General features: G+C 48.8%; 5 protein-coding genes across 18 annotated transcripts; 2 read left to right on the forward strand and 3 right to left on the reverse strand.

The window, feature by feature from the left end:
• Positions 1 to 268: 268 nt before the first annotated feature.
• NELFB (negative elongation factor complex member B) lies at positions 269 to 25815 on the reverse strand. 3 transcript variants are annotated; one of them, XM_065036045.1, is made up of 15 exons: positions 25788 to 25815; positions 21612 to 21753; positions 16309 to 16483; positions 11530 to 11693; positions 11251 to 11350; positions 10636 to 10866; positions 8417 to 8602; positions 6969 to 7081; positions 6284 to 6386; positions 5210 to 5305; positions 3711 to 3853; positions 2805 to 2911; positions 1778 to 1919; positions 943 to 1051; positions 269 to 688 (listed from the first exon to the last, which is right to left on the reverse strand). In XM_065036045.1, exons 3-15 carry the CDS (start codon positions 16450 to 16452, stop codon positions 551 to 553), a joined length of 1776 nt encoding a protein of 591 aa, XP_064892117.1. In that variant the 5' UTR covers positions 16453 to 16483; positions 21612 to 21753; positions 25788 to 25815; the 3' UTR covers positions 269 to 550. The 3 variants fall into 3 exon arrangements, with proteins under 3 accessions (XP_064892117.1, XP_005511628.2, XP_064892118.1); XM_005511571.2 differs by lacking the exons at positions 16309 to 16483; positions 21612 to 21753; positions 25788 to 25815 and adding an exon at positions 12361 to 12535; XM_065036046.1 differs by lacking the exons at positions 16309 to 16483; positions 21612 to 21753; positions 25788 to 25815 and adding an exon at positions 12361 to 12512 and having other exon boundaries at positions 11530 to 11756.
• LOC102084681 (ectonucleoside triphosphate diphosphohydrolase 2) lies at positions 15191 to 28037 on the forward strand. The gene is made up of 9 exons (XM_005511565.3): positions 15191 to 15562; positions 17754 to 17871; positions 19635 to 19785; positions 20511 to 20670; positions 21894 to 22121; positions 22869 to 23138; positions 24157 to 24252; positions 25190 to 25324; positions 26301 to 28037. Exons 1-9 carry the CDS (start codon positions 15449 to 15451, stop codon positions 26529 to 26531), a joined length of 1503 nt encoding a protein of 500 aa, XP_005511622.2. The 5' UTR covers positions 15191 to 15448; the 3' UTR covers positions 26532 to 28037.
• A 7669-nt stretch (positions 28038 to 35706) lies between these two features.
• Positions 35707 to 38463, forward strand: TUBB4B (tubulin beta 4B class IVb). The gene is made up of 4 exons (XM_065036063.1): positions 35707 to 36419; positions 36513 to 36621; positions 36695 to 36805; positions 37256 to 38463. The coding sequence occupies exons 1-4, from the start codon at positions 36363 to 36365 to the stop codon at positions 38314 to 38316; spliced, it is 1338 nt and encodes a 445-aa protein (XP_064892135.1). The 5' UTR covers positions 35707 to 36362; the 3' UTR covers positions 38317 to 38463.
• CIMIP2A (ciliary microtubule inner protein 2A) lies at positions 37993 to 51740 on the reverse strand. Its single transcript, XM_005511570.3, has 7 exons — positions 51418 to 51740; positions 47520 to 47713; positions 44584 to 44888; positions 43233 to 43335; positions 42566 to 42660; positions 40343 to 40460; positions 37993 to 38542 (listed from the first exon to the last, which is right to left on the reverse strand). Exons 1-7 carry the CDS (start codon positions 51471 to 51473, stop codon positions 38454 to 38456), a joined length of 960 nt encoding a protein of 319 aa, XP_005511627.2. The 5' UTR covers positions 51474 to 51740; the 3' UTR covers positions 37993 to 38453.
• A 1256-nt stretch (positions 51741 to 52996) lies between these two features.
• Positions 52997 to 110491, reverse strand: LOC102084310 (discoidin domain-containing receptor 2). Of its 12 annotated transcripts, none has more exons than XM_065036043.1 (19): positions 110337 to 110373; positions 98316 to 98495; positions 82257 to 82394; positions 78025 to 78127; positions 75707 to 75935; positions 73671 to 73818; positions 73372 to 73477; positions 70572 to 70758; positions 66819 to 67065; positions 65774 to 65866; positions 64591 to 64748; positions 64160 to 64355; positions 62757 to 63001; positions 60510 to 60631; positions 59950 to 60147; positions 58189 to 58423; positions 56725 to 56874; positions 55748 to 55785; positions 52997 to 55412 (listed from the first exon to the last, which is right to left on the reverse strand). In XM_065036043.1, exons 3-19 carry the CDS (start codon positions 82318 to 82320, stop codon positions 55364 to 55366), a joined length of 2568 nt encoding a protein of 855 aa, XP_064892115.1. In that variant the 5' UTR covers positions 82321 to 82394; positions 98316 to 98495; positions 110337 to 110373; the 3' UTR covers positions 52997 to 55363. The 12 variants fall into 12 exon arrangements, with proteins under 12 accessions (XP_064892115.1, XP_021155589.1, XP_064892114.1 ...); XM_021299914.2 differs by lacking the exons at positions 98316 to 98495; positions 110337 to 110373 and adding exons at positions 93982 to 94049; positions 94821 to 95074; XM_065036042.1 differs by lacking the exon at positions 98316 to 98495 and having other exon boundaries at positions 110337 to 110491.
• Positions 110492 to 125858: the final 15367 nt, after the last annotated feature.

Raw genomic sequence — 125858 nt, forward strand, 5'->3', positions numbered from 1 at the left:
TTCTTTAAAAACCCAGGTGAAAGGATGGCATTTGACTGCTTCTTGCTCTAGTGACATCTCTGACTAACGCAGCACATCTTACCATGTACCAAAAGAGCCTCTGAGATTTCCTTCTGCTGAGCATCTTCTCCAAAGACCCAGAGGAGCAAGCTAACAGCCAAAGCAAGCTACGGTTAGTCTTCAGTTCATACTACTTGCTCAACCGTAATAGAGTTAAACACTCATTGCCCAGTTCTTAAAGTAGAGTTTAAAAGACAAGATGCCAAACTTAAAAATATGCATTTTCTTTTTGAAAACAAAATGTACAGTCAGATTTTAAATGGATCTACAAGAAAACGCTCAACTATCTTTAAGAAAAGTAAACCTTTGCAACACACTGCATACAGAGTTTTCTAACCAGCAACAGCCAGTGAGCTGGGTGAACTGCAGTGTTTCCTGAAAGAGCTTCAGTGGCTTTTTTTTTGATGCTTGAAAGGCAATAAAGTGCCCTCACGCTGCAGAGCACGAGGTGGGTTGTTCTCCTGTCTCACTCTTGCGCTACCGACACAGCTCAGCGGGAGGCTGGCGTGGGCACAGTGGGCAAGGTCAGTTCCATGGAGGGAGTCTCAGTGGCTTCAGCTGGACTCGGCTTGCGAAGCTCCAGTTTCTCAGTGAGCTGGTTATAAAGCTCCTTCACAGCTTCCCCGCTCTGCAGAGTGAGAATTGGGGAGGGGAAAAACAGAGAAGTCACACTTCATTCTAGCTGCTACCCGCTGGAACACTAAGCATGCAATTACCCTGTGTGTTTTAACAGAAACCAGCACACAGAGAGGAAGTTACACGGTCATTATGACACAAGTTGGTACACTGCAAAGCAGAGCTCATGTTCTATTAAGCAACATTGGGAAAGGCAGCTGCTTTCGTTTGCAATTAATTTTCCCTTTCTCATGCTCCCCCTCTTACCTGCTTGGTGGGTTCCAAAGCCTTCTGGAGAGACTCTAATTTGGCAGGCGCCACTTTGTGATGCAGATGAAGCAGCAGTCTCAGCACATGTCTGTGTACATTCTCCTTTCTGCAAAAAGCAATTTTACAGCAGAGTAATCAATACAAATAGCATCTTGAGAACAAGAAAGCTACAGCAACAGTACCAGAAAAATTCACATACCCATAGGTTGGCAGCTTTGCTACAATTTTCCATACCGCCTGACAACTGTAGTCTGCATGCCACAAAGTGCTAACCCTGCCTGAGACTTTCAAGTAATTCATGTAATTATTCAAGAGGACTGGACTAACTGTAGCAACCGTGAGGAAGGCGAGGGAGATTTCAAGCACTTGGCAGCAGCTGGTGTCTCTGTCGGACCCAGCACACGCACATGCAGGACATTGGTCCCTCTGCACGCGGAGGAAGTGGTGGCAGGAGCAGCACACGCTGCTGCACCTCAACACAATTAACAGCCACAACCAGATTTTCTGTGTGCAGCTGATACTGCAAAGAACTGAAGTTAATTCTTCATATTCAGAGCTACTGCAAAGCACAAAGGATATTGTGTTTTGCAGCTCTAACTTATTAATAATGAATTACAGTTTAGGTAATAATTCATAATCAACACTTAATAATCCTGCTGATAAAAACTTGATCACAAAATATAGGCCTTTCCTTAAAGAAAAATGGCATCAGGCTCATATTTCCAGTATATGTGAAGAGTTTGCTGAACTATTAAAACATAATTCAAAGCAGTATAACCTATTCTCTCAGGTATCCTGTAAACTTACTTTCCCTGAGGAAAATCAGATTTACCTTGAGCAGGCAGTGAGAAAGAAGCCATCAAAGAGACTGGTGCAGAACTCCTCAAGTGCAAATTCATCACCCAGCAGCGTGAGATTACCAGTAAGCAGATGCAGAAAAATATCACTGAAGGCCAAGTCACTGAACGTCTCAACTGTATAACATGAAAAGGAAAGAGACTGAGACTGACAAGGATGTGCCAAAACCTGAATCTGCAGCAGATGTTCCTGACGAAAACTTTGAAGTGAGATTTCTTTTTAAAATAGGCAGCCCTGGCAGGGAGCTTTGATCTTTCAGACACAAATAATTAGGAGCAGAGAGAAGAAAATGTAGAAAGCCCATGTCGCAGAGTAGCTTGCTGCTGCCCAAATCATAAAGTCCCCAACTATCCTTCTCCACATCCACCTCCTTGCACTCCTCAGACCCTGCAGAGAGCAGATACAAGTCACTCACCAGTGGAAAACTCACCCGTGTAAATGAGCTGATAGTTCAGCAAAGGGTTCACAGAACAGCAGAGCTGGGGTGGGGGAGTGGGAAGTGAACTCCCCTGCCACTGCAGGAGCTGCAGTTCCTGAGATTGCTTCAGAGCTCCCACGCAACACGCCCCAGAGAAGTCAGCAAAGAAGGTCATCCCAGGGAAGGATTTAAGGTTGTGTTTGGTCCTGTTTTGTTTTTTCCCCGCACAAAGCCAAGCCCCAAGAATTTCTGTCCATCTGCAATTGCCATGAGCAGTGGCAGAATTAAGCCACCTGCTCTTTTATCCTTCAGATTCATTCCCAACAGTTCTCAACTAATCTCACTGTTAACACAGCCCTTGATCTAAGAACTACTGACCTTCAGCCACTATCCCTAAGTTCTCGGATCAGGAGAAAAGTATCCTAACTGCAGACAAAACCGCACACTTCTGCAGGGCCTTAGAAGAGCCCAAGGCAGAACATTATGTCTTTGACTCTGAAATGACTTTCACTCCAGCTTTACTTGCCTCCTGGGTGTCCAGTACAAGGCAAACAGGCCTAGAAGACGAGACAAAAAAACTTACCCAGTGCTGGCAGGAGCCTAAGGAAAGCATTCTTGTTCCTCTGCTTAGTGATGTGAAGGACGTAATACAGCCCAATCTCACACGCTATTCTGTTCTCCTGCAAGAATCTGTTAAGGCAGAAGCAACTACTAAGCGACTGAGCAGATACTCACCACCATGATTCGGAAAAAATTACCACTCAGCAAACATCATGCTGTCTCACAATCAAACACTTGGATTTGATTGTGAACATGTGTAACAGTATTAATGATAAAAGTGCTACTCGAAATGGGGTTTAGAAGAAGCCCAAATACTCAAAAACGATACAAAGTCCAACAGTGTTTTGGTTTAGTTTCCCAAAGGTCAAATATCTACACTGTCATAGAGGAGAGTACAACTACTGGGATATGGTACTCCAGATTCTGGCATACAGATAAAAATTGTCCTGGAAATTAGTGCAAGATCTGATTACAACAGAGCACACAGAGCTTTTCTTTCTCTTTTTGACATCCCTGGAGTGAGAGGTTATCAACAGAAAATGAGTGTCTGTGTGCTAAAAATGCCAATTTGACAATTTACAATAGCACAAGAGCACTCTTCAGAACCAGCATGGGCAGTCAAAACATCACTCACTGTGTGGGAAGCTACACAAGCAGCTTTTTGAAAGCAGTAATACCAAATACTTTCATGTTCAATCTGCCAAAAGAATGGTCATTACAAGAAATATTTTATGCAGATAAATTTTATCAGAGGAATGATGGTGCAAACCTCTTCTGCTAAAGGAAAAGTTAAGGCTTGATTAACTGAGACTAAATCTTGCCTCAAGAAAGCTTTCACCTTACCACATACAGTATTTTTTGCTGGCTCCCTGATGTTTAGTTTGGTAACAAGACCACATGTACAAAGTCGGGAAGGCAGGGTACGTACTTGGTGAAAGCTTCAGGAATGGTGCTGGGGTAGGGAACTGGGCCCTTCTCCTCCGAGGGCAGTTTCTGATCCACATTGAATGTGTGGTCATCCACCACAAAGGACATCAGCATGGGCAAGAACTTCGTGATCAGCTCAGCTTCCTTGGAGGGACAGAAGAACAGAGGGAACAGAACGACATTTTCATCAATCAGTTCATGCCACCTAATGGTCTTTGAGTGCCGCAACAAATAGAGAGGCAACATTACGAGCCCCATCCTAGACTCAGAAAAATAAGCTCTTAGATATCCAGTTCCAGTCAAAATTCCTTGAATAATTCACTTCCACATATCCCACTGGTAATTAGGAAAACTGTACTTTACCTCATCTACAGAAATACTCCTGCTTGAATTGCTGCTTTTGACAATTATGTAGCATTTCTGAGACCTTTCCTAATACTGCTGCAAGCACTGCATGTTAAAGATGGTACCAAACTGCTTTTATCAATAATTACAAATCATATCAAGTAATTACAAATTGTTTTGTTCATTCTCTAAAGTGACAGGGATTAATGAATAGCTAGAATAGCAACAAAGAGCATCTCCTCACACCAAGCTGATCAGCCTGTGTTGTACCAGATTAACAGAGGGGGAGGTCACAGCTTGTGGCAAACACAAATAAATCAGATGTAAAATACAGATTTGGAGATTCCCTTTAGGAAAAATGTTCACAGATTCCTTCTAAGAGATGCATGAGAGCACCTCTGCAAGTCCAATCACAGTGCTATGCTTGGAGTTTCAATCACCATCACTGTTACAATCTGAGTATTAACGCACACCTTTCCTGTAGTAAATTTACAAGCGCAATCAGCCAGTAATATGTATTTTGGAGACTTCAAATACCCCCCTAGGTAGACGTTTGCTGCTTTATAGTTCAGCACAGAAATGGCAAATTTATCGAGAAACAGTCCCGCTGTGCAGCACTATGGTTAATCCTCCTGCCATCCCCGAGCAGATCTGCTCCCACACTGCGCCAGGGCCGCCTGTAATGCTGGGCAAAATATTTCCAAAGTGTCGACAGGTTGTAGCTGAATGTGGCACTACACAAAATTGCTACAACAGAGCCAGAAGGGAAAAACATTCTTCATGTCAATGAAAAGCTGCTACACTGCTGCCAGGGTTTCGGTGCAGCCTCTGAAATCCTTTTTCCACATACAAGATGTTTTACAAACTCGCCAGTTGTGTAGAAGGAACAATGAGTAACCAGTGCAGAATTTAATAGAGGTACAGTCTGATTTTAAAACAGTAGGTGCCAGGCATTCATGTAAATCAAAACACAGGTAAACAAAGCTCACAGCAGGTCCACATGAGCTGCTGCTCTGTGCCCACTTACATGTATTTTCTAAGCTACGATGAGAGGTACGCAGAATGAATGTCAAATCAGGGACACAATAAAATAATAAACAAGTCTCAATTTGTTTAAATTAAATGTGTTAAATTCCAAACATCACCATGGCTCACCATTTTTGGTTCCTTGAAGACTTGACTGTCGATCATGTCCCAGGCCCCCTGTCCCAACGACAGCATCCTAAGGAGCAGCAGCAGATCCGGGCTTTCCTCGAATTTTAATGGAAGGAGAAAAACAGCTATTTTGATCTTCCCCAAGTGGCACATACAGATATTTATTTGAAAGTAGTGGTTTATATTCAAAAGTCTCCTGGATTAGCAGCTTTATCAAGGACTGCTAAAGGCACTCCCTTCTCTGATATAATTGACAACTGATTGCTCAAATGGAAATCAAATAACAGACACACCTGGCAGTTTGTGGTTTTTTTGTAATGTTTTATAATGCACCAAAAAGTATGCAGCCAATGTAATAACTACATAATTTTTAAACATGTCCAGCCAAATTAGTACACTGAAATATAATGTGTGACAGGACAAATCATCTCGGCAGAAGAAAGAGAAAGCATGCATAAGAACGACAATGGTTTTTTGTTTATATTCTGCCCTGAAACCAAAATAACTTTCAGTCTTACAGTGTCATGAGAAAGTCATTCAATCCAACAACAAAATTTAACAGCTCGGGGATAAAACCAGCAAATGCCTCACGCTGTTCAGACACCTGTAAGGCCATCCCCTCCTTTAACATTTAAGCACTTCCTGCAGTCACTACTTGCAGGAACTGTGTTATATTGCAGCCAACATACCAGAACAGTGTCAACTAACCCACTGCTTGTACCCTGACAGGGACAAAAGGCTGCTGCTGTTAGGTAAACCGATGGAAGGCCAAAGCAGGGAGGCACATATTGTACATTTGATTCTATATATGCATAGCTGTTGGATAGAATGAGCCACGCAAAGGATTCATTGTCAATTTGGAGAGCTCCCAAATGCCCCTCTCTAAACAGCGCTCCTGCAGAGCCCTGACGCATATGCTACACATGGACAAGGAGTATCGCATTTCCCTTATTTCAATTCACACATGCATTTGAGAACTGGACCGTACTTCTCCTGCAGCGCCAGCCCTTTGTTGATAAATGCTATTGAGTTAAGACGACAGCTCAGATCAGGTGCACAGGCTGCAACACTCACCCTGGGTAAGGTGTCCTGCCCAACCAGGTCTTGCAGGTGCCGGATGGTACTCAAGGCCAAGGTGTTAATGGCGAAGGGATCGCACAAGATCATTGATAAGTCCCTGAGAAGCAAAAATCAAATACGTGTCACAGATAACAAACAACCCTACTGTACAGTTCCACACCCAGCTGCAGGACACCAGTGTGTTTCACTATTCTTTGGTGTAATCCTATCAACTATCGGATGTCACACCGAAGTAGTGTGTGCGTGCGTACACTATATTTTTATAAGCACACACCGCGCTGTGTTTAAAGAGAGAGGGAGACTGTAGCAATACCCTTACTATGATCATCTAAAACCTGAATTTCTGTCATTTGTTACCTACAGGTGTTCACCTGATGAACATTCTCTTGCCTTGTAGAAACACCATGAATGTTATTTCTTCGACTTGAAAGAGCATGTTATCCGAAAACAATTACTAAAGGTCTGCGCTGAAATCCAGCAGGAGATCTCCTGCAGTGTGCCACCAGCACACACCTGGCTACGCCCTCGTGCGCTAATGCTCATGGATGTATAGGATTTGACTGCACAAAAGAGCTGTGAGCTCACTCTTGAGGAGAATTAACACCTACAATACCTGTCAGATGTTGTGATTGCTGGGAACTCATTTTCAGTTTCTCAATAAACAGCCCAAGCTCCTTACCCCAACACTTGTTCTTGTCCTTTCTTCACTCCATCCAGAAACCCTTGCAATTCCCGAGCTCTCTTGTTGTCCACAAACTTCTCCCGAATGCAGGCATCAAGGCACCAAGTGAACTGGTATAAAACAGGAGAAAGCTTTATGAACCACAGCAATGCAGTAAACCAGCAATAAAATGCACAATGCTAGAGAAAAAGGCTCAAATTACCTTCAAATACCTGAAATTAATGTATTTTATTAATATAATTAGACGTGGTAGCCACTGGTCAGAGAAAAACATTCCAAAATGAGGTCAGAGATACCAATGTAAGTGAACCTTTGTGCCACCTTCCCCCCTCCCAACAAAGACAATCCCAAGTGATCACCGAAGAGTCGTGTACAAAATATATCAATGCCCAGCACACCTGATCTGTGTGGATTTATACAAGTGGGAGGCTGCCAAAGCAGCAGCGTGGCTTGGCAATAACAATAACATGGGCTATTTTAGCCACTGCAATAGCACTCCCATCCTCAAAGCAGGGGATATTAATGGTGGAGGCGCTTCTGCTTAAGAGCTGTATTATCAAAATGGAAAAAGACAGTTAAGTGAAATGTTTTATCTGACCTAAAATTAAAGGCTGTTTTCCCCTTTCAGAAAACAACGGATATTTTCCCCCAACACTTCATCTGCCAAAAAAGAACAAGTTGCTAGATTCTATGAAATGCTTTCATTGCAGCTTCTTTGCAGCAGTGACTGCATTTTGCAGTGGCAAAATGAGGTTGCTGAAAACAATCTGCAACTTGTTCAAGAATTGCCTTTTTTTATTGTCACTGCCTGTATACTGATCAGATTACATTAAAAATGTGCAGTAACATCATCACTCTAGGACATATTCTCTCTTACCTGAATACACTTAAAACTCAGCAGCATTACTCAGAAGAAAAAGCTTTGTTCTAGATCAGAGTGGTGCTGACCACTGACAAAGGGCCAGCAACAAGGTCCTGGTGTGACATTACCACCACATCCATCATCCCCCACTATTTTAATAGTTTAGGATTAGTTTTCTTATAATTCAAGATTTAAAGTATTTAATGTTACACATGCAGTTTACTGACAGTTGGAGTAAATCACAACAGGAAAAAAAGCCAATTTTGATTAAGAACCTGGGGCTACCTAATATTTTTTATTATATTTTGCAGATCTACATAGGTCAGATTAGACATTGTTTCAAATACTGCACAATTACCACAAATTTGAATGATTTATGGCTTATGAAATGAAAGTAAGCTGCTGGTTAACCAAGATGAAATGTTCACCGGAGGTTCCAAGGAATGTAAGATGACTTTTGGATTCAAGGTCTGAACTCTCTCCATTGAGAGAGTTCTCTGGGCTGAAGTCCTGCGGGGCAGCAGGAGTGGGCACAACAGAAAATTCTCCAGTAACACTCCTGCACGTCCCACATGATTAATACCTTATGACAGGGGTCAACGGTGCAGATTTCATTGATTTCCAGGTCATGCAGCGACATCAGGAGCTCTGCCCGTAGCGTGCAGTAATGAACATTCCTTGTCCGAAGGAATAAGGTTCTTAAAAACTGCAGCACCATATCGTAGAGCTTCACGTTCTTGCCAATCATCTGGGTCAGCTTTTGAACCACCTACACTCCAAGTGGAAAAAACATGCGCTCAGTACGAAGAGATACTGCTATTCCACACATACACACAAAATGTAAACTAATTCTTCTATGTGATTTATCAAGATTGAAACATCCATATTGATGTAAGTTCCTGAAAAGGATTTCCAAGAGCATTTGTTCAAGAGACGTTCATCAAATCTTTCATAGTCATAATAAAAGAATAAAGAATGCCAAGAAAACGCTCTCTTGCAAAAGGAAATCAAAGCATTATTATATAAGGTGTTCAGCTATGTGGAACAGGTAAGAAGCAGTACCTGTTATTGATGAATATAATTTACAATTGTAACATGAACGAAACTCACTCTTTGAAAGTCTTTTTGTATTTCTATTTACCTTCAGGCTATGGGCACAAGAACGAAGGTGAAGGTTTGTACTGGTTTGGGCTGGGACAGAGTTACATTTCTTCATAGTAGTTTGTATGGGGCTGTGTTTGGATCTGTGCTGGAAACAGCGCTGATGGCACAGGGATGTTTTAGTCACTGGTGAGCAGCACTTGCAGAGTCAAGGGCTTTTCCGCTCCTCACACCGACCCACCAGCGAGCAGGTTGGGGGTGCACAAGAATTTGGGAGGGGACACAGTGTGGACAGCTGAGCCCAACTGACCAAAGGGACATTCCGCACCACACAGCATCGTACTCAGCAATAAAACCGGGGGAGAGGCTGGTGTGGGGAGGCCACTGATCAGGGACAGGCTGGGCATCAGTCGGCTGGTGGTGAGCAATTGTTTTCATTTGTATAGCTTGTCTCTCTTAGGTTTTACTTTCCTTTATCTTTGTTGCTTTTTCCCCTTGCAATTTCTTTTTTAATTATTCAACTGTTTTTATCTCAATCCACAAGTTTCTTTTACTCTTCCAATTCTCCCGCCCATCCCACACAGGGGGAGTGAGCGAGCAGATGTGTGCTGCTTAGTTGCTGGCTGGGGTTAAGCCACAAGTCCACAGCATAAACTTGAAGTAAACTGCACCTCAGCACCTACACTACATGGGCTTTTGAAAGCAAAGCAGACCCAAACCAAACCCCCCATGTAACAGAAATGCTACCCTCTCTGAAATCAAAGCTTTTTACTGCTTTATCCCCACAAGTCCTTAGCATTCTCAATAGCAAGGTCCTTACAGAAGCTCTGATATTTCCCTTTTGGATCAAAAGCACCTGAGTAAAGCAACATGTTACAGCTGAACCACTGTAAGGGTTTGCAGTTGCCAAGAGGAACGACCCGCTCCTCCTAACACCCACACCACTGTTTCTTTCAGCAGCAGTCCTGCTGTGTGACCCAGCCTGTCTCTTTGCAACAGCTTCAGTGTCAGCTGTTCTCTTCTTTGAGCAGATCCAGCTGTCTTGGAAAACTATTTACTGCTTTTATTTGCTACTTTCCGTAGCAATTACTGAGCTGAATCAGCTCATGGAAGGGTCTGACAATCACCTACAGGGAGGGAGGGGAGGAGCAGCACCTGCCCTGCCTGCGGCTGAGGGTTGGATCAGCTCAGCCACCTCACCTAATTCCATTCAAAGAGCTACTTTTCTGAACAGCAGCTTAGCTACAACTTTCAACATACCTTTCCATTTTTTACCAAAAAAGGGCAGCTTTTCTTGGGCTATGTCCTGTTAAAAAATTAAAGTTCCAAGAAAAGAAATGTAAGATATTCAAAATGATTTGACAGAGATGCTCATCCTTCAGAACAGCTGAGGGGTATTAAAGCCAGACTGAGCAATAAAGGAAAAAATTTGGCCTTGCTATCTTTTTTTTAAAAGCTCATGAACAATTAAGAACATCAGTTATTACCCAGCACTGAGTAACTATTAAAAGAATTCCTGCTGCTTTCATCCAGACATATAGGAGAAAACAGCCTGGTACTTCTTGCAAAGACTTCTGTCTAGCCAAACAACCTTAGTAGTGAAGTTGGGTGGGTGACATGGACACTGTTATTTGATGAGGTTGACTGAAAGCTGACAAATTCCATTCACAAGCACCTTGTAAGAGTTTTCCTCGTCCTTACCTCTCCTTGACGCCTTGTTTTGGGAGACGGACTGAAGAAATTGTGCAAGACAGAAATATCATTGCTGAAGAGAATATTTTCTTTCTCCAGGATATATTGCTTCAGCAGTGGAGACACCTCATCTCCAAACAGAGCCTGGTTATCCTGCCAAATCTGGCGCTTCACCTCCACCGCACAGGCTTTATACAAATCCTTATCGGCCATTACTAACTTCAGCTTCTTTTCAGGGACCTGCAAACAACAGAGCAGTTACCAAAGTGCAGAGCAGCTTTACCTGCCTGACTGTCCAAGAAATAAGTAACTGACTACGGAAGACTCTAAATCATAATCACAGGCAGTCTGGTCATTTACACAACAACACAAGTAAACAAGAGGCAGTATCACAGACTCCTCTTTGGCCTTACCCCCTCCTGTAACAATAACCCAGTTGTAAGACCCTTAAGACTTCCTTTAAACCTATGATACTAAGACTTGGGGTGATGTTTCAAAACTCAGTAACTTACAAAAGTTCTAAAAACAGTTTTGAATCAATTACCTTAAGTACAATATGGTGCTTTTAATAAGCCTAGTCTACAATGGAGATGTAATGGAAGAGAACCGGTGGAGCGGTTTTACCTTGGGCAGGTGCTTCATGACACACATGACCACAGGCTGTATGGAAGGCATCTTGACCAGGGAAAAACTCTTCTCCAGGAGATCCTCCAGCTTCTTATATCTGAAAGCAAGAGACTAAGTACGATGTCACAGCAAAAGACCAAAGTGGGTCACCTCAAAGCCACTGGAACTTGGTCCCTCAGGAACCAAACTCCCCTTTGCACAAGTCACCCGTCTGCTGTAACTCATTTCCACCCCAAATTCCCAGCTCACTCCGAATAACCAAGACAGCTGACAAACCTCTCCTCAACCTTCCCTTCCAAGGCGATGGCAGAGACCCTCTCCAGCAGCTTCTCCCTCAGCTCGTCGAACACCGACTGGTGGAACTCGAGCCTGGGGGTGCCGTGCAGGTCCAGGAAGGGCAGGGCTGACTGCAGCGAGGGCAGCAGCACCCCATTTTCTGTCTGCAATGAAACACCGGCCAGGGCCGGGGGTCAGCCAGCTCTGCCAGCAAACAGCAGCAGGGACTGCAAGAGACATAGAATCATGCAATTGTAGAATCATTTTGGTTGGAAGAGACCCTCAGGATCATTGAGTCCAACCATAACCTAACTGTAGAACTAACCTATGTCCCTAGGAACCTCATCTAAATGCCTTTTAAACCCCTCCAGGGATGGTGACTCCAGCACTGCCCTGGGCAGCCTGTTCCAATGCCCCACAGCCCTCTGGGGAAGAAATTGTTCCCAATATCCAACCTCAACCTCCCCTGGCGCAACTTGAGGCCGTTTCCTCTGCTCCTGGCGCTTGTTCCTGGGGAGCAGAGCCCGACCCCCCTGGCTCCAAGCTCCTTTCAGGCAGTTCAGAGATCAGAAGGTCTCCCCTCAGCTCCTGTTCTCCAGCTGAACCCCCCAGGTCCCTCAGCCGCTCACCAGCTCCGTTCCCTTCTCTCCACTCGCTCTAGTGCCTCAATGTTCTTCTTATGATGAGGGCCCAAAACTGCACACAGTATTCAAGGGGGGGCCTCACCAGCGCAGAGTACATACTGGTGAAGAAAGAAAAAGGGGAAAACCCCCACAAACAGGCCGCACTTCGGGCCTCCAGCCCCGGCGTCTCCACGGCGACCCGCCCCACCTGGAACTGCTCGATGGCCTTCAGCGGCTCCGTGCAGTTGGTCAGCGTCTCCTTCAGGTCCTCGCCGTTGGCCACCCCCAGCTCCTGCAGCCCCGCGTACATGGCGGCCTGGCCGGGCCCGCCGGGCCCGCTCCCGCCTGCCTCCCCGGGCCGCCCCGCTCCGCGCCCGCCGCTCTCCGCCCCCGCGGAACCGGCGCCGCAGCACGAAGGTTCCGCCGCACCAACGTTCCGCCGCGGGCCCTGTCAGCTGTCATTTCCACTTAAAACAAAAAGCCCTGTCTGCAACTGCTAACCTAAAGATCCGTAAATTCTTTCAGTTTTAGGGCAGTCTGCTCATAGAACAAAGAGTGATTTGCAAAACACCTGATCACGAAGTACCGACACTACCGACCTTGTGGCTTTAGACATTTAGTGCCCAAACAACTGAGTCAAGCTTCAGCATATATCTCAAGACTGTTGGATAAAGCATCCTTTAGCTGAACATTGCTTGTTATACGATAAAATAATTATGTAATGCAATATGCAAATGTGTAACCAATTGGCTCTTTAGAACTGCCCTGAGTACGGATAAGATTTTGTATATAATGGCTGTTACTTTTCTCGCTGGCTTGCTGGCTTCATTCCAGCATCCAGACTTGCACAGCTCTGTAATAAACAATATTTCTGTGTGCTAAATTTGGCTCCTTTGTATGCACACCAGGCAAAACCCCCTGGTTTGGGGACAACACCCACACGCTGCACTGGGGCGCACTGCTCCAGCTAACAACAGTACAGGAGCACGGCAGCGGATGCCGGGGTTCTCCTCTCCGCGAGGCAGCTGCCACTTCCCGGTTGATCCCTGGCAGAGAGCAATGGAAACGGGAAACGGAACCAAAATCAGCCTCACAAAGGAGAAGTGGCTTTTCTCCATTCATAGTTTAACCTTTGCAGGCCCGTACTTTCAGGATAGCTGCTACAGAGTCAGGGGAAACAATCCTAATTTGTCCTTTGTGAGATCTGTGGCCAAGCGGCAGGATTGTATAGAGCGGCATCAGTCTAACACGTTGCAGAAACTTCTTTTGTATTTGCCCATCAGTTTGTATAACTACTGAGGCAAAACCTGTGTGATTTAGAGCCCCCCCAAACCACTTAGATCTGTCAACAGACCCCCATGCACCCCAGCGTTCAGACGAGAGAATGCTATTCCCAGCCACGAGCTGCTGCGGCATCCTTTGGTCTCTCACCTCCCCTCTCTGTTCCCCTGCACCGTTTGAGGTCCCGGCTGCAGCAGGACTGGCCTGAGCACAGCAGGATCTGGCAGCTCCTCCCTCGAGCTGGATATCCTGGATATCCTTAGATGCTGATGATATATCGTGATATTGGTATAAACTACAGTGACCTCGCCATGGGCACGAGCAATCAGCCAGCCGCCCCACACATCCCACGTGCAGCATTTCTCCGAGACAGGAGAACGCCTGGGGTGCCTGTTTTGTTTGTGGCACTGCAGCAAGCTGAACTGCTGCTCAAAATCTCACAACTGAAGGGTATGAATGCTCGCTTGTTCTCCTGGGCAGGTGTGAGAGCAGGGGCAGGAGGACTGACAGCGCTCTGGCAATTTAATCCATGTCTGTGTTGCAAGGCAGAGCATTGTCAGGCCAAGTGTAAGCAAAACAAAGCAGCACAGAATGGTTTGGGCTGGAAGTGACCTTCAAAGCTCATCCAGTCCAGCCCCCTGCCATGGGCAGGGACACCTTCCACTAGACCAGGTTGCTCAGAGCCCCATCCAACCTGACCTTGAACACTTCCAATGATGGGGCATCCACAGCTTCCCTGGGCAGCCTGTTCAGGGTTTCACCACCCTCATTGTGAAACATTTCTTACGTGCACCCTCTTTCAATTTAGAACCATTGGCACTTTTCCTGTCACTACAAGGACATCTGCAGATGCATTCTAGTTACCAACGAGCAAAATCTGGAGTCTAAACTCTGAAGGAAGATGAGGCATTTCTGGCACTTTGCTTAAACCAACGCTAAGATTGAGAGATGCATCTCCAAACACTCCTACAAGACCAAAAAGGTGTCATTCCTGTAGTTCTGCAGACAGAGGCCTGACTGGTGAAGTCCTCCGGTGGGCACAAGATGGCATTGCCAATAAAGGGTCCAGGCTCACACAAACCAAACTATTTCTTTAAAGATGTTGCACTTTTATTCCTAGACCCAGTCTCCACATAGCAGATGGGGACAGCCTGAAAGAAGCACCGCTCTTGGGACTAACATGTTTTCTTCCGAAATTCTGGTTTCGGGGACATACATTTGTAGCCACCAGAAAGGAGAAAGTGGGCTTATATTCTGTGAAGGTGTTGGCTATTTTTCATGCGGAAGCTGCTGAGAAGGCAAATACAGGCACCTACACAGACTCTGGCCTTCTGGGGGCAAACGACCTGAGCAGCCTCCCCAGTCTCCCTCCCACAGCAAAAACCAAATCAGTCAGAGTCTCCTGTGGGTGGAAACCCAAGCATGCAGATGTTTTCCTGTCCCAGGTGATGCTTGAGAGTGAAGGAGGAAGCAGGAGCAGTCTGAAGGATCCAGGTGTGTATGCTCTGCCCCAACCCAACAGACGCATGCTTGCGGGGAAGCGCCCCATGTCCACCCTGGAGCCCCCAGATATGGAGTAAACCCAGCAACAAGGAGTTTCCCCACTTCTAAATTTGGCAGCTAGCACTGCCAGGTGCAGAATACCAAACGGATGAGTTTTGCCTGCTTTCTGCTTATTGCATACCTGAGTTAACCCCACATTTCTGTTTACCTCAACCCCATCGCCTGGGGCAGTTTCGAGGTTGCACCGATGCCTTTGCAAAGCTCGCGCTGAAACGGGCACGAAGCCGTCGTTTTATTTATTGCACGGAGCGACGGAAAGGAGAACTGCCTGACGCATCGCAGCTTGGCCCACACGCTCCTTGTGGTCCCTGTGGCTTGGGGCCGGGCTGCAGTCGCAGCCTGGCCCCAGCCCCGCCTTTCTCCTCTTTTTAAAGGTTATAAAAAGCAGTTGCTGTCAGTTTGCTGCTCTGCTGCTTCCTCTTTTGATCCGTTGCGAAAGGAGAAAGCACTTCATGTCTTGGCGTGAACTCCTTCCCCCCTGGCTGGTGATCACAGCAGGACTGACGGGCATCGTGCTGCTTTGTGTCTCCACTAAAGATGTGCCCGTCACACCTCTCAGGACCAAGGTAAGTGTGTCCGCCTGCCCAAAGGGTGGCCAAGCCAGGGGTCAAGTGGGGCAACGAGCAATGGACCTTCTCCTCATCTGTGGCGCTGCTGCTTAAGCAGAACTTGCCCATTTCTTTGTGCAAGCCAGGCTTTTAAATTTGTGTGTTTTGTTGCTTTTTACATTCTTTGCACTACTGAGTTATTTATTAGCCTGAAATAAACTGAGGAGGGGACTAGAACAAGACTGTGAGGATGGGTTGGCATCCTCCAAGATGCTGTAGCTTTTTGAACCAAAACCAAGCCAACCTCTTTGGCTTGTCAGAGAAACACAGGCTGGATATGGCCCATGGATCAGCAGAGATGCTCACTCAGGCTGAGGAGAGACAGCCCATGTCAGGAGCTACCTGGAGCAGCAAGGGACCAGGGTGTCAGAGGAGGCAAAGAGCTAGGTGCCTCTTGAAACTCAGCAGGAATTTGGCCCTGAACTGCTGCTTCTGTCTTTAAATCAAAAAATTATCTTCCATGCCTTCTCCTCTTCTGCCCTCTCTCGATTTTAACTGAAGAGCCAACCTGCTGTAGGCAGCGGAGTCGGCTCTGCCTGGTGCCCGGGGGGTTAATGCCCATGCACTCTGCCTCCTGCTGCACCGCAGCCAAGGTGAGATTGGTGGCACGCTGTGGTTTACTCAAACAGAAGTAGGTTAACCTGCATGTTTAGAGACACTACCCCTCCTCCACACTCAGAAACAAAATTTGATTTAAAAAATACCCTTATTGCTCCATATTGCTCCTCCCTGGTGTTGAGTTGGGGCAGAAATGCGGTGATGCCTGCTCCTCTCTTGGGCTCCCAGCAGCAGTCTCTCATTTTGTGAAGGAGGGAAAAAATCCAGGTTTCTCCACCAATACCATTCATTCCTTCCTCTTCTGCGGCAGCCGACGTGTCCCTGCAAGAAACATGAGCTGTCACTCATGTGGGATGATGCCAGCAGGCTCGGGCAGGGAGCTCCATCCTCCTTCCGCATTTCTGCTCCAGCCCCGCCAGTTCCTGGCCCAGGCGCTGGGTCTGGTGCAGCTGGGAGCTCCCAGGAAGGCAGCAGGCAGCCAGCTCCGCTCGGAGGCTGCAGCCAAGCTCCGTTTTGTGCTAAAGCCCTTCTGATGGTATTAACATCAACCTTTCAGGAGGCTTCACCTCCCACTCAGTCACAGCTACAACTATTTCTGTGCGAGACACAGCTTAGACTATGCACTACCACATACCTCACAGATCTCATTATTTTCTTTCCTGTCTGTATAGGAGATGTCCTAGTTTGGGGTCATGTCTCAGTTTGGAGGAGAGGAGGAGACCCTAGACCAGCACTGGGGGTATTTTGAGTGTGGGGACATTCAGAACAGCCACAGAGCTGTACCCCAGTGGTCTCTCATTTCCTAACCCTCACATATGAGGTGCAGCTCAGCAAGGCTCAGACAGCAGCAAATGGATCAGATGCTGGGTGGCAAAAAGACTAGGGAAGCCCTTGGCATCAGTGCTGGGCATCAGGATAACTGTCAGGGGACGAGGTGTTGAGAAATCTCATGTTTTCTGCTGCTGGTTCTGCCAAGACATTATCTCGGTCTCCTGGGGCCGCTGCCCTGGACAGTGTATGTGCTGGTTGGTCCCAGCGTGCTGCAGGGCTGGCATGCAAACCCAGTCCATGTCACACCATCTCTGCAGTGGGACATCAAACCGCTGTGGGAGCCTTGGGTTCCTCAGAACCAGAAGCAGACCGCAGCCTTCCAATTCCTGCACAAAAGCCTCACCTCATTAGCAAATGAATCCAGCAGCAGTTTGAGTCCCAAAATCAGATGAGAGCTGTATGGTTCCATCTTCTGCTGCTTTAGGACCTGTTTTTCCTGAGCTCCAGATGGCTCAGCTCTCAGTGGAAAGCCTTTGCCTAGTTTCAGGAACAGCTACAGAACATGCCACTGAAGGTCTGATACATTCCCAGGTTTCTCTACGCTCCTGTCACTCCTCATGTGTATTCAGAAATGCAGACATTTCTCTGCAAATCCACATCATCTTCTGGCTTCACCCTTTCTTTGCACGTAGAAAGCAAACTCAAATACTGCAGTGCAGGCCCATGGGTTACCCAGAACACCTACATAACACTGAGTAACCCTACAATAATAAAGCAGCATTCAGTGGTGTTTATATAGAATGTTTTTGGGGTTTTCCAGTATGGCATTGTTCTGGATGCTGGCTCATCCCACACCATCCTGTTCATCTACCAGTGGACCACCACCAAGGGAAACAAGACCGGGGTGATCAGGGACTGCAGCTCCTGTCTGGTGCAAGGTAAGGTCCCCAAGTCACACTCGGTGGTCTGTAGGACTGGCATGGGATGGATGGAGATCTATGCATGGACTATTGCCACAATTTCCTCGGCTTCTGTATCATCCAGCTGTACACCGAAATCGTGGTGACAGTGAAGCTTATTTTCAGCCTGGGTCTTCTCAAAGCGAGATTTAACCATACGCAGCTGTATGTCCGAGCACTTGGCAGTAGCAGGTGACAGTTTATTGCCCTGCTGCTAGCAGGGAAGCACACAGAGGGGCCGGGGGCACCCTGATGTCCCCATAGATCAGTGGCAGAGCCAAGGTTGCTGAGCTTCTCACCCAGGTGAGACAGTGAACAGCAACAGAGGCAAATCCAGCTGCAGGGTGACTCCTGGTATCTTCTGCCTCCTTGTGACCGGGCAGTAAGTGATGCAGCTCCAGGACAGCCGAGGTGTGAAGGCTCTGACCTCCTGCATGGGGTTTGACTGCACAAACATGAGTTGAGTTTGGCTTTAAGTGTGACATTTCAGAGAATATTGGGGTCTTCCTCACTAGTTTGAATCAGTTTGGCCCTGCCAAAGCCCGCTGAAAGGGTTTCATGCATTAATGCTTGGGGTTTTCCTTCCCTATCTCTCAGTCTTGCTTTGATGTTGAAGCCCAATTATAGTGCGATACTGGGAAACCCTTGAACTTTCAGTAGCAGTGTGCTGTGGGAGGGCAGCTGCACAGCAAGCAGACAAGAGGGTTTGTGCCCTTGCAGACTGTAAGCAACACAAACCACACACAGGAGATGCAATAAGGGCTCCCTGAAACCTTGTAGTGTCCCTTGCCTGCTGCCATGTTCACTGGTTGGGTTAAAAACAGCAACTGTAGCTCAGTGCAGCAGTTTGTTAGCAGCAGGAACAAGAAGTCCAGGCAGGTCTCTTCCCCAAATGTAAGAAGTCCTCTGTCTGCATGGCAGGGTGGTCACAGCTTTCGAGTGGCCGTAGACAAGCCACAGCCCACCCCTGTACAGAGCCCAGGAGAGCAAAGCACGTGGTGATGTAGTCACACACCGAGTGGGCCAGAGGCTGGGGAAGTGAGGCTATTTCTGGGCAGTGGCTCAAAACCAGCATTTAAGAGCTCCTTGAACCTTGCTGGGAGGTTGGTCAAGGCTTGCACACAGCTTCCCTCCACCCAGCACCAGCTTTGTCTAGAGCAGGGGTGTCTTCCTTGCAGGCACAGGGCTCAGAAGCCACCTCTGCCAACACAAGAGGAAGTGGCTGGAGGAGAGAGCTGACGCAGCCTCAGCTCTGTCTGCGCGGCAGCGGGTCCTTTTGCTTATCTTCTATAGTGGCTAAAGTCACATTTCTTCCTCCATGGGCTGGGACAGCCTCAGCTGTTGCAGCTGTCCTGTGGCTGATATGTGGTCATTTATGGGACATAGCAGCAGAGCTAGGGTTCTCTGTGAGATTTGGGATTTACATAAAATCATAGAATCATTTTTTTTTGGTTAGAGACCCTCCAGATCATTGAGTCCAACTGTTAACCCACCCCTGGCACTGCCCCACATCCCTGAGAACTTAATCTCCATGTCTGTTCAACCCCTCCAGGGATGGTGCCTCCACCACTGCCCTGGGCAGCCTGTTCCAAAGCCTGACAGCCCTGCATGTGCTGTTTTGCTCCTCGTACCATATTTTAGCAGGAGGAACTCCTTCATTCCTCATAGGACTGCAACCTCCTGGGTAACAGCTCTCACACTTTTCCATTATCTTTCCTCCAAAAATTTCATTCTGTCCTCAGGTCTGGGATTCTCCAACTACTCAGATTTTCCTCAGAAGGTAGAGAAGAGCTTGGAGTCATGTTTGAACTGGGCCCAGAAAGAGATCCCAGCAGATCAGCACAGCCAAACCCCCCTCTACTTCGGAGCATCCGCCAGCATGAGGCAGCTGAAGTGAGTGAATGTTGCAAACCCACACCCAGCGATCAGCACGCGTCACACGGATCATTCCATAAATGCATCTCACCCTGTCTGCTCTGCAGTGTGTTCCATCCCCACCCTGACGGTCAGGTAAACCTTCTTCAGGTCCCCACGCTCGAGGGGAGCACAGCATGGCTGTGTCTCCACACTGTCACCCACCAAGGAGGTGTGATGAAGGCAGTCTTGCTACTGCTGTCAGTCTGCATAAAGTCTCCTTCACGATTAGTGCTTGGGAAAACATCTGCCAGTTTGGAAGCTGAAGTGTTTTCAGTTTATGTGACAACCCACATGGATTTGCAGGGTTTGGGAGCGGCGGTGGGAAGATCCACCTTATCTTACACACACAAGTGGATCCTGTTCTCTATTATCTCATTATTGGGACCTTTATCTCCTTTTATACACTGGGGAAAAGTTCTGGAGGGGGCCAGGCCACTGGGTCAAGACCACAGGATCCTTCAGTGGCATAAAGTACTAAACTCCCAAATTCTTGAACAACGACACAACTACTCAAATCACCGCCCTGCTGTTCTTGCCCCAGTGTCCTGCGAGGGGAGAGGGACAGAGCACCAGGAGTGGGACTGTCACTGTGTCTGTGCTACCACCCAGAGTGATGAGCACAGCAGAAGCCCTGCAGCTGTGCCCCCAGTGCGGGCTGCTCCCGTAACCACAACTGTGCCTTCTTTTTCTTTCCTGTTTAGCCTCACCCATCCCACCCTCCCTGATGGTGTCCTTGCAGCCCTGACTGTGGCCCTGAAGTCATCCCCCTTTGACTTCCAGAGGGCACAAATCCTCTCCAGTCCAGAAAAGGAAGCATTCAATTGGGTTGCTGTTAATTATGTCCTGGGGAACTTCTTCAAGGTAAAGGATGATCCTGGCTGGGGAGTACAGAACTAAACTGAGCAATTCCCATTTGCAAACAGGCACAGAAACATATGGAGAGATCATTAAAGCCCTGTACTTTAAACGATGCTTAAAAGCATGGCTTGCACTGCCTTTTAGAGGAGGCAGGTTATATCCAACACCAGCTGGTTGGGGAACATGTGAGGCGGTTAAAACCGGATTGAAGGACCAAACCTCTAATCTAGCCTTTCCTGGGCATGTTCATGTAGTCGCCCTAACACATGTGAAGCTCTTTGGACAGCACATCCAGGATGCTCACATAGACATCCCTATGTGGCCTGGCCCTGGGGTATCACCAAGAACCCCACTGCCCCGAGTCCCTGCAGCTCCAGCTCAGCACCACCAAACAGCATCGCTGCTGTAGAGCCCACTGGAGCCCAGCTGTCCCACGGGGCATCCCATAGAGGGTAGACAGAGATACACAGTCTTTTGCTGCAAAAACAAAAGCCCATCAAATTTCCTCTCATTGAAACGCGAGTGAGAACACAGCTGGCTGTCCCAGCACAGGGGCCTGCTCTGTACTCAGAAGGCACTTGCTAAACAACAATAATACATTTAAATTTCCTTGTTCTGCCCATGGCTTCTCAAGCCAAGGGGTGTCAAGAAAAACTCCAAGGCCGTTCTGACAGCCAGCAGCAAGCGTGCACTGCTGAGGGAATTGCCTCCCCTGGCCATGCGCAGAACACTCACACGTGCAGTCAGCACAAACTGTCCTGCCTGTTACTGCCATCCCCAGCACTGCCAAAAATCAGTTCTGCGAGCCAGCGGGAGATGAAACCACAGGGTTCATCTGACAGGAGGACCACTTTAGCATCAAGGCAGCACTTGAAACCCCTATTTGTCCACCTGGAAACTTCCTTCCCACCACCACCACCCTCTCTTCCCTCCCCTGCTCTTACCTGCTGAGACCCTTGAACAGCTGTGCAGGATGACGAGCCCTGTTTGCTCTTGCTGGCTGTGTGGAGCTCTCATGCAGCTGGCAGTGCTCATACAACAGCTCGTCTGTTCCCTCAAAAGCCACTGGTTCAGCATCCTCCTGTCCTGTGAGGAAAGAAAAAATAGCATTGGGTTGTACTGTAGCAGAAAGCTGCTTTCTCTCTCTCTGCACTAATGCTTGAATCTGACCATGACCCAGACACAAAAGTCTTAAGAACTGATCTCTCTGGTTCTTTTTGGGTCAGTACGACTGGCGGGGACAGTTAGTCCCCTCCGGGAAGAGGACGGCAGGAGTCCTGTCCATGGGAGGAACCTCAGCACAGCTCACTGCCGGGGTAAAAGAAGAGAACCAGGCACCAATGGAGGGAGCAAGGCTGCAGCTGTATGGGCAGACACACAGCGTGTACACTCGCCGCTGCCCCTGCCATGGCACGGACCAGCTCCGCAGCAGCCTGCTCTCCACACTCATTCAAGTGAGTATCTGCCAGAAGGACATCTGAAAAATTCCTGGACAGAATATTAACCCTCTGCACTGAATGACAGTTACATAAAGCATAGCTGCTGGTGGGTAAATTGTCAATCACCGTGTTTCATAGAAGGCATTTGCATATATCTAAAAAAGTCCACTGCTTTTGTCAGACATACTTTCTATGCCCAAATCAATGCCCTCCAAGCAGACACACAGGCACCAGTTCCAGAGTTTCCTACTTGCAGGCTCTATTTGGCTTCTGACTTAATACACACGAGCACAGAATTGCTCTCCAGAGCTCTCCTCATTTGAGACCTGAACATCCCGCATGGAGACTCACTTCACCACAGTTATACTGGGCAATTCCTAGAAATAAGAAGCACTTTGGGGTTGAACCATTTGGAAGTCAGACCTCTTTCTTTCCACTACAAAGAGTACAGGATTCATTGAAATTGTATTTTCGGCCTATGGAAGAGCAGGTAGAGCTGGGACTCCTCAGCACTCCACAGCAGGTCTGGGCACTGCAGCTTGTCCTGAACTCTGCCGGAGCTGGGAGCCTCCTGCACCAGCCTGGGTTCACCAGTTGAGATAAGGCTTGGCAAACCTTTTGCAGCCTTTCTGCTCATTTACATCACTGTGGTGCCAGAGGAAAACTGTTCTTCACTGTGTTGCATTTTGTACTCCTTTGTGAAGGCCTGGAACACCAACCTCCTCTCTTGCTGCCTCTGTCCTTGTTTTATTGTGCCTCTAGGAACAGAGAAGTGCTAAAACCATGTCTAATCCCTGCTGGCCCCTCTCCTACTCCCGGGAAGTGCAGTGGCATTCAGTGCACGAGGGGCCTTGTGCTGTCAGTAATGACACATCGGACATCCCTGGCCCTGAGGTCTTCAAAATCACCGGCTCCAGCAATCCCACTGCCTGCATGGGACTCGTCCAGAGGCTGCTCAACACCTCCTCTTCCTGCAGCTTCTTCAAGCATCCCCTCAGCAGTGTTTTCAAGCCCTTCCAGACCAGGTTTCTGGTGAGTTCTCATTTACACTGGGGTAGACAACTGGTATGGAGAACCCATGAAATAGGACGAGGTTGGTCATTAATAAATACAGTGGGAACAGCAACACTGTTCCAGTATTTGGGTGGTAAAACGCTGGCACAGGTTGGCCAGAGAGGTGGTAGATACTCCAACCCTGGAGACATCCCAGGCCAGGCTGGACGGGGCTCTGAGCAACCTGAGCTGGTGAAGGTGTCCCTGCTCATGGCAGGGGTGAGGTTTGAAGGTCCCTTCAACCCAAACCATTCTATGATTCTATGACACTGTGCCCTCTACTAGCCAAGACGGCCAGTTCTCATGCCGCACACATGGACTCCTGTGCTCTCCCCTACATTGGCACAAAGCTGTCCAAACATGGACCACAGCTTCCCACTGCTGACTGTGGCAGAGCTTTCTTCATCCATGTCTCAGAAACAACTGCTTGTGAGACAAACTTCAGAGCTCTGCAGAGCTCTACAGGAGCTCAGGTGAGCCAGCAAGGATAGAGCAGTCAGGACTTGTGTGCTGAGAAGCTCTTCCCACACCAAGTGTGTGGTGAAGCCAAAGCTCCTCTGCCACTCTGAGCAGACACCTGGGCATGCTCATATCTGAGACCCTGGATCTAGCATCCAGAGTCACTGAGACATTAAGCCAGGACTATCTCAAGATCCTACGAGAAGCTGAATGCATTTCCATGAATGCAGAGGGAGGAATTTCAGAAGTTCCCCATGGACACTATGCCCAGGAGCGTAAGGACCAGCCCGCTGATCAGGCAGGGCCAGGAAGGCTGCTGCATGCAGGCTAGCAGCAGTCCTGTCTCCATCTCCAAACAGAAACACATCTGCTTGTTTTCTTTGCACCCAGAGGCACTTGTAGCCACCGCAGACCCACAGAAAGGGCACCCTGGCAGCACACTACACGGATACTGCCACTGCTTTCCCAGAGGCACTGCATGCAATGTGAGGATGCAGAGTACAGTCCAGCCTGATCATTGTTGCTGCTGCTGTTATAGGTGATGTCTGAGGCCATGGATTTCATGAGAGAAACTGTACGCTCTCCGGACTTGGGCCAGGCAGTCAACAGGCTTTGTGGAATGTCCGTCAAAGAGGTAACTGGGGAATAACTTAGTGTGCAGGGAGAGTGGGTCGCAAGGAACAGTCTGTTGTGAAAGCCCACAGGGCTCAGACTGAGAGAATCTGGATTTGCCAGTTTTTGTTTGTTTGGATTTTTTGGTTTGTTTTTTTCATATCCTTTTTACTTTGAGGAAACAGGCTCCCCTTACTTCCCTTCCTCTCAAATTCCAGCTGGTGCTGGTAACACCTGCACTCAGTTAAATGAAAAGCCACAAACACCTTTTACTGGATATTAAGGATCAAACAGGAAGGCTGTCTACTCACTCCCATGCATCGCTTTGTCCTTCCTGTTATCCTCCAGTCCTTAAGTGCAAGGAGCACAACCCCTCAGACTCCAGGGGCTTTTCCATTTCACCTGGGCCCCCAGAGATCAAGCCAGGGGGAATTTGTAAATTATTTTCCTCAATTGGTGACTTATGAGGTCACCCTCACTGGCACCTACACTGACCAAACATCGCCAGTAACATTCAAACTGGACAATTTCTACAGGGTTTGCTAATGGGGTAGTAAAGCCCATAAGCAGTTCCTTAAAGCACTCTCTTCTGGATAGAAAAGAAAGATCTTGTTAATATTCCTGTTGAGAGAAAGGCTGTGGCATTAACTCAATCTAATTAGAGAGCAGAGTCACACCAAGCAGTTCACCTGCAAGGCAACTGTCGGAGACCTGGCTGCCAGCCCTGCTGCTCTTGGAACCGCCTGCTCTTTAATAAGACGGGAACAAAGGCACTAAGAGATGACACTGGCTCCCAGACCACAGCCCAGTGGGTGCAGGGAACAGGGTTTCAGTCTGCACAGGAGACAAAACACTTCTCCGCTCCCAGAGCATTAGAGAGGCTAGAGAAGGCCTGAAACTCAGCTACTGAATATTCACTTATTTTTTTTCCCCCCATCTTCTTTTGGAAATGACACCAGCTGGTCAAAGAGTCCCAAACAAGCCTGGATACACTTGCTGATTATTGCCTCGTGTCTGTCTTCATCTTTCATCTCAGCACAAAGGGATACATGTTTGACTTGGACAGGTCTGTCTGGACTGCATTCCAGGAGAAGGTCAGTTACCTACAGCGTGGTATTTCTAATTGTGAGGGAGGGCTGGTTTCAGTAAAGCCAGCCTGTCCCCAACTCCTACAAGCCCTAACTAGCTAGGTTTCTCCAGCAAGCTGGTTTTGCAAAATAAATTCACAATTGTCATGAGATAAACAAGACATCTCAGAGAGCTAGAGATTAGACGCATCACAAGTGAAAAACAGATGGGTCAAAATCTAACCTGAAGCAATATAATCTTTAACAGTCTATGCCCAAAAGGGAAGTATGGCTTTATCACCACTTAATGCTAAGGACAAACTGCTGATAATATTTCCTGAGCCAAAAGATGCTGCTTTACTCTTTGCAATCACCTTTATACTGGTGAGGGTTTATAACTGGCTCCTAAGGTCCGAAATTGCTTCAGGATCTGATTCAAGTTCTCCCCTCTGCAAAAGAAAAGAAAACTTATTCCCAGACTTCTTCTCACCTCATCCGCAAAGGCCTGGTCCCACTGAGCAGGGCGGGTCAGTCTGCCACGTCATGATCATCAGACTAAGGCAAGGGAGTGAGGTAGGTCCAGCCTATGAGCCCAGCCTAGAAAACCAGAAAGCAAGCCACTTAAAATATAAGTCTGAGGTTCAACCAGGGACAGAGCTACTCATTATATAGACCTGAGGCCTATCTGGAAAATCCAGTCAGGAAGCAGAAGGAACAGCACATACCTACAGCCCAGCTTAGGAAAAAGTAGCTGCCTAGGCCAGAGCTTAAATGGAGCTCCCAGCCCCACGGGCAAGGGGGTGGGTGGAAGTGCCAGGTGTGACTGGTCAGGGCAATTAAGGGCTATTAGTGTACTGACAGTGGGAAAGCTCCTCATTTTATGGTTAATCCTTGGATCAGTCTCAAATAAAGTACAGGAGGCCTTGGGCCTGCGGACAGAAATGCAGCTAGGGTCTAGACTGTCTCCTTCTCTTGTGTCCTCTCCTCCTTTTCATGCCAACAGATGGGTGACCCATCATCGGGCTGGACTCTTGGATACCTGCTGAATTTGACCAACACCGTCCCCCAGGACAGCCCAACCTTCCTCAAGGGGATTGAACCAGGGGTCTGGTCCTTGCTCCTCGTCCTCTTTGTAGTGCTGCTCACCGGCTCGTTCATGCGCATCTCGTACCGAGTGATGGTCAAGGAAAACAGCTTCAGTAACAGGAACAGCAGCGTTTTTGATGACGACTGACAGTTATTCTGGGACTCGATACTCTTGCCAGGGGTACATACAGAAATCACACAGATGTGGAAGATGCAAGTGACTTTTCTGGAGGACTCCCAGAGCCTTATTTCAACTTGCCAACACTTGCATTACTGTCCAGTGAGACAAAAGACCCTGTTCTGCAGGAAGCCTGTGATTTCTGGTGGATCACAAGCGATTTGTTCTCCAAACGAGAGCACAGCCTGCACAGATCTTGCTTGGGCTGCAGCTGAGATTACTCATGTCCACCTAACAAGGCGATGCCTCTGAGCAGTCAGGCCCTGAGCTACTGTACAGCTAATATTGAATAACCCTGTCTAATCAGAAGAGGTGGCATCTGAAAAAAAGTGCTCTGTCCTCCGCTGTGCCCACAAGAGAGACAATACCTCCAGTATTGCCACCAGTGAAGACTGGAACAGCATTAAAATGTAATGAGAATATAACAGCCAACTGGTTTCCATGTTCTAAGGAAGAAAGCAGGTATTTTCTGCCTGATCTGTCTGTTCTTCCACCTCAGGGATGGTATCCATGCATCTGATCCATTCTGCTGACCAAGAATCCTTCAAATGCAATGTTTTTCAGTCTTGTCATCCACAAAATGCGCATAGCATCAAAGGAGAAACAAAATGCACAGACACACAGCTGAATTCCTGTCTCTCAGCTGAGTCATGGCAACTCGGGGTTAAAATTGACAATTTAAGCTCTTTAATCAAGACTTAAATTAACACATTTCATTTCACATCTACTCAAATCAGGTGCATGGTGGGCTGAGGTTCACCAGTTGGTTCATTTGCACTGAGCTGCTTGTCTCGCTGACTCTGGAAGTGTCTCATCCAATACTGTCCTTTCGAGAAGAGCAGACCCAGGGACAGAAGCTTTCCTAATTGTCAGGCCAATGACTTTCACCTTAGACAGTGACCAGATTTACTTTATAACCCAATACTCAGGATTCCTCTGGGACTTGGCAGTCATTCCAGTTCCTCTGGTCTGCTCTGCTCATCTAAAAGGTGAGGTGGTGCACAAATTCCTCATGTTACTGAGAAGACAAGGGATGGGTTCAGACAAATAGCGTTCTTTGACTAAAACATTTAGAGTTCACATCTTGGATTTCTTCAGAGACTTAAACACACAGGCTGTTAAAATCCTAAGAGAGAAGCGTCTCCTACTCATTTCAGAGTACTTTAACTAGAAATGTAAATGTTCACAGATGCAATGACGTGCCTTGCAGGATTTTTTAAAGCTACTGTGGCACCCATATCCTTTCAAATCTGACTATTAATTACTTGTGCTCCCAACTCTTATATAGGACATGCTCCCTCCCCCACAATATTGGGACATTCATACATTTTCAGGCCAATTAATGAAGGTTTGGAACCTGTCAGTCAAGTTTGGAGGGGTGTGGAAACAGATTTAAACAAGCTTCATATTCATTTCTTTGAGTTGCACGCTGGATATTTTTAATTATATCATGTTATTAAAGATGTTTTAATAGACTGTCTGTGTTATTCTTGGCAAGACATCAAAGCGGGGGTTTCACTGTGAACACAGAGCGTTTCAGTGAGGAGGATGGGGGATGCTGATTTTGCCTCTGTTTACTCAAGAGCTGTTAGGCTGTGTACTTTCAGGGTACACAATGAGAACCCCTGAAGGCACATTCTTCCCAGTGGCAGGCCAGCAGAAAATGACTTCAGATAACCTGGCTGCTGGTATTTAGTTGATGAGAGATGTGTCTACATCTTTGATGTGTTCTTTGCTCAAACCATCTGAAGAAAATAGGATGGATACAGGCAAGTCTACATAGAAAAAAAAAAAAAAAGGTTATCAAGGAGTCAGCGATATCAGGGAAATTCCTGAGAATTCATTCCTCCCACGGCTGGAAATGCGATCACTGAACAGAGCTCTGTGACTGTCAGCACTGGGGGATTCCTGGCTGAGCTTTGCCACCTGCCCAGGAAGAATCCTACCACTGTCAGAAATGGAAATAAGGCAGTGAGATGCCAGGAACCCCAGGACTCCAGGTGTTCTGGCCTGCTCAGTCATTACACCTGCTTGATTTTGAATACTAGATCGCAGGGTCCAAGAGAAAAAGACATTGGCTGGAACTTCCCCAAGCTCTTGTTGAGCTTTGGGAGCTCTTGTGAGCTTTGGGACTTTCATGCAGATAACAAGTGAGCAATTAGGTAAGAAGCTCAGCACATCCTCCTGATAGTTTACTTTTGCCTCACACACGCCACTGAGCTGTACTGAGTGACGGCACATACAGACAGCATAACTTACCCCATTAAATCCATGATGCTTGAGTCACCACTTGACATCGAGCCACTGCTCTGCAATGCAAAGACAACCCACGACCACTTGATTTCGAGCAGATCTTAAACTCCTGAGCTAAAAGCTGCTGTTCTCATCAGTGAGACATTCTGATGGCTGAAGTTCTTCCCTCGCTGGTCCACATGCTGCAGGCAGCAGCTCCACTCCCTCCTTCCCCATCACTCCTCCCAAATACCGCCACCTCTGTCTTCTCCTGCACATAGGTTGTGGGAGCAGGCAAGGGTGGGCAGATTTCTTCTCATATAACAACTGTGCCCCAGCAGCTGGGCTTGGAATGGGCAGCATCGATGGTGCTTAACATTCTCCTTCTATCTGGCGGAAAAAACAAAACAAAACACTTATTAGAGGCATTTACTAGATGACAAACTAGACTGGTATTTTAAAAGCCCTGAAGTGTGTTTTTAGTCATAAAAAAGGCAAAAAAATTAATAACATTGGGAACGTATGAGAAGAATGGAAACTAATAAAAGTAACATATTCCTTTCTCCCAGTTCTCTGTAGAAACAGCTCCTTCATGTCAGCACTACATGAATTTGGAGAATTAATCCCCAGATTACCTGGACAGCAGAAATCTACTTAAAAGGAGATTCTAGAATAACTCGCTTACTTTGAAACAAAGACATTTGCAGCCCTTTGATTACAATGTTATTGAGGAAATTATTAATAATGAGGACCTTCTAACTGTCCATAAATTCTTCATGTTTACACATAGCTCCCTCACTTCTCACTCAGCCTGAACCATGGGAGAGGTGCTCTGGCAGATAACATCTTCTCACATGTAACTGCAGTTCTGCTACTGTCAGCAAGTATCAACGAGAAGGAAATCAAAAGTATTAGATACAAAAATTGGCACCAGAAAGCAATTTCTGTAGTTTAGTTTCAGAAACACAAGAGGTTAGCTGACCTGCTGCTGGCTAGAGCAGCCTAAATTTCATTTCAGCATGTTCGTAGGAGTGTATCAGCTTTTGTCTTTCTTCCAGCTTATACCATTTCCAAAGCATCGTGGATTCCCAATCAGTACATCCCATCTGGGTTGTACAAATGAATTCCCATGAAAACTGAGAGAAATAACAGTTTATTGCCTGCAGTCCCATTCTGCAGCACAAAGTTCAGCACCACAGGACCAGAGTTGTTCCTTTCTTCCTGTTGTGACGCACCCAGGCTACCCAGGGTTGTAGGAGCCAAGTCCTAACCTCCCTCTCAGAACCTGGCTGTAGAGAAGTGATGCTTTTTGAGATACAAGGATTTCACAGGACACTTACAGATCAATTAATTCACCAGGATTTCACAGACTGGACTCTACCAGGTGCTGTCACAGTCCTCCTCGCTCTTGTTGGCAAGTCGTCAAGTCGCACCTGCTTCAAGAACTTTGCAAAACTTGTCATAAGGCTGAGCTCCAGCTTCCCATTAGTAATGCAAGGATTGTAACTCCTCCTCTCCTTAAGATACTGTCCTGCCTGTGGAGATGTCCTGTTCGGTGGTAAGGAAAGGCCTCTGGAATAGCAAGTGTAGGAACTGCAGTACTTGCATTTATTCAAGATGTTTGGGGGCCGTTATAGGAAACAATAATGAAATAACTTGAAATCCACAACCACTGGTGGAGAAAATCCAGCAGAACATGAGATAAATGCCTTTTAGGATGGCTGGATTTAAAGATCAATCACTGTATTTTTATTTTCCTCTTAAACCATATCTATAATCACGTATCTGAATATCTCACAAAGTAGGAAGCTACATGATGTTTATATCCTGCCTCATGGGCTGTCACTCCTGCTTCAAGAGCTAAATCAGAACACACTGAAATAGATGGAAATTCTATCAGAATAACAAGCCCAAATGAATACTGGGGTCAGTAAAACCGCTCTTAATACAAAAATCCTTTTAAAATGCCATCAAACCCAGGCAAGTCTGAGTGTTTTGATGTTTTGCAAGTGCAAACACCTCTGTGTTCTTGCAGAGACCAGGCCAAAGAGGTGAAACATTCAGAGCTCTCTTGCAGTGAGGTGCTTTTACATCCCCGTTCAAGTCAGATAAACGCAGAGCGAATGCCGTCACTGCCCTGAGTGTGTAATGACATGGATTAGTCACAAGAGGGAGGTTGGCAGGACAGCGCCTTGAGCCTCAGGAAACAGCTCTAATGCAGCTGGTAGTTGGTCCCACCACAAATCTAATAAATAAGCAAGCAGGCTCGTCTGGAAGCTTGTCAAGGAGCCTCCTGATGTGGAGACAGATGAAAGAGACACTGCGGTAGGGAAGATCTCTGTGTGGATGTGAAAGCACCTCTAATCAGGGATTTAAGAAGCTGTGCACTCACAGAAGAAGGTCTCTGTGCAGGGAGACGGGCACTAGCATGGAGGAAACAAGAGGGAGAAAGAATAATCCCTAGCAGGAAGAGGACTGCGCTGGAAGTGAAGAAGAGGGGGTTTGAGAGAGACAGGGGAATGATAAAATCAGTTTTTGTGTGAAGGAAAGCTTATTTTTGCTCAAAGCAGGGGGTGTCACCATATGCACACCTCGTGATAGAATTAGTCACCGCTTCTTGGTGGAAATTCTCCAGAGGAACGCTCTTCTGAGTGAAAGAAGGTGATACCTACAGCGCTTATTGCTGGACAATGTACAGCAGTGGAGCTGTGGAACCAAATGAAGGAAAAGTTAAGGGAACGGTGTTCAAAGTTCCCCAGTTTTAGATATGAGAGAGATGTAAACTACCAGTTAATGCTGAACCTTACATCAAGGAAAAGCTGTTTGAGCATTACCTTCTGTTTCGTGGTAATCACTAACAATGTTTAAAACTCCCACGAGTGCAATGTTCGAAGGGACAGGCTCACAGCAAAAGGTGATTAGATAATTTCATAATAATCCATTGGGGCTATCAAACAACAACAAAGAAAAAACCAACTTGCTTTTGGCTAAAGAATTGCCTGAATCAGCTGCCACATCTGTTAATGTTTGCCCTGTTCTTCTTTGGCAACTGCTGCTGATCATTAGGACACAAGTCTGGATGAACCTGTGGCTTGATCCCATTCCGCTGTTCCTATTTCTCTCGAGCAGGAATCCCACAACCACACATCTCACTCACCAGTCTCTGGAAGCAGCCCTTCACCTTCAATCACTTCAATCCCTCAGGAACAGTAATTTCTATCACAGAAGATAAAGTACTGTTTATCCTCAGAAGTAACAATCAGAAAGAGCAGAATGACAAAAGGTCTGCACCTACCCACATCATGCTCCAGTGTTACCACAAACCTGGAACGACCCCAACACCAGAAGCTTTTCCATCCTGGAGGCAGCTCCCACCCCCGGTCGCTCTGCAGCATCCCTCTGTTGAACTCAGGGCTTCAGATTTGTACCTGCAGAAAGAGAATCAGTTCTGCGGTTTCTGTTTGGGCTCCCACCAGCCCCAATGTCACCCCAGCCCCAGGTACCAGGCTCGGTTTAGATTAGGATGCTGTTTCAGAGCCACAGACTACTATCTCACTGCTTAAGCATCAAGAGAAGAATTACAGCCACTTTTTGCCCACCTGGCAAGGGGAGGGATGGTCTCTATATACCCCACAGCACACACAGAACACTGGTTCAGTAAAAGGGGAATGCAATACTCAGTTAAAGAAATTATCTCCGCACTTCACTCAAACTAATTGTATTCACAGTATAATCTGTTTCCAAACCCAAAGCAGTACAGGTAGTTCAAAAATACAATAAAAAGTTAAAAAATAACTAATACATAGTTCAACAAAACAGAAATGCAATTTCCACCTTCATTTTAACTTCACTACCATATCTTTTCTTGGATCATACCCAGGGAGTTTGGCCTGGTAAGAGCAGTCCCTCATGTTTTCTACTGTTCTTGTTACAGCCATTAATTGATACAGCAAGCTTACAGCTGGGAAATTAAGAAGCACCTGAATGAGGTGAAACCTCCTCACTTGTCACTTGCAGCAGTGTTTTAGCTTTCCAAGAAATCAAATACCAGCTAAAACAGATGTTTTCAATGAACACATGATGGGGGACCCACCTCCCTCCCCACCTCAGTCAAGCTGTTCCCTTCTCTGCCATCCCAAGTGCTTTTCAGGAATCTGCAGCAGCTTCTCTGCTGTCCACTAAACCAACAACAATTAAAAACCCACTTAAGCATTTTGCTCAGGCAGGACCATGGAATGTGCAATTTTTTTCTCCCAGAATTTGCCCAATTGTCGGGGTTTCATACAGACGCTTGCCTTTGAAGGAATGCTTCGTGTGAGACAAGGTTCTGGCAGAAACCTGCCTCATTACTTGCCAGCTCACCTTCTGGTACGCGCTAATGAGGCTGCTGGGTTGCCACAGCATTAGAAGTCGCAGGGCTGAGATGGCCGGCAGCTCCAGCAGCTCTCCATGGAGATTCCTTGGCAGCCTGGCTGTGTTCCTCCTAACACGGAGCTTAGAAACACCGGCATTTTACTTCAATTTTTAAAATGCAAAAATATTTAAAATAGAATTGTCATTTCCTGTGGATCTGCGTGTAACTAAGAACAGAAGTACAGGCTGACTAGGATAGAATTAGCAAAAATAAACATTGCATGAATAATTTGAAATGCCTCCTAATCCATAGATCTTCAGGTGGTTGAATCTCCCAGGGAAACCTCTGGAGGCTCAATCACAGGAGCAAAGTTTTAGCCACCCCATAGGGTAGATCTGCTGAGTGTAACCCTGATTAAATTTTGGTGACATACATCACAAGTGTTAACTGAGCAGAATATTTCCACTTTTTGGTACCACTGGGAATGCTGGGGGTGGCAACCAGTTCTCACTCTACACATTACACAACAGCTTCCCAAGCATTAAAGGCAGTGAGGGTTGAAGCACAAGCATAAGCTGTGAGAAGCAGCAGCTGCCAAGGCTCATGATTTCTAATGAAGGAAACAGATGTTTGTCACTGATGTGCAGTGCTTCATTTTCTGGCCCTGGCTGAAAAACAAACAAACAAACAAACCAAAACAATAACCAAAAAACCAAACCCGTTTCTGCATTAAATACAGCAGCACTTGTACCAGCAAACCTCCTGCTATCCCTGCAGCAGCTTCCCCTGCTCCATTTTAAGGATGGTTTTCTAGGGCTTCACAGGCACAGAAGCTGCTAACGCTGTTCTGAGCACGCCTCAGTGAGAATTCATGCTGAATGTACTTTCCTAGACAGCAGAACACAGGCAAGACATTCCACATTCTTTCTTTTCCATCAGAAAGAAGACAATATTTATTTTTTATGTTATCCTGAAGAGCTGGCATCACATCCTGAAGGAAAAGCTGTTGTTACTGATTATTACAGCCTTGTAGGAAATCTTGAGCCAGTCTGATCCAGATTCATTCTGGATGCCTTTGATACTTGAATGATACTGAGATTTTGGATTGGGTCACCTCAAACACCTTTACAGAGAGCAGGAAGGTGCTGTCTGAGGGCTGTTCAGAGCTGGGGTGGGCTGAGCCATCCATTTCCACTGACTCCGGTGTGAGCGTAGCCCAGAGTTAGCTATTCAAATCCATATCTATAATCAGTGGGATAAATCTGGACCCTAATGCCTTTGCATTACTCAGCTATCTTGAAGCAAACTGCATAAACCTCCTGCATTCTGGCTTTGAATCTGAAGGATGAGCCGTGTGTGTGTCTTCCTAATTGCATCCGGGCACCTCTGGGGCTGATAAAGGTCTTTCTTGGGGCCTCCTGGAGCTGCCGAGGATGTTTTCAGGCCACTCCTGATGCTCCAGGCTCCTCTCAGGATCTCTGGGGCTGCTCCAAGCGCTCCTGGGCTCCTTCCCGCATCTCTGGGGGAAGATGTTATTTACATGCCAGGAATATCAATCACTGTAACCTTTGTATTAAGTCAACTACCAGAGGATTAATACAGCAAAAGCCTTCACGGTGCTGCTCTCCTGCCCACCTCCTCACCTAACCCTGGACAGCAGCAGTTGGACTACTGTTATCCAAGCACAGATCATATGTGTACAAGCCATAATGTATGTGTTTCATATGGATGAGTGTTGGCCTGACATGCCCTGTTTATCCAGAAAGAATTGAGGTCACCTGCTGCTTTCGCCTCAGTCCAGCCGCACAGCAAGGCAGCAGCTTGAGAGCAGCCAGGTTTGGAGAACTCATTTAGGAGCCACTTTCAAGTTTTAGCTGGAGTGTGAAACAAGAAGAGATGCTAGGACTTGCAGGCTTTGCTGGCATCCTAATGAATACATACAATCATGAAAAGGCTCTGCTAAAACAACAAAGGATGCTCCATAGAAGCGTGACCAATAGATGAACTGTCTATGCAAGAATGTGCTAATGAAGGTGGATGGCAGAAGGTGAACAGCATGGCAAAACAAGAGACAGAGGAAACGTAAGGGAGGGAGACTTTTATGCAGCTTGGGATGCTTGGCTGCCTCATGGTAGGGCTGCAACATGCACATCCAGCCCAGGACTGAGGTGTCACCATGTAGGCACTGCTCTGGCCACCGCAGGAGACACTCGGGGACACTCCCTCACACAGGCTCGCCTAAGATGGACACCACCTCACACCACCACTCCCCTGGCAGCGCAGGGCCCCCCGCAAAGGAGCTGCCACTGAATGACTCCCCTGGACCATCGGTCCCTCAAGACAGCCGACCCTGCCCGGCCTGACCCCTTCCCGCCGCCCGCCGCGCCGCGAGGTTTCCATAGCAACGGCAACGGCCGCCCGGCCCCGCCGCCTCGGGCGGCTGCGCGCCAGAAAGTGCTAGAAAGGCGCCGCAGCCCGCGCATGCGCAGACGCGCTCCCTCCCCCCACGGTGCCGCTGCAGCGCCCCGGGGCCAACGGCGGGCGGGGGAAAGGGGTGGCGGCGGGGGAAAGGGGTGGCGGCGGGGACTGCAGGAGAGGCCCTCCCGGAGGAGCGGAGAGGCAGGGGGATGCTTGGGAACCCGCGGGAGAAATGGCCCGGTCAGGTTTCCCCGGAAACCGGCCCCCTCCCCTCTCCCGCAGTAAGGAGGAGCTGCCGCCTACGCTGCGCAAAGTGCGCACACGGCTTCGGGAATAGGCGGCTGCGCGAGCCACCGCCCAGCGCCCGCTGCGGAGTCATTGCGACGGTTACTAGGACACTTTGTTTTCACCCAATCAAATGACGTTAGCTCATCTCTGGGGCCGGCAGCCAATCACGCTCGACATCAATCATTCAATTAAGCCAATCGGGAGTGTCCCGAGCCAGTAGGGCGGGCATTCGTTGGGCCCCGGTTGCCTAACAGTAAAATCAACTGACAGGTAGGCGGAGCAAAGAGGAGCCAATGGTTTGAATGACAGCGCTCCGACCAAACAGATTTCCTCATTTGTAGAGCCTCGTTATGGGTCGCCAATAGATACTGCGAATGGCAGCCCGGGAGGGGAAACGAAGGCTGCGCGCGCATTCCGCTGCTATATAAGGCTTGGCCGTTGCCTCTCGCAGTCAGAGTCGGTTGGGGGAAGAGTGGCGTTGGCTGACAGCGACCTGTGCCGCCGCCATCATGAGGGAGATCGTGCACCTGCAGGCCGGGCAATGCGGAAACCAGATCGGGGCCAAGGTGCGGGCGGTGGGCAGGGGGCGGCGGGGGAGGAGATGAGAGCGGTGGGGGCGCGCCCGGCCCCGCCGCCCCTGACGCGATTTTCTGCCGCAGTTTTGGGAGGTGATCAGCGACGAACATGGCATCGACCCAACCGGTACCTACCACGGCGACAGCGACCTGCAGCTGGAGCGCATCAACGTGTACTACAACGAGGCCACAGGTAGGGCTCGGCGCGCCGCCCGCCCCCTCCGCGCCCCCCGGCGCCACAGTGACGGCTCCTCCCTGTCTTGCAGGTGGCAAATACGTGCCCCGCGCCGTCCTGGTGGACTTGGAACCCGGCACCATGGACTCGGTGCGCTCCGGGCCCTTCGGCCAGATCTTCAGGCCTGACAACTTCGTGTTCGGTGAGTGGCGCCGGGAGCGGGGGAGGGACGCGCCGGGGAGCCGGGGTGGGGTGGGCAGGGCCGGGCCGCACTGCGGGCACCGCCGCACATGCTCCGCCAGGGGGGCTAATCCCGGCGCTTCTTGACGGGCGTGAAATGACCGGGGCTGTGCGGGATGGTGCGTGGTGGCAGCTGCTGGGAGAGCAGGTCTGAGAGGTCGTTGCTCTTCCGATTCTAATTATCTCCTTCATGCTACCAGCAGAGATTAAATGGCTGCTGTACCATTAATAATGAATTAATGTTTTCTGTGTATTTTCCGAGCCATTTCAGAGGTGTTTGTGTGAAACCACAGCTCCGCGCTTGATAAAATGAAAGCGTTGGTGGGGTTTCGCTGTAGGCTTATGCTTCTAAGCTTTGCTTGCAAGCAGGAAGCAATGACCGTAATCTAATACGACAATGGCTCTCTTCCAGGTCAAAGCGGAGCAGGAAACAACTGGGCAAAGGGCCATTATACAGAAGGTGCTGAATTAGTTGATTCTGTGTTAGATGTTGTAAGAAAGGAGGCAGAAAGCTGTGATTGTCTCCAGGGCTTTCAGCTTACTCACTCTCTTGGTGGTGGTACAGGCTCTGGCATGGGTACCCTGCTCATCAGCAAAATTCGTGAAGAGTACCCAGACCGAATTATGAATACTTTCAGTGTTGTACCCTCCCCTAAAGTATCAGATACTGTAGTAGAGCCCTACAATGCCACACTCTCTGTGCACCAGCTTGTGGAAAACACAGATGAAACATACTGTATTGATAACGAAGCCCTCTACGACATATGCTTCAGAACACTGAAGTTAACTACTCCAACATACGGTGATCTGAACCATTTAGTGTCGGCAACCATGAGCGGTGTGACCACCTGCCTGCGGTTCCCAGGCCAGCTCAACGCTGACCTGCGGAAGCTGGCAGTGAACATGGTTCCCTTCCCCCGTTTGCACTTTTTCATGCCTGGTTTTGCCCCGCTCACAAGCCGCGGGAGCCAGCAGTATCGTGCTTTAACCGTGCCAGAGCTAACCCAGCAGATGTTCGATGCAAAGAACATGATGGCAGCGTGTGACCCGCGTCACGGCCGCTATCTGACCGTAGCTGCTGTTTTTAGGGGCCGTATGTCAATGAAAGAGGTCGATGAGCAAATGCTCAACGTTCAGAACAAAAACAGCAGCTATTTTGTTGAGTGGATTCCTAATAACGTTAAAACAGCGGTCTGTGACATTCCACCTCGTGGCCTGAAAATGTCTGCCACCTTCATTGGTAACAGCACAGCCATCCAGGAGCTGTTCAAACGCATTTCTGAGCAGTTCACGGCCATGTTCCGCCGAAAGGCTTTTCTGCACTGGTACACGGGCGAGGGCATGGACGAGATGGAGTTCACAGAGGCTGAGAGCAACATGAACGACCTGGTGTCTGAGTACCAGCAGTACCAGGATGCCACAGCTGAGGAGGAGGGGGAGTTTGAGGAGGAGGAAGAGGCCGAGGCAGAGTAAAAGCTATGCAGTTACCACCTGTAAATTTTGTTTAAAGCTGTATGAACTCTTTCATTCAAAACTTCTGTCTGTGTTTGTGTTCCTCTTCCTGTTTCAAAGTCACTTCAGCTGCTGTACAGGCACCATTAAAGCATTTTTCACAGTGCACCAGCTCGTCTCCTTTTTTCCTTTCCGTAAGCTTTTCGGGTGCTGTTATTAAAAGTCAGCGCGTAGGTGTTGCGCAGCTCTGGAAAAGAAAAATACAGACTTGGTGAGTCCTGCTGCTCGCCCAAGGCAACCAGGCTTCTCTCCCTGCCTTGAGGTGGACGCCCGTTGATCCTGTCACTGGCGGCATCTTTGCTCCAGGGCTGCGGGAATTGAAGAAACTGGCTTTACAATCAAGGGTAGTGGCGGGGGGGGGGGAATGACACACACACTTCACATAGAGGGTGGAATTCAGCTCTAAGCTGTGTCTAAATTTAGGTACCTGGCTGGGGATTCCTGTTACAGGCTGCGCTGGGTGGGACCTGAGCAGCGCTGTAGGTTCAGCTTTAGGTGTCCCTAAGCTGTAGGTTGCCCTGACAGCCTGCGCAGGGAAGGTGCCAGTGACACAGGTGGGTGTTCTGGGGGAGGACAAGGTGGGCTGATGTCTGCAGCCACTCAGTATAAACCCAGCAGGTAGCTGTGGGCTGTCACAGGAGCCCTGGGGACAGCTGTGACAAGCTGCTGCGCCTGCTGCTGGGGACAAGTGACACCAGAGAGCTCCCGTGTGTCCAGCCTTAAAATCAGCATATAGAGATTTAAAACCTAAACTAATTAGGTGTTACTGCAGCCTCTCTGCTTTGGAAGTGAGCTGAACACCTCATACCAAATTAACACACTTTTATCTCGTTAAATCCCTGTATTAGCAAATTTTTACTGTGGAAACAATATGTTCAGTGTTACCTAAGTGACAAACCTGTCACGCTAAATAGCTGGACAGGAGATAACAGGCTGCTTCCCTGCTGAAGAAACTCTGTTTGGTGCTCTAGACTATAACTGATTTGGGGGGCTGATTTTTTTATGTCTTAAAAATGATTCTCCTTCCAGAATCAAAGCAGTTGGAGCAGTTAAAATTGCACGGGCTGCGGTGGCTCCTGGGGCCGGGACACTGCTCTGTCTACAGAAACAGGCGGCTGGTTCCAGACCTACAGAGAACACTTGTAGGTGAAATGATGACAACAGATTTTTAAAGCGTGAGGTAACACTATTAGCAGTTGATTTCTGTCCTTCGCACTCTTGCTGACCAGCCCCATGTCAAACCTGGTTTCAAGTCTTGCTAAAGCCGCATTCCCTGGGCTCAGCCTTCTCCCCTCTAAGCTCAGACACAATCTCAGTTCCAACTACTAGTGCTGCCAGGAGAGCTGTTTTCCCACTCTCTGCTTTCATGTCTGCCACATTTTGACACCATTTTCCTCCTCTTATCACATTAAGTACAAGGCATTTGTTTTTTTCCAGTTAACCTCCATGATTCCCCATCCCGTGTTACTGAGTTGTGGCCTTTTGACTCTGCTGTGCCCAAAGACAGTGATATTAATTGCTGATTCGTTGAAATTTTAGCCTGATACCTTCATGCTCTGCGTGAGAAGCCCTTAACATAACACAAAATGACTTTTTTTCAGCCCTCTTTTAGGCAACACCAATATCTAACAAGGATCAAAGAGTAACACACACCATTTCCCTGCTTTTTTGTGCTTTCTCAACCCCTTTGTATCATCTGCCTTTTGCTTTTTTATTGGACTTTAAGCTTTTTAGACCAGAATAACTTTCCTGATCGAGAAATTGGGGTGTTCCTGATCGTCCTCTGCTTCAGCTGGAAACCAGAGGCACGTTCTGCACAGCCCGGGCTGGGAAATGGGCTCTCCTGCAAATAACCCAGTGGATGGCACAACCCCAGCACCTTGGCACCCACGTGGAACATTTCGGTAACTGGTCACTACAGCTAATGAGAGCGCTACTTAATAACAGTAATTAGTGACTTTCATTTTCACTCAGCTGACGAACGTACCTGGTACAAAGCCGCTGTAGAAAGGTATCAGTCCAGCATCGGTGTAAATCTTGTTGTTAGGCCAGTATGTTTGGGGAAACCTCTTGCCAAAGCTGGAAACTGGGTTTCTCTGCAAAAACTAGAAACCAAACAAACCAGCAACTCAGTAAAGTTCATTTTAAACCATATTATTGTTACCCAAGTCACAGAATCCCAGAATGTGAGGGGTTGAAGGGACCTGGAAAGCTCATCCAGTGCAATCCCCCCATGGAGCAGGAACACCCAGATGAGGTTACACAGGAAGGTGTCCAGGCGGGTTGGAATGTCTGCACAGAAGGAGACTCCACATGCTTTGACTCTGCATTAAGGGAAATATCTAAGCCAGTGTAAAGCAATTATCTTTCCAGTTGTTTTCTTCTAATTAGGAGCTACATTGCAGCTTCCCTCTTCCCACTTGGTGAGTTCTTCTCTCGCTGGGTGTTGCAGCCGCCCTGACAGCTCGGACCCCCGAGCAGCTCCTGGCCCTGCTGTGGTCCTCAGGATCTCCACAGCATCCATCACCTTTGGGCATCATCTGCAAGTCCCGAACGCCTCGTGCTCCTACATTTGGTACCCTGTGACCCAGCGGTATCTGCTGGCGTTGGGTCTGTCCTTGTCTGCTCCTGCGCTGTGACTCTGCACATCTGCGATTTGGTGTGACCCCTTTAACTGGTTTTATTTTTCCACAAGTGCCACCAACAGTGATTAGCCAGTAATTCCCAGGCTGGGAGGAAGAGGAAGGCTTAGGGAGAGCGTAAATCACCTCCAGGGTCTGTCCCTGACCCTGAGCTCAGCCCCAGGTACGGGCTGTGCTGCAGGATGGACCCTGCACCTCTGCACCCAACAAAACCCCTCAGGGCGACCCTAAATCTGTGTCACCCTCCTCAGCAGCGAAGGGATGGGGTTCACAGAGCCGAGCAAACCGCTGCAATCCCTCCAGCGTGGCGCTGGAGCGAGAGGATTGCATTATTTAGCCTGACGCGGCCATAAGCAGCGATCCATGGCACATCCCAGTAACGTAACCTACGGCAACGGAGATTTAGGGCGGAAGATTAGTGGCTTCAAGTCAGAAGCCATCTTAGATAGAAATGTGTTGTGAGTTGTATTTTTTCTTAGCGTTCTTATATTCCTGCCGTTCCTGATGCGCTGCAGCCAGCATGGATTCTGCTGAATCCTGCGATGGACAAACACCTCCCTTGCTCACGTACTGCATGGCAGACATTTCTTAAGAAATCAGGGGCAGAGAGGCTTTGCAAACAGGTTTGAGAACACCTGGGTTTTGTTTCTTTTGCTTCATTTCAATTCCTATTAACGGCAGAAGGGGAGGATAAGGCAGCCGGCACAGGGAAACATCCCAGCTGGAGCATCGCGCTGCCAGCGCTGCTGAGTCATTTCTTCCCAGCGCAGTTTCCCTGACCTGGGGATCCTCAGTCTTGCATTTTCTCTACATCAGACCCAGGTTCTCTGCGGCGAAGGCACCGCAGTGAATCCCGGTGACCAGAAAGGGCTGCAAATGTCGTAACGGGCTCTCAGGGCGCTGATCAGCCCGCACCGGACCAGCGAGACGGCTGTCATGGGCATCGCGCTCCATCCTGGCGGCGGGAAGAAACGCGTAGCTTTGAATGCAAACGACATGGGGAGGGACCTCATTTTCCCGTGTAGGAGGATTATATGGCATTATACAGATCTTACAGCAAGGGGACAAAACAGTTTTTCAGTAGGGATATTTCTGCATCCTTCCCAAAAGGAGGAGGAGGAAGACCTAGACACTTTTAAGACAAATTATGTTAGTAAAGGAAAAAGCCTCACAACCAATTAAAAGGGAGAAATATCCACCCAAGCAGCCCAGGAAGCCACCACGGCCACCCAGGTAAGGATGTGTTGCGTAAAGGAAGTGCAGATAGTTGCATCCTGAGTTTCTGCACTCAGAGCAACATTTTTAACAGCCAGCCATGAACCAACCCTCTATAGATTTGCTTAATCCTTTTAAGAACTCATTTATCCTCCCTTAATGTCCCAAGAAAACAAGTTGCAGGATTTAATTGCTCATGATTTTTTCAACATGTTACCTAATAGCATTTTATTTTGCTTGTACTTATCACCCCAGTTCTAATACTACTACTGTAAATTAAACCGCTTTTGGTGGTGCAGGTGAATCAATACCATCGTTATATTCTTGAAATAAGATTTGTGGGTATAATTTACCTGAAATCGGTCAAATTCATCCATGGCTTCCTTCACAGCCTGGACGTAGTTCTCGCCATAAACCCAGAGGTAGCGGGGGATGAACCCAGTGTACCCTTTGGATGAAGACAAGAGAGAACATACATATTGTATAAGGCCCAACCAGTTTGGAATTGGAAGAGGCTGGGATAAATATAAAATCTTGGCAGAGTATAGGAAGGAAAAGCTCATCCATTTAAATTGTAAAACTCACTCTTACATGGGAAGTATCTTTTCTGAGTCTTTTTTATGATTCCCGAGGAAAACTCAGTGGGTTGAACTGCTGTTTGATCTCCATGAGGTATAGCAGAAACACTGGATTTTCTTATAGTCTTTAAGCCAACAGCTCTGTCCTGTTCTCTGCCGGTTTAATACGCCTTCAGGGACTAAACAACCAGGTGTCCGTTTCTTTCCCATTTGCTCTGCCCATCCACCAAACTTTCACTAAGTATGATAAACTATATAAAGTCTAAAACCCATCCCAAAGAAACACCCGTGCATGGGAAGAAGCAGCAGCATTTTCCATCCCAAAGTGATCAAACGAGCTGGAACAACCAGCCGATGTCTCTGAGATGTCCCCGGCGGGAGGAGGGTGACACGATCTCTTCTGAGCAGGACTCACATGGGGAGCGACCTCCCTCTGTTTTACCTGGAATGACTTTCTGTTGGATCACACGTGGTACATCCAGTCTTGGTAACCGATAAGCTCGCTGCGCGTCCGCAGTCTCAGCCTCTCCTTCCATTTGTACAGGCTCAAAATAAAAGCAGAAATTAAATAAACACCAGTAGAACCCAATTCCTCCTTCACAGAATCACAGAGTCATGTTGGTTGGAAGAGACCCTTAAGATCATTGAGTCCAACCATAACCCAACTCTAGCACCAAACCATGTCCCTAAGAACCTCATCTATAAATCTTTTAAGCACCTCCAGGGATGGTGACTCCACCACTACCCTGGGCAGCCTGTTCCAGGGCTTTACAGCCCTTTCTGGGGACAAATTTTTCCTTATATCCAATCTGAACCCTCCCTGGTGCCACTAGAGGACATTCCTTTCAGTTCATCTCTTTCCGCTCAATTCATTACTTAAATCACTGCCAGAAACTCTGAATGGCAACTGCCATTTCCATTTCTTCCTGGATTTGCACTAAGATCTACTTCAAGAATTTCTGGTAAAGTCATATTATTAGACAACCTCCTTGTATGCCGAGATTCTGCAAAAATCCCCAGGGAGAACAAGGGGAGCTCTGGGCGCTGAGCTCCTTTGGAGATCTGTTTCTCAGAGCAAGGAGCAGCAATGCCCCTTCTTGGGGATTTATATCCCAGCCAGCTTTTGACTCCATGCGTCAAATCTCTAATCTCTGCCTTCAGGGGATTTGCAGAGCCCCAGCCGCTGCGACGTGACAGACGCTGCCTTGGGCTCCAGGGGCAGCAACGGGCTCAAACACGCTGGTGCTGAGCAAAACAGCACCCGGCTCCGCAGGGAAACCCAAACCCTCGTGTTTCAGGCATGGACAATGACAGTGGGAAATTCAGGTGAGCAGTGGGAGCGGCTGAGGGGTCAGAAACCCAGAACATAACTAAAGGCGCCGGGAGTGTTCTCTTTTCGGGAGGAGGAGGAAGAGGAGAAAGGCAGAGCTCCCTGCTCAGCCAAGGAAACACAACCCTGACTGCACAGCACAACATGAAATCTAACATCTGGGATTTGGAGCTGAAACTCAACCAAATGAGAAATCTTTTTGCTTCAGAAAAGTAATTAAAGATTACAAGTGATTAAAGGTTACAACAATTTCTGAAGATGCGGTAGATTTGCCACTGCTAGAAACGTTTGTGTATTTGATGTTTCTCTGCACAACACTCTAAACTTTTCCATCCTTGCCCGTATGAGGTTCCCTCTTCACACCCACAGACCAAGGAGATCCCTCCCAAGCCCACCAGTCCCCAAACCCCATCTCTCCACAGCAGCTTCCACTAACACACGTTTTCCACCCAAAACCACTTACCGGTTTGCTTCCCACCAAGGCGCCGCTCAGCTGGCTGATATTGTGCATTTTTTCCTGCCTGACGGCTGGGATTAGCTCAGGCAATTTCCACTCTCGTCTCTCAGTGGCGGGATGGCACGAAATCTTCCGTGGGTACCCGTGTGGCATCCGTGCCCTCAGGACGTACTCGCCGGGGTAGTGACGGGACATGGGATCCATGCTTGTCATTGTCAGGTCGTCGTCTACCGGCACTGGAAGAGGTTTTGGCCCAAGGACTGGTTCGGGAAAGCTTGTTGCAGCCCCAGCTTTCTCATAGGGAAAGTACCCTGTGGGACAGACACTGAGTTAAGAGGAAGGATGAGGGATTCCCATCACGCTTGACCTTGGCCCCCACATGTGCCCCTGGAGTGAAGAAAAGGAGCTTGGGGGTCAATGACATCCCATGGGGTGCAAGCGCCATCAGCCCCGTCCAACAAACCAGCCTGCACAGAAAAACTGCACAAAGATAGGTTCAATAACTTAAAATTTAAGTGATACCTGAACTGTAAAATAGCATCAGCCAAGCTATAAAGATTAAGGGAAAACAAACCAACCACATATCCTTTTCTCCACGCGGTTGCATCAGCACAACCCGAACACAGACCCTCCCATGTCCACCAAGGAATTCTTGCTCTGGCTTTGTTGCTGCTCATTGAGGAAAAGGTTTGCTGTGACACCGGCTGAGACAAAAATACCTCATGGCCAGCGAGTGCTAAATATCTCCTCCGAACTAGGGACAGCCCCGCAGCTTGAGACTCCGCAGGGACAGCCACGCTTGGCAACTTCTATTTGACTGTCCCTTAAAAACACCCTGTGACGTGGGTCCCACGGCTGCCCCGGCCCCCCTGACACCCCCACATCCCCAGTGTAATGCAGGAACAAAGCCGGTTCCTCCCCGGTGCTTGCGGAGAACAATCTTACACCACGCAACGATCTTTTCCGTATTGGAAAACCGTTACTATGTCAGTCTTGTCCCTTTTAAACAAACCAAATTCCTTCCATTTTTGTTCTCATAGGTCATTTCTTTTTCAGCCCTCTGGTCGTTACCGCCTTCCCCGACCTCCTCGCGTTTCACGGACATTCCTGTCGCGGAAAGGCCTGGAACAACTACCTGTCCTGGCCCAAACAGTGCGGAGGGAAATCGAACCCTTCTCAGAAGGGTGTAAGACTTCGATGGGCATTTGGGTTTACAATCTGCTTGTAATTGTATTATAAAGTATATATACTTTATATATATAATAATTACAAAGTAATTATAATTTACTTATAAATATGACTTACATCATATATATTTGGTAACTCTATATATTTTAATATAATGTTCAATAAGTATATATATTCAATAAGCTAAGGCAGTCTATTCCCTAACACTGTATTTAACTGTATTATTCTCTTGCTAACCTGAACAGCAGTTGATAAAGACAAATAACTTAATAAAAATGATTTTTCAATCCAGCGTGCAAATTTTAAAGCCGCTTTGTACTAAATATTTCCTTTATCATTAATGAAAATATTGCATCTACTCTTTTTATCCTGCAAGCCAAAGGAAAAATGTAGTTCTTCTGTACTTGAGAAATCCATATGAGCTCTTTTTTATGACCCTGAGTTTTGCAAACTTATTGATTCCAAAAGCTTGCACAGTCAGACACTAAATTAAAAGCCAGGAGGGCACCGTGTGTTTGAGTAAATATCTCCATGGTTTTAGCCCATGTTCACCATTTGCAATGAAGCGTTCCAGGGTTTGCCCACCAACAGCTCGGCTGCAGGGGCTGCTGATGAAGAGTTACCAGCACGGCCCATGTTCTTGGGTATCTCACCAAGGAGGAGCAAACGTGAGCTCCCAGCTGCAAACACTGGCAGGTGACGTAAAGGTTGTTGAGAAGAGAACAAGAATGAGGACGGGATAATGAGAGCAACTAGGTCAACCGGTTGGTTGGGTCCATCCAAACCACACTTGATTCCAAGGAAATGCAAATGTAAGTGTCCGTGGAATGAAAGCTGTCAACACCACGTGTGCGGTGGAGAGCTGGATTCTTGAGAACAGAGCTGGGATGGACAGAAAGGCCAAAGGTTTGCAATAAACTACACAGCAAAAATCCCCAGTGTGAACTGTTCTGGTTACTGGTGAGCAGCACCTGCAGAGTTAAGGGCTTTGTGCTCCTCACACAGACCCACCAGCCAGCAGGTTGGGGGTGCACATGAATTTGGGAGGGGACACAGAGGGGACAGCGGAGCCCAACTGAACAAAGGGACATTCCACACCACACAGCATCGTACTCGGCAATAAAACCGAGGAGGAGGTCGGTGTGTGGAAGCCACTGCGGAGGGACTGGCTGGGCATCAGTTGCTTGGTGGTGAGCAATTGTCTCCATTCACATCACTTGTCTTCCTTGGGTTTTATTTCTCTCTTTTTGTTATTTTCCTTTGCATTACAATTTATTAGTATTATATTGTAATTATTAAATTGGTTTTATCTCAACCCACAAGTTTTCTCACTTTTACCCTTCTGATTCTCTCCTCTCGTCAGGAGTGAATGAGTGGCTGTGTGGTGCTTAGTTGCCAGCTGTGGTTAAACCATGACAGGAATAAGGAAGAACTGGGGAGTGAGTTCATAATATGCCATAAAATCATCTATCTATCTATCTATCTTCATCTAACTGATAATAACATGGGAACTAAAATTCCCTGTCCCGCTCCACCAGACATCAGTGTGAGATGCCCTGTGCTCATCAACTGAGGCCAAGTGCTCCAGCCCCACACCGGGTGCCCATCTTCCTACCTCAACACTATGATCTCTCCATGGAAAATACCCCATTTCACCCCAGAGCCTATCAAGGATGGGAACAGCCCCTGCTGCTCATAATTAACCCTGTGCTCATCAGCAGAGCCCGTTCTGGCAAAGGGACAAGTCTGCTCACCTGGACGCCCCGGGAGATACCCCTGGTCACCGTGCGTGGTCCCGCTGAAGTCCTCGATGAACTTGGGCTTGTGCAGCGGTGCCAGCAAGGGCCGAGGGCTCTTCGCAACAGTGGGGTCCGTCAGCAGACGGTGGGTGGTTTTGCCAAAGGTCTCTCCAAACTGGTAGTTGTACTGAGGGATGAAGCCGTCATAGCTGAGGAGGAAACCAAAGAGGAGCGTCACCGAGGTGGCACTGGTAGGACAACCTGCTTCAGAGCTTTTGCACAGTGGGAAGGCCATGGGGTAGCAGTACATGGGCTTGGGGAAGGTGTTTGTCCCTGTGAGCGTGAAGGAGTTTGTGCCACTGGAGCAGCAGCACGGGGGGAGCAGCAGGAAGACGCGTGTGGTTACACGTGGAGCCAGGGGGGTGTCCTTGTTTGCACATGCCTGTTTTGACATGTCAGCATGAACACGCTCATGGATTTACAGATGTGTAAGTACACACTTGTGCTTTGGCTCATGAAGGAACAAGGGGTGAGGTCAGGGAGTGCGGCCGAAGCAGCACCTGCGGATGGGAAAACTGGTGGTGAGAGCACAGGGTGGGCTGTGATCACTCTGACAGCGCTGACCTCGGCAGACCCCCGTTACAATAGCATTTCCAGTTAAACATGCCTCCGTTTCAAATTTTGCAGTCTCTCTGTTCTAAACCACAGTGAGTTGATGCTGAAGGGAGTGGAGCATCTCCCGTGTGAGGAAAGGCTGAGGGAGCTGGGGCTCTGGAGCCGGACAAGAGGAGACTGAGGGGGGACTCATTCCTGGGGATCAATATGGAAAGGGGGAGTGTCAGGAGGATGGAGCCAGGCTCTTCTGGTGACAACCAGTGACAGGACAATTGGCAATGGGTGCAAACTGGAACACAGGAGGTTTCACTTCATCGTGAGAAGCAACTTGTTCCCGGTGAGGGTGGCAGAGCCTGGCCCAGGCTGCCCAGGGAGGTTGTGGAGTCTCCTTCTGTGCAGACATTCCAACCCGCCTGGACACCTTCCTGTGTAACCTCATCTGGGTGTTCCTGCTCCATGGGGGGATTGCACTGGATGAGCTTTCCAGGGCCCTTCAACCCCTGACATTCTGGGATTCTGTGATTCTGTGAGTTACTGAGAATTTCCCAGGTCAATATTGAAACTCACAAATCCAAACAGTCACTTGCTCATGCCCTCCCCAAAGCTCCTTGCTCTGAACCTCATAGCGAGGAGGGGAACAGGCTCACCAACCCACCCAGCAGCTGCGCAGCCCCAGTAACAAACATCACTTGATTTTTCGGGACCTTTGTGCAGCCACGCGCTGCTTCTCCACTCCCCGTGACATGGGACACACAGTTTGAATGCAGTGGCTCAGGGTACGGCGGGTGCTGGAGCTCCAGCTCTGCTCCCAAATCCACTAGTACAGATCAGAAACTTCAGCTATTCCCAGTATCAAAGATGATGTTATTCTACCACCGAAGAAAGAAGGTAGAGCTGCCAGTTACAACGTACGGACAGAAATATTCAATCAATGATCCCACTGTGTGTCTGGGGACAGAGGTGGATGATGCATGAGGATCATAAGATGATGAGTAAGTACTTTCCCTTCCAAATGCTTTAAACAACAGTGAGCAGAGCAGTGCATTTACACTTGGCAGGTTTTCCCACTTTGCATGCGGGATCTCTCAGCAGCAGCTGCCGGAGGAGCTCGGTGGCTCATCCCCGTGGGTTCTCAATGAGTCTTGCAACACGGGGAAGCTACGCCAGGATAATAAAGCTAAGCAAAAGCACAAACGACATAGCCCGAATAATTACAGGATGGCCAGAGGGATTTTGATCATGAACAAAATAATGGTAGGGCTGAGAACGGATTCAATTTGTAAGCAATTAAAAGCAAGGCAATCCAAGGAGCTCGGGCTGGTCAGTCTGGGTTTATGGCACAGGGATCTGTCACAGTGAATTACAAGCGGTGAAGAGACCAGTCTCAGTTGGGTTGTTTGGTCATCACCTGCTCGGTATTTTGATTAAGAAACCAGGGAGATCCCCTGTTTCTGTAGCTCACCCTGGGCCACTGCAGCTGCTGATCTCAAACCTCGCTGGCGAGCAGTGAGGAACCTGCTTTCCCAAGGCTCAGCCCCATTTCACTTTTCCCTTACTCAGCCACATCTCCATCGCCACTCCCCAGCCCACGTCACCAAACCTGCTCAGCCTCCCTGATCGCCAGGGAAAGCCTTGGCCCTGGGCCCGTCCTTGCTGGGCTCTGTGCCCTTCCCAAGCCAGGACGGGGCTGGCAGGGAATTACCCCTTCTCCGCACACCAGGTCCTTCCCAAACCACCCCACACGCTGGATTTAGTTTCCCAAAGCTCTTGAGCACTCTGGTGGCATTTTCAAAGCCCTGGCCAGGACCATTGCCCAACCCGAGTGACAACAACCCACTTTGATTCCCTCATTTTCACGGGTTCACCAGCACGGCCAGATATGGGACACATGAGATGCTGTGACATGGTATCTTCCTCCTCCTCGGGGCACCCACTGGGACGCAGAGCCTGGGCTCCAGTGACGCCCTCCAGGCAGCGCTTCCTCGCTCTCAGCCACCCAAAGCAGATGCAAAGCACCTCAGCACCCGCAGGGGCTTCCTCTGACGCTACCATCACAAAATGCAGCAGCAGAATTTGGTTCCCCCTCATGCCTTTAGCAGCAGCCTGGAGAGGAGCAGCCCCAGCTGCTGGGTCAGTATTGGGGTTCAAAGCTGCTGCTTTGGGGTTTGTCTGCAGGCAAGAGGGAGCAAGGGAAGGTTTTGAGGTTTTGGAGGTGCAAGCCCAGCCACAGCTCCCTCCTTGTCATTACTCGTCTTTCCCAAGCCGCTGTCAGCAAACGGCTTTGACAGGGTGACAGCAACAGGGAGTAACATGTCACATCATCCAGACACCACAGTTTGGAAGATACAGAGATCAGTAATGGAAAAATCCTTTACATTGCATTAATGGGAGGGACTGAGGTGGTCGCCACTGCAGGAGCATCGTTAAGGAAGGGAACACGCTCCAGCCTTTACCCACAGCTTGGGACCTGCCTCCCTCCTGCCCGTGCCCGAGCGGCACCCGCGGCCGTGCGGGTTTTCTCGGTGCTGGGTGTGCAGCCTGGGCCAGCACCAGCCCCTGGGACACCGTCCTGACGCCCTTCGGAGTCACCGGACTCATCCCAGTGATTTTGTACCAACAGCAGCTGGATTTCCAGCCCGTTCACACGGGTCCTGGGTCGCAGGTCCCAGCACAGGTCACCAGGGGATGCCACAAACAACTTCTTCACTGCTAAACCTCTCCACTTATGTGTCTTACCTTTTAACCAATAACTTAATACCCATGAGATCTTGGTTTCTTCTTTTCAAGCCTTTAGAGGAGAATTTTGGAAAGAAAAAGAAATCTAACTACATATCAACTAGACCCCCAGCACCCAGAGCCACTGGCACCTTCAAAGAGCTCAGATCTGGCAGCAGGACTCTGCTCCAACCCATTTGACTAGAGCGTGTCATGTCTATGCAAATATTTATTCAAAGGAGATCTTCAAACATCCTTGATGCAAAAGTTATGACTGGAAACCAAACCCTGCACAGCAGCCCAGGTAACATTTGGTAGCTTAAAACAAATTCAAAAAAGGAGGAAAAAACCAACAATGTTGACTTGGCCTCAACACGCTATGGCATGGTCTTTAATTACACCCTGTTACAAGGTGGCACTTCTCATCCTGGAGCCCTGTCTCCTTTGGAGCACTGTTACATGGGATGTTTAATAGTGTCTTCAAGAAAACAAAAATATCCTGAATCATAAATACTACGTGAGCCCAACCAGAGCTATTTGCATTGGAAACGAACAGAGGTTTCGGATGAATGTCAGAACTCACCCGGGGATGTAGTAGGGGTTGGGAGGGAAGAAGCGGTTTTCCCTGGGCCCTGCCATGGCCGCTCCGGCGCTGGTTGTGGCAGGAGGGAGCTCAGCGCGGTGTGGTCACCCGGGAAACCTCTGTGATGCTGCCGGAGCGATGGCGGTACCAGCGGCGGCTCCAGCTGCAGCAGCTCGTCAGGTTTTCGGGCGCAGCTTTTTCTTCCCCCACCTGGAAATTCTGGATGAGCACAGAGATTTTAGAGCTTTTGTCAGGGCTCGTAGCCATTGGGACAGCAGCGCCAGATGTTCCTCGGAGGCAACCCCAGCACAAATATGTGTTCACGCTGCGGTTCGTGTCCAACACACGCGACCGGGGAGAGCCCGGCCCTGCTGCCCCACCACTGGTGCAGCTCACACAGCCCGGCCAGCGCTGGTGCAGACACACGGACACGGGTTTCTGCCCAGGAACCCCCAAGCACAGGTTTGGGAACTCACCACACTGCAGTGGAACCCTCAGCCCTCCTCGCCCTGCTCCTCCTTGCCCGGCTGTTTGAGGACACAACCCTTCCCTGCCTCGCTTCACACAGGATAAAGGTTGTTCCCATTCCCAAAACCATATGGTCACGTTGTTTTGCATGCAGTGGCTGGAGGCCCAGGACACAGGCCCCTGTGGTCAGTCTGTCCCCAAGTCAGACTCACATCTGTCAGCACCAGCATCGCGTCCACCAGCCACAATACCAACACCAGGCCTGGTTCGCTGCCAAGGTCCCTCTGTGGCCTCGAAGAGCTCAGACATATCACTGGCACCATCATTTTAAGGTTTCAAAGCTACTAACCAGAAATCAGAGTATTTGAGAGTTGTTCTCAGCTCTTCAGGTGTCTGTTCTCCACCCAAAAGGAGATAAAAATGCTGCTTTGACTCCTGCCCTTGGTGCCTGAAATCTTGGGGAGACCTGGAATTTCCAGCCTTTATGAATGTGTGTTTGCCCAAATAGCTGAGCCCTAAGGGGGGCCTGGGTCTGCAGGGGGGGCTCTGAAGTGCACGATCTCTCATGTCAGAGGTGCAGGACGGCTCACATCAGCTGCGTGGGGGACCAAGAGGTGACAAGCACAAGATACAGCACGAGGAAGCTCTGCTGGACACAAGGAGACAATTCTCCCCAATGGGAGAGGCTCAGCCTCCATGGCATCCCCACTCTTGGAGACCTTCAAAGCTCAGCTGGGGAACACCCAGAGCACCCTGGACAGCTTTTTGAAGTTCACTTGGTTTTTAGTGGACAATCGGATTAGAGACCTACAAAGGTCCCTCCCAGTTTAGATCTTTAATATGAACGTGAAAAAGAATCGCTTACTGAAATGCAGCACTGTATTCACGGCACCAAAAAAACATCCCAGGCTGTTCCAGCTCCCATCACCCTCCTTGGACCAGTGTTTTCCCAGCATGTTCAGAAACTCCCCTCAAAATTCACTCCTTTAAATGGCCACGGGCTGCTCCTTCCAAACCTGGGGGTCACAGATTCAAAGAGCTACTGAATAACCAGACCAAACAGATCTGTCCCCAGCGCAGACACGCGGGTAAAAAAAGAGTAGAAATTCACTTTCGTCAAGGTTATCATTAGAATTTATTGATATGAGAGAAACTTTGCATGTCAACATGTCAATGGAGGAACAGCCCGTCCTGACACAGAAATACAAAGCCCATCCCGGTGATGTTACAGCGCTCTGGTATCTCTACACCCCAGACCACGCGCACAGCTGTGTATGACTCGGGTTCATTTTCTGGGACAGGATAGAAATACTCCAGCAACACAAGGAACGGGTGGCTTGTCACCGAGCCCTGTCACCAGCTCCCTGCTCAGGGCAGCTCAGCCCCGGCCCCTTTAGGGAGAAAAATACACCTATTTGGGGTGAGATTCACCTGAGCCCGTGTGGCTCTCGCAGGGAGACGACTCAGCCCCTCCAGCTCCCTGTCACGTAGAGGGGGCTCAGAGGACCAGCTCAGATGGAGACACCAACACAGATTGGGGGAACCCCCCGTGGGGTCTGCAGTGGGACAACCTGGGCACACGGCGCTGCCGAGCGAGCTGCAACCTTCACGATGGAGCTTGTTCTGTCCGGGGAGCAGACACAGCCACATGATCCTGACACCTGCCAATTCACAATCAGGTGGTTTTCTTTCTTTCAACCTAATTATCCTCATATTAAAACTGTTCCAACATCCCCTCTCTCAGCAGTGCCCTCGTACAGAGCTCGCAGCACAGACAGCTGTTCACACTGCGCTTGTGGCCAAGATAAAAATTATCTTTATAATCTTTACTGGAAATATAAGCTATGCTGGATGCTGTTTAACAAAAAAAGGCAAGCGCTGAGCTTTCATCTTCCCCCAGCTTATGAAATATTTGGTTTGGTCCTAAGTATCTTGCTAAATGATTAGAGAGGGAATAGCAGAGTATTCCCCCAGGCACCTGGTAAATCCACAGTGGATTTATTGTAGAAACGAGCTGAATTCTCTAACTCACTCCAAATGGATTTCAGAGCCCTCTAAAACCCTCCAGAGAATGAGCCGTTTGTGACACGACAAACAAAACCCAACCCCAAGCTCAATGAGTGAATTGTCTTGTGTTGTGCAGGGAGCATCCAAAAACAAACCACAAACCCAACCCAAGGGGACGTGTCAGACCCACCTCCTGACGCCAGATTGGATCACGGCAAAAAAGGAGCCTGGGCCGAAGCGCATCTGCCCGCCCAACAGCACCGACCCCGCTGCAGACCTGAGGAGCCGCTGGGGTGAGAAACGTGTCCGAGCGTGAGCGCACACGCGTGTGCCCGGGACGAGCCGCACTGCTGCTTGTCCTCTGGCGGGACCTGCGACAAGTGACACAGCGGGTTCCGCTCTCGGCCTCTCCGCTTCACCCCGTCTACGTTCCCTCTGCACGTGTAACAGCACTGACTTAGAGATCTCATATTAATGGGTACTTATACAGGATTAATTGCACATCAGTCCATTGTGGCTACAAGTTCATTAGGCTAATAAATCTACATAGTGACAGTAGTACAGTATCAGCTACTTTTCAATACAAACTCCCTACCCTAGCCTTAATTTGTAGGTCAAAAGAAGATCTTCTACCTCAGCGACCTTCCTATGGCCTTTAACATTCATTCTCAAAATATCTTTTTCTAGAAAAAAAAAATCCAGTGTGGGGAAAATGCACATATAGAACAAAAGCAGTGCTTAACAACCACAGGAAAAAAGAACATGATCTTGGACTCGTGTATCAGCATCCTCTGTAGACCCTGGTAGCGTCACTTCCAAAGGGTTGCTAAATCCAGCTCCGTCAGTCCTCAAGTCCGTTAAACCGCTCTCTAGCTCTACGCGTCTCTAGTCGCTCACTATACATATCATCTGTAGCAAGAGCGTACAGAAACACTCGCTAATGTGCACAAGACTTCCATTTGACTTAATGGAATAGTTTTAGAAGACTGAAGTCTCTACTTCTAGACATCTGTTTGTGAGTGGTAGCGCTCTCACCGATGGTGTCTTCTGTTCCACCCCGGAGAGAGCTCCGAGTCCCTCGGAAAGTTTTACTTATTCATTTCGCCCAAAGGTGTGTGGGTATCTACTAAAACCCCTCTCACAGTATTCCCAGGAAATGATTCAGAAGAGGAGATGATTTTTCAACCAAATGAGATCCTCTGGTCCTGCGTGTCAGACCATGGCCAATAGAACGAGCAGCTGCCATGGACGTCTCAACTTAAATACGGAACAGTCAAGGGAGGAGAGCAAGGTGGCCCGACCGTCTTCCCGTGAGGTACAGGCAAGGACACACCAAAGTCACTCTGTTCTCAACAGTTCATCTCTTTTTTTCACTGGAGTCAAATGTTTGATTCCATTTGTTCCAGCAGGAAGTGGTGAATCATGTCAAAAGTGGGACGATCTTTGATATCCCTGCTCCAGCATTTCAGCATCAGGTCAAACACAGGGTTAGGACACAGAGGAGTCTGGGAGAGATAGATCTGAAAGGAAGAAAAACACAGCTATTTCAGTGGGTTTTTCACCTGAGGACGGAACCTTTAGTAAATTAACACCAACAGCTCCATTCCGGGTTTACAAGGCAGCCATCATGCAGTGTTTGAGATCCATTAAGCGTGAATCTGGCAGTGAAGTCTGGATGGAGCTCTGACACCATCTCCAATGGCACTGTGGATGCTTTGCCAACTTGTTTGATGAGCTGGTCACAAAACAGTCCTTTGTCCCCCAGGAAACATGAATGCCTCAGAGATCCGTCTTTCAAGTGACAGCAAAACACAAACCAAATTTACCACAATAAAATCCAAATACTTTCACTCACCGCAGACAACCCATGAGGCTTTGTAAGCATCGCGACGGCTTGTTAGCAGAAACAGAAAAAACACCTTTTAGAGCTTAATCTAAAGCACAGCTTGGCAGTATTTTTCTTTTTCCCTCTCATTTCAATACACATCTTTTAGGGTCTCCACATTAGTATGCAGGAGACACTAAATAAAGCCTCCCATTATTTTATTCCCCTTAATCCTTTATCTTGTTTGATGCTAAAAGGTGAATTTTGGGAGAACAAACAATTGTCATTGCACTTTTTGGGGCACAGTGATGCTCAGAACTGAGGGGCTGGATTGTCCTGCTCTATTTAACTTGGAATCACAGAGTGTCCTGTGTTGGAGGGGACCCACAAGGATCGAGTCCAGCTCCTGTCCCCGCATATGACAACCCCACAGTTCACACCATAACACACCAGCATCATCACTGGTGTCTACTGGAGCATATTGAAGGTACCAGCAGGGGAGTCACTGTCCTGGTGGGGAGTCAGTAAGAGAGGACAGTGACAGAAAAGCCCTTCAGCAACTAGAGATGGCCAAAGGATTCTCAGCCTATGTGGAGATAATACAGGGGGAATTTAATCCCTGGGCGCTAACAACTCCTCCCTCCCCACCCCAGTAAGTGCTTCCTCGCCTTTCAGTGGGAGAGAGATCTGACAAAGCAAAAGAGCAAAGGGATGGTGTAGGAGAGCCCAGAAAAGCTAAGGAGGACAGCGCATCAAGGGCAGGTCAAACAGAAGCAGCTCATAGGGAAGAAGCACTGGGCAGGGCCAAAGGGCTCTTCCAGTGGGACTCCAAGAGAGGAAAGGAGTGAATGAGCCTGGAGGAAGGAGAAGAGGCAGGAATCACTGGAAAATACAAGTAACAGAAGCAGAGGATTCTGCAGATGGCTCATGGCCAGCGGAACGGTCCTGTGGAGACCCTGGGACGTGAGCAGGTCAGCGACAGGAGGAGCGGCCACGTTTGCTCTTACCTGCCGGCCCTGGCTGCGGAAGAACTCTCCGGTGTTCTCGATGACCTGCTCATCAGAGAGGAGGCTGTAGGGCTGCTCCTTACACAGGATGAACATCTCCCACAGGGTGACCCCAAACGCCCAGACGTCGCTGGCTGTGGTGAACTTGCCCTGTGAACAGAAGGGATGTTGGAAGCCACAGCGCAACCTGGGAAAACACGTTCCAAAAGAGACAGCAGAGCTGGTGACACAGAGAAAGAGACCAAGGTAGGACACTGCTGCACTGTGGAGCAGGAGCAGCACCTCTGTGGGACCCAAGGGACAGCTCTAAGAAGGGGCAGCCTTCACTGTGGCAAAGCTCTGGAAACAAGGAGCATGTTTCAGAGAAAACCAGCGATTTCTGTTTCTCCTGAGAAGCCTGTTATTTGTCTGCAGCCATAGGAAAACGGGCTGTGGCAGGGGTGGTAGCGGCTGCCTACCTCCACCCAAAACCCAGCAGGGCAGCACAGAAAAGCCTTTGAAGAGGATGCGAAGCCCTCGGGGTGCCGGCAGAGCCAAAGCAGACTCCAGACTCTTAGAGAAAGGCCAAGATAATTTTGATCTTTGCACATGTAAGAAGTTGGTGACAGTCTGCTAACCGTCCCTGTTTTCTGTCTTCAAAAAATGTGCCCAAACTGGCCGTGTTTGGAACAATGTGTTTCTGAAGAAGTAAAAGGAAACTGAAGATTGTTCAGAAAATAACAGGAAACAACCAGGGGCTGGAGGGGCTGTTTGGGCAGAAAACATCCAAGACCCAGGTTGCTCAGGCTTATGTGGCAACGCCAGCAGCCTGTCAGTGTTCGGAAGATGTTCACACAAGGAAGATGGGGGTGATTTATGGTTTAGATGCAGCTGTAACCAGGAAAATAGGGTGAATTTAGAAAAGTGTAGGCCTATTAGCTTTTATAGCAGAGATAATGACAATTTTTCTGGGTACTCAGAGGGGGTGTTATAAGAAAGTATAACTGGATGATCTTGATCTTGGGTTCAAGAAAGAGATATTGGGTTGAATATTAAGCAACTGCCTCCAGACTGGATGTGTTTGGGCTGTTGAACAATCTCCTAAGGGGAGACAGCAGGACCCTTAAACACAAACAAAACCTCAACCTCAGAACCAGACTTGCCCCTTGAAACTCATGAAATTTTGTCCCTGCCCCTCTCAGCTTCACAGCTGGGGAAATAAGCCCAGAAAGGCAATTTCCTTCCAATTCCAGCGGGAATACTGAATGCCAGGCACAGAACAGAAATTATACCCCAGAGGATCTCTGCTGTATGTGCAAGGACTCGCTCAGTTTTCCAGGATCTGAGTTACACCCAACGTGACCTAAGGGACATCTCACCTGGGGCCACCTGTAGCATGTGTTTTGATGCTATGAGAACTGATACATGTACACGTGTTAGTGTTTCAGGGGCACAGTGAAATGGGAGGTTTTGCGCAGTCCCTACCAGGAGGATGCTCTCCCAGGCCATCCAGCGTATGGGCAGCACGGCTCTCCCCTGGATGCGGTAATAATCCCCGCTGTAAAGGTTCCTGCTCATGCCAAAATCCGCGATCTTGATGGTGTAGTTGTTCCCCACCAGGCAGTTGCGAGTTGCCAGATCTCTGTGCACGAAATTCAGAGACGCTAAATACTTCATTCCAGAGGCGATCTGGGTGGCCATGTACAGCAGGTTAGAGTAGCTGCATTAAAAGAAAACAATTTAAAAAATGAGTAGAGCTCCCCACACTCAACTCTCTCGTATTTGACATGTTACAGTGATATATCGTTTTATTTTCTGCCAGAACAGTGAAATCAAACTGTAGTTTCATGGCACTAACACCCCACCTGCCAGGCTAAGCCAAGCTCCCGAGATCACTACGCAAGAACAGACAAGCTGGCCCTGAAATTCAGGGCCCTTAGAGTTTGACATCCTTTATATTTTTAATATCAGGTGTTAATCTCAAGATTTTCAAAGAGTTTATGCATCAAAGCACCAACGTTTTGCAGAGAGACATGAAAAATTAAGCTGTACAATCTCAGAATCTCATATCTCAACCTGCTTAGCCTCGTATTTCAACCACTGTCGCTATTGCATGATTACATTAAAGTGTCACTTAACGCTAAAGACGGCTTTTTTTTTAATGTTTAATGTTACTGAAAATATAAACAGATGCATTTTCCATTTGATGTAATATTAATTCATTGATTAGCAAAATTAAAACATTAAACTTGCACGATAGGCAGAATTTGGACCATCTGACGTTCAGCATCCTTCACACACCGTTACTCTGTGATGCTCAGCTCAATTCTCATGGTGCGCGCTCAACACTTCACACAACCAAGTATTTGTCACAACAAATGTAATACTGTTCACAGTATTTCTCTGATAAAGCTCAGAAAAATAAAGCCTTAGTCTGCCTCTCTTTGTGTTCTGGTGGCAATGAGAAAAGCACCACCATGTTATCTAAACTACAATAATGAAATGCATTTCATGATCACAGAATCGTTTTGGTTGGAAAAGACCCTCAAGATCCTTGAGTCCAACCATTAACCCAAGCCTGGCACTAATGCATGTCCTCAGAACTCACTCTGCCTAACAGCCTTGCTCTTAACCTATAAGTAAATGTAATCCTTGGCGAGGGTACGTGCCAAAGGCCAAGCAACGCAGCCATGTCTGATCAGCGCAGGTTTCTTTATTGAGCAGAATACCTTAGTCCTACACACAACTCTCCTCTGAGGAAAGGATTTCTGCACTGTAGGGAGGTTTTTATGTCAGATTTAATCCTTCCGTAGAGGAGGGGGGTAAGTGCCACTGCTGACAGAAAATGGTTTTCCTGGCCAAATATTCTCCTTCTGTTGGGTGATGAAATCTTTCCTCAGTGAAGCTCCACACTCAACTCCTCTTGTAATATTTTTCAGAGAACATACGAACCATCTTGAAAGCCTGCGAGACGTTCTTGATTTTCATCCCAAAATTCTTGCTGTAATTCAACTGCCTTCCCATATTAATATTTGATGCAAACCCACTAATGTAACCAGAGGGTCACATCAGTAAACGATACATCTAAGATGGTCATCGTGACCAGAACAGGTCACAGCCACAACAAAGCAGGAGTCGTGTCCACAGACGTGCTGTGACAACGGCTGAGCTGGAGGAAGGTCACAGCAGCTTAAACTGGTAGCTCTGTGTTGCTGATTTGTCCAAAATACGGGCAGCTCCTCTTACCTGACGCAGGGAATATTGTTTGAAATGGCAAATTTGCTGTAGATCTCTCTCTGCGACAGGAACTGGTTGAGGTCTCCGTTCTCCATGTACTCCGTTATCATGCACAGCGGGTCATCGCGCACACACACCCCCAGGAGCCGGATGATATTTGGGTTCTTCAGCCGGGACATTATCTTGATCTCCTTCAGGAAATCATTTCTTGTGAAACAGAAAACAGGTTTGAATCCTAAACTATTCTTTTGTCTAAGGGAAGCAGAAGTAGCATGTAAGGAAATCCCTACTCAGAGACATTCAGGAATACGCACAAAGTGAGAGCGAAAGCTGGTTCAACATCGATTCCTTCCCCAGCAAACAGGATTCATACAGCATTTCGGTTTGATACTACATCTATTCCCATCCCCCACTCCCTGTATGTGTCCTGTTCTTTACAAGAACACATAGAACACACAGAGACACATGACACCCTCCTACAGAAGTCACCAGGGTGAACCCATGTAGAACCGTTGCTTGGAGAGCATTCGCTTTCCTTCTCAGGTGGTCGGCATTGCAGACGCGCTTACCTGGCTGTTTTGTTGACATCTGATCTCAGCATTTTCACTGCTACGAGCACTGGCTGGTGAGTGAATTCTGTAGACGAGACCCCCAGGAATTCCAGCAGGCCATCGGCTTCACAAAGGTGCACCTGGGGGGCAGAGACAACCATGGGAGCACGTACAGGCAGCAAAACGGAGGAAAACGACCTCGCATGGAGGTCACCAGTTTGGTCACCGCTGGCAGAATGACCGAGTGAATGATACAAGCAAAGTGACACGGTTTGGGTTGGAAATTTCCCGTAGGTTGGCTCTAGATCCCGGACAAAATTTGTACACACACTATACAGCCCATGATGTAGGAGCTGATGGGAATTGCAGCCTGATGTGACCCCAATGCACTGAACAGACTGTGAGTGTGCAGTAGATTACTGGGGAAGCCCGATTCTCCCGGCAAGATCTGGAGATGTTCAGGAAGGTCACCGTACCCAGATCTGTCTGCTTGACTCTGCATGTGCCTGCGACCCACAAGGCTGCAGCGGGTTTGACACACACAGCGCATCCCGGCAGCCGGACAGGCACAGAGATGTCCTGCAGCCGGGCTCTAACTGACCTGAGCAGCATCCAGGATGAATACTCTGAAGTGTACATTGAATTGCAAATTTCTTCAGATAAATGAATAAAGACATAAAACTACTGCCTGGATTGTGTACGAAATGGGTGACAAGACATTGACTTAAGAATTTATCAGAATGCATATTCAACTGGAGAAGTGGGGTGGGGAAAGCAGACAGAGATAAGTGTGTGGGAAGGAAAAAGGACTGGAGGAGGAAAGCAGACTGGATGTGTCAAAGATTGCAGCAGAGAGGGGATGTAATGGGAGCTTAACGAATTTTATATGAAGAAAAAACAAGCACTTACTGGACAAGCATGGTGAGGAGAAAAAGGAGACAGCGCAGAAAAATGGGACAAACCCACAGAACAGAAACAGAAGTACGAAGATGCTGTTGCAGTTACATGGAGAATGGAATCTGCTGTGGTAAACGTACAGTCACAAGACTAGAAATGGGAAAGGGAGCTGTGGTACTAAGCGCATGTGTTATAAGCACAGGTAATGTGTCATCAAGTCCAGGGAGTGGATGGTTGGGAGCAAAGAAGAAAGAAAAGCTTGAAAGGGAAGGAAGCTCTGAGTGGAGAGGGGAAAAAACACCACAACCACAGTGAGCCATGTTGCTAGAACACTGTACACCGAGCCAGAGAAGTGGAAAGGGGCCTGTCATGTGAAGAAAGGAACAGGCTCTGAATCAATCTCCAAGGAAATGGAGATGGGGAGCCTAGCTGCTGCTGTTTGACAACACAAAGGAGGAGGAGGAGAAAGCTTTGACAGTTATTAGAAGGACAGGAATGAGAGAGAAACCCAAAGCAAAACAATGAGGAAAAAAGCCTGTTTGACTTTTGGAGCACAGCCCAAATGTAGCAGACAGGTAGAATTTAAGGCTGTGAATGAGCAAATGCTGGGAAGAGACAGTGGAAGAGTGGGAGCAGATGAGGCGAAGATTCAGCTCATTATAGAGCTAAGGATGGTGCGGAAACAAAGCACGGTGAGCTGAAAGCATTCACAGCCCAAAAGCAGCTCAAGGAGTAAAGAGAAAGCTTGGCAGATGACAGATGTACGTATCATGTTGCCCGAGGCTTCTGACACACACAAACTGGGGCCTGAGCAAGCAGCAATGCTGGAGAATCTGTGAGGGCACCACAGTGCTTGGGAAACATTTGTCTCTGCTTCAGCCAGCGTGCAGAGCCCTGCTAGTACCTCCACGTGCTAATGTCAAAGCTGTTTTTACCGCTCAGATCAACCTGTGTTGGCTGGATTTGCTGCTATAGTTTCCCAATTCACATGCCTAAAGGTGGGGGACAGCCACCACATGTTCAAGATGTCCCTGAGCGGCCATGCAACAGTCTGAATTCCCGCTGCCAGAACTTTTCTGTGGGGTAATAAATGGGGATACAGAGACAGAAGAACTTTGCAAAGCTCATCTGTTAGACTCCGGTGGTACCAAGCAGCAGCCTCACAGGTGTAGAATGGGGCTCTCTGAAGCTTGTCCTAAGGGACAGCAGTTTTCCCCAACAACAGAGACATAAACTACTAAATAAACTACTGGTACGCAGGTCCCTCAGCCCCCAAACATGAAGCAGCACCAGAGAGACAGCTCAGAAGTTTCACTGTGCCAAACACATCCTTTCTGTTGGAGGAGCTGTGGAAGGGAATGGCTGTACCTCTCCAAACTGCCCTTCTCCCAGCTTCTCCTTGAGCCGCAGCTGCTGCCGAGGGAATTCACCCACTGAGATGTCCTTCTTGGTGAGAGAATCCACGGTGAGGGCTGGCACCGCGTACATGTTGTTGCCGGTCACACCTTGCAGGTGAACGATATCTGTTTCGGCGTAGTGGGGAACATTGTTCTGAAAGCCTTGGTGAGGAGTGGACTTGGTCAGGTCGGGCTCAGCGTAGTCCCCGCTGCACACTAAGGGGACATGAGTACAAAACAAGGCAGGTGGAATTAGACACATTCCTTTAAAACCAGTAGGGCCCAGCTCGCTCTCCTCCACCCTGCAGCCCTCTGGAACTCAGCCTAGTATGTCCAGATGGAAAACTTTCCTCTGTTTTCACTAGGGCTTAAACCAGAGGAACACACGTTTCTGCAGACACCAGAATACCTGTGAGGTGCCAGTGAACTCACATTAAACAGCTACCTCTCTGTCCAGTTATGAGCTAAAATTCTTGCCCAGACATGCAGGGATGAGTCTAAAGAGATTTCCTGTTTCTGATTCATCCTAAATATGATCTGTTGCCTGTACCTGGCGCAGGGACATTGTCTGTGTCATCACACTTGCCCTGGATTCGCTTATGCAACAAGAACTGATCGCAGTCTGTTCTCCACATACTCTGTTAGCACACTATGTTACCTCTTAGAGCTTCTTCACATAAATATCGTGGCATAGCTCTTTATAATTAACGCCCTGTACGGTCAATATTACACAGAACTTCTGTTCTGCTTCAAATTCATAATCCTGGCTCAATCCAAATCAGCCTCCCTGTGTAGTACAGAGCTGCATCTCAGCAACTTGTTGGTGCTTGAGAAACGCAGTGCTGCCGTTCCATCCACTAATCAGCACTGAGTACAAAGCACTGTTGGAAACATTCCCTTCTGCACGCATCCAAAAGCTCCCCAGGGGCTGGAAGCCAAGGCACCACTGATAATTCTCTGCTGTGTTTCCCTCTGCTTTGTCAAGGGAATTTCGAAGAGCCCTTGCTGCAGGAGAAGGTGCTCAAGGTCTCCAGCAGCCAGTCTGGGCAGCCCAGTAGCCACTGCCAAGGGGCTGATGAGTCAAACACCGTGTGATTGTCAAAACCAGCTCCTAAAAGATGACCTGGCTAACATAGAAACAAAGGCTTCAAAGAGAACAACGAAAGGCCACCACCCTTTAGTGGGGCCAGTGATCTGCCTGCCAAAGTTACGTGCTAAAATGTTTCAGAGCTCCAGAATAGCATCTCAGGTCCCTGGGTTTGTGTTGTATTGCATGGGAGTCAGAAAAGATTACTTAAACACTCAGAAGTGGCACGTTTTAAAATCTGAGAGAATAAAAGAATAAACACACAACCCCTGGAGACTGGCGATTACCTGAATCCTCTGCACTTTGGGAGAGCTCTGGAAGCTTTTGGAGCAGCGTAGCTGGCTGGTGATATTCCAAATCCAGCGGTAAAGCACGTTCATAGGTGGGATTCGACTGGTGGATCTGGGTCTGGTTGTTGGCAATGGTGTAGCTGTAGAATGAGAGGCGAACTGTGGCATCCTCCTCCAGAATTCGACGTGGGGCCTGCAAAAGAGAACAAAAATGCTGAGGCGATGCTCAGTTAAGTAATGTATTGGCTGCAACCGCACCAACTTCCAGTAACATCTTGGATAGGGCTGGCATCCTCCCTGCTGTGACAACAGCGTTTTAGCTGCTCTGTGGAGCTGGGGAGAGCCTGTGCTTTCCACATATATCTGAGCTCATTACAGTTAATGCTTAGTATTGAACTTGTGTCTACAAAGTAGCCCCATTGTATTACCTTTTCCAACCTTTTTTGAACATATTGCTTCCAAAGAATAACAATTATAATCATCAGGAGCAGAAGAATAATAGCCACAAGGCAGCCCACGAGGATGGAGGTATTGGAGTCATCTGCCTTCTCTCCTATCCAGGTGCTGGTTACAGAAGATGTGGTTTCTGCAGTCAGAAGAATGAAGAAGAACTTGGAGTTAACAAAGCACAGGTTGTTATCTGTGCTGCCTAATTTCCCATGTGTCCCTCCCTACAGGCTGGTACAGAAAAGGTCTCAGGCAGCTTCCTGAATATTAACATTAGCTGCGTTCAGATTTTGTTGTAATAAAAAAATTCTCATTTTGGAGGCTCACAGCTAAGAATTGTGCAGGACTTCTGCAAAGACTGTTCCTAGTGCTGGAACAGATTCCTGTGATGGATCTGTGTTAGCGCAGACAGTTTTCAGATTTCCACTGGCTGCACATGTGCCTTCAGCCCACTTGCTCTGAGGCACATCTGCCAGCCCAGGGAAGAAGAAATAGCTGAGGCTCAGAGGACTGTAAGAGGAGACCCCCCTGCAATGCTGGTCCAGCTCTGGGTCCTCAGCACAGGACACACATGCAGCTGCTGGAGAGGGGCCAGAGGAGCCACAGGAATGACCTGAGGCTGGAACAGCTCTGCTGGAGGACAGGCTGAGAGAGTTGGGGTGTTCAGCTGGAGAAGAGAAGCTCCGGGGAGACCTTAGTGCAGCCTTTCCACACTTAAAAGGGGTCCATAAGACAAATGGGGAGAGGCTTTTGAGCAGGGCCTGTTGCAATAGGACAAGGGGTGATGGTTTTAAATTAAAGGAGGGAAATTCAGGCCAGACATGAGGAAGAAATTGTTGGCCCTGAGGGTGGTGAGAGCCTGGCCCAGGTTGGCCAGAGAGGTGGTGGATGAACCATCCCTGGAGACATCCCAGGCCAGGCTGGACGGGGCTCTGAGCAACCTGAGCTGGTGAAGATGTCCCTGCTCATGGCAGGGGGGGCACTGGGGGAGCTGGGAAGGGCCCTTCAACACGAACTGTTCTGTGATTCTGATTCTGTGCAGCCCTGTGCATGAGGGCAATAAGAGGCCATACCCAGATCTCCAGCAATGGAGGGAGAGACCACGTTAATGTGAAACCCCCAACACTTAAGCCCTTGGTGTGGTTAACTGACCCAAGTTCTTACCCCAGGTACCCTCAGTAACATTGCACTCAGTTTCCAGGACATCCGTTGTGCTTGGGGCTACCGTGACAAAATTGGGATTCACGCTCTCCATGTCTGTGGAAGGGAAGGAAAGTCAGTTCAGTCACCTCCCTGCTCCTGCCAGCAGCCAGCGCAACCCCAACCACCACCCTCGGCTTCCCGAGCAGGGCTGGGCTGAGACCCAGGCAGGTCACAAACAGCCCGAGCAGAGATACAGAGGTATCTGCTCACTCAGCGCTTCCCAGCACACCTGCAGAACGAGCCTCTGCGCTGAGCAGCACATACGTCCTGACCACAGCAGATCAGAGTGTGCAGGATGTGTCCCCAAGCTTGGCCAGACACCGAGGACTGCAGCAAGAACGTTTTTCTTTCCCCAATTTTAGCATGATTATAAGAATTCCCATCCCAGGCTGGCCCAAGAGTGACAGAGGGCAGGCAGGAGGAGCTGCCATCAGCAAGATAAGCAGCAAGCTGCAATCAGAGCGCTCCTTCCCCAGGAACATCCTCTCACTACAGCACATCAGGGACCTCTGAGTAGGAAACTGTAGCCATTTCACTAGCAGTGCTGGTGATTTTCTCCAAGACCCTTGTTCATTCCCTTCTAGAGTCTTTTAGAGCACCTCATGGCACTGACTTCTGCACCACAGTTAAGACTTGACAAAAGAAAAACATCAGCCTCTTGCTAACTTGATTACCACCTGTAGATAGACTTAAATTATTCAAACAAAATACTCTTAAAGAGAAGGAAAAAAGTCAACCCCATATGCAGCAGGCAACTGTCTCAAGAAGAAAAAATGCTCTACAGTCCAATGTTTGGTTGCCCTGGTTGTGCTTCTGCACAGGTCCATCAGTATCAGCATGAAAAGAATCCACTGTAGATGGGACCTTTCTTGCCCTTCCAATGCTTCTACAGCCCCCTCCATCCTCCCACGTAGCCCCATGGTGCTCCACGCATGTCCTGCACCCCACACCATCTCTTTCGCGCTCTGTGCTTTGCCAGATCTGCTTGACTTGCAGGAATACTCGCCTGACTGGAAGGAAATCTCGCTCATCATCATCCAGGTGTCAGCAAAGTAGAAGCGGCAGAGTATGGCTTTCCCCACGCGCTGGTTGAGGGGGACAGTCACGAACCGCGCGCTGGGGTTTTTGTCATCCAGGACAGTTGCCACTCCAACAGGTTCAGGCTCCCAGTCTGCAATCAGGCGCGGTTTGAACAGACACTCCACCTTCTGGAAGATCTTCACCCCCTTGGAAAACATGTTGTTACAGTGCACCTGGGCAGAAGAGAACCGATCAATCAGATGGGCGTGAGATTTACTGAAACCTAAATCGAGCCTCGGGGATTTTCTATTTCTAACCACCTCCCTGTATGAATACTCCTAACCCAGAATGAGTGAGTTGTTCCAGTTTAGCCTCATCCATTCGTAGTGTGCAATGAGAACATTTGTGCAAAAAGCGATTCTAAAATGGCTCCTAACTTGACATGCAAAAGCCACATTAATGGTCAAATTCTGCAGGGTCTTCAAAGGGCCCAATGTAAAAATCAAACTCTGTATTACCTAAGGCTCGCAGACAAATTCTCCTTGAACATATATTCTGAGGAAAAAAAACACCTGGGCTCTAGCTTCATCTAGAAAGCCTGCAGCATCTGCAGTCTAAGCTAATTCCTTAAAAAAAGAAATGAGTAGAAACTCAAGAAAATATTCCCCTGACCTACAGCAGCTCTTCTACTGTGGTTTCACCTTGAAGACAACTGAGAATCTAGATTTTAAGAAAACCACCATGTAAGCCTGCTTCCAGCAACCTGGTGGCTCATGGTCAGGCTGTCCCTGCTGCAATGGCACCACCACTTTAGTCAATGACGCTGGAATTTAAAGTGCAGTCACAAACATGCCAAGCTGATCTCTCACCAAAACAGAGGCATCTCATCTCCGAGTTACGGCTCCACACAATCCGCTTTCAGACAAAGCCGTTCACTACCTGCTGTCAGGCTGACTTCACACATCCGTATTTGGGGGTTTGTTTTACCCTCCCAAGAGCTGGTGGCAACTTTCTCCCTTCCTGCTCTTGGGCTGCACCCAAACCAAGAGGTTCCAGCATAGAGGTGACATCTCCATCTGGCTGCGTTGTGGCCCCGCAGACCCATCAACACCAAACACCTCTCCAGCGCTCCCAAGGAAGCAGCTTCACAAAGGACAAGGCTTGTAAGGATCCTTTACATCCCACCGCCTTTCCTCAATGCAAATCTCTCCCTTTCTAAACAAACGTACATGACAGGTTAAGTCCTGCCACGCAGTCCTGTAGATCTGGACCACTGTGGCCAGTGATCAAGGAATAAGATGACCCTTAAAGTCCTCAGCATCCCTCGGTCTACTCCATTTTCATAGCCATGGTGGTCCAGCCCTCCCTGGAGACTCCACACATTATTTCCTAATGACAGTGAAGCATTAGCAACTGTGACAACAACAGTTTCCAAAAGAAGCGCAGCTTTGAACCCCATTAATTGCTTGGCCCCTGTGAGGTCTCGCAGTGAATAGCAGTGAAGCAATAATGAGGATGACAGGCCTGAGGAGCAGTCAAAAGACAAAAGAGGGGTATTTGCATGTAATTAGGAACAGATGAAGCTTAGACAACATTCAATAAGGAGAAATAGTCATCCATAACAAGGCAGCAAAGCCTGACGTCTGCAATATACAATTTGTGCCGCGTTTGGACAGGAGTTGGGTATGTTCACATCCTGGACCGATCCAGAGACACTTGCTATTCCAAACACCACCTACAAAGGTCCAATTTTATAACATGCAAGCCTAAGAAATTCACAATGCGGTTGCAATATTTGCTAGTGTTTATTTTTAATACTTGGATACTGGGCAAGCTCAACTGGAATAAAGCTAACAGGTATGGAGATACAAAAAATCCTTGCAGACCACCTATCCTGTACAAAATAAATGCAAAGTTGCAACAGGTAACAGTCAATAAAGAATGAATAATAATTTATGCTAATCAATACAGCTTTATAATGAAATACTAAATGAAGTAGCTATTTTTATGAGCTCATGTGTTCGGTTGATCAGGATGGCTGTGTTTACATGACAGATTGTTGTAAGGCGTTTGATTTACTCATTATACCATCTGACTCCAATTAGCATAGTATGGACTCATGAATTTTATTAATTTGGTTTAAAATTGTCAACTAGTAAGTCTTACAAGTTTTGGGGCACATATTTTTCTGTAGGTGACTTTCTAGCAGGAATGTATTCCCAGCTCAAGGTTATTTGTTACCTTTTGCAGTGATCTGAAAGAGACAGCAGAATCACCAGCAATAAAATAACTTAAATGGGAGGGAAAAAAAGAAGTTTCCTAAAATAATGTGACATTTTCAGGATTGACTCATTTCAGGGTAGTGAACTTGGGAACAAAACGTAAGTGATGCTTTCTACACCACGGACACCAATAACATTAAACTGACTTTTAGCATGAAACTTAATGAACAGTGGCTCTCTACCCCTTGGCTGGGAGGACAAACACGATCACAAGATTCCTAAACAAAGAAGAATCGTCCAAAAGCAGGAAATCTGTACCATTCTTTCATGCAGTTTGATGGAAAGCCTGCATCCAGTTCTAGTTTCTATACCTTCAAAAGAGCACTGACAAAGAAAGGAAGACAGCTACAAAAATGACCCTGGATCTCACAGGGAAGGCGTTGAAAAGTTCAGCCAACTTAATTTACCCAAGTAAAGATCAAGAGAGTGGTTAAATCACAGTGTGGAAGCAGGAAAATCTCTGAGAAGGCAGGACTCCTATTTTTGCCAGCAAAAGCAGGCTGAGCGCCAATGGTTGCAAGTTAAAAATAGACAAAATAAAACCAGGGTAAGTAACCACCAAAACAATTTACTTAAGGATGTGGTGGGTTCTCCTTCATTTGAGATCTCTACAAGAAAAGCCACCAATACTTTTTAAAAGATCCTGCTGTTTACTACAGACTCAAAGTTCAGTTCAGTTTGAGTCATTTCCCACAGCACCAGCACAGACTGAGGCATCCAGAGGTATTTTCGGTTACAATGGAAGCACAACCACATTCCTTTACCTCAAGAGCCAGGCAGCCCCTAAAGAGTATGTAGCCTACATCCTAAATCCACCTCAGCTGCCTAAGCACTGCTCTGGGTGTCTGCTTTTTATTCTTTTGAGCCAAATACTGAAAGAAGAGTGTCTGAGCTCTGGAGAGGTGAGTGTTCCCCTGCTTCACCTTCTACATTGGCAAACTGGGGACATCTCCAGCTCACATTCCACCTGTGGTGGACTCCGCTGTCAAGCACCTTGTATCCTCCTGCTTTGGGAAGAAGACCCAAAGGGGGAATTTGGAAGCACCCATGTCTCCTGCATTCACTCCCCCATTCTCCTGAGGAGATGCAGAGCTCCCTGTCCCCTCCTGATGCACCTACTGCAATTTTTGTCACTGTCAAACTTTCCCAGACTCACATTTAGCCTAAAAACGAGGAGTGTTGATGTGCAGGAAGCTGCTCCTGAGAAATCCCCCTTTGGGTCCTCTTCCCAAAGCAGGAGGATACAAGGGCCCACTGATGATCTCCAGTTCAGCCTCCCCATTGACCAACCCTCTTTCCCAGTACATCCCATGGTTTCCTTTATAGGGCACCTAACTTTTTCCCAAGAAGACCTCAGCCCGCTGCTGTGGCTCATGTTGTGTCCCATCCCACACCTGACCCAGGGTCCGTGAACCCCCTGGGCACCAGCGTGTCTGTGTCCGGGTCCTGCTCGTTACCTTCATGGAGGTGAAGTTCCTGGGTCGGTCAAACTGGAACTCCATTTCAACAGAGCCCGTGCTGAAGCTCTCGTTCTTCCAGCCAACGTAGTCATAGCCTGGCCACACGCGGTACTGGTGGCTCTGCGTGAAGTCGTCCAGCCCCAGCACACCGTCCGTCAGCTGGCCCAGACCACCATACAAGTGCCTAGCGAGAAAAAACAGCAGTTAGGCAGAACAGAGCCAGGAGAGCTCAGATGTGAAAGCATTTCAATCCTTTGGTACCAGGAAAACAGTTTATTTATGCTTAACCCATCCTGGTCAAAAATTCATTCCCTGTTCTTAAGCAACATCACCTTTATTTTGTTCAGGTTAAACTTTTAAAGTTTCTCCCTGCTTGGGAAAACACAGAAGTTTTGACATTGATATCAAGCACTGACAGCAGAGCCGAGCTACAAGTAGAGCCTCTTGAGAATGAAAACTGAGACTAGAGAAAATGACACTGTATGGTCTGCACACAGAGCTGCAATTGCAGCATTTCAGCATGGAGCTGCATGGGAGGAACACTGCTCCATCCTGCCCTGGGGGAAGCGTGGGGAGGGTTCTGCAGGCACCGAAAAAGCAGGAAAAAGAACAGAGACCATGGGTGGCTCACCCAGCCACAGCCAGTGCCAGCTGGGATCACCTCCGGCATTGCTCCTCGCGCAAGAGCAGAGCAGCATCAGCTCCTTCTCCAGGGCTGATCAGACTCTTTGCCCAGCACCATGCCCCGTTTCACTCCCTATCCAACAGCACAGAGCCCACTATACAGTTCTCCAGCACCATCCCGGAGTAGAAGATGCCAGATGTGGTACAATTCTGACCCACTCGCCTTCCGGGAGCCAACCCTGGCATGTCCCTTGTCCTGTAGCAGGTAAGTGCAAACAGTTCAGCTGTATCAGTGCCTGAGCTTGCTCCTTGGACCTGTTCCATTCGCTGCTACACACACTGAAGCTCCCCAGGTCTGTTCCAAGTGAGCCCTCCTGTCACTAGGATTTGGTCTTGAACTCCAAGATGGGATTAGCAGCTGGAAGAGGCACAGTCCTGCTTCCAGGCCAGACAGACACATGACTGAGAGGTTAAATAGTTTGAAAGACTCCTTGTGTTTTGTGCCTCCATCTGCAGCTCCCTGACATCCCCAGCAAGCCCAGAGTCCTAAGTTAGTGCTGGACAGCACTTAACATCTTTCTGCACATAAACCCATTTTTTAAAAATATCCAATCCCTACTATATCAAGGCAGCTTAAAAGCATCAGATATTAACATAAGATGACATTGTAACCCTGAACCTTGTAACACCCTGCAAGCATGAAGAATGTACTTTCTGCCTCCTTATTTTAACCTCCAGCATGACAGAAAACATATGTTTATAAAAATCATCTCCAAGCATTAAAAAAATTATCTTAGGCAACAGTAAAAATTTTCAGAAAGTTAATGACAACTGAAATGGGACATATAACAAAAACACCTTAAGTCAATGCATGACACCAGGTCACGGAAAAGACGCTGTCGGATCCCTCGGTCGGCACATTCCTGCACAAGCGGGGATATGCTGCCTCAAGAGGATACTCACGTCCAAGTTTGTCTGAGGTTTCAAGCCATTGAAACACATTCGAATCCATATTTACAGCAAAGAAAGTGGTCAAACTAAATGTTAAATAACTGGCTGAACTTTCAGATATTTCAGACACAGACTATTAATGAACTGTCCTTACACGAGAGTCAACTATCAGGTGAACAAAAGACACCTCAAAATGTCAGTACCATGCCACCCTACCTCATTTCAGTGACGTGAGAAATGAACAGACCTTGCAACGAGCTGTCAAAATCCAGCTACTTTAGGCTTTTTGACTCCAAATTGGAAAAGCATCATACCCAAGAAATCTGCAGAGTGAGTAATCAGCCCCCTTCCTCTCATAGCACATTGGCAGTGGTGCCTCTGCTGACCTGGAGCTTCTCACAGGGAGTGATGCAGTTTTCCAAGTTGTTTCAAGTCCACCAGAGCTTTGTTTTCAAAAACAACATCTCAAATCTGTCCAGAAGCTCACAGGTACCAAGCGCAGGCCTAGAGTTCAGGTGTTGCGCGCTTTCTTGGATGCCCCGTTTACCCTGGAGACCTCCTGCAACAGTTTAAGATGCGGCCTGATGGAGAATTCATTTCAGTTATCAAACTGCAGAAGTTACAAAGGCAATGAAGAGGGGAAGGACCTTCATCTGCTCCAGGGACACTGGGACTAGGCAGGCAGAAGGTCCAGCCAGCTCTCCCACTCCAATCTGGGTCAACAGAAGAGTAGTAGCACCTTATGATCTGCAGTATTGACAACAGTTTAACGCTATACCTGAACCAACAGAGAAATCAGCACAATGATTATGGTCACAAATGAGGGCTTTGAGGCAATCGGACACATCAGGACTGTGGCATCACATCATGTAAAGATGGAAGCTATGCACAAAGACAGCACTTAGCTGCATAATGGTACACTCGTTAAAGAGAAGCAACAACTTCTAATAACATAAATATTTCTTTCCTGCCAGCCTTTGCCAGCTGAGGGAAATGAATCTGATGCATCCTGAGCCCATGCCCTCCTTTAAAAAAGCAACTAACAATATGTCAAAGAGCCTGGAACAACAAAGCAACAACGCTCTGGAGAACTAGTAGGTTAGCCTGCAGCTCTGGAGGTCTCAAAGAAGTGTTTGGGATACAAGATCCTAGTGACAGGTTAAGTAGGAAAGAAGAGATCATTTGCACAGTGACCGAGAGAGAACAGGACAACTTCTCCCACCTGCGCTCCTGGTAGCCATCATAGGTCGAGTCATTCAGATAAACGATGGGGAAGCCAGGAGCCGCTATTGTCCCTCCTTCAGGGATGCTATAGGATGCCAAACCATCTAAAAAAAGAAGGCCATATACCTCAGAAATACAGCAGCAGCCGCCTTCCATCACCTCTGTCCATACGGTCCTTTCATGTATGGTGTGGACCAACAGAAGCAGTTCCGTGGGCCTGGGATTCCCTCTGCATACGTGGGGACGCAGGCGAGTCAGCATTGTGCAAGGACTACAGGTGTGGAAATCGGTACTTACCATACCAGACACAGCCATAGAGCTCCACCCTCATACAGACAGTCATTGGCATTTCCGTCACAGGAATCACCCGGATAAAACGTGCGATGATGGGAGGCCGAAGATCTTTCAAGACCACATCGTAAGTGTCAATGTTGCCTTGGATCACCTGGAGAAGAAAGCTCCTTATCAGTAACTTCTCCGTGCTGTGCAGTTACTATGAACAGGGGTGTACTTGTACCCTATTATTTGAGACTAAGGAGCTTTCCCATGCAGTATCTGCAGAGGATTAGCTGCTGCTGCTCCCCTCTCCTACCCAGTACATGGGTACTGTCATTTCACCTCCTGTCCTCTGCAGACCCATACCAGGTAGTGCTTTGAGAAAGGCAAGTGTGAGATGAATGTACATGTAGACTATACATTGCAGAAAGCGCCAGTTACTAGTACGTAACCTCTCTTCAAGTGAGCCTCCATCTACACTCAACAGCAGGTAACTGAGCACTTGCCCTCATCACTAGTTACCTGGTGGAAAGTCCCAATACCCTTTTACTATGAGCCAACAAAATTCCAGAGGTGCTGCAGTGTTGGGAGATGAAAATGCAAGCATCTGCATGGCAGATCTCTTGAACTGAAGTGCTGAGCACTGCCACAGCCACCCCATCCTGCTGCAGTGCAGTCTGATTTGGCAAGGACTTCCACCCTCCCCTTATGCTCAGTATCGATGGTGCTGCTAAAAGCCCACTATCTGGAAAAATATGTGGTATGGAAAGTCATTTTTCAGAGGAGCTGAAATGAGAGAAATTGCACCCCATTGTGTATGCCATGCCCAGACCAGCAGGAGCAGAAGCATCTTTGAGGATACCAGGAAGGAAAACTTATTGGTCTCATGTGATGGGGAACAGGTACACACACTGACAGAATACATATGGACTTCCACATACACAGCACAGAAGAGAGGATGGCTCCAATCACACACAGCTGAGTACATGCTCATTACCTCATTATGGCCAAAGAAAGATCTTGCAAAAACTGACCCATTCTAAATCATAACACCTGACACTAACACCATCCTGAGTGCCTGAGAACAAGGCTCTGCACAGGACTGCGAGACAAGGGGCATTTAGCTGTTGTGGACAGTGTAACCAATTGCATTCCGATATAACTCAAGATGTGGACAGACATCACCTAAGAAACTACCAACAAAGAAGAGTTACCACACAGCATTTAAACTTCCCCTCCCATCCTGCAAACACGGCATTTGCAGCACACACCACAACATGAGGGATGGGCAAGATAACGGTAACAGCTAAAGGGCTGATCAAAGGTCTGAGTGAACAAATGATTCACTAACAAACTAGAAGCTGCTACGTAACACTGCAATACAGACCCCACTGTCACTTCCAAAGCACCCCCAGAGTTAGAAAATATCACACCCAGCACCCCTCCACTCTGGCTTAGATCTCCAGGCTCCACAAGCCAGGCTGAGGCAGGGGGATCAGGTCAGACGAGCTGCAGACAAGAGAAGGGGATTCCTTCCCGGGGGGGGTTTAATAAAGGGTTATGAACATGAGCAGAGCGCAGCCAGGGCCAAGCTGTGTGCTCACATCTGGAGAGAGCAGGAGACAACTTTGGTGAGCAGGGAAGCCTCTTTGAATGTGTGTGCTCACATTTCCTACCCTCTAAACTCCTTCCTCCTCACTGCTCCTTATATTAAACGCTGTTATCAGACATCTAGAAACTCATCTTCATCCCCTGCCACCCCCTCCCTTTTGTCTGGCTGGTTGAGGGACATTCACATGATGTTTTGAACATGGACAGAAAGGTAGCGAAGAGCAACAGTTTTCAGTCATGGCAATGGCTGGGGCTTGGGGGATCAGGTCAGAGAAGTAACAGCCCAACACTGCAGCAAACACAGGACTAAAGCAGATGATGCTGAATGCATGACAGAAGAGTCAGGATAAAGTACGATGCACTAGGCAGTACATAGAGGACCTGTCTTCTACAGCCTAGTTCTCTATGGCTGGAATTCTCCAGGTTTCAGCTCCTAGCACACTCACCTTCCTGCCCTGACGATCCTTCCAGGAGATCCAGCGCTCTCCGTTGCGGCTGTAGTCAATTCGGTAAGCACGGGCAAATTCTTTGCCTGTGGCACGGGCATGCCGTCCCTGAGTCCCAATCAAGGTGATGAAAAAGAGCTTGTGCAGGTCAATCTGGAGGAACTGAACATCTTCTGGTTGCAATAAGCCAGCCGGGCACCAGGCTCCATCCCCCTCTTCCCTTTGTAACCTGAGGGGAAAACCACACACATCAAAAAAATGTCACTTCCAAGGATCCAGCCTTCCCAGTAACTGAGGAGAGACCTTCAAACTTTGAGAACTGTGAGAAAGGAACCAAATCAGCAAGTGAGACCCAACAACTGCTACCAAACATCCTGCCTCTTTGGGCTGATGGAGTCCTTTAGCCAGTTTTGCCCTGTTCAGAACAACTCCCTCAGTTTTGAATATCTGTCTTCAATTTTTTCTTTCCCAGATACATATTTTCATGTTGATCGGAAATAACCATGCCACTCAGTAGGTAACTGCACACTGAATGCTCTTCAGCACCGTGCTGGTAAAGTGCATACTAATTTCTTCTAAACCCCATACAGTAAGGCCTGACCTTGGCTTGACCAGCTCCTACAGCTCTAACAAGCAAAAAGAAGAGCTTTTCTTTCTAAAATGTATTTTTAAGATAAGCTCTGTCCATCTACAAACTATTCTGGCTCATCTCAACACATCCTCCACCTTCCCTTCACCCAGAGTTGCTAGTGCAAGACACTAAGTGTATGATGTGAAAGGCTCTGCTTCTAAGTTGAACACTGTGGCACCAACTGCAAAGATGAAGCTTTATCCTTGGAGATTGCTGCAGCCAGCAGCAGGTGGAGCCACTCAAGGAACCGCTGCCTCACCCAGGCTTCCGTAGGCTCAGCTTTGCAAGCCACAAGGTGGAGAGTTTTAAATACAAAACATTTATCCAGACACAAAAAGACCATGTGGGCTTTTTAGCAACAGGGATTTCTTAGCAAACAGCAAGTCCTCAGTGTCTCAGGTTGGTCAGCTGCCTGTGCAAGACTTTGTTAAGGTGAAGTGGCAAGAAGAAGTTGTAAGAAAGGCAGGAAGGGTGACTGTGAAATGACAGGGACTGACATCTGCACAGGATGGTTAGAGGTCAGCTATGGCCCCTAACGAAATGAAGTCTGCTAGAGAATGGCTTCATGTCTTCACCCTGTGGACATCCAGCTGCCCCGGCAAAGACACGATGGGAACAGATGGCAAGTGATGCCTGAAGTATCTGCAGAACTGGAGATAAGCCATAATTCAGAGAGCAAAGTAAGTGTCCCGGCTTTGAGACCCACAGCCTTGATCAAACACCTTTAAAAACACACAACGCTTAACATCTTTGCTCTACCACAGATTAAGAAAAAAAGAAGTCAAGCACTAGGAGAATGATACGATTTTGGACTGCCCAATTTCATCGTAAAAATGTATCACAGTTTCCCTGAAATTCATGTCTGACTTGCGCAGAATCTATAGGAATGTTTGATATCATTATAAACAATTCTAAGGAAACTCACATTTGTAGGTATTTGGGAATCATTCAGAGAAATGAAATGACAAACAAATGAAAAGCTGCACTCATGAGAAAGACTGTAGTACTGCTTCACATTGAAAGAAAATCCTTTAGCTGCTTTTTAACAATTCCTTAACTCTGCAGTTTCCAGGTTTTTGAGTGGACAAAGGCCATTTCCTCAATATGATGCTGTTGAAAAGTTCATCCTCATAAATGATTTCCTACAATTTATTATAAAGAGCTCTACAAGAATCCCAGGGGTACTGTCCCTACCTGACCTGTAAGTCATAAATCCATTAGAGCTTTATTCACAGAACTATAGGAACACCGGGGTCGGAAGCCACCTGTTGAAGTCTCCAGTCCACCCTCCTGCTCACAGCAGAGCTAATTCCAAAGCCTCCACTGCTGCTCAAGGATTTGTACATGTCCTGAAAGTCTCCAAGCTCTGAGACATCACATCTCTGGGTACATGTCCAAGAGCTCCACCACTTCAAGAATTCTGAACCAATATTAAGAAAAAATATCCTTTTCATGAAAACATATGGATATTTTTTCTTAATATTGATTCAGAATTTCCTTTTATTACAGCTTGTGACCATGACCTCTTGGTCTTTCACTACGCGCTAATTAGATTTTATATGGAACAGTGAACAAAGTGAGCAAACTTAAGGTTGCTATAAGGGTAAGGGAACTTCGTCCTCAATCACATACTAGATATCTAGAAGAAAAAAAAGGGATTATATTGTTTTGCCAGAGATTAACCTACCGTGCATACTGGGGTCCTGTGGAATCGTACCACTGGCTGGACGCCGTGATGTCTTCGTCCCGTATTGTCCCTTCGTGCATACCCAAAGGGTAACGGCATATAGCTGAAAACGGGAACAAAAGCAAGTTAAAAAGATCAGTACCAATTCTTCCTAAACCACCAGACAAGTTTAATTAAAAGGCTATCAACGCCTAGGGAATAAACATGGAAGTGATAAAATTGAGAATGTAAATAAAGATGAAATAATTACCATAAAATGAAATAAGTAATGAAACACACTCAGGGTTACTATCATCCAGCAGAGTCCTGGCAAGGCAAAAAGCTTTACAAGGAAACATTTGAAGAACATGAAAGCCAAAGCCAGTGTTAATGGTTGCGTGGACCCATTTTACAATGAATTATTTATTAATAATGATGCAACATAAAAAGGAAGAATTTGTTTAAGATTTTCCTTCTTCTGGAATAAACTGGATTTTTGACTTGCATGCAAATAAGAACAATTATTATTATTTTCACCAGTCCAGTAACATGCAAGCACTTGAACAGCTTCTATGACAGATGGCCATTTTATGGAAACATCTGCCCTGTCACATTAGGTTGGAACTTACGCTTGAGCCCAAGTCCCTGAGCGTCCCCACCGCCCCATCCGGGTCTGTCGACAAGTGGAACAAACATTTCTCTCCAGGCACAACAAGATTCCCAAAGTTTGGGCCTCCGGGGAGTCCAGACACAACTGGCTCAGGCCACGGAGCTCGACCAGCTCAATACACCCAACACAGCACAGATGGAGATTACAAATCCAAGCTGGCCAAGTTCTGGCCCCTGACACAAGATTTTAAACATGTCTTGGAATATTAGAGATGTTTCAGAAAACTCAAAGTCTTAATGCATTCATTAAGGCTCGGTATTCAAAACAGGCAAGCGAGGTATTTTTGTCAGACTGTCATCAACAGCAGATTAAAAAGGAAGTTATATGGGATTAAATCATGAAACAATTAAAAGACAAAAACATACTCAATGGCAAGCCTCAGAAAAACAGGAAATGGACTTTCCTATAGATTTCTGATCTTTGCGCTCTGAGCCCACAGCAGCCCCATCCCCTCCCATGTGCAGTGACAAGTGCCAGCAGATGCCACAGTCACTCCAGTGACACATGTCCCCGCTGGCACCCACCCCGTGCCCACAGCTCCGTCTGCCCTCCGCAAGGGCACTGCCTGCAGCACCCTCCTCGTTTCTGTATCTCAGGACCGCTACCCTTGCACCAAACCCGGATAATCAAGCTGTTCCCCAAGTCCAGAAGTGACAAGAAAAGGTAGAGGCGTGAAACCCACCTTGTTGTTACCACCATACAGAATAAACAGCTTCAGGGTGAATAACTACACACCAGATTTCAATGGAGAAATGTTCACAAATAGAGGTTGTTTCAACAGGGTTTGGCTGTAGCTGTAGTCAGGCACATATTGACAAATGTGTAATGTTCTACATATTCCTAAATAATCTTGTAAAGGTGGTGAGGTGATAATGTTTACTGATGATAATATAGAAAAAAAAGCAAATTATGGGAATACATACAAAATAAACTAGAAAACGCCATTACACCACTGTCTATTTATGGTCAGATGTCAAGACAGATGGAATAGAACTCTTATTCCTTCCTTCTCCCATCAGAAGACAAAGGAGGTAACATAGATGATGCAAAAGGAAAGATCAGCAGCCTCATCATTACAAAGAAGATTAGTGAAGCATGACAAAGATCATTCCTACCCAGAACAATTACTCAGTCTCTCAGAATACCAGAACCAGGAGGCATCAAAAGATCAGGTAGCAGAGTCCAAACCAAACATATGCATCCTTAAATCTATTAAACACTCCAAATGCCAAAGGGTACAAAAAATCAGCTGACGAACTCTGAGCTACCATAGGCAAACACACCAACGCTGGCTCAGAAAGCTCCTCAGCATCCCGCAGAGTGCTGAGAGCAGAGCTGGGCAAGGCACTGCTGGCTGTCTGTGCACAATCCAGGACCAGCAGGGACGGGAACCTGCCCAGCCAGGACACCGAGGTGATCAGGCCTCTGGTCCCACCAAGAACATTCAACCGAGGTTTCTCTGTTTGCAGAAGAATTCATGGGAGGCAGTGGGTGTCCAGTTGGGATCAGGCACGATGACTGTGGCTGCTGAAAGCCAACCAAGGGCTCTAACCCTCCTCTGATACTGAATATTAAATTTAATAAACCGACCTAGTCTCACCTGTCCTGACTCTTAGCTGTCCCACTACAGACCAGCACAATCCAATCTAGTGCTGGAAATCTAGTACATTGCTGAACTAGGGGTCAAAATCTGAAGATTTTCTACAAGGGTTGAGTCATCATTTGAAAGCAGAAAGTGGTTTTGTATTTCTGCAGTGGGAATCCTGTCTGGTCACACCTAATTTAAAGGTCAAGTGCACACCCTACAGCAATGCCAGACAGAGCTAGCTACTTGGGAAGGACTCAGGGGGACCAGGCCTTGCTGCAATCCTGAACAGAACTCATTAGTTCACAAATCCAGGGCTGGCAAATAGAAGCTGGAGTGGCCCTGGCACCAAGGGATGCACCCTGTGGGTGGCTGTGGCTCTCACCAAAACAAGCAGCATGAGGCTCTCACCAAAATGCACATTATCTTAAACAAAACCATCATTGGGTTCTGTTTAGGTGCTGCCAAGAGTCCTGCTAAGACATCCCTGACCCTTTACTATGCACTAAGGAAACACACTCACCTGTCACACAGACAGGACACAGGGAGGCTCAGAACAGTGTCACAGCTCACCTCTGTTAGCGAGGTCAAACCAATGCTGGACAAAAGGGCTGCATAGGGTCCTTCCCACACCAGTCTGAAACCACCCACACAGCAGCCCCTTTGGTTTAGGAGGCCATGCGGGAGATGCTCCAGAGCACTCCTGGGGCAGATCAGGATCATCAACAGAGCCTGTGGGCATCGCAACGAGGAGCATCAGCCGGGCTGCAGTCCGGCTGGGAACAACAGGGCACGGCCCCTTGGGACAGAGGGAGCTGAGGACACAAAGCTGCCTGAGGAAGTCACAGGCAGAACGAGAAGCACGAGCAAAGCTGCGTGCTTATTTCTTGGTGGAAGAGATTAAGGCAAGAGGGTGGGATCACAGCCCATGCCAGCTCCCAGGATCCTGTGGTGGGGGATTCCTGCCCCTTAGGGTGTGCTAACTTCTGTACTTACCACCACCAAAAGGGATCTGCCTGTGACTGAGCGCTGTCTGCCCTCTTCTTCCACCAGTTTTAACCATCAGAGCCAGACAGAAACCCCGTCTCAAAGCTGGACATGCAGTGGATGTACAGCGCAGGGCACAGCTGTGTGATGGGGAGCACAGGAGTGTCTGCTGAGCCCCCCCACAGGCTTAATTTCACTTCCGGCTGGTTGCAGCACCACCTCAAACATCTCCAGACATCTGCCGGCCAGAGCGGGGTCAGGGGCTCCAGCAAACAGAGCCAGACCTAGCAGAGCAAACGAAGGCCCTTGGGGCAGCACTGCCGCCTCTCCGCCTTCGGCCAAGCTGAAAATGGATTAGACTCATTTATTTCACAGACCGTCTCCAGCTCAAACCACCTCATCACAGCGATTTGTGCAATATATTGCAGATCGTTATCTTACTAATCTCTGTCATGATTATAGCTTGCCAAATGCTGTAGGACAAGAGGTCACGCCCTCCACAGGGACCCATAGGCTCATATCCCCATCTCCACCCCAGCTTTGTGCCAGGTAGGGTTTTCCACCTTCCCTTCCACACCTCTTTCTCCAGAACCTCTCTTGCTGGCTGGAGAGCTGTAGCTTATGCTTTGCTAACCGGTAACTTACGTTCCACAGGGAACACAGTAACTCTGAAGCAGTCTAGAGCCAGGCTTGGCCTGCAGGCCACATGGTCAAATTGATGAAGAGAGAATCAGAGCTCAAAACGGGGCTGCTGAGAGCATGGACACTCTGGGCAGGCAGAAAAAGGAGCATATCCATGTGTCTGAGCCCTCCTGGGACTGTCATGTGAGGTGTTTTGCTCCAGTACAGCTGTCAAACAGGACTGACCAACTCAGTCCAGAGGAGGACATTCAGGGACTACGTTAGTGATTATGTTTCCATGCATTCACCATGAGAAAGCAAAGAAAGGCTGAGATCAAACATATGAAAGGTGGGAGATAAGAGTCCCCTCCCAGCCCCACAGCCCCCTACCAGGGTTGACTTCGGCACCAGACGGCTCAGGCAGTGAGGCCAACAGCAGCATGCAGAAGATCATGGTAGCAATCGCAGGCACTGCGCAGGCTCAGACGGGCGCGAGTCCTTCAAAGAAAGCAGCTGCCATCTACATTTCTGAAAGACAAAGCAAAGAGAGAAGATGAGAGTCCTCCAATGACAGGACTTGCTGTATCGTCACTGCCTCGTGATGGCGTGGGCAGCCTTTTAACACTGTCAAGAGTGTCTTGAGCTCAGCCCTACTCTGACCCATCACCTGAGCAGAGGCTTAGTGAAGAACTATTGGTTGCCTGGCTATCGATACTATCTCTAAAGCTATTAATGTAATTCAGCTTTTAGGAGTTCAGATACCATGGCTTCTGTGCAGACATACTCTCTAAACTGCTCTTAAACAAATCCAGTGCAAAGTAAACTCTCCCCCATCAATTCTTCGCTTTCCTTATTATATTAACAAGTACTGAAGCTGCATCTACAATCAGCCTGGAGAGTCACAGACTCCCAGCCTGGTTGGGTTGCAGGGACCTCTGTAGATCCCCAGCCCAGCCCTGCTCACGCAGGGTCACAGAGCAGATCACACAGGTGGGTCCAGGGGGTTTGAATGTCTCAGAGCAGGAGACTCCACACCCGCTCTGGGCAGCCTGGGCCAGGCTCTGGCACCTCCCAGCAAACAAGTTTCTGCTCATGTTCACATGGAGCCTCCTGTGCTTCAGTCTGTGCCCGTCGACCCTCACCCTGGCGTTGGGCACCACTGAACAGAGTCTGGTCCATCCTCTGACACCCACCCTGAGATATTGATCCCATTGATCAGATCCCTCTCAGCTTCTCTTCTCCAGCTGAACAGCCCCAGCTCTCTCAGCCTTTCCACATCAATAAGATGCTTCAGACCTCTCAGCATCAGGATCCCCAAGTGTGGCTCATTGACCCAATGCACATCTCTATCTGCCCCAGCTGGAACTCTGGAATTTGTCACACAACCTTCAGATAAATGCCTAAAACAGGGCAAAAATAATCTCTCCATACATGGCCACATTGCTGCCAAAAGAGCATGTGCGCTCACACATGCAAGCACACTTAATTTCCTGTTTGGAAACAAGGAAAATAGCAAAGGGCTTAAACGCTGGCGATTTCAGTGGAAAGCCATGATAACACCTAAAGGAACGCAAGGTCATATCAGCAAAATTATGTGAATTCTTTGTGTCCACATTGACTGCAAAGAGCCTTGGGAGGTTCCCATCCTGGAAGAGAGCTTTGCAGAATGCAGGTTAGAGGCTCTGTCTCATATTGAAATGTCAGGCAAAAAGAAAACAGAACAAATCAATAAATGAAAAGTTGCCAGGACCAGAGGGTGTTTGCTCAAGAATCCTCAGAGTAGTAGTAAAAAGGCAAAATTGAATGTTAGGATTTGTTAGGATAGGAAGAGAGGATAAAAAAGGGACCATCACTATGTCAGTGCATACACATGTATAAGAACAGAGCATCAAGTGCCATTAGCTCAGACTTTTAACAAAAGGCTCTATTTTTTCTACCCAACATAATTAAACTGTACAAGTCACAGCCCTGAGCTGCCATGGATACCAAAACAATTGGATATATTCACAACAGAAAGATACACTACCACTTAAATCCAAAGGTAAAAACTTTGGCTCAGGAAATCCCCCAGCCGCAGATTGCTAAATCAGGGTTAGAATCACTGAGGCTTGCCCTGTTTTTATTCTCTTTCCTAAGGATTTGCTACTGGCCATTGTCCCTGCTGGATTCCAGCAGAAAAGATGGCTCTGAGCCTGCAAAACAACTGAGGGCCTTCTTGGGAAAAGAGCCAAACGCTCATGCAGGAGGGGAAACTAATGCTGGGTGGACGCTGCCCGGCAGTGCTGTGCCCAGCCCTGCAACAGGGAGAGCAAACCCAAGAAAACCCTAAAAATCCCCAGGACCCCTTCTGCTTCAGCCACCTCTCATGCTCGGGGTGAGCACCCTGGCCAAGGCGGGTGGGAAGGTGACAAAGTTCCGTGATTTTGTGGTATCTTGGGTGGCAAGCGTGCAAAAGCAAAGCACAGGAGAGATAAGGCAGCCCCTGTATCAGCAGGAGGGTCTGGCAATCGGAAAAGATGTTCTGACCAAGCTGCGTGTGCATCCGAGGTTGTGTTTTCCCCCTGGAAAGGAGGGGAGCGATCTCTTCTGCAAACACACCAGTTCCCAGCGTCCCATGACAGACCGCAAGTACCATGGAGCAGAGACTTCTTGTAGCCAGTCTGCAAAGACGTTTTTGCAGCAGAGTTTGAGGACGGACTGGTGGATGCCAACCTGTGCAGGTCATTTGCTCGGGTGCTCTGGAGACTCCCAAAGCGGGACTGGCAAAGGGACCTGTGGGGAGTTCAGCACTAGAGGAGCCTCTTCTCCCACAGGACACGAGAAAGTAAAGAATCGTGGACATTAAAGCCCTAACCGTGTTTCTGGAGGAGGTGATGGGAAGCACAGCAGAGAACTGTTTGGTGTTACATGGGTACCCTGATCAGGGGTCTGCCCAGATCAGCTGCACTATGTGGGTGCAGCCTGGGCTAGAGAAGATCCTCCTGCTGGGTCCCCATGCTGCACGCTGCTGGGGACACCCTGGCAGGAGGACAGCAGCTTGGGGTGTCTCCCAGGTGACTTCCCAGCTGGAGGGTGAGAAGCTGCCAGCTGCACTGGAGCCCTCAGATGGCAGAGGACGAGCACATGTATGTTCCCTGCCCTCATCACACCCTTCAGAACCTACAAACTGCCTGGCAAAAAGGTGTCTGTAAAGAGACAGGCTACCACCACCAAAAAAACCAAAAATTCTTCCTGGAAAGGGCTGTGGGGCATTGGAACAGGCTGCCCAGGGCAGTGCTGGAGTCACCATCCCTGGAGGAGTTTAAAAGGCATTTAGATGAGGTTCTCAGGGACATGGTTTAGTACTAGAGTTGGGTTATAGTTGGACTCAATGATCCTGAGGGTCTCTTCCAACCAAAATGATTCTATGATTCTAAAACAGCCTAGGATTCCCCCTATAACATGGCCAGGGGTAAGGGAAAGGATGGTCAACAGGCACTGAAATAGCAATTGCACAAAGATAAGTGAGGACCAGAGCTCACTGTTGAAGCAGAAAAGAAACTAGAGCAACCCCAGACATCAACGGAAGTATTCAGATGCCTTGGGCTTCCCATTTGATCCAAAAAGCCCAGCAAAGAAGGACCAAGAGCAGAGACATCCGCCTGCAGTGGAGCACAGGGATGGAGCAGCCATCCCCTGCCACCAGCACTGAGCCTGCAGCCCAGCTGCCATCCCATGGAAGAGGTGACACACTGAAACTTGGCACAAAGATTTGAGGTTTTGACAATAGAGTAGTTGTGCTAAGTTTTTCTCATCCTCTCAGAATAGGTGTGAACAAGGCAAGGTTTACATTGGATATTAGGAAAAAATTCTTCTCCAAAGGGCTGTCAGGCATTGGAACAGGCTGCCCAAGGCACTGGTGGAGTCACCATCCTTGAAGGTGCTTAAAAGGCACTTAGACGAGATTCTTAGAGACATGGTTTAGTGCTAGAGTTGGGTTAGGTTATGGCTGTACTCAGTGATCCTGAGGGTCTCTTCCAACCAAAATGATTCTATTATTCTATTCTATGGTTCTACAAAAACAGAAACAAACATCACAGCAATATAATAACGTGCCATGCAACAAACAGCAATCTTCTCTCATTTGACCAGGTACAGACCAAACACCATAATTTAGTGCCCACGTGCTTTATGCAAAGCTCATGCCACATCCTAAATCCCACCTATTGTATTGCTACACAGTCGGTCACATCTTTTAACCACTTGAATGTGGTGATCAGACAGAAAAGCTAACAGAAACTAAGAAGGTATGTGGTGTAGAGTGGACAATGAAGGTCATGTAAAAATGCCCAAGCACCATGTCAGCTCCTGCCATGGAACCAGCACCCAGCACTGGAGGGCTGGTGTGGTCCTGGGGCTGCAGCAGCACCCTGAGAACTGGGGGCTTCCCACGCCTTGATGGGTGCATGGAGCTCAGCAGGTCACACAAAACCAGCGTGGCTTGGAAAAACTGGAAGATGAGGCTGTAGAGGCCAAGCTGTCCTCCAGGAGAGGAAAGGAAACCAGAGATGACTCTAGAGCTCCCTTGTCCGCAGCTCTATGCCTGAAGCTGGCGTTGAATTTGACCCTTGCCTAAAGAGTGTGCAAGATGAGCAGGATGAATCCTCTCAGGATGTGTCTGTCTCCACTGATGACAAAGGGAACCTAAAAGGCCTCATCATTCCCAGGTGGCCACACTTCAGTGAAACAAATCGTCACCTTTGTATGTGACAGTGACGAACTATTTCCAGCAGCTCAGCCCCAGGCAGGGACCCCAGCAGCTGGGCTCAGGCTGGGCTGGGTTTATTCTTCCCACCACACTTGGTCCCCAGTCCTGGACCAACAAAGTGCATGTTTGGGAGTCCCTGGAGAGGGAAAACAGTCCTTTCTCATCTTCTAGTGCTCTTAGAGCAGCTGCTGTTCCCTGGAGCAAGGACACCAGGAGTGCTTTTCTCTCCCATCTCATCATTTAGAGGAGCCTCAGCACCACTCTGGAGCTTGTCCTGCCGGAAATCACTGTTTGAATAACAATGGATCTTGATTTCTGCTGAATCTAAATCTCGGCTAGTAGCAGACTAGATTCCCAAACTGCACACCTCCCACTGCTAGAACATACTGGAATACACCACTAAATACAAGCCTCTGTACAAACTGCTTAGAAATCATCTTCCCAATGATTTTTTTCTAGGTAGACAACTCAATACTTTTTTGCAGGTCTTCCAGCTGCATTGGAGCCCCTGCTGTACTCAGGCCTTTCTTCCTGACCTGCCCACACATACACGGAAAGTGCCAAAACTACAGCGCGAGCCCAAAACAAGCAAAAACAGGATTAGAGACATCCTCACAGAGGCAAGAAAGTGTTAAACTCTGTTCTCGGGACTGAATGGATCAAGTTGCTAATTGCTAACAGCTGGCTGCAGGAGAATAAAATCCTGTTACAATCATTGTGAGAGCGGAAAAAAAACCCTATCTAGTTGCTGAAAAACTCAGTAAGAGACTCAAAAGAGGGCAGGGTTTTTTCCCAACATACCCAGCAGATACCATGTCTAAAAAGCCAAGGCAGCTCTCAGCAGAGAAACGCTCGCTGTGACCCAGCACTGTCCCCAGCGCAGCCAGCGGGCGCAGGAGGGAGCTGCTCTTTAGTGATGCGCATGGAGAAGGTGGGACTTGGAGCTCCTCCAGGTACTGTTCTCCCTCCAGAGATCCATTACGGAGGTCTGGCACGTTTGCGAGCCTCTCTAGATCCCAAGTGCAACAGGCATTTGTTTTAACTGGTTCCTTCGCAGATCGTTACCTCGGAGTGGGACCTTTGGGCTTGCTGCAGGAATCCCATTACAGATGCCCAGCGTCGCGCCAAGAAACTCCACGGTCATGATCAAGACTCGTAGCTGTGTCTATGATGCACTCTTGAATGTATTACAAGAGGATCTATCCTAAATCCTCAGAAGAGGATCAGAAACAGCCAGAGGACTGGACAGTGCCTCCTAGTACTCCTAAAGGAATTCAAGGAGGAAACAGCAAAGCTATTAATTGGGACAATATCTGAAGCCTGAAGAAAGAGAGGCTGGAAAGCAGGATTTCAACTTTCTGGCTTCAGAATGATGGTGGAACATTTCTCTTTGCTTCAGAATTAATCTGAGATTCCCCAAAACCAGCAGTCTTCCTCTGGAGCCCACACAGCTCCAGTTGGACCAAACAATTTGCTGATGAAAACACTTGGTAGAATGGATTCTGATCACTTCTTCAAGCATTTCGCTCGGTTTACAAATCAAATACTTCTTGCTGCTGGTATCAATTTTGATTTTTAAGAGGGCTTTTACGCGCCAGTCATATCCTCCCTATACACGCCTATTTACCATTAAAGACTCCACCTTTGCAACTCATCTCGCATCACGCGAGGAGTGCACGGGGACAACAACCTCATGGCAAGGCGAGATCCTGGCGCAAAGCACGAGGCTGCAACAGTTCTTCGATATGGGAACCAACAGAAATGGCCAAAAAGAGACCATAAACCCATGGCAATGTCAGCAATGTAGCTGGGGACATAGGGCAGGAACGGTGACAACACTAAGTGATGTCCAGACCAGCAATGTGTCTGTACATATAAAAGCAACCAGATTTTAGGTGGAAGGGTTGGGTTAAGATGCACGAGAGAGCTAAGACACAGCAATAGGAAAAGTGAGACCAAAACAGGCCCGGCATGATCTTTGAGGTGGCATCAGGAGACCTGTCACCACAAGGGACACAAAAAACCCACGCGGGGCTAAGAAAGGGACCACAACGTGTGGGAGTGGCACATGGGGTGGGGACAGGGACACCACAGAGCTGGTGTGAGGCAGTGGCAGAAGAATGGGGACATCGAGGTCTGGGGGTATGTTGTGGTCACCCTCGAGGGGTGGGTGACAGGACTGCCCTGAGGATGAGAAGGGTCTGAACCTCCTTTGCCATGGTGTAGCCAAATATCTAATGGGGCTACTATGAAAAAAGTGACACCTCACTCTTGCTGGATTTTAGGAGAAAAAGAACATTCCAGTCCCCCATGACACAGGCATTTAACACCAGGAGAAGGTTCAGCCCATGGACCCCAGCACATAGCATTGCGTTACCTACAGCCCAGACAGAGGTGAGGGGGTTTTTTGCAAAGGAGATGGAGACCCACAAATCCTCCAGCAGTGGGGTGTCCTCAGTTTGTGAAACTGCACAGAGTACTCGTTACAAAACCAGTCTGAGGGATAAATGAACAAATGTCATTTAATCCACCAAAGTAACCAGACCCAAATTAGAAACCATTTGAAAGGCAAAGCCAAAAGTAAGGAAATGCAATCCACTGTACTAACAATGGGTGCTCCTTAGCTCGGCTACTCCAAAAACCACAGCTCCCCTTCCCCAGCGACCCTGGGGTGGGGGTACCCCTGCTTATCTCAGCTGAGGACCCTGGAGGGGCTTCGATGACAGGTCACCAGACACATGGGGACTCCACAGGGGACATAAACATATGCTGTCCCCCAGGAACCCCAAACCTAAAGCCAGGGGAAGCCTTGCTGCACCCCAGCAAGCTGTCCAACATACAGGTCCCTCCAGTGAGGAGCCGCCTCCAGGCTCCAGTCCTGTTTCTGTATGACAGATGATGCCCAGGGGGCAGAACTGGCAGCAGGACAGGTATGAACAGATGAAAAGCTCTGATGATCTCCCCTCTCCTTGCCCAAGCAGCAGTGATCACCGTCCTCAACCAGAGCTCCCTTCCCACACAGAATGGCCACTACATAGCACCTGGAACACTGAAATTTTCACTCTATTCCTTACACTGGCATCCCCTTCCAAGCTTTATTTTTTTGAGGGTGTTTATTTTTTATATTATCCTCAAAACATATGAACTACAAGTCAGCAATACCTCTCTCAAGACCTACAACCTTCCGCTGCGAGAGTCTCACGTAGCAACCATCTATGTGACATGTTAACCACACAGATGACAGATGGGGTATTAAGAGCACTCAATCTAAACCACCTTCCTCCCTCCCCGCTCTCGAGGGGCTCCACCATAACCTTTTACTTAACTGTATGCAAACTTGCATTCAGGAGATCAGGTTACTGAGTCACAGAATTATTGGGGCTGGAGGAGACCCTCAGGAGAGCATCTAATCCCACCTCCTGCTCAACGCAGGGTTAGCGCCAATTTCAGAGCAGCCTGCGCGGGACTTTGTCCAGCCGGGGCTTAAAAACCTCCAGGGACGGAGGCTCCCCCACTTCTTTGGACAAACTTCTACTGCTTGACTGTCCGCAGAGGGAAAACTTCACCCCTCCTTATGCCAAAGCAGAACGTCCTGTCCTTTTGGCCCATGATCACTGTCAACCTCCCTGCCACGCACCCCAGTAAAGAGCCCGTTTCTGCTGCCTTGATAACCTGCTCTTACACATCCCAAACCCTTCTCTTGTCCCAAATAACGACACTGGTTCCACCAACCTCCTTAACGAAGCCAAACTTCTGTATGAAGTTACTTAATATTTTTGCCCAGGTCCCAGCTCACGAGGCCGAGGCTCCATCCAGGCAGGGGCACAGCTCTGCTTGGATTTTACTGTGAATTCCACCAGCTTCTTCACAGCCAAACCAGGGAATACCCGCGTTTGTCCCATACCAACGCCGGAGCGCGGCTGGAGCGCTGCTCCGTGGCCCTCTCTTCAGGGACCGCGTGCATCACATTCCCCCAGTAACTATTTTTGAGAGGTATCGGGTGGCACTTTCTAAATCAACGTATTCAATGTAGTACTGATGGGCGAACTGGAAACGGAGACACTGCCACAGTGAGAGGGCAGGGACTGGTGACGTTAACAGCAAATAAAGACCAGACACCACCGAAACTGCTCAGGAGGGTGTTTCTCAGCTCAGAGCCAAGGTCACCCCAGCAGAGCACAAAGTGTGAGACCCTGCCCAGGGCAAGGGGGACCCTACATGTCCTGCTCCCACCAGAATCTCGGCAGCCTCCCAGGAGCAGCAGCGTCGGGTCAACAGGAGGGAACTTAGGATCCAGGTATATGATGTCAACACACTTAATTTTGGCAACCAGTACAGGAATCTCGTTAAAAACCACAATCTGAAGACTTTTCGGACACGATCTGCTTTCCATCAGAGCACATGGATCACCGACCGCGTTCTTTTTTTAATGGGACACTGATTCACTAATGCACCAGCATCCCCCTTGCTGCAGGTCAGTCTCGAGCGCCTGTTGGTTCCCTGCTCTATTTTAAAACATTGCCACAACATTTATGTTTTCCAAACCTCTGGAACTCCTTCGGCCTTCCCAGATTTATTACACATCAGCAGCCAGGATTCAGAAAGCCGCTTTGCCAGTTTGTTTTAAACAGACAGGTTCCCAATCTTGGTCAAGTTTCAAAGACTTTAAAGAGTTATCTAGTATTTAACACCCTCCCTTGTTACCAGTGCAATGGAAGGTATTTTGATATCCTCAAAGCAGAGTACATCATCCAAGCTCCTTCCCAAATACACTTCGCTTTACCTCAGCATTGTTCTTAGCCATCAGTTCAGGAGGTTTTAATCTTTCCCAACAATATAAACACTACTGATGAAGTTTATTTTGCTATAGAGATATGACGATATTTCTCACCGCCCCAAGATATATTTGCCATATTTTTTTTGTCATCTTATTAATCGCTTACCTTCCAGAATACCTCGTTTACAGTAACAGCTGCTTATCTATAACTTTTTGTTGCAAAAATGTTCCTAAGGGATTCTTTTTAAAAGATACAACATGATTACTACGACAGACCCTTTGCAAAGGGAAGCAAAGCCACGTCCAGCAGCACGTACCACCCAGCACCAAGCTGAGACGCTGCTGGTTGCGCAAGGGTAGAAACTAACCTCCAAGAGATGGTTCAATGAAAAATCAAACCAGAAACACTATTTTTGGAACATCTACTAATTTAGCTGGTAATCTAACCATCAAACCACCACAGAAATGCTGATACTACCAAAACGCTATGTTTTATGAGTTTTGTAAAATGTCTCTTCGTATTACAGGACGACCATGAGCCAGCACTGGGCCCTTGTGGCCAGGAAGCCAATGGTACCTGGGGTGGGTTAGAAGGGGGTGGTCAGTAGGTCAGAGAGGTTCTCCTGCCCCTCTGCTCTGCCCTGGGGAGACCACACCTGGAATATTGTGTCCAGCTGTGGCCCCTCAGTTCCAGCAGGACAGGGAACTGCTGGAGAGAGTCCAGCGCAGCCACCAAGATGCTGAAGGGAGTGGAGCATCTCCCGTGTGAGGAAAGGCTGAGGGAGCTGGGGCTCTGGAGCTGGACAAGAGGAGACTGAGGGGGGACTCATTCCTGGGGATCAATGTGGAAAGGGGGAGTGTCAGGAGGATGGAGCCAGGCTCTTCTGGGTGACAACCAGTGACAGGACAAGGGGCAATGGGTACAAACTGGAACACAGGAGGTTCCACTTAAATTTGAGAAGCAACTTGTTCCTGGTGAGGGTGGCAGAGCCTGGCCCAGGCTGCCCAGGGGGGTTGTGGAGTCTCCTTCTGTGCAGACATTCCAACCCGCCTGGACACCTTCCTGTGTAACCTCATCTGGGTGTTCCTGCTCCATGGGGGGATTGCACTGCATGAGCTTTCCAGGGCCCTTCAACCCCTGACATTCTGGGATTCTGTGATATTCATAAAAGAAAAACTCAATGCACCTGTTGCTGGAATGTGGACTTTGCCCTTAGCTCAAGAAGCATTACTGGCTCTACTGTAACCATACCAAAAAAGAGTTTCTAAGTGTGAAAAGCCATGCCATGCACCTACAAAAAGCTACCAAACTACAGGAATTGTTTTCCAACATCAGAAAGAAGGAAAAGTTATAATCGGTTCATCAAGATCTGAGCACAACTAGGAAAGCAAAACCTGGGTACGCACGGCTGCTACACTGCGCTTGAGCAAGCTTTGTTTACTACAGAAAGTGGTTTTGAAGTTTAATTTATGAAGTGCCTGGCAAAGGTGGGAGCAGCGAGTGGCAACGCTCACGGATCAGCCCAAATTGCTGCAGCAAGCCCGGAGGCTCCAGCGAGGATTTCCAGGCAGGTCTCACCACATTCTGCTGGCTCTACTATCTACCAGGACAACTCTACAAGATAACAACTTAACTTCTCATGTACAGAGATAAAGTTTCTATTAACTAAGTGTTCCAGTAGAATACCCAGCATGACTACAGACGGTTCAGAGAATATTTTGCTTACCACAATGTATTTCAAACAAACAAATCAGATGGTTTGCTTATAAACAAAGACAAGAACGCTGAAAAAGCTCTAGCAGCATTTCGCAGCCATGGAAAGCCAGAATGGCCAATTCTGATCCAATTTTCTCAAGCCAGACCAGAAACAGAGAAGTAATGAGCTTTAGCACTACACAGAAGGTAGGTAGCTGCAGGAAAATCCTGGGATTGTTTATGGCAAAGAGAAGCAGGAGACATGAGGGGGAAAAAGAAATATGTAAAATAATGACACCTAAACCAAGAAAAGGATCCCATTTACCTCTTTTCCATACTGAAAATGAACTGAAATTAAAAAACAACAAATTAAAATGGAGGAAATGAAATTCCACGGCATACCATGCATATTAAGCCTCTGGGACATATTGCCACAGAGCAACGTGGGAGTAATTCAATAAAATATTGGAAGTGGATTTACATAATAAGAACATCTGCGATTCCATTAGCAGAGTAAAAGAAAGAGTACACTGGCTATAAATGTTCATCCAAGCAGACATAAGCAAAGCAGTAATTAATGTGACCAGAAAGTTATCTCCTGCACAGGCAGGTTATTCCACATTTGCCTGCATTCAAGCTCTGGGATTTTCATGTGCAACGTGCCAAGAGGCCGCTGCCCAAGATAAGACGGGTGCCCAGGTAGGTGGGCTGTGATCTAATCCGCTTTGGCAAGCTTCACGTCTGTGGAGAGAGATCACATTGCAGTTTTCAGCAGCTTATTGTGCAGCTTCTCAAACACAGAAACAAGACTACCCACTTTTTTTTTTAGCGGAGATTATCCTCTGTGACACAAAAAGGGCAGATGAAATTTCAGCCAAACCTATTAAATAAATACCTGCGGAGCAGCGAGCGACCCTGGAACACTCTGGTGGAAACATGGCTATTTTGGAAAGTTCTCAGCACCTGAAAAAGAATGGGTTTACTGGGGAAATAATCAGATTTTAGCCGGAAGGGCTGCTACTGGAGAGCCCCACGGTTAACCCTGACTACAAGGATTCTCAGGAACAGCTTCCTGCGTACCCACACTCCTGTGTTTTAGGCTAGATGTGGGGCTGGGAAAGTTTGACAGTGACAAAAACGGCAGTAGGTGCATCAGAAGGGCACGGGGAGCTCCACATCTCCTCAGGAGAACGGGGAAGCGAAGGCAGGCGACACACAGACCTAAAACACACGGGGCAGGAGCTGCTGGGGCTCCGAGGCTGGAGTGTGTCCCCCGCACTTTCCCACCATCCACAAGCAACTCGCTGCCAGGGCCAGATTTTGCATATCTGACTCAGCCCTAGCCCTGAAACAGTTCAAGCAAGCACGTCCAATTGAGAGCTCAACCACCACGGGCTTTCCCGGAGAGCCTCAGAAACCACTTCTGTCTGGCAGAACGACACCATCCAGCTTCACATTTCCACCCAACAACAAACCTGGTGGATCCCAGAGGGCCCCGGGCACGCGAGGCTGGGGGAACACCAGTGAGCTGGGAACCCTGCCGTGAAAAACAGGGCACAAAGAGCCGCCGTCTCCCCACCAGCCCAGGGAGAAAAGCCTTCACCTCCCAGCACTGCCACCTCTCCAAACTCCCCTCCACTTCCAGCAAGTTTACAAAGGCGTTTGTGCTTTAGCCAAAGACAGAAATGCGCCGGGGGGAGAGCTGAAAGCAGATTTAAGCTGGAAGGACCATACCTGCCTTGCCCGGGGCCTGCCGAGCAGAGGGAACCACTGCCATGTCTCTTCTGAACTCCACAGGTTGAGCCAGGCTGTCGTTTCGACATTCCGTGCAACTTTCCACCAGCACACATGATATGTTCAAACTTGAGTAACTCCTCCCTCCCTCCAAACACAGGCCCAGGAGATGGCCCTGCCTCTATCATCCCAGTTCCTATAGCAACTCCTGACCCAGCAGATGGAAACAGAGCTGTTTTCTAGGCAAATCTGCCTTCTTGGATTCCTCCGCTCTTCCCTGCTGTTGGCCCCTCCTTGCTCCAGTGCTCTCCCCAGGGGCTGCTCCGCTGGCACTTGGCCCAGACTTTGCCTGGAGGAAGGCCAAGCTTTGAATTCATTTAGTAAAACCACAACATAAAGCAGCTCTCCTGCTCAGGAAGCAGGGCCCGTGTAGTCCCAGGGGCGAGCCAGGCCCCGGCAGAGCCGGCTCGCACCTTCTTGTTCAGCACGGCGGGCCGCGCTAGCAGGAAAGATCCCGGCAGAGGCATCGCCACACCACGCTCCTCATGCCCACTCTTCACCAGCCTGTGCTGTCCGTGGGGGAAAAGGTAAAACCCAAATACAGAGCTAGTCATTAATTAAATCCAGCCGATGGGATTATTGCAACTGAAGAGCAGAGCGGGGAATTTCTCAGACACTTGGGCTTTTGCTTCCAAAGTCTTTCCTGGAAGAGGGGGAGCCCAGCGGTGACATTGGGTCTCAACGCATGTTCATCACAACCGCTCACCCCTATTGCTTTCCTGGGCTGGGGTCCCACAGGAGCAAAGATCACTAAATGCAGCTGTCAGACAGCTGCGTGACACCACATCCATTTCCTTTTCACTTAGGATATAGAGGGACAACAAAACTCAATACCACAGGGTGGTACTTGGCAGGGGAGATAATTACCAAAGGTGACAGTAAGAACCTCATGGAGAGGTGACATTGCTAAAGCTCCATGGTGGCAGGACAAGCGGGACTGGTGCAGATGGGGCCACAGGAGACACTGCCATGGCCGGGGGGGGTTGGCAGGCTGTAGGCACCCCACGGAGAAGGGCTGCGATGTCCCATTTGGACACCCTATCAGGGGTAAGTGTCCCCCTGGGGCCAGCACAGCAGTGCCAGGGTGGGACGTGGACACCGGTGTTGTACAGCAGTGACACTCACAAGGACTCCACAGGAGGCAGAGACAGCAGTGATTCAGCCCATTCTCAAAGGCTCCCGCATGCTACACCAGGCTTCAGAGCAGGAATCACAGCAAAGCGTCACAAGATGCAGCAGGTATTTTGAGCAATCAAAAGAACAAAAGAAAGCAGACACGAACTACACTGTGCCCACACGAAGCCCCAACTGGACAACACAGCTGTGAGCTGTAAGACAAGTCATATGTGCAGTCAGATGCTGCCTCGCTCCCATCTTCCTCCCTGCCTCCTTACCCCATCTCAGCCACACAATCCACCTCTGTACCAAGAACAGAGAGCTATCTACTTTTTTCCTCCCTTTGGGTAATTTTTCCATGCTTGAGCACATTAATCAGCTCAGAGGACAGGACAACCCTGAAGGCGCATAGACGGTTTGGGACAAAAACACATGACCAGCAATAGGGTGGAGGTGGAAAGACATGAGACCTCTTCCTGCTTGGGAAGCCCTACTCCAAGAGGGTGTTCCTGATCCAGATAACACACTAAAAGGGCATTCTCCTGCCAAAATCAGGATGCTTGCCCTGTGAACATAACGACTAAGCCGTATCACAGGCCTCTGGGGTGAGCTGGGATCGCAAGGACTCCCTTTGGAGGACACAGGGCAGCTTGTGGCAGAAGGTACCTCTGGACATCCAGGAACAGGGAGCCCAGGAGGGACATCAATAAAAGCATCAAAGCAGATGTACGGTCACAGAAGCAACATCAAGGGTCTAGAGGAAGCTTCCCATTCCCCACGGCACTGGGCAGAGCAACAGCGCAGCTTGCAAATGGATTTGAGGAGCTCCTTCCCCTGGGGAAGGACGGTGCCGGAGCAGCACAAAGCCCTGCTAGAAAACTGCTGACCTTGCACTTAGACTCACTGTTGCCTTCAGCACTACAACACAGAAACAGGCTCGCTGCTGGATGCCCTCTGAAATGTAACTCGATCCCACGATATACACTCACTAATCAATCTGGGCATAGAGCAAAGCCGAAAACAGTCCTCTTTTTTTTTTTTTTTTTTCACTGGAATGAGCCCAAATATGCACAATAACAAATCCCACTCAGAGCCATTACAAACTAAAGTACTTCAGAGAGTTTTGCGTCTCGCATTGCAGAGGGAGCATACTTCTGCCATAGCATCATCACTTCTCAGATGGTGTGTTTGAGAGACTTCCTAATGACCTCATAGCAGCACATGTGACCAGTAAGTCATCTTCTCAAAGGACGAGAAATAACATCAACAGACCCTGTTTTGCTTTCTGCAGCATGAGCAGGTTTCCGAACGCGAGGGAGCACAACCAGCTCAGCCCAGGGCTGGCATTTTTATAGTTTCTCCAACAGATTGTGTCTGGCTCCAAGAAAACATCAGACCAATTAATAGATGAAGGCCCATTAGCAGACACTAAATTCCATATACAAATTTAGACACGAAAGCTTGTTTATCCCAACGCAAGGCAACTTGGCTGTTTTTCAGTCATCCGTATGGTATCCTGAATCCCAGAAATATTTCACAAGCATTCTAAGAGGAGATAAGAAATGGTCTCAGAAAACAAGTCCTTGAAAATATTGTTGATTGTTTATAACCCAGACATGTTTTAACGAGCTTAAAAAACAGCCTTTTCTTCCAGTGTTTAAAAATAACCCCTAAACTTGGGTGAGTCTGAGCAGCAAGGCAGAAATTTGAAATTCACGGGTGATGAACTGGTGAGCAGTTCACACTGAAATTGAGAAGCTGCCTTTTGCTGTCCCAGGGGCACCGCGAGAAATAAATGAACAAACCCTGAGGAGTATGTTGATGCTACGGCGAAGACAAGACGACAAACAGCTCAAGATTGATGATGGCCCTGAACTTCTGAGCAGATCTCTCCTCCGGACCGAACACAAGGTTCTTGCGGAAGAAAAGCTACAGAAACACATTGTAGAAATGAACGTCAGAGGAGACGTGCCACAGACCTGCGGCCAGAGAGCTGCTCCACAACAATGATATGGGAATATATATCCAAGTATGAACAAGGAAAAAAAAAACAACTAATTGAAATACCACCCAAGAGCTTTTTCCGCCAGGCCTCTCCTGCAGCAGCAGCACAACGGGTCACTCCAGTGATGCCACCAGACCACACAACCCTCTCCAGGGGCTCTGCCCCATGGTCAGACAGGACCAGGACACACCTAAGCAGCCTCTGGCTAAGCAGGGACCACGAGCTGGTGAGCACAGGACAGTCCCGCTAAGGATGCTGAACCTGTATGCATTCAAGTTTATTATTTCAGTGAGAAAGTGAAAGCCAGCTCCTACCTTCACCTTCCCAAGAACTTTTGATGGAACACAGCAGCCTGCCATACAAGTGCTTTGTTTACACCCTGCAGGTCTCTTCCATCCTTCCTCGTAGTGTGAGAGCACGTTCACTCCCACCCCAGCTGGAACATCTGTTCTGCTAGTGTCGATCTGCCACTGTGCAGAAATCCAGCCATAAACCTGGGAAAAGAGGGAAGCAGGGCAGAGCTTGGTGCAGTGGGGAGGGCAAGATTGGGACATGTGTGTGACATTCCCCGACAAATACTGCCAAACCACCCTTACATACAAGCTGCTGTACTGCAGGGTAACAGAAGGTGGCTCAGAGATGACACCACAGTGACATACATGGACACCTGATGTGGGACAGACCCTCCCAAGCAGTACGAGAGACAAGGGGGTGCAAGAGCAGCACCACACGCCCCCCACCCCATGCTGAGGAATCCTTTCCTGCTCTGAAAAGAGGTGACGAGTTCTCAGGAGGGCAAATACCCCCACAGTACCCTGTCTCTTTTGCCCCTCAGCGGCTTCCTAAATCACGAGAACAAGCACAACCTCTGGGCCAGCCACACGATAAACACATCCTCATGTCCCAGCAGATGAAGTGTGCAGCTGAACCAAGCTGCTTGTTTCTGGGTGCACAGACAGCTGCTCGGTGAAGCCCTGTCCTGGAGGTGGCAATGGAGGAACGATGACAACTCCCCAGCCCCCAAAATCTCACTAGGAGCCTTAATACTATCAGGAAAGATCCAAACAGCAGCAGCCTCCTATTTGCCCTGTCTTTTAAACACAGTCTCAGCTGCTACACATGGGCTGCCCCAAAGATGGGGATGAGAATAGAGAGAAGGAAAAGTAGAACTTATACCCCCAGGTCAGAACAAGTGAAACGAGAACAATTTAGCTTTATTTGTTGTAATGACACAGCCCCTGCAAACACGTCATCCAGCCGAGGAGCAAACTCCTGGCATAGAGCAGCACGCAGCAAGGACACGCTTGTAAACACCCTCCCCGGCCATCTTTGCTGACGTAATTGTGAGAAAGGGGCAGAGAAAACCATTATCTGCAAACAGACATCCCTCCCTGTCCCTGGACACTGGGACCTGCCCAAGCAGGACGTCTCCAGCCTCTCTGCCTTGCTCTTATCTGCACTGTGAGCCAAGTATCCTCTGGTGTCCCGCAGCAGCAAGTGCTGCAGATGAGAACTGTCGCAGCTCCAAGGAAAGATCAACTCCCGTGAGCCAGGTAAGCCTCTGCTCTGGAATGCTGACATCTAATCCCTGGAAGCAGTTCATATATTCAGCAGGCACAAGGCCTCTTTCAAAGCTGACCTTTTTCTTGAAGCACTAGATAGTATGTAATGTCCTCAACATTGTCCTTCACATACATGTTCCTCCCCCACCACTGCAGCAGGACAGCTCTTTCTGCCCCCCATCCCTGATATGGGTTTGAAGCAAAGGAGTTGGCATAAGGAGAGCTCCAAGAAGCAAAGCTGCACAGGTCCCAGGACTGCTGGGGACAAACCCTGCCATCCCACCTGCAGGGATACTTCCCCACATCTGGTCCTCCCTCCCAGGCGTTTCCCAGTTGAACCTGTGTTGGCATATTTCACCTCAAAGACTACAAGCTGAGGGGACCTGAGAACACCAATGCCTCAGAACAGAACATCAAGCTCAGAGAAAAGCTTCCTTCACTGGAGATTTTATTCCAGGTACATGAAGAATATGAGCAGAAAGCCAAAGCAAACCATAAGCCCTGGCTATAAGCTTCAGCAAGGAGCAACAGCATGTGGGAAGGGAGCTTCATCACCCGACATTTCTTTTCCCAGCAAGGGACACCGAACCAAGCGACCCACCAAACAGGCAGAGCTCAGCTTGTGGCAGTGACGCCGCTACAGCTCCTCCACCTGCAAAGCACACAGACCTCCGCAAAAATAAGAACTGGTGGGAAAACAAGAGCTGCCAGCCCCCAGCTGACATCCCTGAAGGCCTGTACAGCTGCTGCAGGACCCTCCGGCCATCCAACCCCTGCCCTGACCTCTGCACCTTCAGCCCAAGCTGGCACGTAGAGAGCAGCTGACAGCAGTAGGCACCACATTCCTTCGATTCCTCAGCAAGGACGATCATCTTCAAATAACCAGGAGACTGCAGAAGCCCAGGCTCCCAGCCCTTTTTGCTGGGTCTGCTATGGAAACAAAAGGCAGGAGAGTGATCTTGGGTACGCAGTTCAGCCAGGCAGGACAGCAAAGGGCGCCTCGTAACCCACCCAAGGACTCTGCTGCTCGCTCCACACCACCAGACGTACCCAACACAACGGCTGGTTTGCACTCTAACAGGAACACAACACCCATCTCCAGAGCAGATGACAGTGCTAGCGAGATGACAACCAGCCCACGGCAGCTCTCATTTTCAGCACCAGTGAAGCACGCACATCATTGCTGAATCTCCCTGTTAGACGAGGGGACACAGAGGGACACCTCTAGCAACGAGGTCCTGGCCAGGGCAGCCTCCACCTCCTCAGCAGCTCCTTGCATCTCAGCCATTTCCCTTCCAAGCAAGGCCTTCTGGCCCAAGCAAGCATATGGGTGTTGCAATCCGCAGTTTTGTCTGAAGAAATCCAGCCCAGCCGCAGCAGCAGGCCCCTGCTCTGGCCTGACTACGTGCCGTCCACGGACACCCACTGTGCCCAGAAGCCCTGGCATTCCTGAAGGCCAGTTTACTTCTCAGATGCAGAGAGCTGTTCTGCTCCCGTTAACGCTCAGGATCACGATGTACACTCCGACAGGCACACTCATCTCATGACCTGGTGTTTTTCCCTGAAATAAAAGCAGCAGGCTCTGTGGAAAAGCCTCTCCTCCCGCTGCGAGGGGCTGAGGTTGGCAGATGAAAGGCAACTACATGTCTTGTGCACGCGTGGGCTCAGCCTGGCCAGCACCCATCCCACACTCGGCCCCAGGGCCAGGGATGCTCTGGGTGCTCATCCTGCGCCTCCTGACCAGCCTGGCTCACATCTGGGCAAACACCACGGCTAATACCAGGAGGAAAACACCCGTGTGCTCACTCCAGCAACAGGACACATCCTACAAGCACTGCTTCACCTGTAATAGCCCGTGTAATCATGAGAAAACCACCTAACAGGATCCCTGCCCTTTCCTGCAGAAACAGCACCAGGGTCTGCTCATATTTCCCATACTAGCACGGAAAAGACAGGAGGATCCAGATCCATTACACTACTAGCCCTACTGGGACATTTCCTCAGAGTTCACTCAAATGTTTTTCAACCTGCAGGATGAGGTAATTCAAACTCAGATACATGACCCACACTATAAGGTGGTTCACTAGGTACGACTCTCAAGCAAAAGCAAATAAAAGCTGATCCAGTATGGTACGCTGCTCCATCCCCGGACGTTTGCAAGACTTGGCCAGACAAAGCCATGGCTGAGTCAATCACATGCTGGAGACAGTCCCACTTGAAGCAGGAGGTCGGGCTGAAGACCTCCAGATGTCCTTTCCAACCAGTATTTCCATCACTCCATGACAGTAAATGAGAGGAGGCACAGTAATGATTGCCAATGGTTTTATGAAAGACTCGCATCGAGTTTCTCTGAAGGGATCTTTCTAAATTATATTAAAAGCTTGGTTAACGAAGGTGTCGGCACTGACACACTCAGGGCTAATTCTGTACTGGCAGGGATACTGGAGTACCAGCGTCCGTGACTTGATATATTGCACGGGTCTCAAACAGGGTCAGCACACCGCGTCAGACTGTCCTCGCACAAACTAACACCGGCCATAAGAGATTTCTTTTTGGCGTTTAACTTCAGCTACGCGTTCAAATACAAAAGCTTGCAATAATTCCAAGAATACAGGTTAAAAGCAAGACAGCCAATAACTCTCAAGACATCAGAAGCAACTAGAAAAATCATTTCCCACTAGAAGTCTTCACTCTAGGGAGGTCTCAGAAGCACTGCTGCTATTTGGTGTCCTTCCAGTGCTGGGACGAGGCCAAAAAACGCCACGGCAGAGACCGAACCACATCTGATTGCTGATGGCTCAGTCCTCGGGGAGAAGACAGCATGTCTGGACGAGGTGCTCTGTCTGGAGGGTGATGGGGACGCTGAGACCGTGAGAGAAGGTCAAGGGACACCAGAGAAAGTGCCATCAGGGCCATCCCTCCAGTGTCTGCCCACAGTGCTGCCAGGATGGACCTACGGTATCTGCACATGGCACTGGCCAGCAAAGCTCATTTTCTCAGGATAAAGCCCCATCCAGGTTGTCCCGAAGCATGAGGGAAATGATAAGATTGCAGCTGGCTCAGTATGTAGATAGACAGCATCGTACTGATGGAAAGACAAAGAACACTTTGGGAAGTTGGGTTATTTAAATAATATCCATCGCAATCCAGACAAATGCAAAACACACACACACTTAAAAACAAAGTCCATGGGATGAACTGACAGCATCCGGACACTTGTCCAGGGAAGCAGCGAGGGTGCTCACTGCACGGCCAGCTCTGCTGGTCTGTTCTCTTCAGCGGCTGAATCACAGCACACATGGCCAACACCTCATCCCAAACAATAACATGGCACTGGAGGCCACTCGTGTTCTCACAAGCATCCCCAGCTCAGCTCCACTATAAAAGCAGAACTGAAAGATAAACATTCCTGGAAGATCATATTACCCAGCACGAATACATGACAGTTTGTCAGGAACGGTAGAAACAGCCCCAAGCTTAGAGAAAAACACTTATTGTAGGCTGATATTTTCACATTGGAGAATACTAGTCCTGCAGCTACTTCTGCTACAGGTTTGGTGGTGTTAGTTTTTTGTTTGTTTTTTACTTTTTGACAGGCAGAAACAAATGAGCACAAGTGAAATAACATGGCAGTACTACAGATGGACAACAAAACCTGATGCCTGGCTAGTTCAGCTCTCCCTAAGAGAGCAACACAAATCACTGATACCACTACCAACTGATACACCCAACAAAAACGTGCCCAGACTCTCATCCTTCAAGGAAAAAGAGCAGCTGCAAACGCAGTGTGCTCTGCAGGCTCTGTCTTTGCTTGCTCTTCATTATTGATGGGTGGGGCGTTTTTACACCTTAAATGCTATTCCCAGAGAAACTGAACTAAACTTCTCATTTTCACTGCATAAATTCATCTGGTTGGAAGAAAATACCCCACCCTATTCTTCTGGCCTCCAAAGTGCAGCTGGCAGACTCAGGATGTACAACAGTCCTGGGGAAGAAACACAACTGTTAACTTTGCTTGTCTGTCTCTCATCCTGTCCTCTCGCCCTCTCCTTCATCCCCCACGGCACACACGAGCTGATCATCTCCCCACCATCTCTTGACGAGAGCCGACTTGTTTTGGGTTCATCAGGACCTGCAGAGCTTTGCAGACAGATCTGGGCACAGCACTCAAGCATCAAGAAAGTGAAGTCAAATCAGGTCAGGAGAGCATCATCCATGCCGGGAGCCCTTCCAAGCAAACACCCAGAGAGCTGCTGCGCTAGGAGCAGACAGGCCCCAAATCCAGATTTTGGAACAACTCCACCCAGTTTAATTCCTTGCTCACACATTCTGCAAGCATTAGTTCTGAGTGGGCTGGTGTTTTAACAGCTCCAGCCCTGAAGCTTCACGGACAAAACAAGGTTTAGGCAGCACTCTTCAGGGCACAGGGATCGTCACCTCCCATGTGCACACGCTGCTCAACCCAACGGCCCCAGGATCATCAGCCAAACTGCGGGTGGACAGACGGCCCATGAACAGACCCAGCAGGATCCCATCCAGGAGCAGCGTGAAGAATGAAATGGTTGAGCTGCTGCGAAAAACACAGAACATCACTGCAATCCATCAGAGCACCAAGTGTTTTACCAGTGCTTTCTTTCAAAGAAGGATTCTGGGATTATTAGCCAGTAAGGGCGTGGAATCCAAGCAACTTATGTTCACAAGTTATGTATGACGTTGAAAGTAGGCATATTAACTTGCATTGTACTGCACGCTCACAAGGATGCCAAACAAAGTTTGATGAGATGAGCCTGTAAATAGGTGTTTTCCACTTCCACGTGCTTGACTTTCCACCTCTATGAAGTACTTGTGTGAAGTTATGCATGGGAAAGAGCTTCTGATAAACCCCCATGGAGCAGACATGCTTAGGTGACATGAAAGAAAACCACCACCAAGTCTGTGCTCAGCTCTAAGATTTACTTTCAGCTATTTGATGCAGAAAGCAAGCTCACAGGAGCACCTCACAGAACCGAGTGTCCTACAGACAGAACGCTGATGTGCAGTGGTAGAAGGTTTTAATGCATCTTGGTTTATACATTCCTGTCTTCAATTGTGTGATGTGTTTGGCAGATTTCAGGCTTGGGATTTGAAATTTTCCCTGCCCATTCTGACAATTTTTTTTAAAGAGAGATGGGAACAAATGATTCCTTGGCTCCTGTTCCCATAATCAATATTAGTAAAATTTCACCTACTACCACATCAATTCTATTTTTGCATAACTAATGCATTCTTGATTTGGAAAAAGAAATACTTTTAGGCACAAAGAGGCCCTGGCATATCAATGAAGTGCCTTTCCACCTTGCCTGTGAGAATGGGCTGTACTTCAAAGCTCCTGGCAACAAAACTTTTTTGCTTGCTCCCCTATGCTACAACACTATCCAATGTCACCTTAGAACAGCTTTGCTTAATTTTCAGCATTCTTAAACAATGGCTGGGATTATTTTGGAAGAAGAGGTCTATCTATTAAGGACACCTTAACCCAATTGCCATAAAGAGAAATGGAGACCAGCATCCCTTTAGAGAGAGGGCAGAGAGCAGTGGGATCCTCTGCAGCAGAACATCAGCATCAAGTCTTCACAGAATGTTCTCATGCATTAACAGCAAAAATATCATCAATTCTACATAAATTCCTTTGCCGAAGCCAGCAGAAAAACGTCTGTGGAATTAAGGCAGATGAGAGACTTCCCTCGCTTGGGCTTATCCCAACACTGCGCGTACTGAAGAGAGAAACAGAGCTAAGGAAAGATGAAACACTTCCTTGCTGTCTCCTGTTGCTGTCCAAGCAACGGGACCCAGCACTTGAGAGCATCCCTGGATATTCTTTATACTCAGAAAGCTCCTGTTGGAACACAAAGCCGCCCTGAAGATAGATGCTTTGGCCGTCTCTCGTGTTTTGTATGTGCCATGAGGACCACGGGCATGTGACTCGTGTGTTAAAACTTTCTGGCTCACCAGTCGAAGTTCAGATTCTTTCCCTGCAAAACACACTGCATGATCTCATCTGCAAGCAATCAGCCTGAGAAATCAGCTTGTTAAAGGAAGCTTCTAGGAAAGGAGAGATTCTCTGGAGAATTTGGGGGTCTATATGATTTTAAGCAGTTTGTTAAACCCCAGCTGCTCTTCTCCCCATTGGGGTCATACAACCAAGAAACCATTTCTCCTCCCACACAACTCCAGACAGCAGGACAGTTTGCCAACACCTAACTGGAGCGTCACATTTTCATCCTTTTAAAGCGTTCACATTTTCATGCAAACTCATTTTCAACGGGTGTTGGAAGAGCGCAAGAACAAACTCAGAGCTCGAAACACAATCCATTAAACGTGTGATGGTGGTGACCTGAATGTGTTAAGACAGAATATTTTCTTCATTTCTGAATATGTATTTCAGCATTTCCCCACGATCACCACTTGGGTCCTAGACATGTACCCAGAGATGAATAACCAGGACAGCGGGTGCTCTGAAGAGAAGCAGGGGAACACACAAGCAGCTCCCTGGAAAGGCAGCTTTACGCTGAGATTGCTGAAGGAGATGGAATACAATTTTACCTAAATTTCTGGTGATGCTGCAGGAATATCCAGAAGCCCTATACTCCATCCCCACAAGGAAACATCCTTTCCTTCCCAGTGACACCCTTAGGGAAGCACAAGCACTGCTAAGAGCGCAGGAAATGAAGCGCAGGGTTTGATTCCCAGGTTACACATTCGGTTTATCTCTGCAGGCCCAGCTGCACCTTGTTCCTTTACAAGGAGCACTGTGGTGAGTACAACACGCAGAGCAACTCTTATGCCCACAAACCCAGCACTATTTGCATCCCCTGAGCTTGCAGAAAAAGGACCATCACTCCTGCACCCCAAAGGGGAGGCAGGGAGGACCAGACGACAATCCTGCTTTTCTTCACTTTGTTCCACACAAGCTGTCGCACCGGGCATTAGCTGCATCTCCCAGGCAACCCTTTCTCAGCTGCCCCAGCTGGTCATTCAAGCGCTTTGAAAGACTCTCCTTAAAATTCTTGCATAGAAATCGCTGTTCAGTGTTCAACAGTGCATACAGGAGGGGAAAAAAAGAGATAAATAAAAGCTAGCCTGTCTCTAACAAAAGAGATGAGGAGGACTGAACCCTTGGCTCTTCCCAGCCATGGATTATTCCAAGCGAAGTGATTATTCACCACTTCCAGCACCTATTTGCAGTTCAGCTTCCAAGAGTAACTGTTACGAAACAAACAGAAGGAAGCAGAGATCAGAGTGGAAAGGCAACACACATTACCATGAGCACAGAGGATTGAGTTAACTGCACTGGGTTCTCCTCAATTTGTCTCTTCACTAAAGCTACTTTAAAAACATTACCTGCACCTCAACCCATGGCTCTTGAATTAATTGTGAGAATCGCTGTGCGGGACTCTGCCTCATACAACACAGGATGACAGTCACGGTGCAGCTGTTTCGGTCAACAGTGGCACCTTCTAGTCCAAATGCAAGTCCAAACCTCACAGGGACTTGAAATATTGCAGCTTTTTGCTGTGTCTTTAAAAAGAAAGAAGAAAAACCACATAGCTCTGTTTGACTGCAAACATTCAGGCTAAACAAAATGTTATGAGAAGAGTCTCCAAGCTTTTCGCTCCTAGCCAAATTCCTAATTTTACTTGATTAAGAGCAGACACCCCCCAAAGATATGTCAGCTACTAGAATCAAGGTACAGGACAACTGCCCCTGAAGCCCTGGGAAAGCACATCTCAGAAAATTCAAAGCATAAAGAGGAGACGATATTGAAAAGCTCAGCTGCTACCTCCCATGGTGCAGCTTCTCAACCAAATCATGAAGGGGAAAAAGAAAAAGGAGACTTTCCGGCTCAAGTTCCAACTCCTTTTTAAAAATCAGTTTATAACCACTAAAATAAACACAGTAAGAACAACTGTGCAGTAACTGGGAACCTGCAAAACCAGCTGCAGTTTAAGAGCAGCTCAGGCAATGTCTGGCAAACACCAGCAGATACAAACAGCCCAAGGGGATGGCAGGACATCTGGGGCACGAAACAGTGAATTTCACCCATGGGCTCGTTGAGAAACTGCCTGAAGTTGATCCAGCCAGGGTGTGCCAGGCAGAAGCTGCTCTGGCTGTGCTGTTCACCACCGCGGTGGGCATTTGCTCCCTGTTAGATCTGCCCATTCCCAAAGTCCTCCCTCCTCCCAGGTGCCCGGGGCTCTCCCATGCCCTGAACCGTCTCAGCTCTGTCAAGCACATCCCAAGCAGAGAACTCCAAGACACGGTTCTTGAACATTTCAACCATTTTGAAGTCCCTCTAGGACATCTTCAGAACAGCAGCCACATCAGATGGTGCACAACTGCAGCAGCATCTCCAGAGAAAAATCACCCAGTCCTGCTGCCGTTTCACCTTCCAACTCCAGCCGAGGTAACTCCCCAGCATTTGGACAAGCAGGAGAGTTTGTGCCTCTTTCTCCTCAATTACTTTTTAGAAGTGGAAGACTCAAATCTCCACAGAGCTACCTCAAGCCTTGCTAGAAAGCCACATGCTTTGAACATCCTCCTTCGCTGCAAAGTTGACAGTTTTCAATTATACCCAGTTCCAGTTGTTCTTGGCTCTCCCTCCCTCACCACAGACCTGTGCTCTCCATGGCTGGGCTTGTCACTGTGCGCAAAAACCAAATTCAGGAAAGCAGCAACAAATAAAGTCTTCCTGGAGAGTGAACTGAATGAGAAAGGTGAAATCTGCTGGGACAGGTAAGGAGCCAGGTCTGGAGCAAGGGACAGGTCACCTGGGAACATCCAGGGCAGGAAAAGGACAGGGACCCACCGGGTCTCGCAGGGACGGCTCCAGAAAGCTTAAGATGCTGCAATTCTCCAACCATAGCCTATAACCACCAGGTCACAGATCCCTCACTAGCAGCAAAAGAAAAGCTCACACACCCACTCACAGCTGCCCGGGGGACAAGAACACACCTGGGTAATAGATTTAGGTGTTCTTAAAATACAATTACTTCCCTCAATTATACACCCGAGGCCAGAACCCACAGGCTGAGCAAGCCACAAGCAGCATGGCAGCTAATTCACAAGGAGCTTCTCTTGATTCTGACAGCCCACATTACCCAGACTATCAGGCTAAATGGACATCGGAGCCTGTCTAATTTTATGGTCTACAGAGAGGAGGCAGGAACGGCTGATGGAAGAGCGGCGAGAACTCTGCCCACACACACACACACCACTCCTGGCTCCACAACAGAACTGCTGCTACTTTTTTTTCTTTTTAATTATTTTTCTTTCACTGGAAGCAGTTGAAAAGAAAAAGAAGAGCTCAGCATTTTAAAGCAAAGTGTCTCAAAACGCTGGGTTACCTTTCAACCCCAAAAGACAAAAAATATAAGTGAAACAAAATCTCAGTCACTCCCTCAGAACCTTTTTCCCTTTCTGCCTCCAGCAAAGCAACACCTTGAGCTCCACTTTATCACCTTTTCTATCCTCATCTCCTTTGGCTTAAAAGATCCCACTGAAGAATTTGACATGAAATAGTCACAGATTCTCATATTTTATCTTTTCCCACTTCCCCAGGGCTAATTAAAGAACACTTAGAATCCAGACCAGGCAAAGAAACAGCCAGCATGCCCAGCGCAAAAAGGAAGAAAGGGAAAAGCACCAGCAAACAAAAAAATGAAATACTAAGTATCAGCCACAAAAAGCCACCAGGAAAGTTTAAAAGCAAAGTTTTCCCAGAGAGGGAAATCTTCAGAAAAAAAGCTCTTCTGCTTAAGGAAAAAGAATGGAAAGCTCTTTCATAAAGGAGAAAAACAAATAAACAAAAAAACCCAACCAAGTAAGTCAACCAGCATGAGCGCCTAACTCTCAGCGTTGTGAGAAATAAACGCATCTCGGGACCTGAGCGTAACTAACACTGCAATCAACACCGCAACTACCACCGCCGCTCCGCACCACAGCAGCGCAGTTTACTCTCTCCTACCTCGCACAGCCCCAGCAGCTGCTGGTAGGGCCACAAAGAACCTGCCCGAGGGCTGATCCAGCTGCAGGGAAGAGAAAGCACCGCAGAAGGGCCGGCCCGGCCGCGGTCCCTGCTCGGCCGAGCCCGCGGCGGCAGCCGGGGCTGACCCCGGGGAGCGGGGACCCCCGGGCTGCAGCGGGAGCGGTGCTGGGGCCGGCTCCTCACCACGGCCGGCAAAAAAGCCCAACAAAGAAAGTTAAACCCGGTCAGTGGTGCTGGCAGAGTTAATTAAAAAGTTCTCTCGCTGCGTGTTGAAACACCGAAACGCCCTGAGCCGCGTTTCAAAAAGTTGACGGGATCTTGCACACACGAAGTGACCCAAGTGCTGCAGCGGTAGGTGCAGCCAAGCACAAAGCGGGTGCCCCGGGCTTGTGGGGACTCACCGGCCCTGTCCCGCCTCCGCCGAGCGGCTCCTGCCCGGCCCGGGGGCGAGCGGCGCCTGGGCCCCAGGGACCCCGCTGAGCGCTGGTCCCCAACACCCCTGGCAGGCCGAAAGCCCCGCGGGGTTTACCGAAAGGCGCCCGGGACCTGCCCCGAGCTCCTCCCGCACCTGCGCCGGCCAAGCGCAGGGCACAACCGCGGCGGCCCCGCCGCCCCCAGCCCCGCCGCGCCGCCGGCCGGGCCCACGGGCACCCAGCGGGGCGGAGCGAGGCCGCCGCCCCGGGCAGCGCCTCCCCCGGTGGTGGCGGCGGTGGCGGGCGGGGTGGGGCCGAGCGAGTGGCCGCGCTTACCTGGGAGACCGAGCGGCGGCGGCGGGCGCGGGCGGGCGCGCTGCATCACGGCCCCCTTCCGGCCAACGGGCGGGCCAGGGCGGGGGCGGCCGCGCCGCTCTTAAAGTGACCGCTCTCCGGGGCGGCGGGGACGGTGGGAGCGGCGGTCCTGGCCGCGCTGCGGGGCCCGCCGGGCGGCGTCGCTATGGCAACGCGGCGCGGAGGGCGGGAGCGGCGGCCGGGCCTGGGCCGCCCTGGGGAGCGGCGGGGTGGCCTGTGCCAGCGCGGTGTCGTCCGTGTGCCTCAGTGCCCCGCCGTGGCACCGTGTGCTCCGTGTGCTTCAGGGACCTGTCGTGTTCCTTTATTCCCCCATGTGCCTCAGTGCCCTCCCGTGTCCCCTGTGTGCCTCAGGGCGCCGCCATGTCCCCGTGTGCTCAGCCCTGAGTCATGTTCCATTGTCTCCCAGGTTCCTCCAGGCTGAGCCGTGTCCCTGTGTGTGTCACCACCCCACCGTGTCCTTAGAGCCCTGCCATGGCCACATGTGCTTCAGGGCTGAGATGTGTCCCCCGTGTGCCCCACATCCAGTTGACTCCACATGCCTCACAGCCGTGCTGTCCCCCATGTCCCCAGGTCTACCTCATGGCCCTGCCACATCCCCAGGTTATCACATGTACCTCAGGTCCCTGCCATGTTCTCCTGTTCCCCTCTGTACCTCAGATGGCTGCCATGTTCCTGGGCCACCACTGCACACCCCATGCTCCCCAGTTGATGCCACCTACCAGAGATGCCCACCATGTCCTCGAGGGTCCCATCACCACCATGGTGCCAGCGGGTCTCTCCCCACCATCCCCGGCACCCTCCCAAAGCCAGGTACATCCTGTGTCACCACAACGTCACTTGGCGTTGTTGGGCCCCCAGCCAGCGTGTGCTGGTAATGGCCTCTGAGGACACATGGAGCCTCCGTTACAGTGGCCTCTCCCACACATGCCTCATTTTAACGAACTTGACATAATTTCAGCTAGTTTTTAGGGTGATGTCAATGAAGATCGGCCCTTCCCTGGGGCTGTCCAGACACAGGGCCCCAAACAAGCCAAAGTGAAGTCAAGTGGGAAATTCTAATGAGCAGAAGTAAGGAATGGAAGGAAAACACTGGTTACCAGGGAAAGGTGTGCTCGGAGACACCAGGTGAAAATGTAGCCAAAACATTAGACTAGCGACCAGCTGCACAGAGCTATACAGTCTCTGGGTGTAGAGTAGATGGACCTTTTGAAGGTATTGTTTAAGAACAAAGAATGGTGAATATCATTGCTTTGCTCCAGGAAGCAGAAAAGTTGCATTAGAGTAATCCCATGTTTCTTAAAATCAAACATTCTGTCTCCTATTTTCACTATTTCTCCTATTTTCAATAAAAAATATTTTCACTCATATTTTGCAGTGTGAGCGAACACAAATCAGTTCTCAATTTCATGTCTTGGACCTCTGTTGAGCTGTTCTTTAATGCTGCGAGGTAAGGGGAGATACAGACTGATATGTTTGCACTAGATTGCTTATTGAGTTCTTATTTGCCCTGATTTTTTTCTTCTAAGTCTTATTTACAGTAATGTTTTCAAGCTCCCCTTTTTCAGACATCCACTTGTGCAGTGAAGTAGCACAGCGTGTAACAGCTAGGTGAGGCAGCGCAACAAAAAATCTTTGTAATATATTCTCCATTACGCTCCTGAGACACCATCAGTCCAACTTGGAGGGAGCCAGAGGGTGAATAATGCGCCTAATGAAAGCAGCTGTGTTTACCATTCCCATGGCACGCCTCCGCAGGGAGCAGTGTCCCTGCCCCTCGCGTCGCTGCCTCAAAAAGCAGCCACTGAGCAGCTCTGTGATCTGGATGAGCATGGGGATGAGGGGTCAAAAGGCTGTTCACATTACAGGATCGGGGAAATGTGGAAAGAGGTTCCCCTTGAGGAGCATCTTCGGAGCGCTGCATGTCACAGTGTGGCTTGTCCCGTAGGACACAGCTATGGTACTAAATTAAGCAGCTCCTGGGGACACCACTGGGTACAGGAATGTGATTATGTGGAACAACAAAACTGCCACAACAATCCCAGGCTGGGGTTTGGGGTTGAGCATCCATCACGCTCCCCAGGGACCATTCCCAGGCTGGGAACATGGTGGGGATGTTCAAGGGGTGCTCCCAGTACACGTCTGGATGTTGTTGGCCAAGAGGTTTTACCGGCAGGGCTGAGTCCTGGAGCAGAGTACTCTGTGAACAGCAGCAGGGCTGGGGGACTCAGGGGCAGTGGGATTAGAGGGTGAGATGGCCCCAGGAGATTTGGATAAGAGGTTGGAGGGATGGGTGGTATGAGGAAAGATGGGGCTGTAGCATGAACATGGAAGGCTCTGGAGTGGGCAGAGCAGGGAACGGGGAGCTCTGGGAGAGGAGGGAGTGAGACACATGCGCAGGACACCGGGACTTCGGGTGGGGGTGGAGGCCCCTGGGGCAGTGGAGCTGGGGTGCAAGGGGCTCCCCCTGCAGAAAAGAGAGCGACTGGCAGGAGCCTCAAACCCCGTGCAGGGCTGGAAATGCAAGTGCAGGGCTGGGTCCTGGCATGTCCCAGCTGTGGAGCCTGTCTGGATATGCTGCTCTGCTGAATGCAGTGTAGCGCAGACATATCATCCCTCTGGGGCACCGCAGGGCTCCCAAAGCCATCTTGCCTCGTCCCCTGTGAGCTCAGCTGGAGCTGGTGCATGTACCTGTGAACTGCCCTGGTGATGCACAGGCCTGGGAGTAGCTACAATAGGCCTGGGAGTAGCTACAACAGGGCTGGGAGTAGCTACAACAGGGCTGGGCGAGGGTGGGCTGGGCGGCAGCACTGCCAGCACCGCGCTGCGGAGCAGGGACGTGCGCTCCCGACCATGCCCTTCACTCCTGCCCTCGGCAGAGCTGGTCCTGGCCATGTTACCTCCGCCAAAAGCAAGTGCGGCAGCAGACAGGAACATAACAGGTAGGAACAGGGACTGACCACGACGTGAAACACTGGACTTCATGCAGCAGACCGACTGGAATGGTTCTTTTTGTATTTAGCTCATTCAAGGCAGCAGGTCTGAAATGAATTTTCAGTGGTTGCACTAATTTAAGCTACCAGAGTCTGGCTTGGATGCTGCTTGGTGGTAGCCTCTGTCACATCTGTATTACCATATATCTCAGCTTGCTGTCCCACACTGTATGGAACAATAAAATTTCTCACCTGTAAGACTTGGTTGGTTTTTATTTATATTTTTAATATATTGAAGGCATCCCCGTGTACATTTTGCTCTGTTATGCCCCAGCACATTCGTTTGTTTTGACAGATTCTATTTTCCCACCACATCAGCTCTCTGCAAGGTACTGACAGCATCCTCAGCAATTTCTTGTACATGCGCCATATGTGGTGTCTGAACCGCTGCAGGCAGCAGCTCTGGTCCTGCTCAGGTTGTCTCTGCTGCCCTCTCCTGATGCCATCGGGATATGCTGGTCTTTGGGAAAGTCCTCGAACACCAGGTTTACCATCAACTCTGAAAGATTTCAACACCACCACCACCATTGTTGAAAGATCTTTTTTATTTTCAATTATCTTTCCCATTCCAGAATTTTACATAACTCCACGTTCAGCTATTCCTTGTGGCTGCACGTCTTCCCCTGCCTACGCGAGGGATGCAGAGCTCCTCTGAAGGGCTCATCCTACACCACCGCCCACAGAACTCGTAGCTAAATTCTGTCAGTGACTCAGCTTTTTCAGCTACATTTTTTTTCTGAGATAAGCAGGTCTCTGTAACTGCCGTGGGCTGCAGCTCCCTGCTCTTCTCTGTTGTGGCCTGCAGTGCCGCACTTGGCTTTTCCACACCTCTTCTGCAATCACTGCATGTGTGATCCAGCTTCTGTCCATCCCTATGTCATGTACGGCTGCTCTAGGTCATTATGAAATGTTTGAGTTCTGCTCTTATCAGGGCCTGAGGACCTAATTGCTGTTGCCATTAGCAGACCTGCTTTCTTACACATATTGCTCAATGAACAGCTGTACAAGGCACACTATGTGCAGCATGGACGAAATCTGAATTAAGTCGCAGGCAACAGTAAGAGCTTGGCCAGGGAGGTGGTGAAATGTCCGTGCTTGGAGATTTTTAAAGGTGGGTTGGACACAGCCCTGAGCAATTCGGCAAAAGTTGGAAGTTGTTCTGCAGAGTGGAAGGTTGGACTGAAGACCTGAGGGGCAAAGCTGGGGGCTGAAAGGCCTTTTGGAACTGACCCTCACAGAGGGGAGCCCTGATGCCTGAGATACATGAGGCTGGAGCATGGGCCATGGCTTGGAGAAGGCTTTCCAGGTGGCCTTTCACAGGCCTGGGCTTCCAGGCACCATCTTCACAGGGTGCTGAGCTGGGGAAATCCCAGGCAGCCTGACTCAGACGTTCGGCCTAAACCAGCCGAATCCCAGCCTCAGGGGCTCGGTGTTAAACAGCCCAGGAAATTCAATAAGCTCAAAATATCATCCACTGAAAATCCTGGGCTCTGCATTTCCAGCAAGGAGCTGTAAGTGAGTCTTTGCAATAAGCCCCACGGCTGGACAAGGAGCAAAAGCAGGTCCGGAGCCAGATTTCTTCATTCCTAACCCAGACAGCCTTCTGGTGTCTGGGAGGCCCCACTCCAGGCTGTGCCTTCCCGCGGAGCCCCCAGACACCCCCACACTCACTCTCTTCAAAACCACCTACAAACACGCTGCCTTGAACCAGTGGCTAATGCTGTATTTCATGCCCAGAACTGCAAAGCACTGCTAAACTCCCAGTAACCCCCCGACAAACACGGGAAGGGTAGAAGTGTTGGTTAGGAGGGACCACTGGTGATCTCCAGTTCAACCTCCCCCTTGACCAACCCTCTTTCCCAGCATGTCCCATGGTTTCTTTTATGGGACACCCAACTTTTTCCCAAGAAGACCTTAGCCCAGTGCTGTGGCTCATGTTGTGTCCTGTCTTATGCTGACCCAGGTCTGTGAACCCTCTGGGCACCAGCGTGTCGGTGTCCGGGTCCTGCCGTGGCTCTGACCCCACTATTCTTGCTGCTTGGACAGTTTTATTTCCTCAGGATGGTCAGCACTTTTCCACATGCAGCAGGGGGACAAACCTTAACCTTAAAATCTTAGATGAAACACATTGTGAAAGTCCAATCTTAGCAGTTTTATTCTTACAGTGTTACAGAGGGAGGAAAGGACACAGGATCTTTGCACTCTCTTTGGTTTGAAAGCTGAGCTGCTTTCTTCTGATTTGTGAGAACTGACAGTAAATTACAACATGCAAACGGAGGCACACGAAAAAAGTTATGCAACAGTAACCGGTAGGTCAGCACAGTACAAACCCGACCCAGGAGCGTAAATCTAATTCCTGCAGTCTGTTGTTGCAGCTCTTGGAAACGCAATCTCTAATTACAGTCACGACCGAATCAGCACAGCTCTTGCTGCAGCCCTGGGCTTTCTTCCACGCTTCTTCTGGCCACTGCCGGCCCCGTGTCACCGTCCACAGTCCTCGTGTCCCCTCAGTGGGATGCAGGAGTCCCCTGGCCACCTCTGCTGCTGCGGGTGCTCTGGCAGTCGATGTCCCAGAGCAGGAGCTCAGCTTCCTGCACGCACCTCAGTGCTCTGCACGGGTGAAACCGGCCACGCATTGCCTGCAGAAGGCGTGCGGTCGTCTCCGTGCTTGTTCCAGCACATCTGCTGTGGTTTGCCTGGGAGGCTGGTGCCCAGAAGCTGATGAGAAGATGATTGTCGGGGCCTCTGAAATAGCTCGGTCTTCTCTGGAGCTGTTCCCCGCAGCCCCGAGCTGCGATGCTGGTGCACAGGGCAGCTGCTCTCTAAGGCTTTTTCCCTCTTGCTCAGGATCCTGAGTTAAGATCTGCATGAGGATAATGCCAGCAAAGAAGAGCAGCCACCGCTTGACTTGGTCTTTCTCCTGACGTGGCAAATATTTTCTCACGTGGGCTGGGTACAAGACCTTCCTGGCTCTCCTGCTTCGCTTTGTTGGGAGGCCTGGAGGTCTCCCGGCAGTTCGGACAGCAAACATCGGCCTGGGCAGGCTTTCTGAATTGTTTTTCAGCAGATCTGTGCTGGGGAAAATGTTTTCTCCAGTGTAAGCCAGCATGTCCTTAGCAGCCTGCCGGGATAGCTCTGAAAGCTGGGAGAACTCTATGGAAATATCTCTTTGCTCAAAGATGGTTTTAATTCAAAAAGCAGACTGGTGAAATAATATTAAGAAATATTAGCAATAACAACAGCGTTTTTATTTATTCTCGTTAAAGCAAAAAAACGCAGAACCCCAGAGCTGAACTCTTGGAGTGATTTATGCGTCTTTCTGGGAAGGTCGTCTTTGATTTCTCTCTGTACTCCTACCTGTGCTATAAATACTTGCTTTGATGAGTGAAGTTATGATGGGAGGAGCTGGGCTGACTCACAAACCGCTCTGGAATGTCTCTACCCCCAGCACGACATATCTGCCCACGGGCACTGGCTGCTAACAGGAGCGTAGGAGCACGCTCCAAATTTTCTCTTCCCGGGTTCTGTCTATCACGAGACTTTGCCTTGAGCCACATCAGTGCTTTTGACAGTGCATCCTTCATTAAAATTCACCTATCTGCTACAAAGAACAGAAAAGGAGTGTGAGGACAGGCATGTTCTCACCTTCCTCCCCACCTTCCCATCCCACCTGCCACTGCGGCCTTGAGCCGCAGGGATGGAGGTGGGACACCCCAGTTTCTGTTATGATGCTGTGCAAGCTCAGCACTGCGCCCCAGAAAAATGGGCAACCTCAGCACTTGCTCTGGCAAGCTCAACCTCAGATATGCCCAGAAAAGGAAAAAGAAAACAACACTCACGTTTGGGTTCTTTGTGCCTTATGATGACTAAACAGACCCTGCAAGGGCTGAGTGCCCACAAACCTGCTGGAGACGTCTCCAGCTCTCGAGGATCTTTGTCATGAACTTAGAAGATTTAGCTGCAACCTTGTGGGTTTTTGTCAGTGTTGGGCACCTTACACCTGCTCCTAGCAGGTGGGAATAAAATGTGGGCTTCTGTAAAAAGGCCTTGGGAAACCAGCTCTGGATGGCTAAGATAAAATCAAATATAGCTTGATATCTCTTAAGTCTTCTCAGGCAGCCCTTAGCCACCACAATAGGCAAAAATTCAAATTTTAAAACTGTTCTTTGATATCTCCCCTTGTCTTTTGGACTCCCTAACATTGCTTGCTTGCTGCTTCCTGGAAGAGCAAAATGATGTTGGCTTTAAGTCACCAGGCATCAAACTTCTGTGCTTTCAGCATTCTAAATCACCATCATGTCACTTGCTGTCACGATGTAAAAACTCTCAGTCATCAGGCTTATTCCACTGGAAACCACATCTTGGGCAAAACCAAACTGTAGCTACTAACACGGCAACTACAATACACGGAGTGCCATTTCTAGGTATGTACTGCCCAGCACCTCCAAGGTGATGGGTCATGAATTCCACGTGGCGACGTTGCCTTTGGCTTTTGTGATCATCCCCAATCCCCATTTAAACCAAGCACCAGAGCCAGCAGCTCACCTCAAGATACTTTCTGCTGAAAAACACTTTCCCCAGGGCAGTTTCTCACGCTGTCCGGGTGAGTGCTTGAACCTGGGACACAGCCAGAGCTTGAAGACAGCACTTTAGTGGTCTTTGGTCATCTTTTTCTGCTCTACAAATCAAAGCTCAGAGGGCTGGGAGATGAACTGCTGTTTCCAGAATCACTGGCAGCTCGTTGCAAGGCGGCTCCTCAGATGTAGGAATGGGCTTGAGCAGCCTCTTCGGTCACCATCTCTCACAGAGGTTGGTCAAAGGGTTAACACAGCTTGTCCCTGAGCTCTGATGGCTAAAGCTGTGCTCAGTGACAGTGCTCTAAATGCCATGCCAGGCATCCAGCTCCCACAACTGATGCAATACTGTCAGGTAGCACCTAAATCACAGAAGTGGTTTATAAGAAGCACGCGATAAGAACATAATTCACATGGGTTGCTGCTGCTTTGCCCTGGGGTGTCAGAGCCCTCGGAGCCACCCTGGTCCCAACACATGGATGAGTCAGGCTGGGGATTAGTAATGAATCCTCTGCTCTCCAGCCATGGGTTTCAGACTGTTTCAGCTCAGTTCAGGGAGAAAATGCCACAAGCAGCTGCCCATACTGGACACCAAATACACCCAGATGTTGAGTGAACAGTGGATGTTAAAGGCCAAAAATCAAACATTCAGTGTTATGTTCAACTACTCCCTTTATTTCCATCAGGATCATATCCAAGGAGGAAGATCAATTAGTTTGTCCCATCACACGAGCTGTGTTGACCTCAGTGCAGTTAAGGGCCAGCTCCAGTTGGCTAGACAGCCTGTTGGCTCTAGTTCTGCCACCAGTGGCATCACCTGTGTTAGTCACGTAGAGGCTTCTGAGCGAAGTTCCACACGATGCACATAATCCACCTCACTGGCATTGTCCAGCACCCACCTGCGGGGAGGCAAGTAGTAACTCAACCTCAAAACAAGGGGGCTCTACCTGTAGGGACAAATCTGCTCTTATTGGCAATCATCATTACCCATTAGCTTATTGTCATGTGAGTATTACACAGGGATGTATTTATAACTCCCAGGTGAGCTTGTCCAAGCAGGTCACTGGATTCTCCTCAAGTGAGAACTAAGATGAATCAGCACTGCAAGAAGCAGATCTTCTGCCCACCAGGTGCAAGGAGAAGAAAAACAATTTCTGTTGAGCCGGATCCAGAGAACTGAATTTCATCAGCCCCCTCTAACCCAAAGGTTTCCGTGCGTTTCACCAATGGGTCACCAAAGCCAAAAACTGAGCCTTGGTTGCATCAGGACCAGCATTCAGAGGTGAAGGTGCTGGATCTTTGGCCCAAGGGTGCAACATGGAAGGCCTTGGCATGGGTCATGGAAGCAACAGGACCAGCATGGAGAGGCTTTTGCAGCTGAAGATGCCATAGCACTGATGGAGCTGAGGACACTGGGTCGTGTCAGGCCAATGTGCTCTGCAACATTCAGTATCATGTTCTGACCTCAAGCCATCCCAGAATCACAGTGCTGTTTGCGCTGAAGAAGTCTGCAGGGAGGGGCAGAACGGCTCATTACATCATCTGAAATATTTGGAGCAAACCCAAGGCACACAAGCCCTTTTTCACGTTGGAGGGAGAAAGAACAACCTTGAAGCAAAGGACCAGCTTGTGCTCAAAGCAAAAGCTCAGAACTGACTTTCCAAGGCCGCTGCAGCACCCAGAGAGGTGGCAGGACATTGTCGAAGGCAAAGTGAGCCCGTGACTCAGAAACCTTGATCCCATGAAGTCATCTCAGGAAGAACTGGGTGGTTTGCTGTGATATATCACAGAAACGGCACGCGATGGGAATGCCAAGGCATGTCAGCTAGCAGGGGTGCACATCTCTTTGGTTGCAATCCTGGAAAAGCTACCGGGAAACAGAGCATCGTGTTGTGAAAATGCGGCAGCTGGGGAGGGTGGGTGGGAGGACAGAACCAGATTCCCCAGTTTCAGGTAGTCCTGCCTGCAGCTTCTGTTGTACCTGCACACAGCTTTTCTGTCGGGTGGTTCAGAGAGCTTCAGAAGAAACCATAAGTTCTGGGAACATCTTTCTCCAGGATTTTAAAGCTATTTTTTTTCTTGGAAGAACAGCTGAAATACCACATGGGTCTGGTTTGCTTGAGAGTGTTTGGGTAGTGCAGAACATTATAGGAGCAGGAAAGAAGCAAAGGTACAGGTGAAAACAGAGGTTTTGGCTACAGTTAACGCTTTACCTTTTCTTATACATACCGCTTGCTGGCCACAAAAATATATATAGATCTCATGGGGGTCAGGTGCTGGGATCTGGTGAAGAACAGGATCCTTAGGCCTGGATTCTTTATTCCCTCTGGGGAACGTGGGGTTGATGCCAAAAGTTAACACAAACAAAGCCAATGGGGATGTGGTGAGGTGGCCGAGGGGGGAGCAGCAGGGCTGGGAGCTGGGGACAGTACGGTGGCCCCTCCAGGCACATCTCCAGGGCAAAGCCCCACCAGGGAGAGGCACCATTAGCTGTAAGAGCCAAATGCAGGGCAAGATGTGCCCGAAGATGTCCTGTCACTCAGGACAGAGAGTGATTGCAGAGTGATTGCTTCCAGGGCTGTAGGAGCAAACTAAGCAGGGCTTGGCCCACAGCTTAGCACAAGTTTGACCAGGATGAGCTCTCTGTGTCCTGGACAGAAGGTGCCAGGTGAGGACGGCTGGCTAGCACAGCAGGGCGGTTGGGGTGGGGTGCAGTGGCGGTGGTTTCCATAAGCAGCACGCTGGCAGCTGAAGCTGCATCAGGGAGCACAGAGCTGCGGGAGGCTGGAATAACCCAGGGGCTGCGTGGGCACCACATGGCCCCAGGGGTCCAACCTGCCCAGGGAGCCCACAGCATGAGCTGTGGCTTGGGGAAGGTGTTTTACATGGCTTTTCCCAGCCCTGGGTTTCCGGGCAGGCTCTTCCCAGGAGGCAGGGATGAGGAAATCCCAGGCAGACTTACTCAGAGGAACCGAAATTAGAGCAGCTGAATCCCAGCCCGAGGGATCGGTTGATAAAACAGCCCAGGATGTGCAGTGTCAGTCAGCTCCAAACAGCATCCACAGAAGATCCTGGACTGTGTGTGTCCTGCATAAGTGGCTCTTTGCAGGGATCCCCACGGCCAGAGGAGCAGGAGCCAATGCCGAGTCTCGCCCTGCACGGTGACACACGGAACCACCAACCAGCTCCGCATGTGTCACTGTCACATTGAACCACGCTGGGGAGTTCTGGCCCTTCTGCAGATGCTTCCTGGAGATGGCCACAAGTCCTTCAAAGCAGCTCTAGATGTAGACCCTCAGATCATATCTATTAACTATTAGTAAACTGAATCAATAAGGGAAAAGTGTCAAGGGGAAGTAAATGGGGTTCTAGATTAGTTAGTCATACAACTAATTCTTCTGCATACTCTAGTTTCAATGCTGGCTGATTCCCTTGTCCTTTTAACTCATTCCACCTGAGAAATCAGTCCATTTGGGATTTCTGATCTCACCACTTGCTGATCTCACCACACTTGCCCAGGCTGATTGTTTTCAGCTGCAGGTGCTTTGCACTTAAACCCACATATTTTAGTAACTGAAACAAGTCCATTACAGAGGAGGAATGTTAAATTGGTGTGATCTCTGGGAAGACTAAGCACTACAAGCATGACCAGCTGTGTGTTGGGCAGGAGAAAGAGCTGACCCTTGTCACCCAGGGGTGACAGAAGACGGGGAAAGTGAGACGTTGTGACACCACCGAGGCAGAGTCCCGCAGCTCTGGCCAAACCATCCTCATCCTCCTCTGTCCCCAGGTTCAGTAGCAGCAATTCCACAGCCACTCATATCAATCCATTTGGGTGCTTCACTGCTGCACCTACAGCAATTTTCCTGAAGTTTAACCTAAATCTCACTCTCTGGAGCCAACTCCACCCCCTGCCCAAGGAGGACTGGTCAAATCAAGCACCACTCTCTCCTTTATCCTGGTGTTTTGCGTATTTGAAACCTTTTATCGTGCTTCACGTGGAACTTTCCCCAGGCTGCACAAACGCCGTTGCGGCGCTCGCTGTTGCAGGTGCGATGGCTGGTGCTGCCGCCCCGTGGGCTCCGTCCCCAGGAGGGTGCCCAAATATGGGCCGGGTGCTCCAGCGAGGCACCGTGCCTGGCCACGCATTACTTCATCCCTTGCATATGCAACACACCTATTTATACATTTTATGGGATGTTTGCCTTTCTTACAACCCTGTGGTATTATTCGCTATGTGAAGCGCTGCAATCCCTCCCAGGCTTGTTTTCCTTCCAGCCTTTCGCCCTCGCCATCCTGGAACGTGCCTTTTCTCACTCCCACCCTCTTCTGCAGCACCTTCTTTCAGACCTTTTCTCCACTTTATGCTTTTCATCCCAAGCCTGACTTCGGCAATGCTTGCATGCCTCTCAGCTCCCCATCCCCTCCAAATTCAATGGGCAGACAAACTCCCACCTCTGTCCTCTCCACTGTTTGGGGAATATTGAATTTCCCCAGCACTGGAAAACTCTTTCCAGTTCATCCCAGTAACTATTAACAGCTATTCTTTACATATCCTGGCAGAGGAGGATATTAGACTCTATGGTCACAACCTGGGAAATGTTACATGTTATTTCTGTATGCTCACAGGTAATGTATTTGCTCACATATTTGCCTGTGAGTTCTTCCTCCTTCCCAAGGAGAGGTGGTGCTTGTCCTCCCTCCACCTTTTAGCGACTCACCCCGTCATCATCTGGTCTCAAAAGCCATTGCAGGCATTTCCCTCTGCACCCTTGGAAGAATTGCGTCACTCACAGCTATTGGGAGAGCTCTACCATACCCAAGCTGTCCTTGCTCTTTTCTCCCCTGCTGCAGCCCATGATCTTCCCCTGCCATCACCCATGTTCAGATTTGCTTTCCTGGTTGCAGCTCATCTGTTTGACGCAGACTACAGGAGATGGAAGGAAAGTAGCAGAGAGCTTAACCTTCTAGGGACCATCAGTAGCTCTTCCTTGGCCTATGTGCAAGGGCATAGCACTAATGTATGATGAAACGGGCTTAGTGCTGCCCTTGCACCCCCTGCCTGTGGTACCTCAGTCTGCAAACACTGTCCAGGTGCCCCAGGCCAATATCACACATCCCCTGTGGGTCTTGACAGAGCCATCATGGCCAGAGCCCATCAGCTGGCAAGGACAAGGTCCTGCTGTGTTGTTCACACCACAGTAGAGGCAGCCCCAGCAGCACTTGGGGAGTGGACAAGCCCAGCAAGGCTGGCAGGATGCTGTGGTGTGTAACAGAGCAGCTCTGGTCCAGTACTGTGGACTGCAGCATCTTCCCACAGTGGAAATAAATCCCAGGGAGGACTGAGCCCCACAGCCAGGCTGGCCACACCAGCCAGCACCCGCCTCTGGAGGCAGCTTCAGGCTTTGATTTGCTGGATGGAGGCCGCTGGGATTAGCTCCTTTTTAGGAACATTTAAACACAAACCTCTTTTCCTGGAGGCAGCTGAAGTTAGCCAGAGCTCACACAGGATGCGTGCGTGCACCCGCCTTCCTCCGGCTGGAGCTGGGCCATGTTCATAGAGAAACTTGGGCAGGTTTGTCCTCCCACAGCCCCAGTCCCAGCCGTGTCCCCTCACAGGAGGGTCCTGGGAACCTGGGCCACAGCGCTCCTGCCTGGCATTGTGGATGAGTGATGGAGGGTCCTGCTTGCCATGGCACAGCGTTTAAATCACTTGAAGAAAAGCGTGACTTAGAGTTTGATGACAAGGCTCACTCTAGTACTCACTGCATGGAGGAAGCGTGCCAGGCTGGATCAGGCGAGAGCTGTTTCAGAGCGACTGCTGTGGGGACAGGAGATGCGAAAGGGCAAAGGGAGGCCCCCCATTGACTCCCGAGGTTCAGAACAGACACCCTTGCTCTCTAAACTCCTTCTCAGAGAGCAGCTGGATCCAAACTTACCCCAGACTTGCTCAACAGTTCATGTCCAAGACATGGATGGTAAGAGAAAACAGGTACGGGATTATATGTGTTTATGGTCAAAGGATTATACGCGCACACACGATTCTTTACATCGCTTGGCTGGGATTTCAAAGTTTCATCATTCTGCACCTCAGTCTGCTTACCTCCCTTCCAGGGCCCTGGGCTCTCTCAAGTCTGGATCCCAGGTCTCTCAAATCAAACTCTCAGGCATCGAAGTTCATAGACATAAATAATTTCATGTAGTACAGCAGCAGGGTCAGCTCAAGCCGGTGCCTTCGCAGAGGTTCCAGCCGAGCTTAGAAGTCCCTGGGTAATTACAGGGGACTTACAGACTATTAATATAACAGACTATTACTATGATAGACTATTATTATTATTTTACAGACTATTTACTATTTACGATTCAGTTCAACAGCAAGATTTGAGTCTGGGCTCTTCTTGCTCTCATCAGATCCTTTCACTGCCCTCAGACAGGCGCGTGTTTTGTTCAGCTGCAGACACTGTTCATAGTCTGAAGCCGCTTCATGCCAGCCTTGAAGGTGTAATTCTGCCCAAATTAATCCTGTTTTCCTCAGTGAAGTGCAAAACAGGCCTTATCTTGCAGGTGGTGTTGATGGTTTGCAGCTGCTTTGTTTTCATTAAGTAGATACAAGTTTGGTAAATATGAGCTGGACTTTTACGACACACCAGACCAGCAAATTCAGCTTCCTAAGTAACACAAAGCAAACTATATTTAAAAAAAATAAAATCACACAACCATATAATTCTAAGTGATTCATTCGATTTGAAACACACCTACTTAAGCTAAATAATTAATATAAAACTTAAATTGGGCTCATCCAGTGATCTGTGATTAGCATTATAAAACATCATTGCCATACAGCCAGCTTGGTTAGCACAGAGCTCACAGTAGCTCACCCAGGCTGTTGTATTTATGGAATAAATGGTTTGCCCGTAGTCAGATCACACACAGTGGGAAAGGTCTGCACAAGACTCCCTGCACCCACAAGCTCTAGGTGTTTGGGGTCTCATTCTGCTTTCCTGGGGGTTTCCTAAAAGGTTTGGAGCCTGGACCAAACTGCTGCTTGTTCAAGGGGGGTTCAAGTGCAACCATCAGGGAAGAGGGAACACATGGGACCCCAGGCCCAGCAGGGTCCATCCCACCATACGTGCTCGGGAGACTGGGGCACATCTGAGTTGGTGGCAATGTCCAACCAAGAGTCCAGAGCAACCCAGGAGTCCAGATCCAGCAACACCACGATGATGATATGGGTCCAGTCTGAGGCCAGGAGGACAAGGCACAGATCAGAGCCAGGTCCAGCAATGGCCAGGCAGGTCCATGGTGATGAGGCAAGACAAAATGTCAGGCTACAGGCTGAGGTCTTGGATCAGCAGAGCCCATCACCAGGCACAGAAGGAGCAGAGCTGGGCACCAGCACTTCTCCAACACAGCTCCCACAGGACCCAATGGCTCCAGCTGAGCTTAAGCAGGTTTTCTGAAGTGTTCCTGGGTGTGGGGAGCTGGTCAGGTGAGGCAGATTAAGGACTCATTAATGCCTTCAAGGTTTATTATTGGTGCACTTTCTGTATTCCTGGAGGTGGAACAGCTGCTCTGTCAGGGCCTGATGATGCCACTTGTGATGGGGAATGCAGCTCGTGCCATGGGGCCCTCTGACCTGAGCCTGGGCAAGCCTTGGGCACAGACCAGGCTAGTGTGGTCCCAGGTTCCATCCTGTGCAAGACACACACTATTTCATGTTTACTTTTGCCCTCCTTTATCATTGCCGTGCTCTCGTGGGCAGTAACGGCAGCTGGTCCCACATCCTCATTCTTCACCTGTTTGGAATCACCCTGCACTTTCCCCAGGATAAATGCAAAGAGAGAATTTGGCACAAATACGCTTCTGAATCCAGGATGCAGTTGTGGGGTGCAGAGGACCTGCTGGTCTCCCCATGAGCC

Source organism: Columba livia, chromosome 19 (assembly GCF_036013475.1).
Source record: "Columba livia isolate bColLiv1 breed racing homer chromosome 19, bColLiv1.pat.W.v2, whole genome shotgun sequence".
NCBI classification, from domain to species: Eukaryota; Metazoa; Chordata; class Aves; order Columbiformes; family Columbidae; genus Columba; species Columba livia.

Excerpts from the sequence above, each read along its gene's own strand:
- NELFB (XM_065036045.1), bottom strand. The coding sequence starts at position 16,452 with ATGAATGGTATTGGTGGAGAAACCTGGATTTTTTCCCTCCTTCACAAA. Across the intron at positions 1,920-2,804 it reads TAGGCTCCTGCCAGCACTGG|TTGAGACGTTCAGTGACTTG; the intron begins GTAAGTTTTTTT and ends CATGTTATACAG. Across the intron at positions 689-942 it reads CTTTGGAACCCACCAAGCAG|AGCGGGGAAGCTGTGAAGGA; the intron begins GTAAGAGGGGGA and ends CTCACTCTGCAG.
- TUBB4B (XM_065036063.1), top strand. The coding sequence starts at position 36,363 with ATGAGGGAGATCGTGCACCTGCAGGCCGGGCAATGCGGAAACCAGATC. Across the intron at positions 36,420-36,512 it reads GAAACCAGATCGGGGCCAAG|TTTTGGGAGGTGATCAGCGA; the intron begins GTGCGGGCGGTG and ends TTTCTGCCGCAG. Across the intron at positions 36,622-36,694 it reads GTACTACAACGAGGCCACAG|GTGGCAAATACGTGCCCCGC; the intron begins GTAGGGCTCGGC and ends CCTGTCTTGCAG.
- LOC102084310 (XM_065036035.1), bottom strand. The coding sequence starts at position 82,320 with ATGATCTTCTGCATGCTGCTGTTGGCCTCACTGCCTGAGCCGTCTGGT. Across the intron at positions 73,819-75,706 it reads AGGATCGTCAGGGCAGGAAG|GTGATCCAAGGCAACATTGA; the intron begins GTGAGTGTGCTA and ends TTTCTTCTCCAG. Across the intron at positions 58,424-59,949 it reads AACAATATTCCCTGCGTCAG|CTACTCTAACCTGCTGTACA; the intron begins GTAAGAGGAGCT and ends CTTTTAATGCAG.
- LOC102084681 (XM_005511565.3), top strand. The coding sequence starts at position 15,449 with ATGTCTTGGCGTGAACTCCTTCCCCCCTGGCTGGTGATCACAGCAGGA. Across the intron at positions 22,122-22,868 it reads TGCTCTCCACACTCATTCAA|GAACAGAGAAGTGCTAAAAC; the intron begins GTGAGTATCTGC and ends TTGTGCCTCTAG. Across the intron at positions 24,253-25,189 it reads GTGGAATGTCCGTCAAAGAG|CTGGTCAAAGAGTCCCAAAC; the intron begins GTAACTGGGGAA and ends AAATGACACCAG.
- CIMIP2A (XM_005511570.3), bottom strand. The coding sequence starts at position 51,473 with ATGGCAGGGCCCAGGGAAAACCGCTTCTTCCCTCCCAACCCCTACTAC. Across the intron at positions 47,714-51,417 it reads AACCCCTACTACATCCCCGG|CTATGACGGCTTCATCCCTC; the intron begins GTGAGTTCTGAC and ends TTTCCTCCTCAG. Across the intron at positions 40,461-42,565 it reads ATGAATTTGACCGATTTCAG|TTTTTGCAGAGAAACCCAGT; the intron begins GTAAATTATACC and ends TTTGGTTTCTAG.